The 144,179-nt window shown below is 44.8% G+C and overlaps 1 protein-coding gene and 1 long non-coding RNA gene across 5 annotated transcripts; one reads left to right on the top strand and one right to left on the bottom strand.

Moving 5' to 3' along the window:
- Positions 1-25,952: 25,952 nt before the first annotated feature.
- MNS1 (meiosis specific nuclear structural 1) lies at positions 25,953-111,033 on the bottom strand. 4 transcript variants are annotated; one of them, XM_069765943.1, is made up of 10 exons: positions 110,991-111,033; positions 65,149-65,364; positions 55,263-55,390; positions 52,179-52,281; positions 50,524-50,753; positions 39,194-39,410; positions 37,661-37,768; positions 35,414-35,671; positions 34,518-34,643; positions 25,953-26,273 (listed from the first exon to the last, which is right to left on the bottom strand). In XM_069765943.1, exons 2-10 carry the CDS (start codon positions 65,323-65,325, stop codon positions 26,166-26,168), a joined length of 1,455 nt encoding a protein of 484 aa, XP_069622044.1. In that variant the 5' UTR covers positions 65,326-65,364; positions 110,991-111,033; the 3' UTR covers positions 25,953-26,165. The 4 variants fall into 4 exon arrangements, with proteins under 4 accessions (XP_069622044.1, XP_069622045.1, XP_069622042.1 ...); XM_069765944.1 differs by lacking the exon at positions 110,991-111,033 and adding an exon at positions 79,988-80,074; XM_069765941.1 differs by lacking the exon at positions 110,991-111,033 and adding an exon at positions 75,994-76,211.
- On the top strand, positions 76,161-83,029 carry LOC138676531 (uncharacterized). Its single transcript, XR_011320789.1, has 2 exons — positions 76,161-76,342; positions 80,904-83,029. It is a non-coding gene; the product is annotated as an uncharacterized lncRNA (long non-coding RNA).
- Positions 111,034-144,179: the final 33,146 nt, after the last annotated feature.

Genomic DNA, 144,179 nt, shown 5'->3' with positions numbered 1-144,179 from the left:
TTCAAGCACAATTCCAACACAGTTCCAAGGCACACATGACCTGATTCTTCAAGCTTAAGTACATCCTGTTCGTGACTCCAAGTTGGAGCTCCCCCAGACGCAGGGCCGCGGGTTACTCGGTACCGGTCCTCTCTGTCTCAGTTCTAGGGTTGTCACGGTGGCTAGACCCAGTCCGTGACCCTGCTAAAGGGCGTCCAATGAAAAGGGTGCTGAAAGTCTGCCAAGGTTTTGTGATGCCACCTGTGGTATTCGGTCAGGATGACCGACGCAGCTTGGGGCCCACTGGGGTGGTGTTATGGCAGCCAGATGGTATACCTTCCCACAGGTGAAGTATATCCCCAGGGCTTCCCAGAAGTGTAGGTGGTGATGATGTGAGGCGCAGTGAATAACGAAGACACAGGGTTGCAGTCTCTTTACCTTTTACTGAAGACTTCGGGACCCTCAATCCAGAGCACTGCTCACTGGGCTGTCTGAGACCGGCCGGTCCGAAGTCACATCCAGAGTTCCCTTTGCAGGTGGAAATCAGTGCCTACCACTAGCGCCTGTGTGTTGTAGTTCTTCCCTGCTGAGCATTCGGGATAGTCCTCACAACTTTCGTGTTCATTCTTTCTCTCTCTCTCTCTCCGTCCCCCAAGTTTATCTGGATAGGACGCACCCGTTTGACGGGAAGGCTCGGAGCTATTCTGGGACCCTAGAGACACCCCTCTCCACGCTTGCCCCCTATGTCTTCTTAGGTGATGTATGGTAGACAGCCAACCTGTCCTGAGGTTATTTGAAGTAATGCTTGGAGTCAGTTACTTCCTCGGTGTTCCGGCCACCGGCTACACGCCTCAGTAGGATGTTTCCGTTGTCGGGGCACGACTCCTACTGGCTCTCCTTTGTGCTTTGATCTCGTTTCTCACTTCTCCACAATATCCTTCTCTTCGTGTCCTTTCTTAGGATGCCGCCGCAAGGTAGTGCAGGCGCGACTCCGTCACTTTCTACTCTTTCTGCTAGGTACCTGCCAGGAACCCACCCCTGACAGGTCCTCTCTGGAGCTCTCCCAGGCTGCGTTCTGTTCTAACTTCCTATCCAACCCCCAGTTTTACCAGTGTGAGGAGTGGCCTAATACATAGTGCTTTTTGCTCCCCCTGGTGGCCGGAGTGTGAAGTGTAATGTGTGACTGATACCTGGTCAGGTGAACTCCTTTAGTGCAATCAGACATAACATCACTCCCCTTAGTGGCAGAGCGACATTACTGCAACGACCAGGACTCTGGGGCACTGCATATGTGATGTTTGGGTGGCCATGGGGATGCTATGGGGGTGACATTCAGCACATGGGGATGCTCTGGGGTGTCATGCTGTGCATGGTGATGCTAGGGGGTTGACATGCAGCACATGGGGAGGCTATGGGGGTGACATGCAGCACATGGGGATTCTATGGGGGTAACATGCAGCACATGGGGATTCTATGGGGGTGTCATGCAGTTTATGGGGAGGCTGTGGAGGCATCATGCTGAACATGGGGATACTATTGGGTCACATGCAGCACATGGGGAGGCTATGGGGGTGACATACAGCACATGGGGAGGCTATGAGGGTGTCATGCAGTTTATGAGGAGGCTGTGGGGGCGTTATGCTGCACATGGGGATGCTATGGGGGCCTCATGCATTATATAGGGAGGCTGTGGGGCTCATGCAGTATATAGGGAGGCTGTGTGGAGCTCATGCAGTATATGGAGAGACTATGTGGACCTCATGCAGTATATGGGGAAGCTGTGGGGGCCTCATGCAGCATATGTGGAGGCTGTGGGGGCTCATGCTGTATATGGGGAAGCTGTGGGGGCTCATGCTGCATATGGGAGAGGCTGTGTAGGGCTCATGACTTATACGGGGGAGGCTGTGTGGGGCTCTTACAGTATATAAGAGGCTGTGGGGGCTCATACGATATACAGAAGGGGCTGTACTTGGGTTCAAACGATATATAGGGGTGTCAGCATACTTAATTCTGCTCAATATTAAGTGATACAGTATAATTATCAAGAACATAATTACTATAATATATCGATATTAATATTGAGTAGAATTAATTTCAGCTTATTGGATCGCCCCTCCACAACAGTCACGGTCTCTCATGTGGACCCTTGGGAAAATTAATTGCCCACCTCTGCTCTATATAATATGAGTTTCACTTTTTGTATTGAAGAACTGAAATAAATTAACTTTTTGATAATATTTTAATTTAGTGAGAAGCACTTGTACTTGTTCTGGGTGCTTGCAACCCACGCTGTGACAGTGTGCTATCAGCATAGTGCACAGCAACCAGCAAGTTTTTTTTATTTGTTACTTTTCTGCATTTTTTCATCTGTCACCTAAAAGAAACACCTAAGTATATCCACCATATTAGGCCATGAAGTACATAACAATACATAACCAAAAAAAACACCTTCACACTAGGCCAGTAAAATATACATAATCATTTTTAAACACCATAAAAACAAGTATAAAAAGCTAGGTATATTGCTACAAGCACAGGCAGAAAAGGTGGGTAACCCAGGTTGTAAACCCAAATGGATAATAACATGTATACAATTAGTCAAAATACTGAAATCTATATACATACAGTAGCATTGTGTGACCATGTACAGACAAGCACCAATAGTAGTAAGTATAGTAATATACAGATTATAGCATGATAAGTATAAGTATAGTTACCAATGGAGTACTCCTGGGGACCCACCACACCCACCTCTAATATAACATTAATAATGGCCTCCACGCGCACTTCGCGTGCAGCTTCTTCCTGGGGGGTTTTCCATGGAAAACCCCCCAGGAAACCCCCCAGGAAAAAGCTGCACGCGAAACGCGCATCGGGGACCCACACACTGCCTGACTAGGTCATATACCCATTTCATATTTATGCTAATTTAAACTGATCTCCTGCCTGGTGAAACACCAGTGGGATACCAGCTAGAAGCAGGCTGCCTCCCACTGAGCGCATATCTGGTGGCCGGAACACCGAGGGAGTAATAGACTCTACGCTTTACTTCAGAGACCGGCAGGGCAGTCGATTCCAAGTTGGCAGTCCGCCCTAAGAACCTAAGCAGACAAGGTGGCAACGCGGAGGACGGGCGACGCTAGGGTCCCTATAAAATAGCCTCAGGCCACCACCGTCATATGGGTTTGTCCTATCCATCTGGGGGACAGAGAGAGGAGTAACAAGAGTGAGGACCTTATTGGAGCTAATGCAAGTAAGGACCTACTACGTTACTGTGCGCAAGGGGAAGGCTACTGATTTCCACCTGGATAAGGGGACTCTGGAATTGCCATCAGACCGGCCAGACTCTGCCTTCCCTGTGATCCGGCACTCTGGACTGTGGATGCTGAAGCCTTCAGTAAAGGTTAAGAGACTGCACCCATTGTGTCCTAGTTATTTGCCGCACCGTGCACCATCCACCATCTACACTTCTGGGAAGCCCTGGGGATATACTTCACCTGTGGGAAGGTTTACCATCTAGCTGCCATTCCATCACCCCAGCGGACCCCTAAGCAGCGTCAGTCACCCTGACCGAATACCACAGGTGGTGTCACGAACACTACCGTTATCTACAAACTCTACCCCTTTTATTGGGCGCCCCTCATAGGGCCACGGTTCGGGTTGGGCCACCGTGACATCCCAGCTGAGGGAACTGAAGGACCCGGTACCGAGTACCCCATTGCCCTTACGTGGGGGCGATCCATAAGACTATGAGGCTATGTGCACTTGTTGCGGATTCGTGTGCGGAATTACCATGGATTTCCTGTGTTTTTTGTGCAGATTTCACATGCATTTTTACACCTGCGGATTCCTATACAGGAGCAGGTGTAAAACGCTGCGGAATCCGCAAAAAGAATTGACATGCTACGGAAAATACAACTCAGCATTTCCGCGCGGTATTTTCCACACCATGGGCACTGCAGATTTGGTTTTCTGTAGGTTTGCATGGTACTGTAAACCAGACGGAAAACTGCTGTGAATCCGCAGCGGCTAATCCGCAACGTGTGCACATAGGCTGAGCGTGAGAAAGAGGCCAGAACGAGGCTCCCACAGACTTACATTGATTAGTGACCTCTGCGCTGCTCCATAAAACACTGGAGCAGCGGACAGGCCACAAACTGCAGGCGACAGAGCCGAGCAGAGACAAAAACAGATGAAAATGCCAGAAGGTATCAGACAGGAGGCAGGGGATGTGGATTTTCAGCACCGCTCCAGCAGTGAAATAAAAAAAAATGCTGGAGTGGTGCTGTAAATGTGATGCAGCTCTTGGTTACTGTATGCGGGCTTCGTATACTAATACTCATAAAAGACCCAGGTGGTACGCATCAAACCCCCCACCACCCCCCCATCTCCAGCCTCCCCAGAGAGCAAATATTACGTGATGGAGCACATATAATATCATAACAAAACATTATAATATTCAGCCCCCAGTGACCTGTCCCCCCTCCTCCACCTTCTGCCCTCACAACCCCCAAATGGTCTCACATTCACCCCCCAGTGCCCTGCCTCCCCTCCCCCACAATACCCCCATGGTCTCACATTTACCCCCCAGTACCCTGTCCCCCCTCACTCACTTTCAGCGCCCACAATACCCCAACGGTCTCACAGTGACATACCTGAATTTAATAAATCTAATAAGTTCCATCCCCACTTACTGATAACGTTTGCAGGCAGGACCAGGAAGTGTCTTGGTGAAATGCAAGGAGTGGGCACTAGGACCCAGCGTGCCTGATCCAATCCCAGCGTGCACAGAGTGAAGAAAACTGCAGCTGGGAAAAGCTTCATGATCAGGTCAGACAGGCAAAACCATTCACTGCAGGAGGGGGGACTGCAGCCGGCCATTGTGCTAGCAGCGTGCAGACATCAGATAGGAGCAGACATTATACTGCTTTGCTCCTATGTGTGTGTTCTACCTCGTCACAATAGTGGCCCTGCCCTGGCTCCCGGTGGGCCCCTTTATATGACAGGGCCCGGGGCGAGGGCCCGGGGCGATGGCCCCTCTGCCCCCCCAGTAGCTACGCTACTGTGCTGGCCACAATGGTTCGGTCCTTCTCCTTCACTATTGCTAGACAGGTGGACGGGCGGGCCCCTAGCAGTCCAGGCCCCTAGCAGCTGCGACCGCTATAGTTACGCCCCTACTTCCTGCCAGCTGGGATATTGCTCTATTGCTAAAGGGGCTGTTCATTACTAGACCAACCCCTTCTCAATCTGAATATTTGCCCGTTAGAATAAAAACGCCTATGCCGGTCTCCTCCCTTGCCTGCGCCGACCAGTAGTGCCGCGACTCACAGACATCAGCTTCCATTTTTAAAATTGCTCTGATAAAGTGAAAGCTGCATGTGAATGGGTGGTATGGGTAATTGTGGGATTAGTTAGGTTTTGCAGGCCGTGTCTGTGATATTCATCCCTTATGTATCTTTTAAGTGAAGGGTATGTGCACAAGTCAGGATTTCTTGCAGAAATTTTCCTGACAAAAAACAGACATTTCTGCCAGAAATCCGCATGCATTTTTACCACGATTTTTACCGCGTTTTTCACACGTTTTTGGTGCGTTTTTTATGCGTTTTTTCGCAAATGCATAGAATAGCGTGACACACGCAGAAAATACGCAAAATTAATGAAGATGCTGCTTTTTTTTACCGCGATGTGTTTTTTTCACGGAAAAAAAAACGCATCAGGTGCACAAAACATGCAGAATGCATTCTAAATGATAGGATGCATAATGTATGCGTTTTTAATGAGTTTTTATAGCGTTTTTACTGCGAAAAAACACGAAAAAACCTGAACGTGTGCACATAGCCTGAATGGTGATATATGTGTGTTATAAAACCTTCTTATATTGATCACCAGGATCGGGTGATCCCAGATACCAGTATGCACTTACACACTGGAGGTAACATACTGGGTCCATTCATTCAGCAAAGCTTTGTCTTCATTACATCTGGCGGGGTTGCATTTTCCTCTATTTCTGCTCTTCTACATACACATAAGGTAAGGTAATAATGAATAAGCAAGAACATATTATTCAGTCCCTAAATAATGTGCATTATGAAATCTAATTTATAATCTATACTCTGTATAACCCCAAAAGCAGACACTACCAGCAGATATCTATCTATCTATCTATCTATCTATCTATCTATCTATCTATCTATCTATCTATCTATCTATCTAATCTATCTAATCTATCTAATCTATCTAATCTATCTAATCTATCTATCTATCTATCTATCTATCTATCTATCTATCTAATCTATCTATCTATCTATCCTGGGCCTTACAAACCTTCAAAGGCCAACCTGAACAAATATGAACTGAAAATGGCATAAACACTTCTGGATATTTTGCATTCTGATTCAACCAATTAGATAACATTTAAAAACTGAGATTAACAATTCTCTTCTTATCACATCACGATGATTTGAAAAAAAAAAAAAAACATCTGGAGCTGAACTGTATTGCTAAGGACAAACCATACCGGAGGATGAACTTTCTGAATTCAAGCTGAAAATGAATTAAACTGAATTAATTAATTCATTCTCCATTACAGAAATTCATATAACTGGAGTGGATACATTATGTCACACAGTAACAAACATTCATTCCTTTTCATGAGCAATATATACATTTTTAGGATATAATTGGGAAGAGGACATTGCTCATCATGTAAAGACAACAATCAGTGGTGTAACTAGAGTCCGATGGGACCCCGTACAAAATTTAGACCTGGGCCCCCCATCTCGATGTTGGCCAGATGTATGGGATTTTGTAGCATTCTATATCCTATACTGTATGTGTTCACCCACCATGTAGTACTGTCCCTATGCTGGCACCCTCCTGTACTAATACTTGGCACTTTCTTGCAATAATGTCCTCCATCCTGGGTCTCTTTCTGAAATAATGTCACCCATACTGGCCCCTTTCTGTCATAATGTCCCCTGTTTTTGTAACAATGTCCCCCTTCCTAGTATAATGTCACCCCTCATGTACCCCTTTCTGTTATAATGTCCCCTGTCATGGGCTTCTTCCTGTTATAATATCCCTTATCCTAGGCCCCTTCCTGGTATAAGTCTCCATTATAAAACAGTGTACCCCATTCTGGGGCCCATACTGGTGTTATGTCCGCATGCTGTGCTGAAATAGGTAATGGTGTCAGTGGGCACCCTCTTATACTGCAATCATTAGGCCCCTAGCCACAGTTAAAGTTATCTCTGATAACAATATTGTAATATTATATAGAACTATCAACCAGTTTGATAACAAACATCCTACCCTCACCTTCTCACCACCACCAAATCAAAGTTATAAGGCATAACTATAATGGCCTAAACATTTTGCACATTTTCTTTTCTTTTTTTTTGGTGGATTTTTTAAAGTTTTTTTAGATTTCCAAACTAGGACCACAAATTAGCTAAGTTTAAAATAAAAAATAGATTGTGAGCCCTCGCGGGCAGGGTCCTCCCTCCTCCTGTACCAGTCGTGACTTGTATTGCTTAAGATTATTGTACTTGTTTTTTATTATGTACACCCCTCCTCACATGTAATGCATCATGGAATAAATGGCGCTATAATAATAATAAATAATAGTAGTAATAATAATAATAATAATGTGCTCAGTTAGATTACACGCTCCTAGGTTGTGCCTAAACAATATCATTTAAATAGGCTATCCCACCAACAACAACGTTATCACCTGTCACCTATCCCCTTCCGGATTCTTGTTTTTGTCAGTATTGCCAGTGGATATGAACATAGCCTGCAATACCAGAAAAAGAACTACTGTACCATTGAAGTAGGTAACTTTTATGAAGCTGCTGAACACTCGACAAGACATACATACCATAGAGAGAGACCTCGGGGCAGTTATGGTGCACTTGGTAATAGAAGGCTAAGTCATGGTTGGTGCTATATTTTTTGCTTCGAAAAGAAAGAAGCTGTGCTTTAATGTGTGTGGGAGAGATTTGGAGTGGGGATGGGGGATTTAATGCATGTGGGAGAGATTTGGAGTGGGGATAGGGGGATTTAATGTGTGGTGAGATTTGGAGTGGGGATAGGGGGATTTAATGTGTGTTGTGAGATTTGAAGTCGGGATGGGGGGATTTAACGTGTGTGAAGATTTGGAGTGGGGATGGGGATTTAATGTGTGGGGAAATTTGGAGTGTGGATGCGGGATATAATGTGTGGGAGAGATTTGGAGTGGGGATGGAGGGATGTAATGTATGGAGGGAGATTTGGAGTGGGGATGGGGGATTTAATGTTTGAGGGTAGATTTGAGGACACAAAATGAGGAGCAAAGGGGAGATGATGGTATGTATGAGGAAACAGTATGGGGGCATGTATGAGGAAACAGTGGAGGAATGGGGGCATGTATGAGGAAACAGTATGTGGGGCACGTAACAGGAAACAGTATGGGGGGATGGGGGCATGTATGAGGAAACAGTATGGGGAATGGGAGGCTTGTATGAGGAAACAGTATGGGGCATGTATGAGGAAATAGTGTGGAGGTGTAGGTGCAGACACAGTATGGCCAGTGGGGGGATGGGTGCAGATCATATGGGGAGCAAAGTAGGGAATGTATGCTGGCACAGTATGAGTAGCGATGAGAAAAATGTATGTGGACACAGTATGAAGAGTGAGGGTGATGAAATGTGTGCAGACACAGTATGTGGCGTTGGTATGTGAGAGCAGACAGTATAGAGAGTGAGGGGGTAAATATCTAAGAGACAGTATGGTGAACAGGAGATGTGAGAGGAGACAGTATGAGAAGGGAGGGGAATAGCCTGAGGAGACAGTATGGAGAAAAGTTAGTGGGCACAGAATAGAGACTGAGTAGTGGGGCCATAGCATGGGGGGACACTGTATGGGTACAGTCAGGAGGCAACAGTATACCAAGGAGGTGGCCCAATAGGGGTGACACATTGTGAGAGGACAGTGTGAACAGGGGCCCAGTATAAAAAGGATAGAGCAGTGTGGAGAGCATGTACCATAAGAGGGACAGTGTGGGGGTCATATTTTGTGCAGGGAACATAGTGAATATAGTGATGGGCAATTATTTGTTTAGGTCACAGCACAGGGCAGATATTTTTATTCATCATGAGCATTATAATCACACTGCTATCTTTAAGGGCATCATGTGGGGATGTGCTGCAGCAGAATGGAGAAGATGGAAGTCTGCAGAGTCGAGCTGTGAATGAGAAAAGTCATTATGGGTTATATTATACTGCTATAGGGGTGCATTACACTCCTATGGGCTGTAGAATACTACTATAGTAGTGCATTATACTCCTATGGGGGTGCATTATACTACTATGGATGACTATAGGGTGCATTATACTATTATGGAAGACTGGGGTGCATTATACTACTATATATGATTATGGGATGCTTTATACTGTTATGAATTACAATGTGGTGCATTATACTACTATGGATGACTATGGGGGAATATGGAGGGACATGGGGGCAATATGAAGAGACATGGGGGGAGTATGGAGAGACATGATGCAGAATGGGAGGATACGTGGGGTCCAGAATGTGAGATACTATTACTGTAGGGGCTAATTAAAGGATATTATTTTGAGGATACTGTTTTCAGTATAGGGGTGGAGATGTCCTTTAACTGTGCAGGGAGACATTGTCGCTTTTTTTCTTCATCTGGCGTAGTGTAGAGGTTGGGGAATATTTTGTGAATGTGCTCAAGATAACTGTCTTATTTTTGGCAGAGACGAGTCCTGGCTGGAAGGAGTGATGGCGGTCTCTGCAGGATGAAGATGAAGGACTTCAACTAGAGACGTCATTGGTGAGTCAGTGTGTTACCTGCACACGGACACTATACACTGTATACTATATACAGAGGTCCTGTGTATAATGTCATGGTTAATCACTGTATTACATATAAACTGCACACTGTATACCTACAGACCTCCTGTGTATAATGTCAAAGGTAATCACTGTATTACATGTACACTGACACTATACACTGTGTACTATATACAGTGCCTTGCGAAAGTATTCAGCTCCCTGGAATTTTTCAACCTTTTCCCACATATCATGCTTCAAACATAAAGATATCAAATATAAATTTTTGGAGAAGAATCAACAACAAGTGGAACACAATTGTCAAGTTGAACTAAATTTATTAGTTATTTTAAATTTTTGTGGAAATTCAAAAACTGAAAAGTGGGGCATGCAATATTATACGGCCCCTTTACTTTCCGTGCAGCAAACTCACTCCAGAAGTTCATTGTGGATCTCTGAATGATCCAATGTTGTCCTAAATGCCTAATGATGCTAAATATAATCCACCTGTGCGTAATCAAGTCTCCGTATAAATGCACCTTGTCTGTGATAGTCTCAGGGTTCTGTTTGAAGCACAGAGAGCATCAAGAAGACCAAGGAACACAACAGGCAGGTCCGTGATACTGTTGTGGAGAAGTTTAAAGCCGGATTTGGATACAAAATGATTTCCAAAACTTTAAACATCCCAAGGAGCACTGTGCAAGCGAACATATTGAAATGGAAGGAGTATCATACCACTGCAAATCTACCAAGACCCGGCCATCCCACTAAACTTTCATCTCAAACGAGAAGACTGATCAGAGATGCAGCCAAGAGGCCCATGATCACTCTGGATGAACTGCAGAGATCTACAGCTGAGGTGGGACAGTCTGTCCATAGGACAACAATCAGTCGTACACTGGACAAATCTGGCCTTTATGGAAGAGGGGCAAGAAGAAAGCCATTTCTCAAAGATATCCATAAAAACTGTTGTTTAAAGTTTGCAACAAGCCACCTGGGAGACACACCAAACATGTGGAAGAAGGTGCTCTGGTCAGATGAAACCAAAATCGAACATTTTGGCAACAATGCCAAACGATATGTTTGGCGTAAAGGCAACACAGCTCATCACCCTGAACACACCATCCACACTGTCAAACATGGTGGTGGCAGCATCATGGTTTGTGCCTGCTTTTCTTCAGCAGGGACAGGGAAGATGGTTAAAATTGATGGGAAGATGGATGGAGCTAAATACAGGACCATTCTTGAAGAAAACCTTTTGGAGTCTGCAAAAGACCTGAGACTGGGACGGAGATTTGTCTTCCAAAAAGACAATAATCCCAAACATAAAGCAAAATCTACAGTGTAATGGTTCACAAATAAACGTATCCAGGTGTTAGAATGGCCAAGTCAAAGTCCAGACCTCAATCCAATCGAGAATCTGTGGAAAGAGCTGAAAACTACTGTTCACAAACGATCTCCATCAAACCTCACTGAGCTCGAGCTGTTTGCCAAGGAAGAATGAGCAAGAATTTCAGTCTCTCAATGTACAGAACTGATAGAGACATACCCCAAGCAACTTGCAGCTGTAATCGCAGCAAAAGGTGATGCAACAAAGTATTAAGTTAAAGGGGCCGAATAATATTGCACGCCCCACTGTTCAGTTTTTGAATTTCAACAAAAATTTAAAATAACCAATAAATTTCGTTCAACTTCACAATTGTGTTCCACGTGTTTTTGATTCTTCACCAAAAATTTACATTTGGTATCTTTATGTTTGAAGCATGATATGTGGGAAAAGGTTGAAAAGTTCCAGGGGGCCGAATACTTTCGCAAGGCCGTGAAGAATGCTCCTGTGTATAATGGCACTTATGGTAAAATTAGTATTGTGTTTTTTTATTAATGATCAGTATTGCAGTATTGTGGTCACTATGTGGTGGTAATATGTGGTCTGGTCATGGTGTGGCGGTATTTTTTCCTTTTACATGGTGGTAATATGTGGTATGGTCATGGTGTGTTGGTATTTGCCTCTTGTATGTGGTATTGTTCATTTAAAAAAATATATGTAACACATTCCCCTAAAGAAGCATAAATAAAAATGTACCTAAAAAGAGTATAGGATATTTTAACAAATGTTTAATAGGTTAAACTAGCGTAGGGCCTGGCCAAAAGAGTCTACCATGTAGTGGTGGCGGCTTAAAGAAAATCTTTCAGCCAAAACAAAATCTGCTAGCTATGTATATGATCTGGTGTTAGATGTGAACTGATAATGTTTGATTGGTGAGGACGTAGTGCTGATGTGGAGTTTTTCTATGAGTGGGCGGTGGGACTGTGGAAGGTTTGAGGGTCGGAGGCGGAGCTGCGGTGGAGTCTGTGCGGAGTCTCAAGGGGGCCTGAAAATGTTGCCAGTATGGGGCCCTGAAATTCCTGGTGGCAGCCCTGAGCATGTAATATACTCACTGTCAGGATTCAGCTCTGCTTGCTGATTCTAGTCATTTTACTCATATGAGATTTTCATACTTCTCGTCCTGTGACAACTAGCTTTCTCTTCCTGCTTCTCTCAATTTTTCACAGAACATTGAGAGAATTAGGAAGAGCAGCTTGTTGGTTCATGACTAAGTGTGCAAATCGCATATGTGCTTGGGGGATGGGTGGGAGTAGGGCGCCAAACTGAATTCTACCCCCGGGTGCCAGAAAACCTACCAACACCTCAGTCATACATGAAGCTACATTTGTAGTACATTTGATCTTCAGTCACCAGAGATGGTAATTGTCGAGAGGCTTAAACTTAGTTGAATAAATAATTTGTAAATCATGTTTTTTTGTAAGACATTTTCATTCCTTTATGTAACAATGTACTATGTACCCCGTCCCCGACATGATTTCACCTCAGTATAGAGCTGCAAATGACAAGGTGATAAGCAGATATCTGAAGGGTAGTCTGTGGCTCAGAAAAGACATGAGCGCTGTCACGTGCAGACAGTCTCGTAGAAATTGTACCTCGTGGAAAATTATATTCTGAAGAACATGCGACTGCAAAAATAGGCTTTTCTTAAAGAACTTTATGATACAGATTGGAGTCCTGTGATAGAGGACATCCTACCTGGCCTCTGTACAGTACAGGATAGGTAAGCAAGGAAAAAGAACATGGTAAAAGATTATAGAAGAAAACAAAAAAGTCTAAAATCTTATATTCTTCATCTTTAAATAAAGTTTAGCATAATAGAAGCACTTTTCCTTCTCCTGAAGAGTCGGTGGAATCTCCTGAAGTTGAGGAGATGTGGATGAACACTCTGAAGCATATCCTATATATTATGTACCGTATTTTTTGCTGGTTTACCAGTTAACTGTTTCTCTCTTTCCAGTTCCTGTTCTCTCTGCTGTTCTTGTTTTTGGTTTTCCTCCTGCTTTTTCTGCTGGAGCTTCAGAGCTCGCTTCTGTAATAAAGTATCAACATCATCAGTATCATGACCCTGAAAATGGCGTCTGAGCTGCAGGCAGAATGTTATAGAGCAGGAGGAGCTGATCACATTCATATACATTTTTGTGGGAAAATCTTCAGTGATTGACAGTCTTCCCTGTATGACTGTGCATGGAGAGAGAGCTGTCAATCACTGAGTAGGACTGTCCACCGGACTCAGATTCCTGCAAACTCCAGAGATTTAAATTACCGTAAAAAATTGTTAGGCTGTGTGCACACGTTCCAGATTTTTCGTGTTTTTTTTTAGTTTTTTCGCTATAAAAACGCAAAAAACGTATCCATTAAGCATCCTATTAATAGAATGCAATCCGCAATTTTTGTGCACATGTTCGCGGAAAAAAATGCATAGCGGTAAAAAACACAGCATCTTCATTAATTTTGCAGATTTTTAGCATTTTTGCCGCTATATATTGCATTGGGGAAGGTCAGGAAAAAAAGTGATAAATCCGCAAAGGAAGCGCAAAAAACGTGCAAAAAAGTGATAAAAACGCGCAAAAAAACGCATGCGGCTTTCATGTGGAAAAAGTCCGCTTTGGGTCAGGAAATTTCAGCAAAGATTCCTGACGTGTGCACATAGCCTTACCCTGAATCTTTTCCAACAAACTTCTATATCATTCTGCTTAGCTCCGCTCTATATACCATGCTGTCCACAGATCGGACGGTATGTACAATGTGACAGGTTCCCTATGTAAGGGAGTGCCAGAGCCGTAGTCATGGCCGAATACTCTGTATATCTTTGTCCTGGCCTCTGCTTACATGAAAACAGCATTCTTTCAACAGCATACATGTGTCTTTTCCTTCTGCACCATCAGGGATACCACTGTGCTGCTGAGGCTTTTCTGCAACTGGCTTCACAAGAATTGAGACACAGTCCGGTTCAAATGCAACATGTAAAACTTTACTTGAACAACTTGGCAGCACATTCTTGTCAGTAACAACATCAACAGCAAGTCCCATGCAGTTATCATTCTGCCCTTTTCCTGCACTCAGTTCCACATCGTCCAGTACATTACAGGATAATAGTGCCTTAGGCGGTATCGCAGTGTTCTCCCTGCTCAGACTCACTGTGCCTGGGGATTCTCTAGTCCGTTTCGCATCGGTTCTGAGAGCATGACCCAGGCAATAAACTGCTACATGCTGAACAATCTGTGCCCTGTACTTTTCCGGACCGCTTTTTTCCTCCAGCTATGAACTGCTGCAATCCTGCTGCTTGACACCATACTTATGTCCAGTAAACTCCGAATGGCTATACTTCTCTTCTTCTTCTTAAACATTGTGTGACTGCTGTGGTGTCCTGGGCCTAGAGCCCATGTGGACTCTTCGGGCTCCCAGGCCCTTCTCCTTGTATCAGGAACCGTTCCTAACCTTATCACACAGCAGCCCCTCCTATGTTAACCATTTCCTCTACTACACCCTAGCTGGAAGCTCTGTACATTATAATTCCCACATGTGCTGTAAGAAACTTACCAGAGCGTTCATATCAAGAATTGGATTACATTCTCTAAATGTGGAAACTTCTTGCTCTAGTGTGTCTAATAAAACCAATGATTTTACCTGAAACAAAAGATATAAATCAGTGATAAATACTGAAATGATGGAACATTGTAAGATTTAGAGCCATTTATTAATGTTACATAAGGTTTGGTTTCAGTGATGTCACGTTAACTAAAGGGGTTGTCCGGTGATATCGAGCTATCCACAAAATAGGTGATAAATCCCTGATCAGTGGGGGTTCGCCTTCTGGGACCTGCACTGATCAGCTGAATTTTTATCCCCAAAGTGGAACATTTTATCTCAATAACAGAATGGAGCAATAGGTTGGATACCCATTAATTCTCTATGGGGCAGCCATAAAAACCAAGTGCAGCGCTCGTCAGCTTCATAGGGAATGAATGAAGCAGCGATTGCATATGCGCACTGCCGCTCGAGTCTACCAGTGAAAAAACTGCCCTGGTCTCAGCAGACGAACCCCCACCGATCAATAAGTTACCGTCCATCCTGTGGATAGGCGACTATTTGTTTTCAGTGGAGAACATATTTAATTCAGCTCCAACTGTGGACCCCTAGATTTATGGCGAGAATAAGCACATGGCCTATTTGATTGCTATATGAGGTGAAAAACTTCTGCTGGCAGCCTAGGTGCAGAAATCCTTCCACCTGCTTCTTATTTGTGCAGTTTATGAAACAGCCGCATACGAGAAGTAGAACAATGAACATCTCCCTTAGGGCTCATGTACACGACTGATTATCTCGGATGAGTGCTGTATGTGGTCTTCATAGATAGCACTCATACCCATGATGTTATATGGGCCTCTGCACATGTCCAGTTTTTCCAAACTGAATGGCCAAAGGTAAAAAAAAATCAACTACATGTCGGAGCAACACAAGTCTGTGGGTCCTTTAAAAAAAATCTCCAGCACACGGATGACATCCGAGTATGATCTGATTTTCATGACCTAAAATGATAAAACTGGAATCAAAAGGGTTAAGAAAAATAAAAAAAATGTATAATGAGCGAGGTCCAATTAGTTTGCAAACCAGAAAGGAATATGCACCCCTAAAATATAACTTTTATTATTACCATTGTGAGCAAAATACACTCTCAATACAGTACAACCTTGTATGGTGTACTAGATAAGACTTCTGCTTTATTAACACATGTGGCACTTTAAATAGGATCACAGACAAAGGAATAGTTCACTCTGAACCAATAGTAACCTTAGGGGTGTGAATAGAAATGTGAAACTTTCCCACCCATCAGTGTTACCTGATCACCATTACATAGGATACATAGGACAAGATGAAGACCATGTACTCAAAATGGAGACCACAGACAAACAAAATGGTTCTCTCACAACACGTGTAAAACATTAATAAACTTATCATCAAATGTTAGTGGGTGTAATTACAGTACATATTATCTATTAATAAGATTATATTCCAATGACTTTACCAAACCCTTCTCAAGGAGGTAATTGCAAGCTATCACACCCTGTTGCTCCCTACAGGAGTCCCTACCTGTCAGCTGAGGTTGGCACCCTAAGTTTAAGTGACATGGGACCCCAACTCATCAGTGACTCTCCCTTGTGTCCCTAAGCCACCCCTATTGTAAAGTACAGTACAGGTAGTACTTATCTCCAATAGACAATCAGATAACAATATCTCACCCCTAGAAAAAAGCCGCACAGGTAGTTCAGCCTACCACCCTACCCGTGCTCTTCGTTCTGCTAATGACCTGAGGTTAACATCCTCAATAACCAGAACCTCGTTTCTTAGGGTGCCAACCTCCACAGTTAGGCAGGTGTGAGCTATAGTCCTAATTTAGGGCCTTGTTAGGCAACTGTTTTTTGGGTTATTAAATGTTTTTCTATTTATATGGTATCTAACCAAATTTGAATACTGGGTCTAGGTTTTATATTTGAATATTAAAAGTGAAGTTTTAAAGGGATTACATGTACGTGCAAGATTTATTAATTCCTAATTTGATTGAATTTGAGAGTGTTATTTCCAGACCCAAGACATACAGACCTACACACTAGACACCGGGCGGCTAAATACATCAGATATGGGGCCATACCTGGTGTGAAAGGCCCAACACACCAGAGCCGGGGCCAGACAGTCCAACACACCAGACCCGGGGCCAAATGGCCCAACACATCAGACATGGGGCCAGACCCAAGGCGGATATCCCCACACAGCAGACTTGGGGCGGGTTGCTGACACACCAGACATGGTGCTTGATCTGGGGCGGCCCCTCGCACCTTACACACTTGAGAGGAGGCCAGAACCGAGCAAGGCGGGCGTCCAACACACCTGACAGGGAAGCAGACCAGAGGCAGGCAGCCAAATGCACCATACAGGGGGCCAGACCTGAGGCGAGTGATCCAATGTATCGGACAGGGAGCCAGACCCGAGGTTGGTGGCCCAACGCACAAGACAGGGGGCCAGACCTGAGGTGGGCTGCCCAAAGCATCAGACAGGGGGCCAATCCTGAGGCAGGAGGCCCAACGCACCTGACACGGGGACAGGTCTGAGGTGGGCACTCCAATGCCCCAGACGGGGCCATACCCGAAGAGGGCGGCCCAACCCACCAGAAAAAGGGTTAGACCCGAGGCGGGCGGCCCAGTGCATCAGATGGGGCCAGCCCTGAGGCAGGCGGCCCAATGCACCTGACAGGGGGCCAGACCCGAGGGGGGTGGTCCAATGTACCTGACAGAGGACCAGACCTGAGGCGGGCGGCTCAACACACTTGACAGGGGGACAGATCTGAAGTGGGCAGTCCAATGCCCCAGACAGAGGGCCAGATCCGAAGAGGGCAGCCCAACCCACCAGAAATGGGGTTAGACCCGAGACGGGCGGCCCAATGCATCAGACGGAGCCAACCCTGAGGCAGGCGGCCCAACGCACCTGACAAGGGGCCAGACCTGAGGCGGGAGGTCCAACGCACCTGACAGAGGGCCAGACCCAAGGCAAGCGGCTCAGTACCCTAGACAGGGGGACAGACTCGAGGTGGGCAGCCCAACGCACCAGACCTGAGGCTAGACCTGGGGTCAGATGGCCCAACACACCAGATAGGGGGAACAGACATCCCAACACACCAGAAGAGGGCGGCTCAACCCACCAGAAAAAGGGTTAGACCCGAGGCGGGCGGCCCAGTGCATCAGATGGGGCCAGCCCTGAGGCAGGCGGCCCAATGCACCTGACAGGGGGCCAGACGTTCCAACACACCAGATACTGGGCGACCCAAGACACCGTCCTTGGGGCTAGACCCGAGGCGGAAGGTCCAACACACCAGACACTGGGCGGCCTAACACACCAGTCATGGTGCCTGATCTGCATCGGCCCATCGCACCTTACACACCTGAGAGGGGGCCAGACCCGAGGCTGGTGGTCTAATGCACCAGTCATTGAGCCAGACCAGAGGCGAGCGGCCAATGCACCTGACAGGGAAGCAGACCAGAGGCAGGCAGCCCAATGCACCAGACAGGGGGCGAGACCCGAGGCAGGCGATCCAATGTACCTGACGGGACCAGACCTGAGGCGGGCGGCTCAACGCACAAGACAGGAGGACAGATCCGAGGTGGGCAGTCCAATGCCCCAGACGGGGTTAGACCCGAGGCAGGTGGCCCAATGCATCAGACGGGGCCAGCCCTGAGGCAGGCAGCCCAAAGCACCAGACAGGGGGCCAGACCCGAGGCGTTTGGCCAAAGCACCACACAGGGGGCCAGACCCAAGGCATTCAGCCAAACACACCAGAAAGGGGGCCAAACCCAAGACAAGTGGCCCAACGCACATGACAAAGGGCCAGACCCGAGGCAGGCAGCCCAACTCACCTGACAGGGGGCCAGACCCGAGGCGGGTGGTCCAACGCACCTGACAGAGGGCCAGACCCAAGGTGAGTGGCTCAGTACCCCAAACAGGGGGACAGACTAGAGGCGGGCAGCCCAATACACCATACCTGGGGCTAGACCTGGGGTCAGACGGCCCAACACACCAGGTAAGGGGACCAGACATCCCAATACACCACATAGGGGGGTCAGACGACCCAACACACCAGATAGGGGGACCAGACATCCCAACACACCAGATAGGGGGGCCAGACATTCCAACACACCAGATACTGGGCGGCCCAAGACACAGTCCTTGGGGCTAGACCCGAGGCGGAAGGTCCAACACACCAGACACTGGGCGGCCCAACACACCAGTCATGGTGCCTGATCTGCGTTGGCCCATCGTACCTTACACACCTGAGAAGGGGCCAGACCCGAGGCGGGCGGCCTAATGCACCAGTCATTGGGCCAGACCAGAGGGGAGCGGCCAACGCACCTGACAGGGAAGCAGACCAGAGGCAGGCGGCCCAATGCACCAGACAGGGGGCCAGACCAGAGGCAGGCGATCCAATGTACCTGACAGGGGACCAGACCTGAGGCGGGCGGCTCAACGCACAAGACAGGGGGACATATCAGAGGTGGGCAGTCCAATGCCCCAGACAGGGGGCCAGACCCGAAGAGGGTGGCCCAACCCACCAGAAAAGGGGTTAGACCCGAGGCAGGCAGCCCAAAGCACCAGACAGGGGGCCAGACCCGAGGCGTTTGGCCAAAGCACCACACAGGGGGCCAGACCCGAGGCGTTCAGCCAAACACACCAGAAAGGGGGCCAAACCCAAGACGAGTGGCCCAACACACATGACAAAGGGCCAGACCCGAGGCAGGCAGCCCAACGCACTTGACAGGGGGCCAGACCCAAGGCGGGTGCTCCAACGCACCTGTAAGAGGGCCAGACCCAAGGTGAGCGGCTCCGTACCCCAAACAGGGGGACAGACTAGAGGTGGGCAGCCCAATGCACCATACCTGGGGCTAGACCTGGGGTCAGACGGCCCAACACACCAGATAAGAGGACCAGACATCCCAATACACCAGATAGGGGGGTCAGACGATCCAACACACCAGATACTGGGCAGCCCAAGACACCGTTCTTGGGGCTAGACCCGAGACGGAAGATCCAGCACACCAGACAAGGTGTCTGACCTGGGGCGGCTCATCGCACCTTACACACATGAGAGGGGGCCAGACCCGAAGCGTGCAGCCTAATGCACCAGTCATTGGGCCAGACCAGAGGCGAGCGGCCAATGCACCTGACAGGGAAGCAGACCAGAGGCAGGCGGCCCAATGCGCCAGACAGGGGGCCAGATCCGAGGCAGGCGGTCCAATGTACCTGAAGGGACCAGACCTGAGGTGGGCGGCTCAACGCAGAAGACAGGGGGCCACACCAGAGGTGGGTGGCCCAAAGCATCAGACAGGGGACCAGCCCTGAAGCAAGCGTCCCAACACATCTGACGGGGACAGACCTGAGGCAGGCAGTCCAATGCCCCAGACAGGGGGCCAGACCCGAAGAGGGCGGCCGAACCCACCAGACAGGGGGCTAGACCAGAGGCGGGCAGCCCAATACATCAGACGGTACCAGCCCTGAGGCAGATGGCCCAGCGCACCTGACAGGGGGCCAGACCCGAGGCGGGTGGCCCAACATACCAGTCAGGGGACCAGACACTAGGCGGGAGGCCCAACATACCAGTCAGGGGGCCAGATATTGTGGGAGGCTCAACACACCTAACAGGGAGCCAGGCCCAATGCAGCAGAGGGCCAGACCAGAGGCGGGCAGTCCAAAGCACCTGACAGGGAATGAGACCTGAGACAGGCAGCCCAACGCACATGACAGGGGGCCAAATGAAAGGTGGTCGGTCCAATGCACCAGTCAGGGGGCAAGAACCCGAGGCGGGCGGCTCAATGGAATTAACAGGGAGTCAGACCCGAGATAGGTGGCCCAATGCACCAAACAGAGGGTCAGACCAGAGGCGGGCGGCCCAAAGCACCTGACGGGGAACCAGACCCGAGGCGGGTGGCTCAATGCACCTGACAGGTGGCCAGACCCAAGGCGGTCAGCCCAATGCATTCAGGGGGCCAGACCTAAGGCAGGCGGCCCAACGCAGACCCAAGACAGGTGGCCCAACACACCCAACAGGGGGCCACACCTGAGGGAGGCAGGCCAACGCATCTGACAGGGGGACAGACCTGAGGTGGGCAGGCCAACACACCTGACGAGACCAGACCCGAGGCGGAAGGCCCAACACGCCTAACAGGGGGCCAGACACGAAGCGGGCGGCTCATTGCACCTAATGGGGCCAGACCCGAGGCGGGCAGCCCAAAGCACCTGACGGGGCCAGACCTGAGGCGGGTGGCCCAATGCACCCGACAGGGGGACAAACCGGAGCTGGTTGGCTTCAAGCACCTGACAGGGGGGCCAGACCCAAGGCAGTCAGCCTAACCCACCAGACAGGGGCCAGACCTGAGGTGGGCGGCCCAACGCACCTGACAAGAGGTGAGGCAGGCGGCTTATCGCACCAGACAGGGGACCAGACCCGACACACCAGACACAGGGTAGGCCAACATACCAGAGACGAGGGCTGCCCGACACACTGGACAATGGACCAGAACCAAAACAGGTGGCCCAACATGCCAGACACTGGGCCAGTCCTGAGATGGGCGGCCCAAAACAATAGACACGGGGCCTTGGGGGCTTACAGTTTACTGGATAATGTTGAAGGAAACAGTAGGTTGGGGGGGATTGCGACAGCTCCCATGGTGGTAAGGTGGAAACTGGGTCAGTGCAGTCTGTAAGCTTTCTAGGAAAGATTGGTTTTAAGTTACATTTGAAAATTCTGGATGTGTTGGCACACAGAATTACAGAGGATGGAGGATACTTGGGAGACGTCTTGGAGATGATTAGGTGAGGAGCAGATAAGTGTGGAGGAGAGAAGGTCCTTAGAGGACCGGAGGTTACATGTTGGAAGATATCGGAAGTTTAGTTAGGAGATATACGGTGGAGACAGATTATGGATGGCTTTGTTTCTCGATGTTAGCAGTTTGAACTAGACATGTTGTTGAATTGGGAGCTAATGAAGGGCTTTGCAGAGCAGAGAAGCAGAGGAGTAGCAATGAAAAAGGTGGATTAGGAGGGCAACACAGTTAAGGATGGACTGGATATGTGGGAGAAAGGTAGGCCGAGTCACGCTACCGTACAATATGGCCAAGTGCTATGCAATAACACATTGCCTAGCACTCGGCCCAGTGAAAGTCTATGGGGCAGCTCACATCTGTGATTCTTTTGTCATGCCAAATCGGCATGTGAGAACAATCGCAACATACTGTGATTGGCAACGAGACTCGGCCGAGTCTCAGCTCACTTGCACCGATATAAGTCTCTGGGTGCGAGTGACATAACGCACAGGACTCGGATATCATCAGCAGTGGAGGAGATGGAGAAATTAATTTCTCCACCTCCTTCGTAGCGGTGTTCCGATCCTCTCTGTGTGAGAGTATTGGCGCACAGTAGCATGACACTCAGCTGCCGCTCGCAGAAAAGCCGATGGTCATTAGCTCTCGCATCGGATGCCATACGCTAGTGTGACATCAGCATTAGCTGGGGCCACAGAGGAGGATGTCAAGGAGGGAGATGATGAGGGCCTGTACTAACATTTTAATAGATTCAGGGTTGAGGAATGGATTTTGGAAATATTTTTGAGTTGGAGGTGGCAAGAGCTTGGATGTGCAGTTTAAAGGACAGGGCAAAGTTAAGGGTTACTCTGAGGCAGCGGACAACGGGTACAGGGGAAAGCGTCTTGTCATTTATTGTGATGGGAGAAATTAGCGCAAATAGGGTCTTATCTATAATACAATTATAGCTCTTAGTCACATTCTACTAACCTGATTGATGCTTTAAGCATTTGATTTGTTGCTGTGGATCCACAAGTCATAAAACCAAAAATCATGAAGATAAGAATAATTTGTGGATATCTCCCAAGTTGCTGTGTACTGAAGACGTCAAATCTCAGCTACTCATTTAAGTGTTTTTTTTTTTTCAAGACGTTTTAAAGTGTCAAATACTTCTTCCTGAAAAATTCACCACAAATCTGAAATAACGCTATTAACCTGCAGATATGGGGTTAATCTGCAGGTTAACAGTGTTATTATGCTGCCCGGCGCCTGCATGCAGCCGAATGCAGCTGGGAGAAAATTATCTATATTCTCTCTGCCAGCATTTGGCATTCAGTCATGGGGGCGGTGGCACAGCGGGTTCAGTCATCGCTCCGAGAATAGAGAACGATGGCTGTAACTGTGCCCTGGCCTTGACTGACAGGCGACCGCAATGCAGAGGGAGTGTTAGTCAGGGCCGGGGGAAAGGTTACAGCCACCGCTCTGTATTCTCAGAGCAGTGACTGAGCCTAAGGAGTCTCCATCCCCATGACTGAAACTGAATGCTGGAAGGGAGAATAAAAGTTAATTTTTTCCCAGCTGCATTTGGCTGCGTGCAGGCGCCAGGGCACATAATAATGCAGCTTATAGGGAATCTGTCACCCCCAAAATCGAAGGTGAGTTAAACCCACCAGCATCAGGGGCTTATCTACAGCATTCTGTAATGCTGTAGATAAGCCCCCGATGTTTCCTGAAAGATGAGAAAAAGAGGTTAGATTATACTCAACTGGGCAGGCGGTCCGATCCGATGGGAGTCGCGGTCCAGGGCCTCCCATCTTCATAAGATGACATCCTCTTCTTGTCTTCACGCTGCTGCTCCAATGCAGGCGTACTTTGTCTGTCCTGTTGAGGGCAAAGTACTGCAGTGCGCAGGTGCCGGGAAAGGTCAGAGATGCCCGGTGCCTGCGCACTGCAGTACTTTGCTCTGCCCTCAACAGGGCAGACAAAGTATGCCTGCGCAGGAGAAGCAGCATGAAGACAAGAAGAGGACGTTATCTTATGAAGATAGAAGGCGCCGGACCGGACCGCGACGCCCATCGGCTCGGACCGCCCGCGTGAGTATAATATAACCTCTTTTTCTCATCTTTCAGGTTACATCGGTGGCTTATCTACAGCATTACAGAATGCTGTAGATAAGCCCCTGATGCCGGTGGGCTTAGCTCACCTTCGATTTTGGGGGTGACAGGTTCCCTTTAACAGCATATCTGCAGGTTAATACCAATATTTCTGGTGGCAGGTTCCCTTTAAAGAGGTTGTCTGGTCACAAGATATTTAAGACCTGTCCATGTGATGGGTCATCAAAGTGAGAGCAGAGGGGGTCTGACATTCGGCATTCTTACAAATTAGCTGTTATTAGCGCCGACGTTGGTCAGAGGTAAACATTGAACGGGGCTGCACTAAACAGCTCCATTCACAGTGTAGTGTGTAAGAGAGTTCATGATTGTCAAGTGACTGAACAAATCCTTACAAGTACTCAGACACAATTCACTTTTTTGGAGGCTGTTAGGAGCCTCTATTATAGACTTCACTATATTTGCTGAAAATAAAAGTGACGCTGCATGCAAGGCAATGGACACCTTGGCATTACCCAGCAGACCCCAATAAGAGTCAACAGCAACTTAGCACTGTGCAAAAAATGTGGATATTCAACATGCTAGATCCTTCTCTCTTCTGACATTTGTGTGCACTTCACCTACATCTGTTGGGAGAAAGTCGCGAGTCCCCCAGACACATGAGGTGGTCGGGTGTTCCTTCCAAAATCAGTGGGTTCAGTCGACCTATCTAATATGTATGTATGCATGTATGTATGTATGTAGGTGTTTAGTTTGCAGAGCGTATGTTGTGCATTAGTCTGTAAGAGCAGAGTATCCATTGTACTAGATTGTGAGCTATGAGCAGGTTTCATGTCTTTCTTTCCAGGGTCTGTTCTCCTGAGCTTATAATTACGAACAGCCGGGGCGGACATACCATTGATGCATCCTGTGCAGTCACACAGGGACCAAGATGTAAAGGGGCCACTACCACCTCCTACAGGTGAACTGTGCATTATGATGAGCTATTGGACTGTAAAGGGCCCATATACTGTTCTGGCCTAGGGGCCTCATCTGTCTTTGTCCGCCCCTGACGTACAGGTATACAGCAGTACGCAGCAGGACAGACGAGATCCAGGGATTTATCCGAGATCCAGGGATTTATCCGATCTCCAGAACTGGGGTCAGGATGGAATTTTTTCCCCCCATGAGGGGGTTTCTTTGCCTTCCTCTGGATCTTTGGGTCCAGTGGCCCTCATCAGGTCCACAATCTCTGCAGCAAGTTCTGTGGTCTCCATCGGGCCTGACCTGAGAGTCACTGTGATCTTTAAGATATTAAAAGGGTCAGTAATATTTTCATTACAATGTTGCTTATTGCTATTCCAATAAAAGAACTCAAATAATATATTGTGTTTTATTTGCGTGCACTTCATCTTACACAGTGACAATGATGTGAGTGATCGCTGATGCTCAATATTTCAGAGCTACAATCAGACTTGGCTGCTGATCCGGCATATAATAAAGTGTCTTACATGCTATATACATAGAGGCGATATATAAAGAGCTGGTCGCATGTAACTCCAGTACAAGTAACATCACTAGTGCTATGTGGGTCGGTTTCCGTAATGGGGCCACTCATATTCTATTGGTCCTATACTAAGAAATTACCTGAAAGACTGAAGACCAGATCACAGTGACACAGAATACAGGAGACACAGGAAAATAGGAAAATGGCTAAAGAGGTGTGACTGGGTGCAATAAGTAGTCATGGGGCCAGGGACAAAACTAGGCCTCACTCAGAAATTAACACAATGGCTCATTTACCAAGACCAGCAATAGTAAGTGCATATTTCTTCTGTTATCAAGTCTATCTTAACTTCTGGGCCGTCCTCCAGGCCGGGAAATAGAACTTGATAAAGCGTCCAGAGCTCTGCGCCTTGCAGGTCTGGATGATTCCCTCCCCAGGCACAGAAACGCTTCAGAATAACTTCATCTCCTATCATGGATATTTTTAATCAAATGGAATAAAGCATTAATATTTTTATGCACACCCTCCCAATCCGAACCTTCTTCTTTTGCACTAGATGGTAGATGGTCAGCAGTATCTTTGGATTTAAGTGGTTTTAAAGTTATAGCTCTTGGAAGAAGAAGAAGAGGAAAAAAAATAATACTCAAATATAGAAAATAGGTATGTCGGGAATGGGTTAATGGTCCAAGCCATATAGGTTATACAATATTTTTCGGATTTATTTTCTTCGATCTTGGCAGAATTACTTCCAGTAAGCTGATATTCTAAAAAGATTTGCCAGAAGTAAAAAAAAAAAAAAGTCTTCTGCATAGAGTAATCAGAGGAAAACATTTATTGATTTGTCATATTTAAAGATATCAGCATCAAAGATTGTTACACTTTTATGAGGTATCGGCTTTAAATTATAATTAATATTATCAAAATAAAATGATATGAGTAATACACATATAAATCATAAATTAAATATATCTCTAGGTAGTTGAAGACTTGTAACCAATAGGTAAAACAGGAAATATTCTCATTTAGGAATCCCAGCCTTCATCGGAGAATAGGTCAGTACTACGCTTCTGAAAAATCTTCCGAAACTCCTCATCAAACATACCGAGGTCCTCTTCATTTTTAAATATGCCCTGAAATTTACAGAAAATAATATTAATACAACTTAAAAAAGACCGATTACAGACAACAGCACTATTAAAGGAAACCTTTCAGGTCCCCCATACCCTCCAACCCAGCAACATATATATAACTAAACTCCCTGCCTAATCAGCCCTGTAATATTATTATTACTACCGGTACTTATTATTATAGCACCATTTATTCCATGGCACTTTACACGTGAAAATGGATATGCATAATAAAAACGATTACAGTAATCTTAACCCCTTAGTGACCAAGCCAATTTTGACCTTAATAACCAAGCCAATTTTTACAATTCTGCCCACTGTTACTTTATGAGGTTTTAGCTCTGGAACGCTTCAACGTATCCCGCTGATTCGGAGATTGTTTTTGTACTTAATGTACTTCATGTTAGTGGTAAAAATTTCTACAAGACTTGCGTTTATTTACGAAAAAAATGGAAATTTGGCAAAAATGTTGAACATTTTTTCAAACTTCAAACTTTAAATTTTTGTGCCCTTAAATCAGAGAGTGGTGTCACACAAAATAGTTAATAAATAACACATTTCCCGCATGTCTACTTTACATCAGCACAATTTTGGAAGCTTTTTTTTGCTATGAAGTTATAAGGGCATGTTGACCAGCGATTTCTTAATTTTTCAAACAAAATTTACAAAACCATTTTTTAAGGACTATATCACATTTGAAGTGACTTTGAGGGGTCAATATGACAGAAAATACCAAAAAGTGACACCATTATAAAAACTGCACCCCTCAAGGTGCTCAAAACAACATTCAAGAAGCTTAATAACCCTTCAGGTGCTTCACAAGAACTAAAGCAATGTGGAAGGAAAAAAATTAACGTTTAACTTTTCTCACAAAAAATTCACCTTAGACCCAAACTTATTATTTTCACAAGAGTATCGGGAGAAAATGGACCACAAAATTTGTTGTGCAATTTCTCCTGAGAGCGCCGATACCCCGTATGTGGGGAAAAGCAACTGTTTGGGTGCATGGCAGGGCTCAGAAGAGAGGGAGCACCATTTGACTTTTTGAATGCAAAATTGGCTGGAATCGATGGCGGGCACCATATCGCGTTTGGAGACCCCCTGATGTACCTAACGAGTGGAAACCCCACAATTCGTACTCCAACCCTAACACAGCCCTAAATCCAAAACACTCCTAACACAAACCACAACCCTAACCACGACCCCAACTCTAATACAACACTAACCCCATCCTTAACCCTTACTGCAAAGAATGGAAAAAAATATTTTTATTTTGATCACTGTGATAAGGTCTATCACAATGATCAGCGTCGGACTGGGGAGCCAAGGGCCAACCTGTAACATTGACTTTGGGTGGGGGGGGGTGGGGGGAGTACTTTTCACCTGCATATAAATATGACACTACCCTCGTTCACAAATTTACCTATATCTCTATATACTAATAAACTGAGTAGTTTGGGTAATGAATGATGTAATGCTGCTTTTTTATGTACAGAGTGAATCAAGTGAATTATTCCAAGTACTGCCCATACAGTGGGGTTGTAGGCCAAGATCTGCACTGGGGCCCACCGGGGGATTCCCGTTACCTTATGGGCCAGTTCGAGCCTGACAGTGATCAAAATGAACCAATAGGAAAAATCTCGGCGGGTGCACTGCGCATGAACCCGCTATTTTCCTCCAGGAAGAGGACATGGAGGGCCGGAACAGGAGGATCCGGGGATGGGTTGGGGGACCCCATTTCTCTCTCCTCTGATATATTGGATCATATCAGAGGAGAGAGAAATGAATGCAAAATCAGACTTTTTTTGGCGTGTGTGTGTGAGATCGCCGTTATTTAATGAACAATGGCGATCACGTGACAGGGGACGGTAAAAACCGACCCGAATTCATGTCGGGTAGCTGAGACCTTGGAGATTTTCTAATGCTCGAGGCCGCTATACATTTATTTCTCAGCGCCGGTAAAAAGCGGCGCTGAGGAATAAGGCCCCTTAAGTGCCGCCTTGAAAAAAAAAACATTTTTGGAAGCTACACTGCTCAAGGAAATCATCTAGGGTGGTTTTGAACCCACAGTAGCACAACAGAATTTTATAACATTGGGCTGTCAAAATAAAAATTACATATTTACCACTGAAATAATAATAATAATCTTTATTTTTATATAGCGCTAACATATTCCGCAGCGCTTTACAGTTTGAAATCTTATATTAGATGCAATTTTTTCATTTTTACAAGGGACAATAGCTGAAAATGGATTCATAAAATTGTTACACAATTTCTCTTGAACAATGTGATACACCAGAAACTATTGATGGCTAAACGGCAAGTCTAAGGAAGGAAGGAACACCATTTGACTTTTCGAGCTCAGATGTTGCTGGATTAGTTGGCAGTTGCCATTTGCAGAGGCCATAAGTTGCAGAACAGTAGAAAAAAGGCAAAACAACACAACCATGAGTACATATTGGAAATTACACCCCTCTGAGAATTCAGCTACAGGACCTGTGATTATTTTGGCCTCACAGGAGTTATCCATAAAAAAAGGCATGGAGTGCATGTTGCAGAGTGAAAATTGTAAATATGCTAGACATTTTTCAGATACATTGCGTCCAACTTGTGCGTCTGAAGGCACACATCCCTTAAATATGGTCCTTCCTGCTACTCAATTGTCATACATGTGGACACTATCTGCAGTTTAGGCACACTGTGGAGCATATGAATTTAGGTGTGTAATTTTCACTGGATTTTACTTGGGCGAGTGGAAGGCCATGTTGCTTTTTCAGTGCCTTGGAGATACCTATGACATGGAAACTCCCCTATTTTTCTGTTAACAAATCACATCTTAGTGGCGCATTTTGCGGGGCATAACATGTTTTGATCACTTTTACGGCTAGATTCACATTTATTCTGTGCTTTTGTTCAACACTTAGAGCTAAAAGAATGGCCATTGTCGGAACAGAGGTCAGATAAAGTTCTAAGTGCCTCATTATCAGACAAAATCCTTGAAAAAATTAGTCACTATAACTATAGTGAAATAGGCAGATGGAGTTACTTTGGACTCCTTTTGGCCTCCGCTCCAGCAGTGTCCTATCTTTTAAGCAAAAGAAGGCTCTCCATGGGAAAAACAAGATAGCCATTAAAAGGTATCTTAGTCTACTTTCACACTAGCGTCGTACTCGGCCCGTCGCAGTGCGTCGGGCCGACGCTAGCAGTGAATGCGCCGCACAACGGGGGCAGCGGATGCATTTTTCCAGCGCATCCGCTGCCCCATTGTGAGGTGCGGGGAGGTGGGGGAGGAGTTCCGGCCGCGCATGCGCGTTTGGAAATGGCGGTCCGCCACAACATGGCGCAACCGTCGCACGACGGTTGCGAAGTCTGTCAATGTGTCGCTAATGTTAGTCTATGGGGCAAAAACGCATCCTGCAGACAACTTTGCAGGATGTGTTTTTTCCCCTAAACGACGCATTGCGACGTATTGAAAACGACGCTAGTGTGAAAGTAGCCTTAACTACAAGGTTAACAAAAATAAAATAAATGATGTTGCAAAGCAAGCTTTCGAGACTTCTTAGGCTGGTTTCACATTTGCGGACGAGGGCTTTGCGGTGGACTGCGTAGTTCCTTCGTTAAGCCCCACCCACTGCCGCGCCTCTACGCTCAGCATGCGTCCTGCTTACCCCATCTTTAACATTGGGTATGCAGGCCATGCGGATGTATGCGGATGCCTCCGCATGCGTCGTTTTCACGCTGCGCCGACCGCAATAAAATGCAACATGTTGCAACGACGCATGCGGAGGCATGCACATATATCCGATTGGCCTGCGTACCCAATGTTAAAGATAGGGTACGCAGGACGCATGCCGATGTAGGCGGAGCTGAGGGAAGAGGCACGGCAGTGGGCGGGGCTTAACGGAGGAACTACGCAGTCCTCTGAAAAGCCCTCGTCCGCAAATGTGAAACCAGCCTTAGGCATGCACACAACTGCAGTCAACAACACTTTTGTGCCTGAAAAGACAGACACTGATGAAACAAAGGCCAGATGGGATCCAAAGTGTATCCATCCACCTTACTATATTGAATATTTTGGTCTTGGTTTCGTCTGAATTGTGTTTTTTTAGGGGAATTTAGATGGAGTCCCCAAAATAAGTGCTCAGTATAGAGCACAGGATTAAGGTAAATCAAGTCTAATATACTGATTTCTGGAAGGCAGGATGAACAAATAAACAGCAGTTCAAGAGTTGGTTTTATTTTCTTTTACGCCATTCACTGTGCAGTAAAAGTGACAAAGATAACTTTTCCCTATTACCTTACAGAACCATAGAGAGAGAGGATCTGAACAGGAAAACTACAGAATAAAAAGGCGGAACCACTCTCTACACATCAATGTGGGGTTCCTGTTCTTAAAGGATACCTACAGCCATGACCTAAAGATGAAATTACTTTTCTTTTTTGTTTTATTTTTACCTGGAGAAGGGGATGGCTGAGAGTTTTTTTGGGGCCTTGCTTCCAGCCAGCCAGTGGGTGGTAAGTACTGTTGGTCGGGATCTCAGACTAGACTACCACTCTTCACAAAAAAGATAATACAAACAAGTTTGGGAGCAAAAAAAACCCCAAACTATATTGGCGGAAGAAGTGATCGTTTTGTTAGACAAACACGTTTCCGTCAGAGTGCCAGAAGCAGAAATTGTATAAAGGCACGGATGATTGACCTCGTGGAGACCAAAACATCCAACTCCGCGGAGACACCATCACGTGTTTCTCAATGCAGTGTTCTAGATCACTGCGTTGAGAAACACGTGATGGTGTCTCCGCGGTGTTGGATGTTTTGGTCTCCACGAGGTCAATCATCCGTGCCTTTATAGACTTTCTACTAGGCACTGCTCCTGATATACAGTTTCCTACTCCACACTGATGAGGGGCAAAAACCCCGAAACAGCTGTCTGTGGATGGATACCATGCTTGGCATAGGTGGTTTTCCTTTATTGGATGTTTTATTGGATGCTGCCCTTCCCTTGGTTGTTCCTTCCCGGGGAAAGGCCTGGCTATTCACTGCCTGCGTTGAGAAACACGTGATGGTGTCTCCGCAGCTCCTCTACATGCAGAAGCAGAAATTGAGCAGGGGTTTTACAGATATGTCTTTGTAGTCAGGAAGCCAGATGGTTCTTTAAAAAAAATTATCAATCTGAAGGCCCTAAACGTTCATCTAAAAACCACAACATTTGAAATGTAAATGCTAAAATCTAGTGCACAGGTGCTACATCCCTTCTGTTTCATGTCTGTGATAGATCTGAAGAAAATATGTCAGAGTTTAAGAGAAAATCATGGGACACCTTCTTCATCTGCAGTAACAGTACCTACCCTTCAGTATTTCCATGGTGTCCCGAATTTTCACAAAAATTAAAGAAACTTTGATGTTGGTAGAAAGAAATCTTTCTTCCATATACACCATAAGTTGGAGAATCTCATAGCCGATTACCTAAGTTGTCACCTACTCAGCCAGGGAGATTGCACCTTGAATCGAGAAATCTTCTGTCAGATTTGTGGTTTGCAAGGTCTTCAGGAAACAGATTTGTTTGCCATAAGAGGGAATCGCCAGGTAAAAGCGTTTTTTCCCTAAACCCCAAGGAATCTCCTAGTGGGGTGTATGCCCTCCTTCAAAAGACCTACCGTATTTTTCCGACCATAAGACACATTTTTTCCTCCAAATTTGGGAGGAAAGTGCGGATGCGTCTTATGGTCGGAACGTAGCATGTGGGGAGGGGGGGCAGCAGCGAGTGGGATCGCACTGTGATCCCACTTCAGGAGGCAAAAAAATGTCACTGCTGCCCAAATCCAGTGCTGGGGAAACAACTTGGTCCCGATGATTAAAGTGCAGTGAATATTCATTAGCCGTTTCCCCGCCCACCTGTCAGCTGAGCAGTGAGCAGGGAGCAGCAAATGAATAGTCCTTCACTGAAACACACATGGGTTCCCCAGAGCTGGGGAGATCTGTGTGTCCGGTGTAGGAGGAGGCAGCAGCAGGGGGCCAGAGGGGAAAAGATCCCTGCACACCTGCCTGGGCTGGATGCTGAGGCATAAAGACTTGTGATGTCCTGAAGAGGGTGGGCTGGAGCGTCACATGGCAGCACAGAGCCCTCCCTCTTCTGATGCCATCACAGGTCCTTCAGACGCCCCTGAATCTGCAAGCTTATTCCTGTGCTGGGGAGAGGCAACAAGAGGGAGAGCTCTGTGCAGTCATGGGATGCTCCAGCTTTTCACCTCACCACAGTGGCTGGCTGGCTGCCACAATTAAAAGGTTAGTCTTTACAACACACAATAAAGCACTCTGCCACTCCTGTGTTGAACTATAACTCCCAGCATGCCATAGGATCTGCAGGACATGCTGGGAGTTATAGTTCTCCCAAAAGGATCTTAAAGCAGCACTCCAGTGTTAGTTTTCAGTTCTGAAGTGGTGCTTTAAATATAAGCCCTGTGCCCCCATTCTTATACCCTCCAGCGTCTTCACATAGTACTTTACAGACAGCACACTGGTCCCACAGCACCATCTACTACCCAACATAATAACATACTATTATATATAATAACACCACATACAATAGTATGTTATTAAATTTTACCACATTTTTTTTTTTTTGCTTTAAATATTTTTTTCCCTATTTTCCACCTCTAAAACCTGGGTGCGTCTTATAGTCCGGTGCGTCTTATAGTCCGAAAAATACACTAGCTTACACTCCCCCCCTCCTTTTAATTCCTGTGGTGGTGAAGAAAATTCAGAAGGAGGGAGCCAGAGTTTTCCTAATTGCGCCCACCCCCCTTCTCCGTCTGGCCCAGGACAGCATGGAGAACATGGCTAAGATTTATGTAAATCCTTAACCCCTGGATACTTCCCAAGGATCCATATCTTCATAGGGCCCAATTCTCCACCTTGGATTCGCAACCTGCATCTGACACCCTGTAACTTGAGGGGAGATTATTATTGGCTAGGGGTTTTTCACCAGACTTAGTCTCTACCCTTCTTTTATGTAGCAAAAAGGGTACCTCTCTGAGGTGTTGAGATACTAATATTAGGTGTAGGTTCTTGGATTTTTCTACGAAAAGCTTGTTGACAAAACAGTAGCTTCCCCTTATACAAGTATTGGAACTTTTCCAGAAAAGCCTAGAGAAGGGCCTCTCCACTAGCACTTTGAAAGTTCAGGTTTCATCTCTAGGGGTCCTATTTGACCAGATCATCTCTGGGTGGTTAGATTTATCAAACCTGTCTTTAAGTCTAGACCATAGGATGGTCCAAAAGTAGCACATTGGGATCTGAATCTGGTGCTTAATACCCTCAACCAAAACCGACATGAACCGCTTTCGTTTGCCACTGTTAGAGTCCTCACTCTGAAAACTGCTCTTCTAGTGGCTTTAACCTCAGTTAAAAGGGTTTGTGTAATAAAAGCATTTGAATCAATCCACCTTTCAGGACATTCCTTAAGAACAGGGTTGTTATAAAACCTGACCAGATTTATTTCCTAAAGTAATTTCTAGGTTTCATAGTTCCCAAGAAATACTGTAGTTCTCCTTTGCTCTGTCAGAATCCGAGATCTCGGAGTTAGGTAATGCTTCATTCTTTAGACATTATGAGATGCTTTCTTAAATACCTTGAAGTTACAGGCCCTGGGCAGAAACTTTTATCCAAGTTTGATTTGGTTAGGGCCTCAATAAGGGAAAGACTGCTACAAAAGCCTCCATAGTTAGATGGGTTAGAATGGCCATAGCTCTGGCCCATTGTTCGTCCAGTCACAATCCTCCTCAAAATATTAAGGCTCAATCTATAAGAGACATAGTCACTTCCTGGGCAATGCATCAGTAGATCAGGTAAGTATTGCAGCAGTCTGGTCTTCATCTTATGTTTTCTTTAAACAATACATGCTGAATTTGAAAGACTCTGACCTCTCCTTTGGGATGAAAGTTTTTTCAGTGTTGATCCCTCCCTAGGGATTTCTTCTATTTTAATGTGTCTACAGTGTCGTCAGGGTGTAGGGAAAATATGATAATTAGTACAAGTAATTTGATTTTCCTGAACCATGATAGCACCTTGCTTTTTCCCTCAATATGGTTTTATGGTAGATTGATGCCTTTTTATTCTGTAGGCTTCCTGTTCCTGGAGTTACCTAAAGATGCTCTCTTCATTACCGTAATATACAAGATGGTGATCAATACATCTGCACAAAGATGGTGTAGTTACAATATTTATTGAACAAGACAAATACTCACTTTTGGCAAATATCCCAGTAACTGTGAGGCATGTTGCTTGAGAAGTTTCTGTCTCTCCTCCTCAATGATAGCCCGGCGAAATGCTTCTCTCTTCTCCTCCTCATGCCTTTCTTGGAGTTCACGGTCCTGAAAATAATGAAAAAAGTTAGTTAAGGAAGGCAGCACGTGCTTTAAATCAATGCAAAAATCATGTACAACTTTATTGTGGCTTTAGTAACAAAACATGTCAGGCTGGAGAAAATGTGGAACAAGATGTAAAGTCACAGGTCGTGCTTCTGCGACCTTCGGGGATAACTTAGTAATCACTTAGCTGCAGGGAACCTCCAGTATTTAGGATGGGGCGCTGTATAATTGCTGGATAGGGAATAGGAAATTCTTTATGGGAGTAACCCTTTAATTGATGAGAATATTCTGTGATCTAAGAAAAATATTACAGATTTGATTTCACCGAATTGCAGAAGTGAAAGAAAAACTGTAATTAATATTTTTTTTCTGAAGGATTCTTTGTTCACAATCTGAAATCGCTTCTTATATCACTGCCTAAAAATATCGCACTTCTTGAAGCTTGAAAGGAAATACAACTTAATACAATTCTCTGCTCACTCTAGGCTTAGAAGTCCAGAGAAAGCCCTACTTCCATGCTAGTCCTACTACTGACTGACAACTGTCTGGGTATGCACACTTACACAGGGAAGGCTGATCTTCATAGAATGAGACCACTCAATAGATTCATTAACTCAGAGCAAGCAGGAATATAAATCAATACATAAATGACTGACTCTTTTCCCACAGAAAATTATGTATGGTCCTCCTGCTTTACATTACGCTGCCTGCATGAAAAATGTAAAGATAATAAACAGTATGCACAGTATACAATTAACAATGTAATTTCTCACTTTATCAGCAATGAACTGTTTGCGTCGGTCCTCCAGTAGTTTCTCCACTGCTCGCTTGTGCTCAAGCTGTTTCATCCTCCTCTTCTGAGCATTCATCTGCTCAATCCTATCATCCTCAGCAAACTTTGCAAGCATAGCCTGCCTGAAAGCTTCTTCCTCCTCTTTTGCAGCTTGCTGAACTATTTGCTTAAAAGCCATTTGTTCTTCAAATGTACGCTGCAATTCAAGCCGCTGGCGAATTTTCTTCTCCATCTCTGCCTAAAAAAAGTCCAAAAAATAATATTACTGCTAAAGAACATACAGCCAGGAACCAAAGCTCAGCACTGTCCAAACTATCTAGTATCTAAGTTAGTGTTAAGAAGACCTTTATGTTGTTACAAAATCCATTCTATAACAACGGTACTGCTTGGGCACACAGCAGGGCTCGGAAAGGAAGGAGTCCATTTGAGTTTTTGCACAAAATCTGCTAAAATAAATAGCGCACGCCATGTCGTGTTTCGAGAGCTCTTGATGTGCCTAAACAGTGGAAACCCCTCACAAGTGATACAATTTTGGAAACTAGACCCCTCAGGGAACTTATCTAGATGTGTGGTGATCACATTGAATTCCCAGGTGCTTCTCAGAAGTTTATATTATTGAGCCGTGAAAATAAAAAATACATAAAAAGAAAAAAAAAAATCTAAATTTTCCCACAAAATTTTTTTTTTTTAGCCCCAAATTTTGCATTTTCGTTAGGGTAATTGGAAAAATGAAACCATACATTTTGTTGCGCAGTTTGTCCCGAATGTGACCATATGCCATATGTGGTCAAAAACCATATACCATGGCAGGGCTAAGCAAGGAAAGAGCGCTATTTGCCTGGGACAGATTGTGAATGCCATGTCGCATTTGAAGAGCCCCGGACATGTGAAAACAGCAAAAACGCCCCACAAGTGACCCCATTTTGGAAACTAAACCCCACAAAGCAATGCATCTAGTTGTGTGGTGAGCACTTTGTACCCCCAGGTCATTCACATACGTTTATAACATGGAGCCGTGAAAATTAAAAAAAAAAAAATCAAAACAAAACAAAATTTTCCACCAAAAATGTGCGCATATGACAGAGGATAGTATGGGGCTACATGGATGCGTCAGAAGCTAAACACGATGCTGTCTTGTTACTAGGCATTAGAGCAGGAGCTGAACTATCCTCTTAATGTCGGCATTACCTCCCTCCAGGCAAACATCTCTGAACAATAAATGCTTTAATCTCTTATTAGGCCGCACTAATCCCCAAAATCTCAACCTGGTTGTTAACCAGTCAAGTTCTTAAAATGTAACAGATTGCCACTACAAGCTATTGTGTAAGCAAAAAAAAAAAAAAATCAATGGAGCATAATTACATTTGACTAAATAAATTCCACACAGGCATTTATTCGGAGCCTGATTTGCCATAGTGGAAGAAAATATTTGGCGCTCGTAATCATTAAATAATTGATAATTTATTTAAAAAAATAAATGCGAACACCAATGATGAAGATGAATGCTGCTCTTTTCCTAAATGTGAAAAATAGATATTGGCGTGCACTCCGAGTTTCACTAGTGGAGGTGCCAATTGAGGGGATTGGTGAAATCCCTCGTAGACCATGTAGAATACCGGTAAATATCAATTGCACTCTCCTTTTGAATACAAACAAGATTTATTTTATTAAAAGGTCAAAAAATAAGAGCAACCTTTGAATGTCAACGTGTTTCGGCCAACTCAGCCTTTTTCACAATAGTTGCACTCTGTAGGTATTCTCTTCTAGACAGTGCGATTTGTTATGTCTGGAAGGTATAGCTCAAGAGATATCCTTGAGTAGGTTGATGAATGTGGAAAGCCTGTATTTCACGTGTCCCAGGCCGGGTACTTGCTTAAATGTAGCTGCTGGACAGATCAGCTGGGAAAATGGGCAAGAGCACTACTTCTGTGACAATGAGGATGGTTTTCCTTTCTGCTGTTAGAATATGTATGTCACTTACATTGAAGGAGTGCCTTCTACAATTAAGGGAATCTCCTGCAAATGACAAATTTCCCTTTGTAACCCTGTGGATTGAGGAGCATTTTTTTCTATTTCCAGTAGCCCTGATATGTAAAAAGTGTTGGTCACAACAATGAGTGCTATGAGTTATACGTCATGACCCTGTGAAAATCGGCATTGTCACCTGGTATATAGTGATGAGAATCAATAATACTTTATATTTAGAGAGATGTTTCCCATCACTTACAATTTCCCGTTGCCTGGCCTCCTCCGCTTGTTCCTCCAGGTACAGTTCTTGACGCATCTGCTCAAGTTCTTCTCTCTGTTGAAGCTCTTTTTGGATATGTCCTGCAAGCTAATACAAAAATGTATCACTGGTTATTTCTATAGAAAACACATATGAACCTACAAAAAGATATCCTGTTCCTCTAAATGCATTTTTAGTAAAGGAGTAAGTAATCTGGGTACACTCACGTTCACATGGGAATGTGATCCGGCGGATATCTGTAGATGTGACATCAACGGCCACATTCACCAACCAACGTGGAGGTGACCAAAGCTGGATTACCTCCCTCTTTATAACTTTTACAAATTGGCTTTAATTGTGACATTACTAATATTAATTTTGACATTTCTAGGGAGACAGAAAGAAAAGTATAGATAGGTGGGAGGTGGTTTAAAAGGCATTGCCAAATAGCGGCCAATGAAGAGGAAATGTCACATATGGGCACTCCCGCCTGGAAGAACCGCCAGGTCCTCCGTTGCACAAGATGGCACAAGCATTTCAAAGGGCAGATGGTATTTGGTGGCCTTGTGACTTCAAAGAGTTGCAAAAGTGGTGGTCTACTTTTAAGCTATAAATAATAATATTACTAGTTTCCCTTCATTAAAACGGTATGAAAGTGTGGCTCAATGCATGCTATAAAATAAGGTGCACTATGAGCTATATGCATAAAAGGGTTTATCGATTACTTTATCCTTTCTTATTTAATACTAGATGGCAGCCCGATTCTAAAGAATCGGGAGTCTAGAATCCATATATACTTTATTTATTCAAATGTAAGAATAATACAATTAATAAATAATAGTAAGAAAGAACAAAAATAATATGCAGTATATGGAGAAAACACCAAACAAAAGTTCAAAATTGGTGTGAAAATGTCACTGAACCACTTCACAACTAAATATATAGTTTTGGTAAATGGTATTATCATTTTTTTGACGAAATTCGGCAGGAGCTTGAAGAGCAACGTCACTGGGCCCGCCTCCACGCAGTAGAAACTTGCTGTGAGGTAAAAATTCAAAAATCACACCAAAATGGCGGGCGGAGTGTGTCACAGTACGGCACATTTCTCGCAGCAGGCGGCAACCAATCAGACACTGGACACTGTTGACGTCACTTATCTCCGGACATTAGCTCCGGACATTAGCTCCGGACATTAGCTCCGGACAAAGCCACGGAAGTTGGCACAAATTGCAGGAAGTAGTATTCTAGGCAATTAATCTCCGGACATTAGCTCCGGACATTAGCTCCGGACAAAGCCACGGAAGTTGGCACAAATTGCAGGAAGTAGTATTCTAGGCAATTATATATTAGATATAGTTTAGGGCTGTGTTTCAAAATTTGACATAAAGAAGGAGGAATTAATAAAGGTTTTGAAATGTATTCATTTACTAATTTGTCCTCCACTAATAGGATCTCCTGTATTTCATCATTTGGTCAGCAATGTTGGGGACTCTGGTTGTGTTTGACTCCTTTCCTCATCTCATTGATCAATACCATGTCCTGAAGAGCCTTTTTCTTCTCCTCCTGCTCTCTAACTTGTGCCATGCGGTCCTCCTCTCTCCTCTGCTGCATGTTTGCAAAGGCCAGGATCTTTCTGTTTTCTTCTTCCATCTTCTCCTTCTCCATTTTTCTCCAGGTGTATTGCTGCTCTTTGAATTCCTCTATGTATCTCCTTGTAGCATTCAATTTTTCTAGCTTCAATTGTCGCTCTCTGTAGAAAGAAAATATAATGTACAAAAAGTTCCCCAGAATAATGAGTAGATTTAATTTAGATTTTCTTGAGAGAAATTAGAATTTCACAGGTCACTGCAGTTCTGCTTGATGAATGAAACAGACAAATATTGCGCTGAAAAGGGTGTTATCATCATCATGGATGGGTAAAACAGCAGCAACTTTGTAATTTACCTCTTATTAAAATTCCTCTCTGTTCTCAGGAGCAGAGGCTTTTATAACTCTATAGTTTACGGTCCATTGCCTACTTTACTTGCCACCTCTGCAGTGCATCAGTTTAAAACTAATGTGGAGCAGAGAGCCACTGGCTCCTTGCATCACTCTTCTGCCACAGCCAGCAGACCTTTCAGAGGCTCGGAGCTGCAGAGCACTGCAGCATAATGACGTCAGGACCTCATTACACCACCTGGAAGTCCTCCGGCTGTAGAGGAAGTGCAGGGCAAAGAACCAGCTGGAAGGAGGAAGAGGACAAAGCAGCTCAGCAAATTAGGGTATTTATTTTTTTAGATACTAGTAGAGCACTGTGGGGGCACAATAGGAGCCAAATACAGGGGCAATATTAATCAATGGGGTCAGAATTGGGGACCCCCGAGGGTGGTTTGCACGTTAATGACCGGGCCAATTTTTACAATTCTGACCACTGTCCATTTATGAGGTAATAACTCTGCAACGCTTCCATGGATCTCGGTGATTGTTTTCTCGTGACATATTGCACTTTATGATAGTTGTAAAATTTCTTTGATATGACTTGCGTTTATTTGTGAAAAAAAAATGAAAATTTGGTGAAAATTTTGCAATTTTCTAACTTTGAATTTTTATGCCCTTAAATCAAAGAAATATGTCACACAAAATACTTAATAAGTAAGGGGCTACTTTCACACATCAGGTTTTCACAGTCAGGCTCAATCCAGCTAATTTTCAAAAAATCGGATCCGGTGGCAACATTCGTTTTTTTCCCAGAGACTTGTATTAGTGCCAGATTGTGCCGGATGACCTTGTGTTTCATCCGGTTTTCGCCGGATCCAGCAAATCTGCCGTTTCCAGTTTCTGGAAAAAATGTCCATAACAACGTTTTTTTGTCTCCAGCGCTTCCGGATCCGGCGCTTCCGGCTGTTTGCTAGAATGGAAGCCTATGGGAGCCGGAAGGTGCCGGATCCAGAAAATGACGAAATTCCGGCACCAGATTCCTTTTTTTAAACTGAGCATGCTCCAAACTTTTTTTTATCCAATTATCTGGATATGCTAGTCGGATCCGTCGCATCAGTTTTTCCACAATCTGCGGCGGATCCGTTTTTTTACAACAATCGCCGGATTGTGCCTGATGCAAAAAACCTGATGTGTGAAAATAGCCTAACATTTCCCTCATGTCTACTTTACATCAGCACAATTTTGGAATCAATTTTTTTTTTTTAGTTAGGAAGTTATAACGGTTAAAAGTTGAACAGTGATTTCTCATTTTTACAACATCACTTTGTGAGGTCTATATGATAGAAGATACACTAAAGTGACACCATTCTAAAAGCTGCACCCCTCAAGGTGCTTAAAACCACATTCAAGAAGGTTATTAACCCTTCAGGTGCTTCACAGGAAATTTTGGAATGTTTAAAAAGAAATGAACATTTAACTTTTTTTCACAAAAAAAATTACTTCAGATCCATATTTTTTTTTCATTTTCCCCAAGGGAAACGGGAGAAATTGGACCCCAAAAGTTGTTGTGCAATTTGTCCCGAGTACGCCGATACCCCATATGTGCTGGTAAACCACTGTTTGGGTGCATGGCAGAGCACGGAAAGGTAAGCAGCACCATTTGACTTTTTCAACGCAAAATTGTCTGGAATTGAGATCAGACGCCAAGTCGCGTTTGGAGAGCCCCTGATGTGCCTAAACAGTGGAAACCCCCAGAAGTGACACCATTTTGGAAACTAGACCCCCCAAGGAACTTATCTAGATGTGTGCTGAGCACTTTCAACCCTCAAGTGCTTCACAGAAGTTTATAAAGTTGAGCCGTGAAAATAATAAAATCACATTTTCCTCCCAAAAATGTTATTTTAGCTCCAAATTTTACATTTTCATAAGGGTAACAAGAGAAATTGCACCATACAATGTGTTGTGCAATTTCTCTTGAGCACGCCGATATCCCATATATAGGGGAATACTACTTTTGAGGCACAGTACAAAACTCAGAAAGGAAGAGGTGCCATATTGGAGTTCAGATTTTGCCGGAATGGTTTGAGGGCGCCATGTCACATTGGCAGAGCCCTTGTGGTGCCAGAACAACAGAACTCATTTTACAAACTACACTCCGCAATGAATTCATCTAGGGGTGTAGTGATCATATTGACACCACATGTGCCTCACAGACTTTGAGTGGTGAAGAAAAAATAAATTACGGTACATTTTTACCACTAATATGTTGTTTTAGCCCCAAGTTTTAATTTTTCTAAGGGCTAATAGGAATTTTTGAGTGTGCCAACTCCCTACATGTAATCGGGAAATATTTTTCAGGCACAGTGCAAAGCTCAGAAGGCAAGAAGCTCCAGATTTTACTGTTATGGTTTGCAGATGCCATGACCAACTGGGAGAGCCAATGAGGTGTCAGAACATAAAAAAAAATCACCATACGTGACCCAATTTTGTGAACTACACCTCTCAAATAATTCAACTAGGGGTACAGTGATCATATTGACACCATTGGTGTGTCACAGAATTTTATACCAAAGAGACAGCAGGTGTTAGCTGATGGGACTATTACTTCCATCAGCCTACCCCTGCTGCTGCTAATAACAGTGACAGCAGGAGCGGCTGATGGGCGCTATAAAAAATAAATAAATGAAAAAAACGGCATGGGTTCCCCTGTATTTTCTGTAACCAGCCAGGCAAAACTCACAGCTGGGGGCTGCAACCCTCAGCTGTCAGCTTCAGCAAGGTTGGTTATCAAAAATAGAAGGGTCCCCACACTTTTTTAAAATTATTTAAATAATCAATAAAAACAGTGTGGGCCCCCCATTTTTGACAACCAGCCTTGCTAAAGCTCACAGCTGAGGGCTGGTATTCTCAGGTCGGTAAGGGGCCATGGATAATGACCGCCCATCCCTAGCCTAAAAATAGCAGATGCGACAATTCTGGTGCTTTGCCCGGCTCTTTCCACTTGCCCTGTAGCAGTTGCAAGTGGGGTTCATATTTGTGGGGTAGCTGTCACCTTTGTATGGTCAAGTGACATCAAACCCCTGGCTTAGTAATGGAGAAGCGTCTATAAGACACCTATCCATTACTAATCCTATAGTTGTATGGTAAATAAAGACACAGCCAGAATAAAGTCTTATTAGAAATTAGCAAAACACACTTTTCTATTTTTATTTTAAAAAATATTTTTAAACACAGTTATACTCACCTAGTGCCTATTCCACCAAAGCCCTCGTCCTCCTGTAATTAAACAAACAAAAAAAAAAGCATCCATATCCTTCACCTGTCGGTCGTTCTGCCCCACTCCGTAATCCATGTCTGGGGGAAAATAGGGATTTTTGTGTACTCACCGTAAAATCCTTTTCTCCGAGCCACTCATTGGTTTACACAGGACCGTGGGTGTATGCTGCTGCCACTAGGAGGCTGACACTAAGTGAATACAAAAAAGGGTTAGCTCTTCCTCTGCAGTATACACCACCCACTGACTTTGGACAGAACCAGTTCAGTGACCAAGCAGTTGGAGATTAACAATATCAACAGTAGGTACAACATGTCAACTAGAAAACCATCATAGGCAACAGGCCAAAAGGGTGGGTGCTGTCCCCCCCAATGAGCGACTCGGAGAAAAGGATTGAGTACACAAAATCCCTATTTTTCCTTCGCCACATTGGGGGACACAGGACGGTGGGACGTCCAAAAGCAGTCCCTGGGTGGGAAATAACATCATAACAGAGTAAACTCCTGGCACCCGATGACTAAAGGTGCGCTACGACTGCCTGCAAAATTCGTCTACCCAGGCCCACATCTGCTGATGCCTGAGTATGGACATTATAATGCTTTGAGAAAATGTGCAGGCTAGAGCAGGTCGCCGCTTTGCAAACCTGCTCCGCAGACGCTTGATGCCTAATGGCCCACGAAGCACCTACCAACCAAGTGGAGTGTACCTTGATCCCCACTGGTAAAGGCTTGCCTCTGATGCAGTAAGCATCTTAAATAGCCGACCGAATCCATTTGGTTATTGTCGACTTAGAAGCGGCCAATCCCTTCCCGTGCCCCTCCGGGAACACGAACAGGGCATCCGTCTGGTAAAACGGCACCATTCTAGACACATACCTTCTGAGAGCCCTCACATGATCCAAAGAGCGAAGAGCTTTCTCCACACGATGCACCGGAGCTAGACAAAACAAGGGTAGAACAATATCCTCGTTAAGGAGGAACAAAGACACCACTTTTGGAAGGAAAGGCGGAGACGGCCAGAGGACTACTGTGTCTCGGTGAAAAGTCAGAAAGGGAGCTCGGCAGGAAAGAGCAGTTAAACTCCGAGACCCTTCTGATCGAAGTAATCGCGACTAGGAAGGTGACCTTCCATGAGAGATTGGATAGAGAGATGTCCTGCAACGGCTCGAAGGGAGATTCTTGTAGGACACCTAGGACCGGATTAAGATTCCAGGCGTCTAGGGGCGCTCTATAGGGAGGTACCACATGGGAGACTCCCTGAAAGAACGTTCTCACCTGGGGTTTGGAAGCGATCTTACGCTGGATCAGGACGGACAAGGCCAAGACCTGCCCCTTGAGGGAGCTCGGCACTAGGCCCAAGTCCAGGCCGGACTGAAGGAATTCCAAAATGGTGGGAATGCTGAAAACCAGCAGAGGCCGACATCTGCTTCTGCACCATTCGAAAAAGATTTTCCAGATCCAATGATAGATACGCCCTGACACCGGCTTTGAACATTGATCATGGTGGAAACTACCTGGGGGAAAAACCCTCTTGGGTCAGAACCCAGGATTCAACAACCAAGCCGTCAAACACAGGGCCCCTGAGTTCTGGTGGTAAATCGGACACTGAGAAAGCAGATCCGGTCGATCTGGAAGTCGCCAAGGAACCTCTTTGACTAGTTGCACCAGCTCAGCCTACCATGCTCGGTGTGGCCAGTCTGGAGCAACTAGGATCACCGATACCCCCTCTGCCTTGATCTTCCTGATGACCTTCGGAAGCAAGCGCAACAGAGGAAACAGGTATGGAAGACAGAAGTGACTCCATGGAAGGAGCAGCGCGTCCACCACGATGGCTCTCGGGTCCCATGATCAGGCCATAAACTCGGGCACCTTGGCATTGAACCAGGATGCCATCAGGTCCATGTCCGGAGTTCCCCAGGGAAGGCAAATCTGCTAGAAAATCTCCTGATGGAGAGACCACTCTCCCGAGGCTAGGCCTTAATGGCTGAGGAAATCCGTGGCCAGGTTTTCCACTCCTGGAAAGTGAACGGCCGAGATAACTGAGTGGTTCCTTTCGGCTCAGCGAAGGATGTGTTCCACCTCGTGCATTGCAGCTTTGCTGCGAGTGCCCCCTTGATGATTGATATAAGCCACAGCCGTGGCATTGTCCAACTGGATATATATGGGGTGGCCTGCTAGGAGACGATGGAACCACCGCAGGGACGGTCAAATCGCTCGGATCTCCAGGACATTGATGGGAAAATGTGACTCCTGAGGAGACCAACTCACCTAGGCAGTGTGGTAACGAAAAACAGCTCCCCAGCTGAGGAGGCTGGCATTGGTAGTGACCACCAGCCAATGGACAGGGAGAAAGGAATTCCCTTGGAGGAGGGAGGACCGGAGCGTCCACCACTGGAGTGCCTGCTTGACCCGAGGGGTCAGCCGACACGGTCGATCGAAGGAAAAGGTACTCTTGTCCCATGCATCCAAAAATGCATGTTGTAGGGGAAGAAGATACAGCTGCGCAAATGGAATTGCTTCCATTGCAGCTACCATCTTCCCGAGGAACCGCATGCCAAAACAGATGGAACAAGTAGACGGTTGACAGAGCGCAAGGACACCCTGATGAAGAGCTAAGACCTTATCCCGAGGGAGAATCACCAACCCTCGGGAAGTGTCCAGAATCATGCCCAGGAAGGAACTTTGCTGAGCTGGAATGGGAGATTTGTTCAGGTTGATCAACCAGCCTAGCCAAGAAATGGTATCCCATGAAATGCGGAGGCACCCCTCGTCTAGGTAAGGGAAGACGACTACGCCCCGAGGGTGTAAAATGGACATGACAGCCGCCGTGACATTTGTGAACACCCTGGGTGAGCAGTGGCGAGGCCGAAGGGCAAAGCTGTGAACTGAAAAAGTTCTCCGCGCACGGCGAAGTGAAGGAACCTTTGGTGAGGGGGGAAGATTGGGATGTGAAGATACGCATCCCAAATATCGAAGGCGGCTAGGAACTCCCCTTGCTCCATCGAGGAGATGACGGAACGGAGAGATTCAATCCTGAAATGCCGGACTCTGACAAATTTGCTTAGAAGCTTTAGGTCCAGGATGGGCCTGACTGTACCATCCTTTTTTTGGGACCATGAACAGATTTGAATAGAAATCCTGGAACCTTTCGTTCTCCGGGACAGGGGTAATGACTCCGTCTTGGCAGAATGACTCTATGGCTTGGTAAAAGGATCTTGCCCTCGTTCCCGCTTTGGGGGGATGGGAGGCAAAAAAAACGGTTGGAGGAGGGAAAGAAAATTTATTTTGTATCCAGAAGACAACAGATTCCTGACCCACTTGTCGTGAACGACTGCGAGCCAGACATGGAGAAACAGGAGAAGGCAGCCGCCCACTCTGCTGGTGTCATCCGGACAGTGTTGCAAGTCATTTAGCTGAGGATCTTTGGGGCCTGGATCCCCTAGATCTGGCCTGCTTGGAGAGGGCATTCCACGAGTGGTTAGGTTTGTATGAGGCCTGTGGGCTCTTGCCCCTGCGAACGGGGCGCCCCGAACTGGGGAAACTGGCTGTAGAGGACCACCCGTAATTGCTGTGAAAGGACTGGAATCGTGTCTGCAGCCGTCGGCGGATAGGGCGCCTAATTCTCTTCTGGGGAAGGGATTTACTCTTCCCGCCTGTAGCGTCCGAAATAAGCTGGTCCAGCTTTTCTCCGAATAAGCGACTGCTGAGATAAGGGAGGGAGATTAAGGACTTTTTGGATGCAGAGTCCGCTTGTCAGTCCCTGAGCCATAGTGCCATTGTTTGCGGAGGTCAGATGAGAAGGGATATCCGGTTTCAAGAGATCTCTGACCTGCAAAACGTCTGTCTGGCCGCTCCATGTCACCGAACTATGTCCTGGAACTCAGGGTGATTGGCAAACACCCTATGAGGATGTTTGGTCCTTTTAAAGGACACTGCGTTATCCGCGTGGGAAGTAGTAGGCTCTTCGACCTGCAGCGACTGGTTGAAGGCCGCAATGAGGCTATCCACTGCAGCCTGATAACTTGGTGACTTTAGGTCAATGGGCCCCTTAGACTTGGATTCGGAGTCGTGTTCACTACAAGCCCCTGGAGAGGGAGAGCGAGAAACGGAGCTAACGGATGCCGAGGCGCCTGAGGGATGAGCTATGTACTTGTTTCCTAGATGTCTGTCTGTGTTTTAAACGAAAACGGCCCCTGCAGGCCAATGGTTCCCCTGATGTAGGGGAATTCTCTGAGACAGGTGGATTAGAGCTCCTGCTCCTGGAGGGCTCCTGAAGGGATTCAATAGCCTTAGTTAAAGAAGCCATAGATTGCGATAATAACGAAACCCACCTCGGGGGAACTAGTCACTGTGGGGTCGGTCGCGGTAGGGGGCTCTTGAGCGCATTTAGGGTCGCAAGCATCACAGAGCGAAGTAGTATGCCCCCTTGGTAACGCAGCCTGACAGGAAGTGCATGAAGCAAAAAACACTGTGCTTTGGTGGACTTTTTGGAGGTTTTAGGTAGGGACATGCTGAACCCCTGTTATCTCCCAATATACTGCAGGAAGGGCTATGTGTGAGCAGCTGAGGAACAGCGGAGCACTTTGTGTGGAAATGAGGGGCCTGAGGGCAGTGTAGCAGAGCACTTACCTAGGTCCTGTGCCCCTGAGACGTTGAGAGAGGGACCATCCAGCTCCCTGCAGCACCGCTGGTCCATCAGTGGTGGTGCAGTGGGAGCAGCATGGACTCCATAGGGGCCTCTGTGTATCCTAAGGGTTCACTCCCCTAGGAATTCACAGGGCTGTGTCCGGCTGTAGCCTGGCTCAGAAGGGGTACATGGAGGTGACACTCCATGTTCCCGTGTGCTGCTGGCGCGGGGAGATCGGCGCCCTGAAGGGAACCGTCGTCCCTAGTGTAGCTCAGGCATGGCATCCCACGTCGCAGGAGAGGATAAAGGGAGGTGACACTCACCATGCTCGCCTGTTGTTGGTTGGGGGAGACCGACCCCTTAGAAGGGTCCGTCGCCCAAGTCTTCCTTGTAAAAAAAGGTTTAAAAAAGTAAAACTTGAAAAAAAAAAAAAAAAAAAGTATGGTCTGAATAGCAGACCCCAGTGTGCCTCCTACGGACACGAAGCATGAACTGGTTCTGTTCGAAGCCAGTGGGTGGTGTATACTGCAGAGGAGGAACTAACCCTTTTTGTATTCACTTAGTGGCAGCAGCACATACCCACGGTCCTGTGTCCCCCAATGTGGCGAAGGAGAAAACAGTTTTCAACCTGGACGGTGCCAAGATGTGACCGTCCAGGTTGAGAACCACTGGTGAATGAGCGGCTGCGAGTGCAGAGTCAGTGACCGGTGGGGCTATATGGGGGACATTGCTAACGTATAGAGTCACATGGGAAATATCACTACTATATGGCTATGTGCACACGTACAGGTTTTTTCGCGTTTTTTTCGTGCTAAAAACGCTATAAAAACTCATTAAAACGCATACATTATGCATTCTATCATTTAGAATGCATTCTGCATGTTTTGTGCACATGGATGCGTTTTTTTCCGCAAAAAAAAAACGCATCGCGGTAAAAAAATGAGCATGTTCATTATTTTTGCGGATTTTCTGCGTTTTTCCCGCAATTCTATGCATTTGGGAAAAAACGCACCAAAAACGCATCAAAATCGCAGTAAAAACGCATGCGGATTTCTGGCAGAAATGTCCGGTTTTTGTCAGGAAAACTTCTGCAAGAAATCCTAACGTGTGCACATACCCTATCTGAGCCACAAAGAAGGAGGTTACACTTGTATGGGGACAATACTACTGTATGCAAAAAAGGTAGATTCCTGAGAGGCAACAGTAAGAAGGTAAGTAAAATTCATGATTTATTGGTAAAATTAGAAGTGAAAGATTTTCACAAAATCCAGGGGCACAATATTCATATTGTGCAGCTGGATTTTGTGAAACTCTTTCATTTTGAATTTTACTAATAAATCATGAATTTTACTTACCTTCTTAGGCCACATGCATACGATGAGGATTTGATGAATTTTTTTATCTCAGTATCTGTAATCCAAAACCATGAGTGGGTGATAAATACAGAAGAGGTGACATGTTTCTATTATACTTTCCCTCTGATTGTTCCACTCCTGGTTTTGGATTACTAAAGGTACCTTCACACTGAGCGACGCTGCAGCGATACCGACAACGATGTCGATCGCTGCAGCGTCGCTGCTTGGTCGCTGGAGAGCTGTCACACAGACAGCTCTCCAGCGACCAACGATCCCGAGGTCCCCGGTAACCAGGGTAAACATCGGGTTACTAAGTGCAGGGCCGCGCTTAGTAACCCGATGTTTACCATGGTTACCAGCGTAAACGTTAAAAAAACAAACACTACATACTTACCTTCCGCTGTCTGTCCTCCGGCGTTCTGCTTTCCTCTGCACTGTCAGCGCCGGTTAGCCGTAAAGCAGAGCGGTGACGTCACCGCTCTGCTTTCCGGCTGACCGGCGCTGACACAGGATGCAGGAGGAGTGCAGAGAAGCACAGCGCCGGGGACAGACAGCTGAAGAGAAGTATGTAGTGTTTGTTTTTTTAACGTTTAGGCGCTTAGTAACTCGATGTTTACCCTGGTTACCAGTGAAGACATCGCTGGATCGGCGTCACACACGCCGATTCAGCGATGTCTGCGGGAGATCCAGCGACGAAATAAAGTTCTGGACTTTCCTCAGCGACCAACGATCTCCCAGCAGGGGCCTGATCGTTGGTCGCTGTCACACATAACGATTTCCTTAACGATATCGTTGCTACGTCACAAAAAGCAACGATATCGTTAACGATATCGTTATGTGTGACGGTACCTTAATACGGATGTAAAATACTGACCAAATACTAAACGTGTGCACGTGGCCTCACAGTTGCCTCGCTGGAATCTACTTTTTTTGCATTGCTTCCAAGACGAACCCCAGGCTACTCCATGCAAGACCCCAAGCTGTATCCAATAACTACGAATATTGTGAACTGACTCTCCCTCTACCTTAACCTGGTTTTAATCAACACTAATGTATTGGTGGCATGGTGGAGGCAATTCTACTATTGTATTGAATCACTATTGTATTGTTTTATTTATTTTGGGGGATAATGTTACCAACTAAGCTCAAGTTACATTAATTTTTTAGATTTAGAGAATTTAACGTAAAAAAATAAACGAGGCAATTCAATTAACTAATTTAGCCAAAAAATGGTGGACAATACTTTGCTTTGCGCAAAAACCTTGCAACTTTTCAAAGTTGGGCAAAATTTGGTGACTTTTGGTGTTCTTGCAATAGTTTAAAGCAGCTCTACCACAATGCACAGAGTTGTGGATGAGCCAGTATCTGGTGTGGCTACTCCCAACAGTCAAATTCAGTAAAAGTGGTGGCTATTCTTATACCAGAAATGTTATTTCAGTCCAAGACAAGAGTAATATTTATGGCGATGCACACGCCACTGAGAAGATGACCCTAATTCATTAAGTGGCGTGTGCCCGTTAATTTTTTTGTGCTTGACCCTGGTGACGGGTCCTCATAGCTGAGATGAAATGTATGGTTTTTTTTTAATTTGCAAAAGAGTGCCCACTATAGGTTTCTTTGGCATATTACAGCACCTATTGTCTACTATTCATCTCTACATGTTTTCAAGAGTCAGATTCAAATGAGCTTACGTTTGATCTTCTTCATAAATCTTCCTCACAATTTCATCAACAAGGATCTTTTCCCTTAGGAATTCCTGATAAGCCTCCTGCCTCTTCTTCTCTTTGTCTTCCAGCTGCGTTTCTAGCTCTCTCTGGTAACGCAGCTTCTCCTTATAACGTCTCGTCTCCTTGGCCAGCTCTTCTTCTGAAGCCCTTTCATGTTCTTCCTTCATTTTGCGAGCAATGTCAGAGTCTTGTTTCTATTAAGAAATGACAAATACATCAAAAAGGAAATTAATGAATGGCAACTAAAATTTAAACAGGTCAAGTACAAAAGGTTATTATAACCTTGCCAACCAAAAGCATGCTACGATTGGCAGCGAATATCGTCCGAGACTCACCAATGCAAGTCAGTGGGTGCCAGAAAAAAAACTCACGGCACACGGACAATATGACTATCGGGTTATAGACGCCTCTTCATTACTGACCATGACAATACAATACTAACTTCAACACCAATAATATTACCCCACTTGTCACGGCACCAGGGCAAGTGGGAAGAGAGAAGGCTAAGCTCCAGAATTGGCGGATCTTATGGATGTGCCATTTCTGCGGTGGCTGAGAGCTAATCTTTTTAGTCTGAGAGGGAGCCAATATGTATGGCCCCTTCCTAGGCTATGAATATCAGCCCACAGCTGTCGGCCTAGTCTTTGCTGGTTAATAACTATAGGGAGGGCCCCATGTAATTTTTTTTGTGGTCCACCATTTAATAAGCTGAAAAGAATAAGTATATAGCTGATATTAATAGCCTGGAAAGTTCCATGTGTATTACCCCCTTCCCAGACTAGAAGCATCAGCCCCCAGCTGTCCGCTTTCCCTCAGGTGGTTAACAAAATTTTGGGGGATCCCACGCCATTTTTTTCTGTAATTTAATGATTAATTAAATACATGTATAGTAAGCTACACATGCATTAACTATATATGTTCTCTCTATTTCTATGTATTGAAGAATATTTATTTTTCAAACTATCTTTAAGTGACATACATATTTACTAAAAGCTAAATGTTAAAATCGCATTGTTCTCGCATGAAAATCGCATGCCACTTGCATGAGACTCGTCTGACTTTTAAGGAACAACATTGGACCGATTTTATTCAGGCTGATCGCTATGAGATCAAACACTACAAACTGCATTAAATAGATGTCTTAAACCTGATGACACTGGTGTCCTTACTTTGAGAATCCATGTCAGAAAGACTGAATAATCCTAAAAGAAAACTGATCATTTAAAGAATACACAGCACAAAACTGCACTAACAAGTTAAAGCGAGCAACTGACAATCTGTCAGTGAGCTTGTTCTAACAATCTAATAGGAATGTTAGTAACTCTTTTATCTGTCTTTTTTTGAGCTCCTCTCAGCTGATTTATGGCCAGACTATACTAAAGTTAAATTGCAAAGAAACAAAAGAGCTTGTAAAAGCCAAATAGTGCAAAATTTGCAATGAAACCCAATTGCAAAAGTGATTTTTAGCCCAAATGACATGCTTTTAAGGATGCTCCAAAACGGTAATCAAAATCTGTTGTAAGGTATGCAGCTTGTATTGTTACATTTTGTGATAAATCTGCTGTACATCATACTCTTGTGCACCATAATATAGATCTAAAGAGATTGCAGCACCTTACCATTTTCTCATAATTAAGAAGTTCTTTTTCAGCAACCTGAGCAGCCCTCTCTCTTGCTAGATAGGCAGACTTCAGTTTTTGTTCCAATTCCCTGAGCTCAAGGCTGTAAGAAAACAAAAAAAAAAATAAAATTATAATACAATCATCTAGAAAATGTACCAGCATCGACTGAGACATTATATACTACTAGACTGTGGCCCGATTCTAACGCATCGGGTATTCTAGAATATGCATGTCCCCATAGTATATGGACAATGATGATTCCAGAATTCGTGGCAGACTGTGCCCGTCGCTGATTGGTCGAGGCAACCTTTATGATATCATCGTCGCCATGGCAACCATTATGACATCTACGTCGATACTGTGCCCGTCGCTGAATCAGAAACGTGAGATGTCTACGTCCTTTATGACATCATCGTCGCTGTGCCCGTTGCTGATTGGTCGAGGCCGCCTGGCGGCCTCGACCAATCAGAGACGCGGGATGTCTACGTCCTTTATGACATCATCGTCGCTGTGCCCGTTGCTGATTGGTCGAGGCCTGGCGGCCTCGACCAATCAGAGACGCGGGATTTCTACGTCGATGCTGTGCCGGTCTCTGATTGGTCGAGGCCTGGCGGCCTCGACGCGGGATTTCCAGGACAGACAGACAGACGGAAAAACCCTTAGACAATTATATATATAGATAGATGATATCAAACAGCAACAATACACTGATCCATACGATTATAAAAAACAAAAAAAGAAAACAGAATCTGTCAGCAGGTTGTTGCTACCTCATCTGAGTGCATTCTGAGGTACGCAAAAAGAAGCTGAATCCAACGATGTAACACTTAGATTTCTGGGTACAGCTGTTCTGAAACAATCAAGTGTTTTTAGATTTAGCTATGCAGCAGAGCTAAGGAAGCTAACCCCGCCTAGACTAGGCTCTGTATATAAAGTGGGTACGGAAAGTATTCAGACCCCTTTACATTTTTCCCTCTTTGTTTCATTGCAGCCATTTGGTAAATTTAAAAAAGTTCATTTTTTTCTCATTAAATGTACACTCTGCACCCCATCTTGACTGAAAAAACAGAAACGTAGACATTTTTTGCAAATTTAATAAAAAAGAAAAACTGAAATATCACATGGTCAGAAGTATTCAGACCCTTTGCTCAGACACTCATATTTTAGCCACATGCTGTCCATTTCCTTGTGAACCTCCTTGAGATGGTTCTAGTCCTTTATTAGAATCCAGCTGTGTTTAATTAAACTGATAGGACTCGATCTGGAAAGGCACACACCTGTCTATGTAAGACCTCACAGCTCACAGTGCATGTCAGACCAAATGAAAAACATGAGGTCAAAGGAACTGGCCCAGGAGCTCAGAGACAGAATTGTGGCAAGGCACAGATCTAGCCAAGGTTACAACAGAATTTCTGCAGTACGCAAGGTTCCTAAGAGCCCAGTGGGGTCCATAATCCTTAAATGGAAGAAGTTTGTAGCCCTGGCAGTCCAGCCAAACTGAGCAATCAGGGAGAAGAGGTAAAGGAGAACCCCAAGATCACTATGGCTTAGCTCCAGAGATGCAGTAGGGAGATCAGAGAAAGTTCTACAAAGTCAACTATCACTGCAGCCCTCCACCAGTCGGGCCTTTATAGCAGAGTGGCCGGACGGAAGCCTCTCCTCAGTGCAAGACATATAAAAGCCCGCATAGAGTTCGCTAAAAAAAAAAAAACACATGAAGGACTCCCAGACTATGAGATTCTCTGGTCTGATGAGACGAAGATAGACCTTTTTTGGTGAAAATTCTAAGCGGTATGTGTGGAGAAAACCAGGCCTTGCTCATCATCTGCCCAATACAATCCCAATAGTGAAACATGGTGGTGGCAGCATCATGCTATGGGGGTGTTTTTCAGCTGCAGGGACAGGACGACTGGTTGTCATTGAAGGAAACATAAATGCGGCCAAGTACAGAGATATCCTGGATGAAAACCTCTTCCACAGTGCTCTGGACCTCAGACTTGGACGAAGGTTCACCTTCCATCAAGACAATGACCCTAAAAACATAGCTAAAATAACAAAGTGAGTGGCTTCAGAACAACTCTGACAATTCTGAACTGGCCCAGTCAGAGCCCTGACCTAAACCCAACTGAACATCTCTGGAGAGACCTGTAAATGGCTGTCCACCAACATTCACCATCCAACCTGACGGAACTGGAGAGGATCTGCAAGGAAGAAAGGCAGAGGATCCCCCAAGAAGACTCATGGCTGTACTAGCTCAAAAGGGGGCTTCTACTCAATACTGAGCAAAGTGCCTATCACAGTGTCCCAACAACGATGTGCTCCTGGTGCTAAAACAATCAGTGCAAACAAACAAAACCACAGAGCTGGATAAGAGAGGAATCGCTGAAATCTGTGTTTTAGCCCCTACAGCACGCTGTCTCATCAATTTCAGATCGAGCAGGTTTGACACCCAACAACCCCCACCAATCAGCTGTTAGCAGGTCCCAAGGCGACAAGTACACAAATTATGGAGCTGGCACAAACTGTTTCCATACACTGCCTAGTGCCAATGTTTGAGTATTGTGGCTCATTTTCTATTTAAGTGAATGGAAGCTGAGCTACAGTATTTAACAACGGCCAGTATACAGTGTAGTGAGCTGTGCTGCTCCGGCTCTGTACACTGTGTACTTTTGGCCATGGAAGTGCTGACATATGATTGGGAGAATGTGGGGTGTGAACAACCCCATTAGAGAGGAGTTGTCAACATTCCTGACATGTCAGTTTAACCCCTTAATGCCCCTTGAGTTTGGAGAAGGCTCAGAAACAGAGCCTGCTTCAGAGGGCAGATGGCTGCTATATTGTACAGCTTACCTCTGCCTCTAACAGCAGCGATTGGCGCGCCTTGTCCTGCCCCACTGATTCAGAGTGAATGCCCACAGGGAGAACATAGCTTCCTTTTCGCCCTGCAACCACGCTTCCCAACAGACAACCACATGCATTTAAAATGGAAGATTGGTTGAAGGTTAATACATTTTTTTGCTGACAGGTTCCCTTTAAGTAACTACAAATATAGGTTATTATTAGAGCAACAGTATCCGTTACCTGTTCTCTCGTATTTGTTGCCTCATTTTCTCATCTTTAAGTTGCTCATTCTTTATTCTTGCCAACTCCTGCGCCATTCTCTCTTCTTGCTCAAGCTGTAACTCTTTAAGATGTTTGCTTTCTTCAAACTACATTTAGAGCAAAGAAAAGGTATCTTACGATAAGTTACAACTTCCATGGATTTTCTAGAATGACAAATCATCTCTATACATAATTGTCTAAGGGTCACTTCCGTCTGTCTGTCCTTCTGTCACGGTTATTCGTTCGCTGATTGGTCTCGGCAGCTGCCTGTCATGGCTGCTGCGACCAATCAGCGACGGCCACAGTCCGATTAGTCCCTCCCCTACTCCCCTGTACTCACTGCTCGGCGCCCGCTCTGTAATCCCCTCCGCTCACACAGGGTTAATGGCAGCGGTAACGGCCCGCGGTGTAACGCACTCCGTTACCGCTGCTATTAACCCTGTGTGTCCCCAACTATTTGCTATTGATGCTGCCTAGGCAGCATCAATAGTAAAAATATGTCATGTTAAAAGTAATTAAAAAAAAAAAACCTGCTATACTCACCCTCTGCCGCCTTTCCCGCTCCTCGCCACGCTCCCTGGATTGCTCCATTGCAAGCGGCAGCTTCCGGTCCTGTCCCAGGGCTGGTGTGCGACAAGGACCTGCCGTGACATCACGGTCATGTGACCGCGACGTCATCATAGGTCCTGCTCACACCAGCCCTGGGACTGCAAGCTGCCGCTTGCAATGGAGCAATCCAGGGAGCGTGGCGAGGAGCGAGAAAGGCGGCGGATGGTAAGTATAGCAGGACTTCAACGGGCTATAGGTGAGTATATGTTTATTTTTTTTTTTAAAGTCTCTATACTACGTGGCTCTCTGCTGGGCAATATACTACGTGACTGGGCAATATACTACGTGGCTCTGCTATATACTATGTGGCTGGGCAATATACTACGTGACTGGGCAATATACCGTACTACGTGGCTCTGTGCTTGGCAATACACTACGTGGCTCTGCTATATAATATGTGGCTGGGCAATAAACTACGTGGCTGTGCAATATACTACGTCACTGGGCAATATACTATGTCGCTGGGCAATATACTACGTGGGCTGTGCAATACACTATGTTGCTGGGCAATATACTACGTGGGCTGTGCAATATACTATGTCGCTGGGCAATATACTACGTGGGTTGTGCAATATACTATGTCGCTGGGCAATCTACTACGTGTCTGGGCAATATACTACGTCACTAGGCAATATACTACGTGGCCGGGCAATATACTACGTGGCTGTGCAATATACTACGTGGCTGTGCAATATACTACGTGGACATGCATATTCTAGAACACCCGATGCGTTAGAATCGGGCCACCATCTAGTACTTTGTAAGACACAATTCTAACGGGCCACCATCTAGTACTTTATAAGACACAATTCTGCACTTGTCCATGGGTCGGGTCTGATTTTGAAATTCAATCTTATTCACTTAAAGAGGACCTGTCACTTGGTAAAAAGCGGTCGGTTTTTGCTCCTATAATAATCCCCACTGCTCCTCTAAATATTCATGTTTTTTTTGTTTTTTTTTTTAAATCTGCCATATGGTTGCAGAAAGATGGGACTATTTATCTAGTTCTAATTTTTATGTTTTTTTACAAGGGCGAATTACTGAAAGGATAAAAATGCAAAGCAGCCTAAAGACAGGCCCTCCAGAGACTTCTGTGAGCCACTCCCCTTTGGTAAAAAGACTAGAGATGAGCGAACCCAAACTTAAAAGTTCGGGGTTCCTACCAGATAATTAGTGTTCAGTGCTTAACGCCGAACACAGACTTCTCCCGGATGTCCACTGCGATGCTCGGAGAAAGAGAATATGGTTCTTTTTTGCAGCTCAAAAGTTCGAGTTCTGGTTCAAGTTCGGTACACAAACCGACCTCTGGAATAAAGTTTTAGTCGGGTACCAGAATCGAACTTCCACAGCTCAGCTCTTCCCTAGTAAAGACCATGAGAAAAAAGGCTCACATCTCTGAAACCGTGTGGGGGAATTAACCCCTTAACGACCAGGGGTATTTCAGTTTTTGAATTTCCGTGTTTTTTGCTCTCATTCTTCCCAGAGCCATAACTTTTATATATGGCCATGTGAGGGCTTGTTTTTTGCAGGACAAGTTGTACTTTTGAATGACATTGGTTTTAATATATTGTGTAACGGAAAACGGGAAAAAAATTCCAAGAGCGGTGAAACTGCAAAAAAAAGTGCAATTCCACAGTTTTTTTTTTTTTTTACACCATGTTCACTAAATGCTAAAACTGACCCACCATTATGATTCTCCAGCTCATTACGAGTTCACAGACACCAAACATGTCTAGGTTAATTTGTAGCGTCTCCATTTTTCGTGCTGTGGGGCTGGGTGAGGGCTTATTTTTTAAGCACCAAGCTGATACGATCGTTTGATCGCCCCTTATTTTATTGCAATGTAGCGGCGACAAAAAAAATGTAATGCCATTTAGCCATCGGGTTCATTTTTATTATATTGACAGATCGGGCGATTCTGAAAGCGGCAATACCAAATATGTGTATATTTGATTTTTTTTAATTGTTTTATTTTGAATGGGGCAAAAGGGGGGGGATTTGAACTTTCATATTTTATTTTTTTTATATTTTTTAAAACATTTTTTTTTTACTTTATGCATGCTTTGATACGCTCCATGGGAGACAGGAAGCCGAAACACTTTGATCTCCTCTGCTACACACAGGCGATGATCAGATCGCCTGTGTGTAGCAGAAATGCTCACTTGCTGAGTGTCGGCCACGGGGCACTTTTGACCAAGGTGATAGGTCCTCTATAAAGGTAAGCTAAAATGACTTATTTTTTAAATTTTGTTTTGTGTTAAGTGCTCTTTAACCCCTTTCTGACATCGGACGTACTATCCCGTCGAGGTGGGGTGGGCCCCTATGACCATGGACGGGATAGTACGTCCAAGCGCGATCGGCGGCGCTCACGGGGGGAGTGCGGCCGAGTGTCAGCTGCCTATCGCAGCTGACATCTGGCACTATGTGCCAGGAGCAGTCACGGACCGCCCCCGGCACATTAACCCCTGGCACACCGCGATCAAAGATGATCGCGATGTGCCGGCGGTGCAGGGAAGCATCACGCAGGGAGGGGGCTCCCTGCGGGCTTCCCTGAGCCCCCCGCAGCAACGCGATGTGATCGCGTTGCTGCGAGGGTCTTACCTCCCTCCCTGCCTGCTCCAGACCCGAATCCAAGATGCCCGCGGATCCGGGTCCTGCAGGGAGGGAGGTGGCTTCACAGAGCCTGCTCAGAGCAGGCACTGTGAAGCAGCCTGCACTGCTCTCAGATCGGTGATCTGACAGAGTTCTGTGCACACTGTCAGATCACCGATCTGTGATGTCCCCCCCTGGGACAAAGTAAAAAAAAAAAAATATATATATATATATATTCCTAAATAATAAAAAAAAAATAAAAATATTATTCCCATAAATACATTTCTTTATCTAAATAAATAAAAAAAAAACAATAAAAGTACATATATTTAGTATCGCCGCGTCCGTAACGGCCCGACCTATAAAACTGGTCCACTAGTTAACCCCTTCAGTAAACACCGTAAGAAAAAAAAAAAAAAAAAAAAGAGGCAAAAAACAACGCTTTATTATCATACCGCCGAACAAAAAGTGGAATAACACGCGATCAAAAAGACAGATATAAATAACCATGGTACCGCTGAAAACGTCATCTTGTCCCGCAAAAAACGAGACGCCATACCGCATCATCAGCAAAAAAATAAAAAAAGTTATAGTCCTGAGAATAAAGCGATGCAAAAATAATTATTTTTTCTATAAAATAGTTTTTATCGTATAAAAGCGCCAAAACATAAAAAAATGATATAAATGAGGTGTCGCTGTAATCGTACTGACCCGAAGAATAAAACTGCTTTATCAATTTTACCAAACGCGGAACGGTATAAACGCCTCCCCCAAAAGAAATTCATGAATAGCTGGTTTTTGGTCATTCTGCCTCACAAAAATCGGAATAAAAAGCGATCAAAAAATGTCACGTGCCCGAAAATGTTATCAATAAAAACGTCAACTCGTCCTGCAAAAAACAAGACCTCACATGACTCTGTGGACCAAAATATGGAAAAATTATAGCTCTCAAAATGTGGTAATGCAAAAAATATTTTTTGCAATAAAAAGCGTCTTTCAGTGTGTGACGGCTGCCAATCATAAAAATCCGCTAAAAAACCCACTATAAAAGTAAATCAAACCCCCCTTCATCACCCCCTTAGTTAGGGAAAAATTAAAAAAATTTATTTCCATTTTCCCATTAGGGCTAGGGTTAGGGCTAGGGTTAGGGCTAGGATTAGGGCTAGGGCTACAGTTTGGGTTGGGGCTAAAGTTACAGTTGGGGTTTAGATTACATTTACAGTTTGGAATAGGGTTGGGATTAGGGTTAGGGGTGTGTCAGGGTTAGAGGTGTGGTTAGGGTTACCGTTGGAATTAGGGTTAGGGGTGTGTTTGGATTAGGGTCTCAGTTATAATTGGGGGGTTTCCACTGTTTAGGCACATCAGGGGCTCTCCAAACGCGACATGGCGTCCGATCTCAATTCCAGCCAATTCTGCGTTGAAAAAGTAAAACAGTGCTTCTTCCCTTCCGAGCTCTCCCGTGTGCCCAAACAGGGGTTTACCCCAACATATGGGGTATCAGCGTACTCAGGACAAATAGGACAACAACTGTTGGGGTCCAATTTCTCCTGTTACCCTTGGGAAAATACAAAACTGGGGGCTAAAAAATAATTTTTGTGGGAAAAAAAAAGATTTTTTATTTTTACGGCTCTGCGTTATAAACTGTAGTGAAACACTTGGGGGTTCAAAGTTCTCACAACACATCTAGATAAGTTCCCTGGGGGGTCTAGTTTCCAATATGGGGTCACTTGTGGGGGGTTTCTACTGTTTAGGTACATTAGGGGTTCTGCAAACGCAATGTGACGCCTGCAGACCATTCCATCTAAGTCTGCATTCCAAATGGCACTCCTTCCCTTCCGAGCCCTCCCATGCGCCCAAACAGTGGTTTCCCCCCACATATGGGGTATCAGCGCACTCAGGACAAATTGGACAACAGATTTTGGGGTCCAATTTCTCCTGTTACCCTCGGGAAAATACAAAACTGGGGGCTAAAAAATAATTTTTGTGGGAAAAAATTTTTGTTTTATTTTTACGGCTCTCCATTATAAACTTCTGTGAAGCCCTTGGTGGGTCAAAGCGCTCACCACACATCTAGATAAGTTCCTTAGGGGGTCTACTTTCCAAAATGGGGTCACTTGTGAGGGGTTTCTACTATTTAGGTACATTAGGGGCTCTGCAAACGCAACATTGCGTCTCATCTCAATTCCTGTCAATTTTGCATTGAAAAGTCAAACGGCGCTCCTTCCTTTCCGAGCTCTCCCATCCGCCCAAACAGTGGTTTACCCCCACATATGGGGTATCAGCGTACTCAGGACAAATTGTACAACAACTTTTGGGGTCCAATTTCTTCTCTTACCCTTGGAAAAATAAAAAATTGGGGGCGAAAAGATAATTTTTGTGAAAAAATATGATTTTTTATTTTTACGGTTCTGCATTATAAACTTCTGTGAAGCACTTGGTGGGTCAAAGTGCTCACCACACCTCTAGATAAGTTCCTTAGGGGGGTCTACTTTCCAAAATGGTGTCACTTGTGGGGGGTTTCAATGTTTAGGCACATCAGGGGCTCTCCATACGAAACATGGCGTCCCATCTCAATTCCAGTCAATTTTGCATTGAAAAGTCAAATGGCGCTCCTTCGCTTCTGAGCTGTGCCATGCGCCCAAACAGTGGTTTACCCCCACATGTGGGGTATTGGCGTACTCAGGACAAATTGTACAACAATGTTTGGGGTCCATTTTCTCCTGTTACCCTTGGTAAAATAAAACAAATTGGAGCTGAATTAAAAATTTTTTGAAAAAAAGTTAAATGTTCATTTTTATTTAAACATTCAAAAAATTCCTGTGAAGCACCAGAAGGGTTAATAAACTTCTTGAATGTGGTTTTGAGCACCTTGAGGGGTGTAGTTTTTAGAATGGTGTCACACTTGGGTATTTTCTATCATATAGACCCCTCAAAATGACTTCAAATGAGATGTGGTCCCTAAAAAAAATGGTGTTGTAAAAATGAGAAATTTCTGGTCAACTTTTCACCCTTATAACTCCCTAACAAAAAAAAATGTTGGTTCCAAAATTGTGCTGAACTGCTGATGTAAAGTAGACATGTGGGAAATGTTACTTATTAAGTATTTTGTGTGACATATCTCTGTGATTTAATTGCATAAAAATTCAAAGTTGGAAAATTGCGAAATTTTCATAATTTTCACCAAATTTCCGTTTTTTTCACAAATAAACGCAGGTACTATCAAACAATTTCATTGTCATGAAGTACAATATGTCACGAGAAAACAATGTCAGATTCACTGGGATCCGTTGAAGCGTTCCAGAGTTATAACCTCATAAAGGGACAGTGGTCAGAATTGTAAAAATTGGCCCGGTCATTAACGTGCAAACCACCCTTGGGGGTAAAGGGGTTAAGAAATAAAAATAATGATTTTTTTTGTTATAAACACGACTTTTTTAACCCCTTAGTGACAGAGCCAATTTGGTACTTAATGACTAAGCCAATTTTTACAATTCTAACCACTGTCATTTTATGAAGTTATAGCTCTAGAACGCTTCAACGTATCCCACTGAATCTCACACTGTTTTTCGTGACATATTGTACTTTATGTTAGTGGTAAAATTTCTTCGATATAACTTGCATTTATTTATGAAAAAAATGGAAATTTGGTAAAAATCTTGAAACTGTTGCAATTTTCAAACTTTTAATTTTTGTACCCTTAAATCAGAGAGTGGTGTCACACAAAATAGTTAATGAATAACTTTTCCCACATGTCAACTTTACATCAGCACAAATTTGGAAACATAATTTTTTTTGTTAGGAAGTTTTAAGGGTTAAAAGTTGACCAGCGATTTCTCATTTTTACAACAAAATTTACAAAGCCATTTTTTTTAGGGACTACCTCACATTTGAAGTGAGTTTGGGGGTCAATATGACAGAAAATACCCAAAATTACACCTTTCTAAAAACTGCACCTCTCAAGGTGCGCAAAACCACATTCAAGAAGTTTATTATCCCTTCAGGTGCATCACGAGAAGTAAAGCAATGTGGAAGGAAAAAAAATGAACATTTTACTTTTTTCACAAAAAAATTACTTTGGAACCAATTTTTTTATTTTCACAAGGATATCAAATGGACCCCAAAATTTATTGTGCAATTGCTCCTGAGTACGCTAATACCTCATATATGGGGGATAGCCACTGTTTGGGCGCATAGCAGGGCTCAGAAGAAGCACTATTTGACTTTTTGAACGTAAAAATTGTGTGGAATCAATGGTGGCGTCAAGAAGTTGCATGTACCACATAGTAGTACCAATAAAAAAACAGTTTGTCAGGCAAAAAATAAGCTCTCATACAGCTCTGCTGATGAAAATTTGTAAAACTTATGGCTCTCAGAACATGGCGAGCCCCCTCCTAGAAAATGTTTGTTCTTTTTTTTACAAACATATATTCAAAGACAAGTACAACTAATCTTGGAAAAAACAAGCCCTCGTATGACTGTGTCACTGAAGAAATAAAAATCCTGAAACATGATGATTAAAAAGTATTTAAAAAAAAATGGTTATATCATAGAGGCTAAAACTGGCTGTGATTCTAAGGGGTTACTACAGAAATTTTTAAATCATTTTATAATCTGAAAAGGCCTAGCGTTTTTTGAGAAAGATTAAATTAGTTTATCATCCCTACTGTAAAAGTGACAAAAGTCATCTTCTGTGGCATGCGCAGGTGATAAAGGTAATAGGCGTGGGCAGCTGTAGAGGGCTCTATCACAGAAGGGGGCAATTTATGGATTATTATGGAAAAAACACTGCTTAGCCTTTAGAGTAATTAAAACGATTGTGCAGGAGATAAAATATGAGTTCCCACAGCAGAAAAGAAACAAACAAAATAAAAAACATTACTCACCTGTATAACCCCTTAAAGCACCACTCCAGTGGTTTTTTTCTATTGCACCGCTGGAGTGGTGCCTTTTAATGTAACCTTCATCCTTTTCCAGCGACGCTCCCATCGGTCTCTGGCAAAAAGTGACCTTCCAGTAGCTCCAGTGTTTCATGGAGCGCGATGGAGGTCACTTTTCAATACAAGTCTATGATAGCCTCGTTCTGCCGCTAATAGACTTACATTCAGCTCCTGTGACTTCAATTCTAACTTCCGGCCAGTTAAAAGTTATGGGCACAAGATGGCGCCACTGGACTGCAGCCGCTGGAAGGTGAGAACTGGGGTAAGGGGGCTTACATTTAAAGCACCACTCCAACGCTGCAAAAAAACAGAGCTTTGAAGTGTTGCTTTAAGGACAAATCCAGTTTTCATTTCTGTGCCTTCATTTTTTCCTTCTTTGAAAACCCATACCTTTTTTACTTTTTCATTGACATAGCCATATAAGAGTATGTTTTTTTTTTTTGCAGAATAAATTGTAGTTTTGAATTACATCGTTCGTTGCATAGTACAAATGACTTGACATCATGATTCTTCAGGTCAGTACAATTACAGTGTAACCAAAATTAATTTCCGTATTATTTTTATTTGCAAAAGGAAAAATTGCCTTCTGTAGTCATTTTCCGAGACCGATTTGTTTTCAGTCAATGGAGCTCTATGAAAGCCTGCTTTTATTGTTGTTTGCAGAACTGTATATTATTTCACTTCTATTTTGGGGTACACACAATACTTTGATTACTGTGTACTGAATTTTTGGGGGGGAGGTGCTGAAACCAAAAAAAGGCAATGCTAGCAAATACTTCTGTATTGTAGAATATAGTAAAAATTATGATTGAATTGAGAATGGGGGGAGTCACTGCCTGAACGGGGGCGTCCCCAATGGTATAGCGCCATTTTTATGATGTTGTCAGAGACGGCAGCAATCAGATTTGAGGCAGCTTCTGACTTGCTGAGCCCACTCGATACACCTGCATGATGGATATAAGCGTCATGGAGTGCGAAGGGATAAATCCCCCTTGTGTTTCTTTACTCTTTTGCTGCTTTTGGTCTTAATCTACAATATGGATATTCCAATAAGAAAAGGGAAAACCACTGCATGACTAGGTGTGTCCAAACATTTGACTGGTACTGTATGTCTCCGGGACAACCACGTTTAATAAATGCTTGTCCATTAGTCATCTATTCTTGCTAATCCTTTTGGACAGAGGGTGCTTGGACATATTATGATATCTTGCTTTGGGCTTCTCCTAATCTTGTTTTGGGGAATCCTTGACTCGGTTCTAGGGCAGTCTTGGTGACAATGTTTGGTCTGTGCACCCTGTGGCCTTGATTTATTAAAGCCTTTATGCCAGTAATATGGCGTAAAAAGCTTTGAAAAGTCTCAACATTTTGGCGCAACTCAAAGCTGTGCTAAAATTTGGCTCCTTTTGATGTTCTCACACCATTTTCACCCAGCCGCAACAGGCAAAGCTGAGGCGAAATGGGGGCATGGTGACCGCCACTCATGATGAGCAACATTTGCTAAGACACAAATCTTATTCCAGCAAGGACTGGAGTTGGATTTGTAGCGGGTGCACACCGAGGTGGACACCACTTGTCCATTGTTCCTGATCCATGAAGAGGTGTATGCCTCTTCATGGATCATCAGCATCTGATTCCAGCACATTTCATGAAGACCAATGTGAACAATGCCGGTTTTAATGAATCAGGGCCTATGTCTTTATGCCAGCAAAGAACTTCACAGCTCTTACCTGCTGGAGCGTTTCCTCCATCCTCCTCTCCTGTTCTTCATCCTGAAGTCTCCTCAGAAAGCGTTTTTTTTCCACACGTTCCTCGCTCTTCAAGCATGCTTCCATCTGCTGTTCTTGGTTCAGTTTCTTAATTTGGTCCTCCCGAATAAATTCTTGGCGCCTAGCCTCTGCTATCATCTTCTCCCTCTGACTGTAGGTCACACTTCTCTTTGAAACCTAATAAGATATATATATTTGGGAGATGATTTATCATTAGAATTGCTAAATGCAAAAAAGAACAGAAAACGGACTTATTACAATCCTGCACATGGCATAATATATTTAACACATCTCGCTAGTCATTGGCTAAATTCATAGCACCTTACTGAACTTATACAGATTTATATATATTCATGTAAAAATATACTGTCTCTTATTTTAATACACTGGTGTTTATCAACGCTATAAAAAACATTTAACAATACACAATCATTATTATATACCATGAATTATATCAATCCAACACTCTGATGTGGACATTACATTTCTGTACCCATGTTACAGCGGACTCGTCAGTGGCGTAGGAAGGGGGGTGCGGGGGGGGCGGTCCGCCCCGGGCGGCACAATGCTGGGGGCGGCCGGCGCTGCAGAAGAAAAAAAAAAAAAAAAAAAAAAAGACGCCCCTTTAAATCTTCGGGCGGCGCCGTCCGCCGCCACGACCAGGGCCAGCTCCCCCCACCACCGGACTCCGCCCCCCGCTCTATACTCACCTCTCCTGGTTCCTGCGGCGCCGGCAGCTGCAGCCTCCTCTGATTCTGCGACGTCTCAGAGCAGAGGGCGCGATGACGTCACTACTGTGCGCGCCGCTCTGCCTCTCTGTCCTGAGCGTCGCAGAGCCGGAGAGACGCTGACTGCACCGGACCTGCGCTAGGAACGGGAGAGGTGAGGATTTTACTTTTTTTTTTTTTTCTTTATGTCTGACTGTCTGGGGCTGGGGCAATGCTGGACACACTGGGGCAATACTGGAGACCATGGGGCAGATTGCTGGACACACTGGGGCAGTACTGGAGACCATGGGGCAGATTGCTGGACACACTGGGGCAATACAGGAGACAATGTGGCAGAATGCTGGACACACTGGGGCAATACTGGAGACCATGGGGCAGAATGCTGGACACACTGGGGCAATACAGGAGACCATGGGGCAGATTGCTGGATACACCGGGGCAATACTGGAGACCATGGGGCAGAATGCTGGACACACTGGGGCAATACAGGAGACCATGGGGCAGATTGCTGGACACACTGGGGCAATACTGGAGACCCTGGGGCAGATTTCTGGACACATTGAGGCAATGCTGGAGACCCTGGGGCAGACTTCTGGACACACTGGGGCAGATTGCTGGACACACTGGGGCAATGCTGGACACTGGGGGTAATATGCTGGACACACTGGGGCAGACTGCTGGACACACTGGGGAAAGGCTGGACACACTGGGGGCAGTGCTGGACATACTGGGGCAGATTGCTGGACACACTGGGGGTAATATGCTGGACACACTGGGGCAGATTGCTGGACAACATGGGGGTAATATGCTGGACACACTGGGGGCAGGACTTGAGGCATGGGCAGAATGTAGATACGGGGCATGATTGGAGACACGGGGCAGGATTGGATCATGGGGCAGGACGGATACGATGGAGGCTGGTGGGGCAGGATGTGGAGATCATATGGGGTAGAATGGATACTCATGAGGGCAGGATGCGAGAACATATGGCTGGAGCCAGGAATGAGAAACGGGGCCAGGGAATATTATTACCATAGGGGCTAATTAAGGGATATTATTACTGCAGTGATGTATTTATTTTATTTTTTGAGTATACTGTTTTAAATGGGGGGGCGGTCCTGTTACTGTGCAGAGTGACACTATATCACCTTTTTTTCTTCATGTGATGTAATGTAGAAGTTGTGAAAAATTAAGTAATGTGTTCTGCAAGCGGAGCTCGAGATAACTGTGTTATTTCCTGCAGAAACGAGTCCTGGCTGGAAGGAATGATGGCGGTCTGTGCTGGCTGAAAGATGAAGGACTTCACCTAGAGACGTCACTGGTGAGTCAGTGTTACCTATACACTGACACTATACACTGTATACTATATAGAGCTCCTGTGTATAATGTCACCAGTGATCTCTGTATTACCTCTACACAGACACTGCATACTAAGTACAGATCTCCTGTGAATACTGGCACTTATGGTGATAGTATTGTGGGTTTTTTTTTATTACTGATCAGTATTGTAGTATTCAGTCACTATGTGGTGGTAATATGTGGTCTGGAAATGGTGTTGTGGTATTTGTCCCTTGTATGTAGTATTATTCGGTCACTATGTGGCCTGGTCATGGTGTGGTGGTATTAAGTCACAGGTGTGGCATGTGGGGGTGACACCATTAGGCCCAGTTTAAGTTCTACAAAACAGGAAAACCGTTTTTGGTAACCTTTGTGTGTATTGGTATTGAGCCGGGGGGGGGCGCCAAACTCGGGAACAGCCCCGGGCGGCAAAAGCTCTAGCTACGCCTCTGGGACTCGTCCCCTTGGACTAGATGCTTCTAAATGTGCAATATTCATCTTGTTGCATATGGCGCCCCGATCTATACCAGTGGGGTTCATGCAGACCAGGACTGGTGATATATATTTTTGAATGGATTTTTAATCTGGGATAATGTGTTGCGGGATCCAGTAATTATTTGGATACATACAGTCCTTATCTAAAGTGTTGGCACCCTTGAAATTGTTCCAGAAAGCGAAGTATTTCTCTCAGAAAAGAATTTCAATTACCGTACATGTTTTGTTATACACATGGTTATTTCCTTTGTGTGTATCGGAACAACATAAAAAAACTGAGAAAAAAGGCAAATTGGACATCATTTTACACAATACCCCCCAAAATGAGCCACACAATAATCATGTGTCTAACAAAACATGTGTAATTGGAAACATTTTCGGAGATACTTCATTTTCTGGAACAATTTCAAGGGTGCCAACACTTTCTGCCATGATTGTATGTGCCTATCGTTTTATGTGTTGGCTCCTATTTAAATCTAATATAGGTACAGAATACATATCTGACTGGTGGACTGATATAACTGACTGTATTCACGCCGGAGGACATTTTTATTTAGTGATATTTGAATAAATTGGCTTTTACTAACACCTTGAGAGTCAATGTACTTTTTTGGAATTATTTTAATTAAAAAACACAAGTTTTTCTGGAATAAGACATTGGATCATTTATATCAGATATCATCTTATTCAGCTTCCTATGACCTACATGCCCGTATAGACGACTTAGGGGGGGGGATGATCCTGCTGACAGATTCCCTTTAAGACATATTCCCTTCCAGTGCAGGTGTCTCCGAATCTTATGTGTATTAATATCACAGAGAGTAATTCATTAAAAAGGAACATGATATCAAAAAAAAGATGTGGTTTGGAATGGTGAAGACTCAAGCTGGCCAAAAATATACACACAGTTGAGAGATAGAGGTGGCCATTGTTTCTGCTGACAATCACATAGACATAATAGACTGTTATCTGCTGAGGAAGGCGAGAAAAGATGATCGGAGACAGCCAACTAAGAGCAGAAAGTACCGTATATACTCGAGTATAAGCCGACCCGAGTATAAGCCGACCCCCCTAATTTTGCCACAAAAAACTGGGAAAACTTAATGACTCGAATATAAGCCTACGGTGGAAATGCAGCATTTACCGGTGAATTTCAAAAATAAAAATAGATCATTCTTGCCCCATAGCTGTGCCATATAGTGCTCTGCACCGTTCATTATTGCCCCATAGCTGTGCCATATAGTGCTCTGCACCGTTCATTATTGCCCCATAGCTGTGCCATATAGTGCTCTGCACCGTTCATATTTCCCCATAGCTGTGCCCCATAGCTGTGCCTGCTGTTGTGAGTTCTGTTTTTGGGCTCCCTCTGGTGGTTACTGATGGTACTGGGTGACTTGTGTTCTCTGTGGTCTCTGGTGTCCACCTGTTCCATCAGGTTATGGGAGTTTCCTATTTAACCTGGCTTTTTTGTCATTTCCTCGCCGGCTATCAATGTAATCAGCGTGTCTTTTTACCTCTGCTCCCTGCGTCTGTTATCTTCAGGACAAGCTAAGTTTTGATTTTCCTGTTCCACGTTTTGCTTAATTTTTGTCTTAGTCCAGCTTGCAGAGATGTGATTCCTTGCTGCTGGTTGCTCTAGTGGGCTGAAATTACTCCTTATGTTCCATGAGTTGGCACATGAGTTCAAGTAATTTCAGGATGGTTTTTTTGAAGGGTTTTTCGCTGACCGCGCAGTTCACTTTTGTATCCTCTGCTACCTAGCTTTAGCGGGCCTCATTTTTGCTGATTCTATTTTCATAACTACGTATGTGCTTTCCTCTCATTTCACCGTTATTACATGTGGGGGGCTGCTATTTCTGTGGGGTGTTTCTCTGGAGGCAAGTGAGGTCTGTGTTTCTTCTTATAGGGGAAGTTAATCCTTCGGCTGGCGCGAGACGTCTAGGAATCATCGTAGGCACGTTCCCCGGCTACTGCTAGTTGTGTGTTTAGGTTCAGGATCGCGGTCAGCTCAGGTTCCATCACCCTAGAGCTTGTTTTGTTTTTGTGCTTGTCCTTTTGTGATCCCCTGCCATTGGGATCATGACAGCCTGCAGACTGTGAGCCCTCGCGGGCAGGGTCCTTCCTCTTTATGTACTCGTGTGCCTTGTTATCTGCTCATGTTTAATGTATTTGTCTATATTTGCCCCGTATTCACATGTAAAGCGCCATGGAATAAATGGCGCTATAAAAATGTATAATAATAATAATAGTGCTCTGCACCGTTCATATTTCCCCATAGCTCTGCCATATAGTGCTCTGCACCGTTCAAATTTCCCCATAGCTCTGCCATAATAGTGCTCTGCACCATTCATATTTCCCCATAGCTCTGCCATATAGTGCTCTGCACCGTTCATATTGCCCCACAGCTCTGCCATATAGTGCTCTGCACCGTTCATATTGCCCCACAGCTGTGCCATATAGTGCTCTGCACCGTCCATATTTCCCCATAGCTCTGCCATATAGTGCTCTGCACCGTTCATATTGCCCCATAGCTGTGCCCCATATAGTGCTCTGCACCGTTCATATTTCCCCATAGCTCTGCCATATAGTGCTCTGCACCGTTCATATTGCCCCATAGCTTTGCCATATAGTGCTCTGCACCGTTCATATTGCCCCATAGCTCTGCCATATAGTGCTCTGCACGTTCATATTGCCCCATAGCTCTGCCATATAGTGCTCTGCACCGTTCATATTGCCCCATAGCTCTGCCATATAGTGCTCTGCACCGTTCATATTGCCCCATAGCTCTGCCATATAGTGCTCTGCACCGTTCATATTGTCCCATAGCTGTGCCCCATATAGTGCTCTGCACCGTTCATATTTCCCCATAGATGCTCCACATATATCTGTGCCATTGCTGCTGCTGCTGCAATAAAAAAAAATGCCATACTCACCTCTCTTGCTTGCAGCTCCCAGCGTCCGGTCCCGGCGTCTCTCCGCACTGACTGATCGGGCAGAGGGCGCTGCGTACACTATATGCATCATCGCGCCCTCTGACCTGCACAGTCAGTGCAGATAGACGCCGGGAAGATGGAGCGGCGCCCGGCGGCTGGAACGTGGACAGGTAAATATGCGATACTTACCTGGTCCCGGCGTCCGGCTCCTTCTCCCGGACAACTGGTCTTCGGTGCTGCAGCCTCTTCTTCTATTAGCGGTCACCGTTACCGCTGATTGGAGAAATGAATATGTGGCTCCACCCCTATGGAAGGTGGAGCCGCATATTCATTTCTCTAATGAGCGGTCCCACGTGACCGCTGAACAGTGGAAGAACTGCAGCACCGAAGACCGTGGGACAGGCGGGGAGCGTCAGGATCGCTGGAAGCAGGTAAGTATGCCTCAGCGCCCTCTCCCCCTCACCCGCCGACCCTGCCGCCCACCGTGACTCGAGTATAAGCCGAGAGAGGCACTTTCAGCCCAAAAATTTGGGCTGAAAATCTCGGCTTATACTCGAGTATATACGGATCTTTCTAGGCGATTGTGTCTCCTGTTGTGATAAGGTAATTCAGTACCACAATGGACATAGAGGTCAGAGCACATACAGTGACCTGACAATAACCCAAAAACATAGAACGAGCTCTGAGACGTGGGAACTTTGCTGACCGCAATCCCTAATCCTCTCCAACCACAATAGAGGCAGCCGTGGATTGCGCCTAACGCTCCCTATGCAACTCGGCACAGCCTGAGAAACTAGCTAGCCTGAAGATAGAAAATAAGCCTACCTTGCCTCAGAGAAATACCCCAAAGGAAAAGGCAGCCCCCACATATAATGACTGTGAGTTAAGATGAAACGACAAACGTAGAGATGAAATAGATTTAGCAAAGTGAGGCCCGACTTTCTGAACAGAGCGAGGATAGGAAAGGTAACTTTGCGGTCAACACAAAACCCTACAAAAACCACGCAAAGGGGGCAAAAAGACCCTCCGTACCGAACTAACGGCACGGAGGTACACCCTCTGCGTCCCAGAGCTGCCAGCAAGCAAGAACAAACAAATAGACAAGCTGGACAGAAAAAAACAGCAAACAAAATAGCAAAGCAGAACTTAGCTATGCAGAGCAGCAGGCCACAGGAACGATCCAGGAGGAAACAGGTCCAATACTAGAACATTGACTGGAAGCCAGGATCAAAGCACTAGGTGGAGTTAAATAGAGTAGCACCAGCACCTAACGACTTCACCACATCACCTGAGGAAGGAAACTCAGAAGCCACAGTACCACTCTCCTCCACCAACGGAAGCTCACAGAGAGAATCAGCCGAAGTACCACTTGTGACCACAGGAGGGAGCTCTGCCACAGAATTCACAACAGTCTCCATCTTGACTCCTGCCCACAATACCTGCTCGTGTTCTGCTGCTGCTGACAATATGGTGATTGACTCAGTTGACATATGAGAAGCAATGTTACGGCCACATCAAACTAGAAAGCAACAAAGTATCAATGCTTTACAATAGCTGAAGATCTACTGCACGTTTACCAATGACTGGCGCTATTCATCTCTAATCTATGGGAATAAGGGCACGCTGATTAGAATCCAATGCCATTTGCACTGTACAGCGGGTACAGATGTTCTCCTAAGGTGATGGTACGTTGCCCGCAGATGCCATCACTTACTGACTGAGGACTGATCCTGAGAATGAGAAGACCCCAGCTGTGGCTTTTCAGTGATATTACCCAAAATGTATGGACCTTCAACTAGTGATGGAGTATGAGGGGGAAGTGCCGCTGCCACTCTGGGCCCAAAATTCCATAAGATAGTAAAGTTTAGCACCCACTGTTACATGGTCGTGCAGCAGGCATCGCTACCTCCTAAAACAAATGAACCCTGCAGAAGACATTGTCATCTCAGTCACTGCCTATGAAGAGCGCTGCAGACAATCACAAGCTCATGTAGATTGCTGCGCTCTACATAGGCAGCAACCAGGATGATAAAGGCTGCACTGCGCCCTCACGGATCTCTAGGATTCTTCTCTCACTTGTGGTTTGGAGAGGGGGGACAGAGACCTGCCGAGGGAGCGCTCCCTGATACAAGCACTAACATTGAGTAACATTTTATGTTTTCACATACTTTCTCCAGCCCTGTTTAGCGTAAGGCTATGTGCACAAGATGCGGAATTGGTGCGGATCCCCAGTGGATATTTCAGCGCAGAAACGCTGCAGTTCCGCACAGTGATTTACAGTACAATGTAAATCAATATGGAATAATAATAATCTTTATTTTTATATAGTGCTAACATATTCCGCAGCGCTTTAGACCGGCCTCACACTAGCGAGTTTTACAGACGTATGAGAGGTGTAGAAAATACGGATTGCACACGGTACAATGATTCTCTATGGCCCAGCTCCTATCTGCCGTATTTTACTGATCCGTATTATACGGTCTTCTATGGCCGTAGAAATTCGCAGCATGCTGCGTTTGTCACCGTATTGCGCAAAAAATACGCCAATGAAAGTCTATGGGGGCGAGAAAAATACGGATTACACACGGACCAACAGTGTGACTTGCGAGAAATACGCAGTGGTGTTCTATAGAAAAGCCGGCAATTCAGTGCGGTGTACAGTAAAATCACACTGACAGGTTAGCATAGAATAGCTAAGATAAATGTCTACACATAGTATATATATAAGTATATATATATAAGTATGTATATATATATATATATATATATATATATATATATATATATATATATCAGTGAGACACATATATGTATATATATTAATATATCATACAGCGCTGGATAGCTTAAAAGCCGGTAATTCAATTGGCGGCTTTTCCTATCTCCTTCACGAACCCGACATGATATGAGACATGGTTTACATACAGTAAACATGTCCTCATATGAACTCGAGCCTGGGAACTTTTCAGCCTCGAGTTCATATGAGGACATCCAGCAGAGGGCGCATAACCGCAACTCGAGGTAACTACAGGTCATTCACCTACATTCCATTCATTCGCAGGGTTATTACAGGCAGGGGCGGCTGCACTAGCCTGGATTACCAGTATAATAAAATATTACAGCAACCTGTGTATTTATTTCATTAAAATACTTTGTAATAATGTGTGCGTGTGTGTGTGTCTTTTTAAACCATTTCCTACTATTGGATTAATAATGGATAGGTGTCAGAATTGACGCTTCTCCATTATTAATCTGGCTTAATGTCACCTTACAATAGCAAGGTGGCATTAACCCTTCATTACCCCATATCCCACCGCTACACGGGAATGGGAAGAGAGTGGCCAAGTGCCAGAATAGGCGCATCTTCCAGATGTGCCTTTTCTGGGGTGGCTGGGGGCAGATGTTGTTAGCCGGGAAGGGGGGGGGGGGGGGGCCAATAACCGTGGACCTGTCTACTCCAGCAGAAGCTAAGTCCCTGCTAGTTAATTATTTGTTCATTGTTTCCTTGTCCAGTTGGCTATCATGATTTTGCTTTGCTAGCTGGAAGCTCTGGGATGCAGAGTGGCATCTCCGCACCGTGAGTCGGTGCGGAGGTCTTTTTGCTCACTCTGCGTGGTCTTTTGTAGTTTTTTGTGCTGACCGCAAAGATACCTTTCCTATCCTCAGTCTGTTTAGTAAGTCTGGCCTCCCTTTGCTGAAACCTGTTTCATTTCTGTGTTTGTGACTTTCATCTTTACTCACAGTCAATATATGTGGGGGGCTGCCTTTTGCTTTGGGGAATTTCTCTGAGGCAAGGTAGGCTTTATTTTCTATCTTTAGGGCTAGTTAGCTCTTAGGCTGTGAAGAGGTGTCTAGGTCGTGTTAGGTACGCTCCACGGCTATTTCTAGTTGTGTGATAGGATTAGGGGTTGCGGTCAGCAGAGCTCCCACTTCCCAGAGCTTATCCTGTGTGAGTTTAACCATCAGGTCGTTCCGGGTGCTCCTAACCACCAGGTCCATAACATATATGTATATATATATATATATATATATATATATATATATATATATATATATATATATACAGTATATATGTTGTTACGATTATTTGAGCCCATGGATCCATCGTATGTCCGTATGTCGGTTTTGCAAGCCTTCGAGAAAATCTCGCAGTACGGATGCCATACGGATTACATACGGAGGATGCCATGCGCAAAATACGCTGACACACCCTGCCTATGGATGACATACGGATCACTATTTTGGGGACTTTTCTGCGTATTACGGCCGTAAATAACGGACCGTATTTTTATACGCTGAGTGTGAGGCCGGCCTTACAGTTTTATGGAATAAAAAAGCTGTGCTAATGGTGCTTAGTGCTTTTCAATCAACTGCGGATTGAAAAGAAGAGCATGTCACTTCTTTTGTGCGGAACTGCAGCGTTTCTGCACCCTTCCATTATAGAAATCCGCAGGGGTAAAAACCGCAGAAAACCACACAAAATCCGCACAAAACCCACGGCAAATCCGCACCTGCGGTTTCTGCCATGAGATGTGGATTTTGTGCGGAAAACTCGGCACCCCAATCCGCAACGTGTGCACATAGCCTTAGGGCTGGGGGTTAACAGCAGAGAAAACCAAACAAAACATGCAACAAGTAAATATTACAACAATATAAACATTGGATTTGATCAAAAAAGCAGAAAAACCGAGCGGCTACAGAGCAATCAGTTCTTACCATCCAATGCATTGTGTTTGGGGCAAGTCCTGCACTGGTGGAAGGGGCTCATGGCGCCGGCCCAAGAGTCAGGCCGCGCTCACACATCAGTGTGTCTCATCAGTATCCTTAAGCCAAAACCAGGAGTGGGTGATAAATGCAGAAGTGGTGCATATGTTTCTATTACACTTTTCCTCTGATTGTTCCCTCCTGATTTTGGCTTACAAATACTGATGTAAAATACTGACCAAATACTGACTGTGTGAACGTGGGCTTAGAGGGAAGGGGGTAAAATCCTATAGACAAGGGCTGTGCTGCAGTACTACATGTATATGATATTAAAAAGGTGTCCAAAAATTACCACCAACATGGCTGCTTACTGCCCCCCGCGCACAGGTCGTGTGTGGTATTACATCTCGGGACCATTCGCTTTAATGAAGCTAAGATGCACTACCTGCCATCACCGGAGGACGGGGCGGCGCTGTGCAGCCATGTTGTACAGTCCTGTAGTTGTGGTCTGTATCGGGCTCCAGGATAGTATGTGCGCGGTGTGCTGCAGTACGTGACACAACACATCAGTGCAGACGACCCCTCAGTCAGACAATGTCCTTCCTCACCATCATTGTTACAGCTCAGAGCCCGCGCTTCTCCCAGATCCGCCACTTCTTCCTCAGCCGCCGCTGCTGTTTGCCCACGTTACTCAGGTAACCGAGTTTCCAAGGATATTCTCCGCCCATCCATGCCCTCTTTTTCCTCACGTGACCTGCTAACTAGCTCACATTTCGAAAGCTGTCGCTACAAAGCGATCCGGCCGCCATGTTTTTGGTTGCTTAGCAAATGAGCGCTCAAAATGATGATATTTTGTTTTATTAGCGCCACCTAGTGTGCGGCCTGCGTTAGGTACAAAGACAACCCGTGTGTTGTAGTCTCTCGGCCCTGTTTTAAGGCCTAAGGTCTGGACGCACGGTAAGATCACGTGGTATTTGTGGAGCAACCTATCCTGATAGTGTACCCAGCTGATATCTGAGGGGACACTGTGTGTACAGGGGGTGAGGGGGGCGGTTCAGAGGCCGGTATATGAAGGGGGCACTGTGTACATGGGATAATGGCTCAGAGGCTGATACAGGAGATGATGGCAGCTTAAAGGCTGGTATGTGAGGGGGCACTGTGTGTACAGGGGATGATGGTGGCTCAGAGGCTGCTATGTGAGGGGGCACTGTGTATAGGAGATGATGGTGGCTCAGAGGCTGCTATGTGAGGGGGCACTGTGTATAGGAGATGATGGTGGCTCAGAGGCTGCTATGTGAGGGGGCACTGTGTGTACAGGGGATGATGGTGGCTCAGAGGCTGCTATGTGAGGGGGCACTGTGTACAGGGGATGATGGTGGCTCAGAGGCTGGTATGTGAGGGGGCACTGTGTGTACAGGGGATGATGGTGGCTCAGAGGCTGCTATGTGAGGGGGCACTGTGTGTACAGGGGATGATGGTGGCTCAGAGGCTGCTATGTGAGGGGGCACTGTGTACAGGGGATGATGGTGGCTCAGAGGCTGCTATGTGAGGGGGCACTGTGTATAGGAGATGATGGTGGCTCAGAGGCTGCTATGTGAGGGGGCACTGTGTGTACAAGGGGTGATAGCGGCTCAGAGGCTGGTATGTGAGGGGGCACTGTGTACAGGGGAAGATGGTGGCTCAGAGGCTGCTATGTGAGGGGGCACTGTGTATAGGAGATGATGGTGGCTCAGAGGCTGCTATGTGAGGGGGCACTGTGTGTACAAGGGGTGATGGTGGTTCAGAGGTTGGTATGTGAGGGGGCACTGTGTGTACAGGGGGTGAGGGCGGCACAGAGGCTGATATGTGAGGGGGCACTGTGTGTACAGGGGATGATGGTGGCTCAGAGGCTGCTATGTGAGGGGGCACTGTGTGTACAGGGGATGATAGCGGCTCAGAGGCTGGTATGTGAGGGGGCACTGTGTACAGGGGAAGATGGTGGCTCAGAGGCTGCTATGTGAGGGGGCACTGTGTACAGGGGATGATGGTGGCTCAGAGGCTGCTATGTGAGGGGGCACTGCGTGTACAGGGGATGATAGCGGCTCAGAGGCTGGTATGTGAGGGGGCACTGTGTATAGGGGATGATGGTGGCTCCGAGGCTGCTATGTGAGGGGGCACTGCGTGTATAGGGGATGATGGTGGCTCAGAGGCTGCTATGTGAGTGGGCACTGTGCGTACAGGGGATGATAGCGGCTCAGAGGCTGGTATGTGAGGGGGCACTGTGTGTGCAGGGGATGATGGTGGCTCAGAGGCTGCTATGTGAGGGGGCACTGTGTGTACAGGGGATGATAGCGGCTCAGAGGCTGCTATGTGAGGGGGCACTGTGTACAGGGGATGATGGTGGCTCAGAGGCTGCTATGTGAGGGGGCACTGTGTGTACAAGGGGTGATGGTGGCTCAGAGGTTGGTATGTGAGGGGGCACTGTGTGTACAGGGGGTGAGGGCGGCTCAGAGGCTGCTATGTGAGGGGGCACTATGTACAGGGGATGATGGTGGCTCAGAGGCTGCTATGTGAGGGGGCACTGTGTGTACAAGGGGTGATGGTGGCTCAGAGGTTGGTATGTGAGGGGGCACTGTGTACAGGGGATGATGGTGGCTCAGAGGCTGCTATGTGAGGGGGCACTGTGTGTACAGGGGATGATAGCGGCTCAGAGGCTGGTATGTGAGGGGGCACTGTGTGTACAGGGGATGATGGTGGCTCAGAGGCTGCTATGTGAGGGGGCACTGTGTGTACAGGGGATGATAGCGGCTCAGAGGCTGGTATGTGAGGGGGCACTGTGTACAGGGGATGATGGTGGCTCAGAGGCTGCTATGTGAGGGGGCACTGTGTGTACAAGGGGTGGTGGTGGCTCAGAGGTTGGTATGTGAGGGGGCACTGTGTGTACAGGGGGTGAGGGCGGCTCAGAAGTTGGTATGTGAGAGGGCACTGTGTGTACATGGGAGTAAGAGGAGCAGGAATGCACTGTTAAGAATAAAAATAAAATCTACAGTTAATAAACGTGAAAAGCGTATCACCAAAATATAGTATTCAGGACTATGACTTTAACAGGTCTGCTCCCCCACTGTGCCCCTCCATGCCTGGAAATCTATTAATAGGCGGACCCCCAATGCTGGATTCACAGGTCGCTCCGTTCACATCTTTTTTGTTGGCACAGAATTTGTAAATTATCAAAAAATAAATAGTGTTAATGGCGGTAAAACAATGCACCCTATGATCAGGCACCGTTGGTGTCGACCACGTTAGGGACCCAGGCCTGCTTTCAATTTGAAATGAAATTCAGCCCATGGTAAGTGCTGCAGCTGTATGCGGGGAAGCAGCAGACTAAGTGCAGTAAACCTGAAGCTCCAGTAAGGCTACGTTCACATTTGCGTTGTGCGGCGCTGCATCGGCGACACAACGCAAATATGAACGCATGCACAAACGCTGCGTTTTATGACGCATGCGTTGCTTTTTGCATGGTTTTGGGCGCAGGAAAAACTGCATCATGCTGCGTTCCCTGACGCATGCGCTGCAGCGACGCATGCGTCGCAAAACGCAAATGCAACGCATGTCCATGCGCCCCCATGTTAAATATAGGGGCGTGCGTTGCTGCGCCCGACGCAGCCGGGAGCGGCGCAAATGTGAACGTAGCCTAAGAGCACTGCACATAACCTGCACTACAAGTAATGAGGCCTCTGAGCCACCCTCACCCCTTGTATGTCACTGATACCTGCCAGGATGGGATCAGCAGGCATCATTCACCTGCACCACATATTCTAGTAGGCAGGCGCACAATGCCTCCTGATCGCGCCCTGCCAAGTATCCGTATACCCAACGTCACCGGCCCTTCTCGCCTTCCCATACAGAAGTGAGCAGGATCAAGCCTTTTAAGGAGTTCTCCACTTTTAGAAATTTGGATCCAAACTGATTACGGTAGATTGTAATATAAGAAATATAATAATTATAATAAGAGTATTTGCCGTCCTTCAATCTAGCACTGGCGGCCTGCCTCTGTGGTGGTGATGTCACAAGTACAGACCACATCTCCGCTGCCGCCAATTATTGACCTCTGCATCTCTGCTGTTGTTTATGGTATGAGCTGCCGAGCTCAGTATTTGGCTGCAGCGGTGATTTGCTTTGTATGTGTGACATCACCCATGCAGCCAAAACACTGGAACCGGAGGTAACGCAGGACCAAGGGAGGATGAATGCTTTTTCTTTTTTATTACAATCTTATCTGTTGAGGTCCAGTTTTCTAAAAGACCCTTTTAACAGCTCACTGTCTATGACCGCAATATACATCAGGGTCTGATTTTGGTTCCTACTTTATGACCTACGTTTTTGTAATCGTGATTTCCCGGCTGCTGTCTGTGCACTTGGCAGATCAGCAACCAGATGGGGATGATTATTCTCCATGGTCAATAGTGGCTGAAGAATCTGAGTAGTTAGACAGAGAGAAGGGGGTTCCTTCTATCACCCAGCACAATAGCAGGGTACTCTGGAAGCTAGGAACCTTACTGTCGGTGCCATTTTAGTATTCCTAATAAACCACCTATTATAATAAATAGCACAGGTACACTATACCTGCCGATGATGCACAAGTCCTGGCAGCCACCCACCAATGGAACGTCCTCAGCGCCACTTGCCTCCTGATGCCAAGTGAGCATTGCTGGAACGCTTTACGGTTTCATGGGGGATTTAACAACACGTCTTTATAGGAACAGTCTTTTGACGATCACATCACATTTGTTTGTATCTTGGGTCAAATATCTGATAGCGGGGGAGTTCCACCTGGTGGGGTTAATATGGTAATACCAAGGTTAGTAGTAATCAATGGCAACATTTTTAAAAATTACCAAACTTTATTTTAAAATTTGACTTTTGAACCTAATGGAACATTAAAATGATTAGGAAAAGGGTCAGTTATGTTGCTAAGACCAGATTCACACATTTGTGTATCACGTTCTTAGTACGGGTTCTCCTGACCCGAACTTGACGGTCCATGCATTATGTTTCATAGTCACACCGCAAAACATGAATATAGGAAATTGGTCTGAACATAAGTTTGTTGGAGAGAAAAAAACCTGTGAATGAACGTGACAACTTCATATATGTCTATGAAGCTGGTATGCTCAGGTCGAGAGACCAGAGGCTAGTCAGTGCTTTGCAGTCCGATCTCGGACCGATTTGCATGGGCGTCTGAATGCACCCTTATAATTACTTCTATCAAAACTGCGTCCATAGTTGTACTTCAACAAAAAAATATGCTCTTAGAAGAAGGGGCAGAAAAAACAAAAACGTAAAATTGCCTGGTTTGGTTAAATTAATTCTGCCTGATCCGTCTCTTTTTTTTGGTCCTTCTCTGCGGAGGAGAATCTCTAAGCACCAGTAACAATGGTGATTGGCTGGATCTGATGAAATGTAGCTGGCAATTTTCAATAATGAAATGTTTAAAGCTTTTGAAAAGATTTTAATGACTTTTTTTCTGTTGTCTTTACAGTTTTGTTTCTTAGGTAACCACAGTCCACACGGAAATATCAAGCCTTTTATTGATGGATATTGGGAGTGAACCGCGTTCTTCCAAGAATGATGAACCAAACAAATCTGCCAGACTAGTAGCCAAAGGAAATGTTCGTGGCAAGCACAAGAAAAAAGTGTGCGCTGCTAATAAATCCCGTTTATTCAGACATAAAGAAAGTAAGAAATTGTTACAAGAATCGACCAGAGAGAAGAAGAGATTTTCCTGTAAGGAATGTGGCCTACGGATGTCTGAGAGCTCAGTCTTCGAGCAGCATCAGAAAACTCACCTGGGAGTAAAGGACTTCACTTGCTATGAGTGTGGGAAAAAGTTCTTGCTCAAAAAGAACATGATAAGACACCAAAAGACTCATTTGGTCCAACAGTCCTTTGGCGTCAAATCAATTCCAATTAAAAGAAACCAGAAGAAATGTGCTGAACCTATGATAGATGAACATAATACAGTATAACATCAGTAGAAGTGGAATAGAAATACATAAGGGCTAAAAAAAAAAAAATGTTACTGGTGAAAAAAGTATTTACAAGAGTTTCTTAGTGGGTGTGCGGGGTTAAAAATACTGGTTACTGCTACCAATGTGACTATGGAGGCTGCTTTCACATTCAGTGCTGCTAGAGAACTCTGAAATCATTAAGGGAAATATGTCACCCCCACAAATTAAATTGAACCATTTATACACTTATATAGGGAGCATGGCCCCTTTAGAAATTATATTGTGATACAGATTCTACTTGCTTTGTTTAATGTCAAAATAGTTCTATTACACTCGTATACATGAAGGGCTTCAGTGCATTCTTGGAGTGGACCAGTACTTGGGACCCTGTTCTGCCCCCTCAATTATTATCTTCTGCCCCTCTCCTTGTGAAAATTGACAGCGCTCCAGGGAGCCTTGCCTTTAGCGATTCCTCTGCTTTGCACCTACAGACATTTCAAGAGCTCACACAATGTCAGCGGGTGCCCACTGATCCCCTTGTCTTGTCTGCAGTGACCATTTGTGGTACATAGGACCGGACAGCAGGTGGCCAATGCTGACAGGAGAAGGGGAGGAGAACACACGCATTCGGACACTGATCTCTCCACTCCTGCAAGTGAGTACATACAGGATTCAGTACAAGCACCGCTGTTAATCATCAAAAGGGGGAGGGGCAGAGGATGGTAATGGATGGGACGGAATGGTGCACCGAGCACTTGGCCAGTCCACAGGTGCACCAAAGATCCTTTTACATATGTAATAAAACTTTTTCCATAGATCAAAATAGTTAAAATCTCTACCACAAGTATAATTATATGATTTTATAAAGGGTTTAATTTCCATTTTGGGGGTGACCTATTCTCTTGACGGTTGATCCAACTGTATCTGTGCCCTCTGTCGGGTGCATACGCACAGGAGGAATGTGCCCAACAGTGTTCACAGATAGGATGGATGCCTCAGCATCCATCCACCATAACAGTCATCGTCATTCTCTTTTTCATTATTGTAACTTTGTTATGACTGTTGTATATGAACTGTTGAATTTTCCTGCTTATTTGATGCAATTTTGGTGCAGATATGAATATATGAAGCAGAGTCTTAAATGATTTTTTAGTAGTATGGAAAAGCTTTGATTCTGCACTTAAAAATGTAACAGCGTTTTTTTCATACATTTTTTTTTTTTCAGAAGAAGCCTACAGAGAATAAATGCATCAAAATCGCAGAGTTCAGTAGTGTATTTAGACTACAGGGGGCTGAGATTTCATGACATCATATCCACGTTGCTTCAACATTTAGACCTTGTTCACATGTAGTGTAAATGTTGTGTATTTTTTGCCTTGCGCAGGCATGTACTACAGAGGACAGAGAATGAACTTCAATCCAATATTGCGGCCAGCATGCAGCCAGCGGGTAAGGAAAGGGTGAATCAAACACCTGAAAACTCCGCCCATATGACCGAAAACCGGTCCCGCCAAATTCAGGTGACAGGTTCCCTTTAAAGTAATTGCGGTCAGCCTCTGACAATCTGGAGAGATCAATCTCAGCCAAATACGCCCAAATCTGTTCTTTTTCAAAAAGCTTGGATCTATTCTTAATAAATGTTTTGTATCTGGTCATATTTACTTTCATAGCCTCTTTATACCTTAAGGCTCCTATAAAGGAGGACCCCACTTGAGCATTTGCAATCACTCTTAGCATGTGCCCCACTTTTTGCCCCTCCACAAAAAAAACTGTTGCTGAGAAAGCATGCTTTTATTTTTTGCTTTTTCACTCACATGCAGATTGAATGTCTTCTGTGCATCCTTCCAACTCCTCAAATTCCCCACTGCTCTTGTTAAAATGAACCGTTCCTTCACAGTTTTAACACGATCTTGGAGGAATTCCTCGAACTGTCTCGCATTGGTTTTAGACCTACTAATAGCCTGTATTAATGCCCCTCTTTAGCACGCCTTCAAACACCCCACGTAAAGTTAGGCGAAACTGAGTTTTCCTGAAAATAATATTTGAGAGTGGATGACAGCAGATTGTCATCTATGATTTGGAGCCAAAAAGGATTAAAAGCCCATCAAATGAAAGATGTTATTGGTCTAGGTAAAATACATAAGGATGTCAGAAGAGGCAAAAGGTCTGATAAGACTCGAGGTAGGAGGAAGGATATGTTCCAAGCCCATGGCCAAATCAATGCGTCATAGCGCTTCATGAGACTTGAAATCAGGGTCGGACTGGCTTACCAGGACACCAGAGAATTCTCCGGTGGACCCCGGGTCTTTGATAGGCCCTCAAGCAGGATGCAGAGGAGGTTCGCATGGACGCATGTGCTCGGACGCACATTCAGTTTAAATGTATTGCCTCTTCGCAATAGGCCACCGACCATTCAAAGGCAGCCAGCTGACTTGTGTGCATGCACCCATCGCAAGTGACAGTGACGTCACTGTCATGCGCCCGCCTGCAACAGGCACACTCGCAAGATGCCAGAGTCCATTTGTACATAAGCACACCGGATCTGTAAGAGGAGGAGGCTGCAAGGCGCTGGGAGCGCAGGAAAAGAAACAGGTCTCTCTTAAAGCAGCCACTGTGCTGCTTGGTATAGCAAAGAATAGTAAATTTGCAAATTTCGTAAAGAACGCTTTGTGTCTAGGAATTGTGCTCTCCATTTTGAGATTTCAATGGAGTAATTTGGAAAAAAAAATTATGACCATTGATGGAGAAATCTCCCTTTAGTGCGGGCAGCTCTGAGGATGGTGTTTTCTGTCTTGATAATGGAGCAGCTTAATGAGAACTGGACATGAAGGGGCCCCTGGTGGTAGTGGCCTGGTAGGTACCCTATGTGCTCTCTCTACATTGTAAAGCGGGGTCAAGGATTCAGCACAAAATAATGTGCGAACCTACTTTTCATAGTGCTCTGTAGGGTTATTTCAGTTTTCTCCGGAATTCCCACTATCCTTATATTGTTTCTCCTGAGCCTCTTCTCCAAATCTTCCACTTTGAACCTTAAAGATGAGATTTGTTGATAATGTCTGTGTGAGTCCCGTTCTCTATGGAGTATTTTATCCTCCAGGTCACTGATTCTCCCCTCTGCTGCTGTAATACGTTCAGAAACTTTTTGCAGACCTTGCCGCATATAGGGAAATTCATCCTTCAGCAAATTCATCTGGGTGTTAATTGAGGATATAGCACAGCTGCAGTTACCGCAACAAATACATCTTTCAATGAAGGCTCATTCTCCCACTGTTCTGGGCTGTTAGCAACAGAGGCAGCTCCAGCTTGGGGTTGTGAGGCAGGGAGAACCTCAGGACCATGTTCATCATATTACCTGTATTCCCTTTAGGTGTTGAGGGGTCTCTATTATCCTAGCAAAGCTAGATGACTTCACCTCCGCAGTAGCTGTCATTGTTTTTTCTACCCTGGTAGTTGCCGAAGGCACTTTGGTGCCATCTTTGATTTCTCTTCCCGTTGTGTGAGCTGCTTCCTGGAGCTTTTTACCTGCACCTCCGGCCATAATCACATTGCCAACGGGTGTCAGGATATGCAGGGGATATTCAGCAGCTCTTGTAGCCAAAGTACAGATTCGTAGGGGCCCAGGGGAGTCCCATACAGGCCTCTGTTCCTGGAGCTTTCCTGGTGCGTGACCGCTCACATGCATGGCCAAACCACATCCCACGTTAAAACATGTTTGCTTGAAAATCCAATATTTCTCAGGGTGATGACATGTGATTACCCAATCTGACCCATTTCTTAGCAGGCCGTGCCCGCATCTTATTATTGCAACTACATACAATAATTTACAATGTAGAAACATTTCTAATAATAGTTGATTAAAACATTGCTTTTTGTGAGCAAATTGGTGATATGTGGCCTTTACCCTCCCATTTCAATCCGATCCTCAACTCGCCTCCTCTACTCGTAAGGTCCGTTTACATAGATCGATCGGTGGCACGATACAACCACCCATCAGTAAGCTTTTACCAATTGGCGATCGTTTAATAGCCTGTTAACACAAAGTACATGATGCACACTGAGCGGTATGTAATCATCCACAAGCAAGATTGTAGAAGAGAAGTGCACCCAAAATGTACATCTTTACATAGAGATGTGTTTAGTGCATGTTTTGGGTATATCCCCCACATGTATACCACATGGAGCAAAGCCCCCCCCCCCCTTCCAGCCTGCTGTAAAACAAAGATGCCATGAGCTGGAAAAAAAAAGTTTCATTTAGGACTGAGGGGGTGTATCTTAGTGGACAATAGACCGTGAACTCATCTCACACACCAGGGCTGGACACACCTCTTTTAGCTGGTCTCATAAAAGGCTCAAAACACTTGTGCTCTGCCTCTTTTGCTCTCTGGCTTGCTGGGAATATCATGGACCCACATGGTGGATAAGTACTCTGTATCCCCTTTTCTTACTAGGCCCTGTAACCTCTTAGGTATTAGAGTTAGCTAGCCATAGGTGGGATTGCTGATATTGTATGTGTGATTTGGGTAATCGGACAGTTAATTGCAGGGTTTTATATTGTGTGATATTGTTATATTACTGGTTATTGTGGGTTGTTACTGTGTGATACTGTTGGGATATCACTGTATACTGTAGTGATATTTCCATATCAGAGTTGTGATATCTGTATATTTGTATGTATATATACCGTATTTTCCGGCGTATAAGACGACTTTTTAACCCTAAAAAATTGTCCCAAAAGTCGGGGGCGTCTTATACGGCGTGTGCACGGAGCGATCCTGGATGATCCCAGGGTCTGAAGGAGAGGAGACTCTCCTTCAGGCCCTGGGACCCATACTCATGTAAAAAATAAAGAATAAAAATAAAAAATATGGATATACTCACCCCTCTGATGGACCATGGCTCTCAGCGCTACCTGACCGCTCACGTGACCGCGACGTCATCGAAGGTCCTTCACTCACTGCATTCTTAGGAACAGAGGCAGACGATAGCAGCGCTGAGAGCCAGGGTCCGTCAGAGGGGTGAGTATATCCATATTTTTTTATTCTTTATTTTTTACATGAAATAGATACCAGAGCCTGAAGGAGAATATCCTCTCCTCCAGACCCTGGGAACCACACGCCGTATAAGATGCCTGGGCGTATAAGATGACCCCAGTCTTATACGGCGGGTATATCCCAAATTCCATATTTTATATGGAAAAGTTGGGGGTCGTCTTATACGCCCAGTTGTCTTATACATCAGAAAATACGGTGTGTGTGTGTGTATGTATACAAACAAATAAAATCCAGCACTTCATATTTATTAGGGCCAAAGGTTTCAAAAATATCAAGACCTTTCCTCCATATCAAAATGGCATATTGCCAGGTGACATACTCCAAAATACTTTCAACACAGAGCAAGGAATAGAGTATAGATATCACCAACACGTAAATTCAATAAAAGTAATTTTATTAAACATGCAATTGTAATGACATATAACATTAAAGTATAAAAGACACAAAGAAAAAAACAACAGCTGAACACTCAAAAAGAGGATCACCGCTCCATTAATAGGACTTGGCAGAGCACATACTCATATGTGAACAGAAGTTCCATTACTACTGATGCCCTTGGACTCATGTAAGAGCCAGTCTACATGTTTAATAAAATTACTTTTATTGAATTTACGTGTTGGTGATATCTATACTCCATTCCTTGCTCTGTGTTGTGTATGTATGTATGTATTGTAGTGTTTCACCCACTACGTGTCTTGGGGGACACTCGCTTAGCAGCAGAATAATCATAGACAGGCACGGTTTTTTCAGATAGACAGTCCATGTGGTTTATTATACTCTCAGCACTGTAGGCCATGTTACATATCACAGACCTCACATAGTCCTTTAGTTCATCATATATGGCTTTACAAATCCTTCAGTGGTCACACTGGTATCTCTCCAGTCACCGGGTGACTGCACAGTTCAGCAACTGTCCTATCTTAGCGCACACAGTTCTTTTCACCATACCAGGGGTTACCTCTTAGGAGCTCCTGCTCCACAGGTTGACTCCACGCCAGTCCAAGGTCCACAACAGGACCATCCAGGTCGATGGTCTCACAGTGCTTCCAGGACGACTCCACTCCCAGGAGCCTCCAACACTGACCGACCAGGACCTACAGCACACAGGCTACTCAGTGCCAAAGCCCAACCATGTGCTATTCAGGAATTCCCAGGATTTCCAACACAGGCTTCCAGGGCCTTGCACTTGGACCATTCAGATCCAAACACAGGAACATGTGACACTCCCCTGGGTGGGAGTGTGGATGTGTGTGGCTAGTTTGTCCCGCCCATCTCACATAACTAGCCCTGACAATCTCCCATTAGAACTTACACATTTACATCTGGGACTACAGGTCCCAGACCACAACATAACTGTAGACTGACAGCACAGAGTGACCTCCTCTGCGACACACATACTGGCCATCTACAATTCTGCTGGACTTTGTCTCATCACAACTATGCCTCCAAGTGCATCCTGAAGTGCACACACAGCGCCCCCTGGCTGTAACGTGGGTCACCGCACCACAATATATATATATATATATATATATATATATATATATATTATAGTCGCCAGCTTGGGTATAAATATATATGTATGTTATAGTCTGTAGACTTGTGTGTGTGTGTAATAAATACCCTTTATTTTTACACTGTTTTGTCTCAGTTAGTATATGGCATAAGGTAAAGATAACGTTTTGGTATTAAGTGGATATTAATTATTAGTAGTCAATTTTGTCGTTAATAGTTGATATCGGACCTCAATAGAGGTGTAGGGAGAGTTCCCCCTTTTGGTAACTATAAGTTTAGTAAATTGGGGAGGAAAACCCTCTCCTTTTACAAAGATAATCAAGAAACTTGCATTTTTAACAAAGAATATCTTGCAATGTAAATGTCCCCGTAGCCATATTTCTTAAAATGCCAGCTACAGTTCAGGGGGCCGGCAAGATAATATTTAAGAGCTAATATACGCATAGGTGAAGTCCACATACAATTGCATAGTGGTATACATGCTCTGTGTTTTTCTCTAGAGGCTCACGTTAAACACAAGATGCCGCAATACGTACAGAATCAGGAAATAACCCGGTATGTATTTTTTATAGCCTCTGGAAAGCATCCAGAGGCCTCCCAAATACGTTGATCTGCATGGCATCAGTCTAATTGCCAGATGTTGCTTGTCCTTAATTTAAATTGTATTCAATATTAGGCTGGGGCTATACGGCAAATTTGGCATCAACACAGATTACTCCACCAAAGACCACTGAATTCTGCTGCTTCTCCATAGGATACTGCAAGGGAGTGAAATAGCATTGTGACCCCCTTCCCATCCCAGCCACCACCCCCATCCATGCTACCATCACCACAATGATTAGCAAATAGCCCAGCTGGTTCACACTTATTGCAACTTGCTTGTCATGGTACTTTGTGGGTCACAATGATACCCCTTTCACCTGCTTTATACTGTGTTCACAATGATACCCCCGTCACCTGCATTATGCTGTGGTCACAATGATACCCCCATCACCTGCATTATGCTGTGGTCACAATGATACCCCCGCCACCTGCATTGTGCTGTGGTCACAATGATACCCCCGTCACCTGCATTATGCTGTGGTCACAATGATACCCCCGCCACCTGCATTGTGCTGTGGTCACAATGATACCCCCGTCACCTGCATTATGCTGTGGTCACAATGATACCACCGCCACCTGCATTGTGCTGTGGTCACAATGATACCCCCGTCACCTGCATTATGCTGTGGTCACAATGATACCACCGCCACCTGCATTGTGCTGTGGTCACAATGATACCCCCGTCACCTGCATTATGCTGTGGTCACAATGATACCCCCGTCACCTGCATTGTGCTGTGGTCACAATGATACCACCGCCACCTGCATTGTGCTGTGGTCACAATGATACCCCCGTCACCTGCATTATGCTGTGGTCACAATGATACCACCGCCACCTGCATTGTGCTGTGGTCACAATGATACCCCCGTCACCTGCATTATGCTGTGGTCACAATGATACCACCGCCACCTGCATTGTGCTGTGGTCACAATGATACCCCCGTCACCTGCATTATGCTGTGGTCACAATGATACCACCGCCACCTGCATTGTGCTGTGGTCACAATGATACCCCCGTCACCTGCATTATGCTGTGGTCACAATGATACCCCCGTCACCTGCATTATGCTGTGGTCACAATGATACCCCCGTCACCTGCATTGTGCTGTGGTCACAATGATACCACCGCCACCTGCATTGTGCTGTGGTCACAATGATACCCCCGTCACCTGCATTGTGCTGTGGTCACAATGATACCCCCGTCACCTGCATTATGCTGTGGTCACAATGATACCCCCGTCACCTGCATTGTGCTGTGGTCACAATGATACCACCGCCACCTGCATTGTGCTGTGGTCACAATGATACCCCCGTCACCTGCATTATGCTGTGGTCACAATGATACCCCCGTCACCTGCATTATGCTGTGGTCACAATGATACCCCCGTCACCTGCATTATGCTGTGGTCACAATGATACCCCCGTCACCTGCATTATGCTGTGGTCACAATGATACCACCGCCACCTGCATTGTGCTGTGGTCACAATGATACCCCCGTCACCTGCATTGTGCTGTGGTCACAATGATACCCCCGCCACCTGCATTGTGCTGTGGTCACAATGATACCCCCGTCACCTGCATTATGCTGTGGTCACAATGATACCCCCGTCACCTGCATTATGCTGTGGTCACAATGATACCCCCGTCACCTGCATTATGCTGTGGTCACAATGATACCCCCGTCACCTGCATTGTGCTGTGGTCACAATGATACCCCCGTCACCTGCATTGTGCTGTGGTCACAATGATACCCCCGTCACCTGCATTATGCTGTGGTCACAATGATACCCCCGTCACCTGCATTATGCTGTGGTCACAATGATACCCCCGTCACCTGCATTGTGCTGTGGTCACAATGATACCCCCGTCACCTGCATTATGCTGTGGTCACAATGATACCCCCGTCACCTGCATTATGCTGTGGTCACAATGATACCCCCGTCACCTGCATTATGCTGTGGTCACGATACCCCCGTCACCTGCATTATGCTGTGGTCACAATGATACCCCCGTCACCTGCATTATGCTGTGGTCACAATGATGCCCCCGTCACCTGCATTATGCTGTGGTCACAATGATACCACCGCCATCTGCATTGTGCTGTGGTCACAATGATACCCCCGTCACCTGCATTATGCTGTGGTCACAATGATACCCCCGTCACCTGCATTATGCTGTGGTCACAATGATACCCCCGTCATCTGCATTATGCTGTGGTCACAATGATACACCCGTCACCTGCATTATGCTGTGGTCACAATGATACCCCCGTCATCTGCATTGTGCTGTGGTCACAATGATACCCCCGTCACCTGCATTATGCTGTGGTCACAATGATACCCCCACCACCTGCATTATGCTGTAATGTTGCAGTAGCCCCAGCCTTATAAAGAGACACTGTTGACCAAGTCTGGCTGAATAGCTTAGCTTCTCGAAGTATTCTTGTCCCATACTCACTGAGCAGTGTATCAACATGATGGAGAATAAAATGTGCTCATGTCTATTATCCATAAAACCAGCTTTCAATAATTGATCCAAAATTATTCTAAGCCTAAAATATCAGCAAATTAAAACAAAAAAAAATGTTTTAACATTTAACTGAAATGCCCCCTATCTCCTGTCATTTCCTCCAGCTGGACACAACCCGCAGAGGACTCTGGAGCGCTCTCTGAGCATAACACACATATCCTTAATATATTGATAACACCATTTTTCACTTAAGTGACAAATCCCCACAGGGAATAATTATGCTAATAAACCTTAATGATTCCTGCAAATAAATGATCAAACCAAATTGCTAGTGTTGATTTATATTAATGGCTGCCTTTAGGAGGAGATCTGTCAGGATGTGCTGCTTCCTGCATCCTGATTCCCTTAGTTTACACTCTCTGGAGTTTCTCTGGAGCTTTTGCAGTTTCTACATGTTCATATTCCTCCTTGTGGCCAGTAAATATCAGCAATTTTATTACTGGAGATATTTTCTTTTAGTTTTTTTCTTTGTTCCAGCAGATGTTCCAGAACATTTACTATTAATCAAGAACGCTGGAATGTTCTAATATCTAATGTAACACATAGTAAGGCTTGTTGCTGATATCTGGATAACACTATTGCAAGCAATAAATGGAGTTGTATAATTTAGTGTTCTGGCAATGCTGCAGTCTGTCTGCAGTTACTACCGTGTTTCCTCAAAAATAAGATCTGCCCTGAAAATTATCCCTAGCATGGTTTTCTAGAATTTTTGGAGTATGCTTGAAATATAAGCCCTACACTCCAGGTTACAGTCAGGGCTGATGCTGGAAGTGGGGGGAGCAGACTGGGCAATATCTTCCCAGGAAAAGAAGCAGGATAAGGAATCACATAAGGGTGTTGGGTCGGGACTCATCGACGCTGCAGAGTCGGAGTATCCCCGGTGCCAGGGATGCCAGTGAGTAAAGGGATAGCTCAGCGAGAGCGAATAGCGGACATCAGAATGTGCTGTGCTATGGACTTTGAAAACGGAAAAGTTTGTACCCAATAATGTGTTTTTCAATATGATGAAAATGGATAATTAAGGGGGTTGTCCGGTCAAAACCGATAAGTCTGCAGTCGCTCTGTTTTAGTGACTTATGAATCCCCCAGCGCATGCACTGTGTGGATTCGCTAGTTTCAGACCCGTTTCTGAGGGTATGCAAAACAAGCTAAACAAGCCCAACTTTTCCCAGCTTTCATCATATGCGAGGTCTTCCATCCCTCGTAATCATCTAGTTGCCTTGCCTTTGACCTGATTCTAAATTCTGAATATCCTTTTTGAAATGTGGAGCCCAAAACTGGATCCCATATTCTAGATGTGGCCTCACCAGTGATTTACAAAGGGGTAATAATACGTTTTATACATACTAAAATCTTCTTTGCTTTTGCGGCTGTAGCTTGACATTGAGTACTGCTGCTCAGCTTACTTGTAACGAGAATACCCAAGTCCTCCTGGCTTCCTTTTTGTAATTTTTAAAATATAAAATATTTAATTTTTTTTTTTTTTCGAAAATACAAATGAAATGTGTCATCTTTAACTTTAGGCCTTTTAGAGATCATTTCATCTTCAACTTACTTAACTGTTCACAATCACAGTAATGTTAACCAGGGGTGCCCATGCTTTTACATGCCAGCACTCTCTATTGCTGACTGCAGAATGAGTTATACAAGAATCCATTAGTGATGCTGTTCTGATCGTCTGATGCAGCATTTGTATATATTCTCTTTTTTTTCCTTGTATTTTTAAACCTCCTCTTAGGAAGATAGCAAAGTGGCAGTTAACAGGAACAGTGGAGGTCAAAATATGGTCTGGAAGACCAGTGAGAGTTGCTTGTAGGATTGCTAGAGAGGCGAATCAGAACTCCGCTTGACTGCAAAAGACCTTCAGAAACATTTAGCAGACTCGTGAGTTCTGGTATATTGTTCTACTGTTCAGAGACACCTATACAAATATGGCCTTCATGGAAGAGGCATCAGAAGAAAACCTCTCCTGCATTCTCACTATAGAATTCAGCGTCAGAAGAATGCAAAGGAACATCTAAACAAGCCTGATTCATTTTGGAAACGGGTCCAGTGGACTGATAAGGGTAAAATAGAACTCTTCCCCTCTCAAGGTTATACCCACTATCTCTCCCCAGCAGTGGCTACATAGTCACATTACATATTCAAGGAAAAAGCTTCCATGAGTGATTGTGCGAATAAGACACAAACGTTATGCATGTCGCCTCAATATCCTGCAACAAAATGTCTTCTCTAAACATATATCTGCCTACCTACAATTGGTTTGGTAATAAATTAATTTGCATTTAGAAGTAAGAGTTTGTGATGAAATTTCCTGGCTTTATGTACCCCCTTCCGCCTGCACCTCGCATCTGCTACTGTGTGCACCCCAGTTCTCCTCAACGACTTTTTATCTGAAGCCTCAGGATGGTTGCCATTTGCTGTATTTTCTTTCTATTGAAATTTTTTGTGATCAACAACAGAATTAACTTTTGCACAGCATGGCAGAGCTATGTACATTTTTGGACAACTGTGGTTTTCATCAGCAACATGATCTATACATGTGCAAACAGAAGAAACAATTGCTTATTCATTCTCTACAAGTGACATTGCTTGTTTATCACAGATCATACAGATGCGCTAATGCAGTATATTTAGGGTTGAATCCCAGCAAGATGCAAATCAGATAATTTTTTTTCGCAAATCCTAGAGACCTTGTGTCACCATGTAAGAACGGCTGAAGTGCCCAGACACCTTCCTAAGGCCTCTTTCACATGTCCGTGTTTAAAGGGACTCTGTCACCTAAATTTGGCGGGCTCTGTTTACGGTCAGATAGGCGGTGCTTTCGGTTCTGTCATGCACTCCTTCCTTTCCCGCTGGCCGCAATATTGTCTTGAATTTGATTAGGTTTCCTCCGTAGTACACGCGTGCGCAATGCAATCTCACCTTGCGCACTCACAGTATGCTTTGCCCAACTGCGGGCAAAGCCAAAAAGCATTAGTGCGCATGCGCCGGTGCCCTATGTCCCGGAAGTATTTAGCTGTATTCCGAGACATAGTGCGCCGGCGCATGTGCACTAATGCTTTTCGGCTTTGTCCGCAGTTGGGCAAAGCATACTGCGTGTGCGCAAGGCGAGATTGCATTGCGCACACGTGTACTACGGAGGAAACCTAATCAAATTCAAGACAATATTGCGGCCACTGGGAAAGGAAGGGGTGCATGACAGAACCGAAAACACCGCCCATCGGACCGTAAACAGAGCCCGCCAAATTCAGGTGACAGGTTCCCTTTAAACATGTAAGTCAAAAACCAGTACTGGTGCCATGAGAGCTTTCCATCAGTGTGTGATTCGTGTGTCATCAGTGTTTTTAACGGATGGATAAAGAAAAAATTAAATTACAAAGCTTCTCCTATACTTTGCAATGTTAAACACAGACCCCACACCAATGCCACATAGATGACATCTGTTTGCTGTACATGTTTTTCACCAATCCAAAGACTTGTATTGGCCCTTGTCATCTGTGCTGCCTGAAAAAAGGACATGTCTATGTGTGTTTTGCATTTGCATAGTAGCAGGTTATAATGGGTACTTGTGGTATCTGTGAAAACAAGTTTTGTCACCCGTTCTTATAAGCTGTAAAACTGCTTGGCATTTGCTTTACCTCACATTAACAAAAGGACTGAGAGCAGGTAGATGAATATAACTTTGTGCCCAAGTTGTGGTTGATGAGGTCATATCTATTGAGGATGATGCAAAGGCATAGAAGGAAGTAGATAACCGTCGCCTGTTGGTGGAACCAGGCGTAATGCCCAATGGTGGCGTCTATACTAGTGTCGAGCAAATATGTTTGGAATTGGTCTCTGAATCTGAATTTGCCATATTCGTACCATATTGGTACTTTAATCACGCCGAATTTATGTGTGATGATCGATTCCGAACATATTCGATCATTTCTACTCCCATTGACTCCAATGACGTGTGGAGTCAATTGGGCGAATATTGCAAAAACAATATTCACCGCCAATACACTGTGTTCCAAATTATTATGCAAATTATATTTTTCTCGGATTTTCCTAAATGGTCGGTGCAAATGACAGTCAGTCTAATAAGTCATCACCCGTTAGATTATACATCGAATTTTATTGAAGAAACCTCCAAATGCCAATGATAACAGTATAATCTCCAAAATAAATAAAAACTCAAAATGCACTGTTCCAAATTATTAGGCACAGTAGAATTTCTATACATTTGATACGTTTTAAAGAACTGAAAATGCTCATTTGTGGAATTTGCAGCATTAGGAGGTCACATTCACTAACAAAACAGCTATTTAACTCCAAAACCTCCGAACAGGCCAAGTTACATGTTAACATTGGACCCCTTCTTTGATATCACCTTCACAATTCTTGCATCCATTGAACTTGTGATTTTTTGGAGAGTTTCTGCTTGTATTTCTTTGCATGAAGTCAGAATAGCCTCCCAGAGCCGCTGTTTTGATGTGAACCGCCTCCCACCCTCATAGATCTTTTGCTTGATGATACTCCAAAGGTTCTCTGTACGGTTGAGGTCAGGTGAAGATGGTGGCCACACCATGAGTTTATCTCCTTTTATGCCCATAGCAGCCAATGACTCAGAGGTATTCTTTGCAGCATGAGATGGTGCATTGTCAGGCATGAAGATGATTTTGCTCCTGAAGGCACGTTTCTGCTTTTTAGACCATGGAAGAAAGTTGTCAGTCAGAAACTCTAAATACTTTGCAGAGGTCATTTTCACACCTTCAGGAACCTTAAAGCGTCCTACCAGCTGTTTCCCTGTGTTTCTGGCCTAAAATGTGACTCCTCCATCTCCTTGCTGATGTCGCAGCCTTGTTGGGACATGGTGGCAATCCACCAACCATCCACTACTCCATCCATCTGGACCATCCAAGGTTGCTTGACACTCATCAGTAAACAAGACTGTTTGGAAATTAGTATTCATCTATGTCTGGGCCCACTTTAACCATTTATGCTTGTGAACACTGTTTAAGGGTGGCTGAATATTAGGTTTATGCACCACAGCAAGCCTTTGAAGGATCCTACACCTCGAGATTCAAGGGACTCCAGAGGCACCAGCAGCTTCAAATAACTGTTTGCTGCTTTGTAATGGTATTTTTGCAGCTGCTCTCTTAATCCCATGAATTTGTCTGGCAGAAACTGTTACAGAACCCCCAGCACCAAGAATATGTTATGCAGTATATATTATGTATAATAGGTTCCATGTGAAATGCATCAGTCCACAGGCTGCGCCCCTGGGCAGAGAGGACACGATATCCCCCTTCTGTCCTCCCCCACCTTTGTAATTCCCACAGTAAATATCAGCAGGCTCCGGCCCCCTGCGGCTATTGTAATGTATGTCTGGCCTGCTTTTTCTATTGGCCTGCCCTGTGTATCTGTGTTATATATTCTGTGTGCGGTGAATAAAGTGTGTTCTTTTAGACTGGAAATACGTGGAGTAGCAGTCAGCTTTTATATTCTCTCACGTAATCAAGGAATTCCAGCCAGCGTCCTTCATTCAGAATCCAGCAAAAGCAGAGTGGACCTCCTGAAACACGGGGTGGTACTGAAAGAGGTACCCCAGCTTGGTAGACCTCGTTACACTGGTGGCAGACAGCGGGATACCCCTTCTACAGGAGGAAAGGAATGAATGGAAGACAACTACCAGAAGTTAAAGAGGACTACATTAAAAGATCTGGTGGAAGCCCGAGGGTTAATCGCCAGCAACAAAACAAATGCGGATTTGATAGCAGCTATCATGGAACAAGACAGTGCAGCGCTCCCCAATGTGAACGTGGAGGAGACTGAATTCCAGAGGGAGGTAAAGAACAGACTGGCATTCTATGGCCCAAACCCTGCAGTAGAGATCATACGAGAGGTGATGGCTGATGTGCGTACTGATCTGAATTAAGAGATGGCCGAGCGGACCAGGATAGAGCTAACCAAGATGGAGATGGCAGAGCGGACCAAAGTGGAGCTGGCCAAGATGGAGATGGCAGAGCGGAGAGAGGAGAGTCAGCGAGCAAGGGGACCTCTGGCCTCCACCCAGGTACCTTCAACAGTAAGCCACAAAAAGATCCAGTATAATGCCTTCCGACAGTTGGGGGAGGCAGAGGAAGACATTGATGGCTTTCTGCAGGACTTTGAGCGGCAGTGTGCCCTTCATCAAGTGAAGCCGGAGGAACGGGTTCAGATTCTGGCCAGCAAGCTGACAGGCCGGGCAGCGGACGCCTATCGCACGGTATCTGATGAGGACTGTATGGACTATGAGCGGATCAAAGAAGTGATCTTGGCCCGGTATGCGCTGACACCAGAGGCATACCGCCAAAGGTTCCGATACCCACGCTGAATGGGCATGTAAATTACGGCGGTCACTGCTACATTGGGTACAAGGGAGCCAAGCAACCACTAAGGAGGACGTCCTCCAGCTCTTCTTGTTAGAACGATTCTTTAATGGACTAAACCCCGAGACACAGAAATGGCTTCGGGACAGGCGGCCATTGACTCTTGAGGAAGCCGCTCGTCTGGCCGATGAACATCATGACGCCAGGAGGCCTCAGTTGTCCGGATCAAAGATGGTCAATAGGGGTCCGCACATGGACCTGGAAAGCCCCAAACCACCGAAGATTGTAGGGGGACCAGCTAGAAACCCGGCCTACCACAGTTCCCCTGGGGCGCGATGCCACACCTGCCATCAGCTGGGCCACCTGCAAAGACAATGTCCCAACCGGACTCAGCATACCCAGTGGCCAAAGGCGGGAACAGCTACCTTCCGCCGGGCCGCTGTACCCTGCTACCAAGGCGAAGCTGACCTGGCATTGGGGGCTACAACTAACCAAGGGGTGGAAGACATGGAGGAAGTGCTGCATGATGTAGGCTCCGTGCAGGCAGCCCGGGCAGATAATCAACAACAGCATCGACAGCTCGTGTGGGTTAATGGGAAACGCATGCAGGGACTAAGAGATTCCGGAGCAACTTTGACCCTTGTGAAGCCTCATCTCGTCTGGGACCAAGAGAAGACGGACCGAACAGTGGCAGTCCGTGTAGCAGGGGGAGCCATACATCGACTACCCACTGCCAGGATTCACCTGAACTGGGGAGTTGGGGATGGCCTTGTTGAGGTCAGCTTGATGGAGGATTTGCCTGCAGACGTTTTTCTGGGAAATGACTTGGGGCCCATGTTGTCTGCCTTCTCGGTTGCCCCTCTGGCTGAGACATATCCTGTGACCACCCGGAGACAAGCTCGAGCTGCGGAGGCGGAATCACACTCAGAGGAGGCCCAGGTAAGACATCCCAGCCCTACACGTATTCCCATAGCCAGACACATTTCTTGGGCCACCCCAGATGAATTTAAGAGGGAGTTACTTGAGTATCCTTCATTGGAGGGATATCGTTGGAAGGCACAGGACAGGAGAGGGGTACTGGAAGGGGAACAGTTTATATGGAAGCAGGGACTCCTCTACCGGATCACAGAGCAGCACCACACAGGGACAAGCCCCACTATAAAACAACAGCGGGTAGTTCCCAAGAAATATAGGCAGGAGTTACTGCGAATCTCTCATGACATACCCTTGGCCGGGCACTTCGGCGTCAGTCGTACCAGGCATCGTCTGACACAAAACTTCTTTTGGCCGGGGGTAACCTATGATGTTCGTCAATACTGCCAGACCTGTGACAGTTGCCAGCGCATTGGCAAGAGGGGAGATCGATGCAAGGCCAAATTACGCCTCCTCCCCATTGTGGAGGAACCATTTAGCCGAGTAGCGGTCGATCTGATAGGGCCGTTAGCCAAACCCAGTCCGTCAGGGAAAAGGTATATATTTACAGTGGTAGATTATGCCACACGGTATCCAGAGGCGGTTGCGTTACCTAACATACTGGCAGAGACGGTGGCGGCCGCCCTTCTCCAGGTTTTCTCACGGGTAGGATTTCCCTGGGAAATTATCTCGGACCAGGGTACCCAGTTTACAGCAGAGGTGACCAACCAACTGTGGAAGCTGTGCGGCGTAAAGTCCATTAGAAGCGCCCCGTACCACCCGCAAATCAATGGGGTGTGTGAATGCTTTAACGGGATGTTAAAACAACTCATTGGGACTTTTACCAGGACCTACAGGGACTGGGAGAAATTCTTGCCTCACCTACTGTTTGCCTATCGAGAGGTGCCCCAAGAATCCACGGGGTTCTCCCCATTCGAACTGGTATACGGGAGACGGGTAAGGGGACCCCTAGACTTAGTGCTAGAACACTGGGAAGGGGAGGGCATCATAGAAGGGGTACCTATTGTACCCTATGTGCTGGAATTCCGGGACCGCCTACAGGAGCTAACCCAGGCTGTACGTGGGAACATGCAGGTGGCCCAGCGGCGCCAACGCGTATGGTACGATCGGAGGGCCAGAGAGCACACCTTGGAAATAGGGCAGAAGGTCCTGGTGTTAGAGCCCACTAGGCAGAACAAGTTCCAAGCTGCATGGCAGGGGCCCTACCAGGTAGTGGGGAAAATAGCCGACACCACCTATAATGTCGCCGATTGTGACGACCCCAGGGTTATCCGCATGTTCCACGTGAATATGCTGAAGCCCTATCGGGAGCGCCCTGAAGAGGTAGTGGCCATCTGTGCACCTGAAGCAGAGGATTTAGCCGGACTTCCCTTGCCTGATGTCTTAGGGGAGAGGACTCAGTCTAAAACATGGGACCAGGTACACTGGGGTGAAGACTTAGGTCCCCGGGAGAGACAGCAGGCGGAGGAGTTGTTGAGGCAGCGACAGAGGATGTTTTCAGGGAAACCCAGGTACAGTCACCTGGCACAACACAAGGTTGAGACCCAGGATCAGACCCCCCTGTGACAACCCCTCTTCCGCGTCGCTGAGTCTGTACGAGAAGGGATGCGACAAGAGATACAAGAGATGTTGCGTTTAGGGGTCATTGAAGAGTCAGATAGTCCCTGGGCATCCCCCGTAGTGTTAGTGCCCAAGAAGGATGGAACTACACGGTTTTGTGTAGACTATCGTAAGCTCAATGAGAAAACAGTGACGGATGCGTATCCCATGCCGCGTGTGGATGACTTGTTAGACTGGCTGGCAGGGGCAAAGTATTTGACCACCATCTATCTATGCAAAGGCTACTGGCAGATTCCCCTTAGTCCTGATGCTATTCCCAAGTCGGCATTTGTCACCCCGTTCGGCTTATTCCAGTTTCGAGTTATGCCATTCGGGATGAAGACTGCCCCGGCGACCTTCCAGAGGCTGGCTGACCGGCTTCTGGATGGTCTCCAGGACTATGCGTGTGCCTACCTGGATGACATCGCCATCTACAGCGCGACATGGGAAGAGCATCTAAATCACCTAGAGACAGTATTAGACAGAATACACAAGGCTGGAATCACCCTGAACCCAAACAAGTGTCACGTGGGCAAAGCAGAGGTTCAGTATTTAGGGCATTGGGTGGGAAGTGGGAAACAGAGACCAGAACCAGCCAAGATTGAGGCCATAGCCAAATGGCCCACCCCACGCACTAAATCCCAGGTCATGGCGTTTCTAGGGACAGCGGGGTATTACAGGAAATTCGTTCCCAATTACAGCAGCGTGGCCAAGCCCCTCACTGATCTGACCCGTAAGAACCAACCCCGCCAGGTAACCTGGACCCCAGAGTGTGAGGAAGCCTTCCGACAGCTAAAGGACGCCCTCACCAATACCCCTGTATTGGCCGCACCCGATCCAACTAAATGTTTCCTGTTCACACAGACGCTTCTATGTTTGGATTGGGGGCAGTACTAAGCCAAGTCGGGCCGGACGGCCAAGAACACCCGGTAGCTTACCTGAGTCGGAAACTACTGCCCCATGAAGTGAGCTATGCGGCCATCGAGAAGGAGTGCCTGGCAATAGTATGGGCACTCAAAAAGTTACAACCATATTTGTATGGATGACAGTTTTCCCTCCTAACGGACCATAATCCCCTAGTCTGGCTTAATCGGGTCTCCGGAGACAACGCCAGATTACTGCGGTGGAGTTTAGCCCTACAACCTCTGGACTTCACCATCCACTACAGACCCGGCAAACAAAACGGTAATGCCGATGGGCTAAGTCTACAAACGGAACTTGTACCAACCCCATAAACTTCGGTCATCCTCAAACTGATCCGTTAAGGATCAGACTGTGTATGCCGATCGCGTCGCTGAAAAGGGGAGCCGTGTTACAGAGCCCCCAGCACCAAGAATATGTTATGCAGTATATATTCTGCATACTAGGTTCCATGTGAAATGCATCAGTCCACAGGCTGCGCCCCTGGGCAGAGAGGACACGATATCCCCCTTCTGTCCTCCCCCACCTTTGTAATTCCCACAGTAAATATCAGCAGGCTCCGGCCCCCTGAGGCTATTGTAATAAATGTCTGGCCTGCTTTTTCTATTGGCCTGCCCTGTGTATCTGTGTTATATATTCTGTGTGCGGTGAATAAAGTGTGTTCTTTTAGACTGGAAATACGTGGAGTAGCAGTCAGCTTTTATATGCTCTCACGTAATCAAGGAATTCCAGCCAGCGTCCTTCATTCAGAATCCAGCAAAAGCAGAGTGGACCTCCTGAAACACGGGGTGGTACTGAAAGAGGTACCCCAGCTTGGTAGACCCCGTTACAGAAACCTTCCTCATTATGCCTTTATCTGCATGAACTCTGTCTGTGCTCTGTTTCAGTCACAAATCTCTTCACAATATGATGACCACTCTTAAGTTTTCTTGGAATATCTAATGTTTTCATACCTTGTCCAAGGCATTGCACTATTTAATGCTTTTCAGCAGCTGAGAGATCCTTTTTAGTTCCTATATTACTTGAAACCTGTGGCCTGCTTAATAATGTGGAACATAATTTTTAAATGGACACTGTCACCTGAATTTGGAGGGAACAATCTTCAGCCATGGAGGCGGGGTTTTCGGGTTTTTGATTCACCCTTTCCTTACCCGCTAGCTGCATGCTGGCTGCAATATTGGATTGAAGTTCATTCTCTGTCCTCCATAGTACACGCCTGCGCAAGGCAAGATTACCTTGTGCAGGCGTGTACTACGGGTGAATCAAAAACCCCAAAACCCCGCCTCCATGGCTGAAGATTGTTCCCTCCAAATTCAGGTGACAGTGTCCCTTTAAGTAGTTTTCCTTAAATTAGAATCACCTGGAAAACTAATTATCACATGTGTTTAAGATTGATTTCAGTGATCCATTGAGCCCTGAGACACAATACCATCCTTGAGTTTATTTGAAAAACAAAACAATTAAATCTTTATGACACTTAAATCCAATTTGCATAATAATTTGGAACACAGTGTAGTAACCGGAACCGAATTTTGAAAACTTTGCTCATCTCTAGTCTTTACCACCTGTCCTGGTTGTGGTCATACATATCTGCTGCTGAAAAAATGTTCCCAGTAGGCATGAAAGATATGTACTGTCCTTGTACAGAGTAGCTACGCCATATGTCTATCAGGCACTGTACTTCAGAGCTCAAAGACAAGTCGAGAGAGTGTTCACGTTCTGAACATGAAAGTACAGACTGGGCACGTCTTTCTGCTAGAAATAATGGAGGCTGTGCCCCTAATAATCCAATTGACAAAACCGGGTTTGAATTGTGTCCCCATCTACTCCGACCCGGTGCCATCCAAATACAATAGCTGACTGAACATTTCATTCAATAAGTTTACTCTTAGAAGTAGTTGCGAAATGTCAAAAAAACAGAAGAGTGTTGTGCCATATATTTCATTATGTGCTCCTACTAATATGATGGCTGGTGACGTTGATACCCTGCTGGAGGAGAATAATGGTATGCATTCAGGTCAAAACAATAGAGGTGCTGGTAAGACAGACCAAGTGGCCCATAACATCATATACCAAAAATACCGCACACTCAGACTTGATGTGATGCAAAAGTGTTCAACAATTTTATTGTCATAACACAAAAGGTTGCCACAGGATAATACGAGCAGTACGTGTGAATCGAAACCAAACCCAACGTTTCGACCCACTAGGGTCTTATTCATGGGGTTACTGAGGAGATAAAGAAACAGTATAAATAGCTAGTCGTAGTATGGCAACAATATAACAAAAAGAAGCAAATATACAGTGAAGGAGGGTCAAAAGAATTAAGTATACAATCACCAAGGTCTATGTACAAATAAAAACAAATTCAAAGATAATGAATAACATATGTACAATATAAAGTGAGAGGCAGTCACAAATTACTTTCAAAGAAAATGCATGTTCACTTGTAGGATACCCCTGAAAAAGGGTTATAGGAAAGGAAGGGAAATGTAGGAAGCGACAGATGTAGTGTAGGCCGATTACCTTGGTTTCCAGAAGTGCGTATCTAAATGGCAAGGAAGGAAAGAAGGACGGAGGTGGGGGGGGGGGGGGGGGGAAAGAAAGGTTCCCTAGTGGATGGTATTAGTTGTATACCTTGGTAAAAGTTGTTGATAGGACATAGAAATCCTACTATGTAGTAGAAAACCAGGAGAAATGGCCGTCACATCTGTGATGGGCCTGTAGGTAAATGACTGCATATTATGAAGGGATAAGGGAAGCAGTGGTGGTGCAGTATAGGAGGACGGCTGAGGTACCTGTGGTATCCTAGAAAACCTATAGAGGTGACGTTCCAGTGCCCAGTAGGATGTAGTGTGCTATGTTAGGGGTAGATGGCGAATTTATAAGCTGCCTGAGGTAGAGTTGTATCACAGTTGCTGGGCCTGCAAAGGAATAACATGTGTGGTTGTGGAGCTGGAATAAAGACAGTGGTGGCACAGCGGGCACAGAAGGGTGGGATATCTGTGGTGTCCTGGAGTAGCGGCACATCCGTGTACAGTCTGATAAGGTGCACTAGGGTAAAGGGGGGTGACGGATCTACTTGCCCCCAATAGTATTGCTGGACTAAATGAGCTGGACCTGTAGGTAAGACCGTATAGTGTGAGGTAGGGAAGGTGTATATGGGTAGCAATAATGGCCGTATATAGTGAGAATAGCTCAGCGCAAAAAATGGGGTACCTGTGGTGTCCTGGAATAATGGCACATCCGTGCCAAGTTGGGTATGATGCACTAGGATGACGGGGATGGCGGATCTAGTAACACCCAATGATATAGCTGCACCAGGCGTGCTGGACCTGTGGGTAAGATAGTATCAGGTAAAGGTGGGGAAGCAGTGGTGGCGCAGTGTAAAGAGGCAAAAAGGATACCTGAAATGTCCTGGACTTCATGAAAAGAGCGGCGCTCCCGTGCCCTGCTCAGAGTGGTGTGTTTGGATGGAGACAGGTGGCGGGTTTTTATGCCGCCCATGGTATCGCCAGACTGGAAGTGCGGCCGCTGGACCGGAAATGACGTCGCGTCGCTGTGTTGGAGCACACTGCGCATGCACGGTGAGCGCTGGTAGTAGCGCTCATGTATGAGCATACAGTTAGGGCCAGAAATATTTGGACAGTGACACAAGTTTTGTTATTTTAGCTGTTTACAAAAACATGTTCAGAAATACAATTATATATATAATATGGGCTGAAAGTGCACACTCCCAGCTGCAATATGATAGTTTCCACATCCAAATCGGAGAAAGGGTTTAGGAATCATAGCTCTGTAATGCATAGCATCCTCTTTTTCAAGGGACCAAAAGTAATTGGACAATGGACTCTAAGGGCTGCAATTAACTCTGAAGGCATCTCCCTCGTTAACCTGTAATCAATGAAGTAGTTAAAAGGTCAGGGGTGGATTCCAGGTGTGTGGTTTTGCATTTGGAAGCTGTTGCTGTGAGCAGACAACATGCGGTCAAAGGAACTCTCAATTGAGGTGAAGCAGAACATCCTGAGGCTGAAAAAAAAGAAAAAATCCATCAGAGAGATAGCAGACATGCTTGGAGTAGCAAAATCAACAGTTGGGTACATTCTGAGAAAAAAGGAATTGACTGGTGAGCTTGGGAACTCAAAAAGGCCTGGGCGTCCACGGATGACAACAGTGGTGGATGATCGCCGCATACTTAATTTGGTGAAGAAGACCCGTTCACACCATCAACTGAAGTCCAGAACACTCTCAGTGAAGTAGGTGTATCTGTCTCTAAGTCAACAGTAAAGAGAAGACTCCATGACAGTAAATACAAAGGGTTCAAATCTAGATGCAAACCATTCATCAATAACAAAAATAGACAGGCCAGAGTTAAATTTGCAGAAAAACACCTCAAGAAGCCAGCTCAGTTCTGGAAAAGTATTCTATGGACAGATGAGACAAAGATCAACCTGTACCAGAATGATGGGAAGAAAAAAGTTTGGAGAAGAAAGGGAACGGCACATGATCCAAGGCACACCACATCCTCTGTAAAACATGGTGGAGGCAACGTGATGGCATGGGCATGCATGGCTTTCAATGGCACTGGGTCACTTGTGTTTATTGATGACATAAGAGCAGACAAGAGTAGCCGGATGAATTCTGAAGTGTACCAGGATATACTTTCAGCCCAGATTCAGCCAAATGCTGCAAAGTTGATTGGACGGCACTTCATAGTACAGATGGACAATGACCCCAAGCATACATCCAAAGCTACCCAGGAGTTCATGAGTGCCAAAAAGTGGAACATTCTGCAATGGCCAAGTCAATCTCCAGATCTAAACCCAATTGAGCATGCATTTCACTTGCTCAAATCCAAACTTAAGACGGAAAGACCCACAAACAAGCAAGACCTGAAGGCTGCGGCTGTAAAGGCCTGGCAAAGCATTAAGAAGGAGGAAACCCAGCGTTTGGTGATGTCCATGGGTTCCAGACTTAAGGCAGTGATTGCCTCCAAAGGATTTGCAACAAAATATTGAAAATAAAAATATTTTGTTTGGGTTATGTTTATTTGTCCAATTACTTTTGACCTCCTAAAATGTGGAGTGTTTGTAAAGAAATGTGTACAATTCCTACATTTTCTATCAGATATTTTTGTTCAACCCTTCAAATTAAACGTTACAATCTGCACTTGAATTCTGTTGTAGAGGTTTCATTTCAAATCCAAAGTGGTGGCATGCAGAGCCCAACTCGCGAAAATTGTGTCACTGTCCAAATATTTCTGGCCCTAACTGTAGGTATGCCAGAAGATGGGTGTGTGCAAAGAGCGGTCACATGTAAAGGGGAGGGGCAATAAGGTTATGCGGTGCTGCATATGTATGGGCATAGGAACGTAAGAGGTTGGTTGTGTTGGAAGAGTGGGAGGACCACTGAAGGCATGCGGTACTAGTGCTGTGGACATGGGGGTGTCTGGAAGGAGTAGGATACTGTGTAAATCTAAATATATATATGGATGTACGGTACCTATATATATATATATATATATATATGGATGTACGGTACCAATATATATATGGATGTACGGTACCAATGTTGTGGAGATGGGGATGTTCGAAAGAAAAGGATCATAAACACGTGGACATATATAAAAAGGAAAATAAATAAGGACAATAGGATCCGGACTATCGGGAGGTTGGTAGAGGCGAACACGTATGTGGGAGGAACATATGTTAGAAGGAAATAGGTATATTATGAAGCTAAGGAATGTGCGTTGGAAATGAAAGGGGTAATTAAAGGAAGGAAAACAAAAGATTAGTGGAGTATTACAATAGCCAATCTATTTCTGTATTAAGACCTTTGGGGATTAACGTCTCCAGTTTATGGATCCAGAATGTTTCCCTTAGTGTAAGTTGTTTAATGTGATCCCCGCCCCTCCTGGGTCTGGATACCTGTTCAATTATCTGATATTTTAATTGTGCTACCATGTGTCTGGATTTGATAAAGTGCTCCGGGATGGGTAGCCACGTTTTCCCACAGCAGATGGTTGATTTGTGGCTCGCTATCCAGTCCTTGACATGTTGTGTCGTTTCCCCCATGTAGAGGAGGCCACAGGGACATTTTATTACATAAATCACGAAGTTAGAATCACATGTGTAGTAGCCCTGTATGGGGTAGGATTTCCCCGTTCTGGGGTGAGTGACACTGTCAGACTTGATAATATTTGAACAGGAGGCACAGTTAAGGCAGGGAAACGTTCCGTGGCGGCGTGTTGAGAGTACGCTTTGATTAGTAGTGGGACGTGGGCTTCCAATGTCAGCCCGGACCAACCGGTTTTTGACATTGGGCGCCCGCCTGTTACACATGAGAGCTGGACGGGACGGGAGAAGCTGTCAATGTTAGGGTATGCTCTAGCTAGCAATGGCCAGTGTTTCTTAATGACAGCTTCAATTTTTGGCATGAAGGGATGGAAGGTATGGACGAAAGGCAACTTTTTTTTTTACCATACATTTTATACACAAGTATAATTAATGTTTTCCAAAAATTTTCAACCACAATTATTATTCAATTGAATCAATTATTTTCTTTCTGGAGATTGGCAAGTTGAGCAAATTGCAAATTGTTCAAGGTACCCAAGATTTTCAAATTTCACGAAATTCATCACAAAATAGATTTGCATCTAATTGATTCACTCATCTCTATTTGACATCAGTTTCCCCTGAAAGCTTTCCTTCAAGGTTGAATTGTCACGAGTCATTTTTGGAGTCGTGACAGCTCTGGTTCTGCTTTAATTTAAACGTGGTTTTTACTTTTGCGCCAGCAAGGGTTAATGTCAGTTTCCTTGTTGGCAACTGCTGTGTTGCTGGTCAGCTGATGTGGATGGTGACCACTCCCACCATTCTTTAAATAGTCACATGACGCATCAGTTGACTGTTGGTAATAGAGTTTGTCTCTGAAGACAAGCCTAGGAGTTGGGAGCTCTCTGGTCCCAGCAGTGTTTCAGCTGCTTGAGGTCCTGATTCCGTATACTAAGCTGTGTGAAGCTTGCAGCAGAAGCTTGAGCTAAGTTTTTATTGTTCCTTTCCTTGTCTGTCTCGTGCTTGTCACTACCCCCTGTGTTGATACCATCTGCAATGGTGAGTCTAGCATCCTTGCCAGCTATTGCACTAGCCAGGGTATAGTGAGGTAACAGCTAGGGACTAGGCATGTGATGGCGGCAGGGGGAAGGACCCGCATAGGGCATTAGGGGAGCTTAGGGATAGGCACAGGTTGTTAGGGATAGGCACAGTTGCCCCATCCCTCGATCCTTATTGTTAGGGCCTTCCTCTCAATTTTTTCATCCCGTTGTGTGTGTGTTGTGTCATCCACTGGCCTGACCCCTGTTGGGTTGTGACATTAATAACACATTATGTACATGTGGCAGAGTTGCCATTGGAGCACCCCCAGACACAGGGCCACGAGTTCTCGGTACCGGGCCTCTCTGGTTCAGTTCTGAGGCTGTCACGGTGGCTAGACCCGGTCCGCGACCCTGCTAAGGGGCGTCCAATAAAGGTGGTACAGTCTATCGGGGATTCGTGACGCCAGCTGTGGTGTTCGGTCAGGGTGACCGACGCTGCTGTGGGGTCCACTGGGGTGATGGAATGGCAGCTGGATGGTATACCTTCCCACAGGTGAAGTATGTCCCCAGAGCTTCCCAGTAAGGTGGATGGTGATGGTGTGAGGTGCAGTCAATAACGAGGACACAAGATTGCAGTCTCTTTACCTCTTTACTGAAGACTTCAGGATCCTCAATCCAGAGCACGCTTAACAGGGCTATCTGAGACTGGCCGGTCCGATGGGCACTTCCAGAGTTCCCTTTGCAGGTGAAAATCAGTGCCTACCAGTAGCACCTGTGTGTTGTAGTGCTACCCTGCTGAGCATTCGGAATAGTCCTCACAACTGCTGTTCTCGTTCGTTCGTTCTTTCTAATTCTCTCTCGCTTGTTCCAGATGTTACTAGTTTCTCATCCCCCAGTATGTTATGGCTAGGACGCACCCGTATGACGGGAAGGCTCGGAGCTCTTCCAGGACCCTAGAGACACCCCTCTCCACGCGTTGCCCCCCTATGTCTTCGTAGGAAATTTAAGGTAGACAGCCAACCTATAATTAACTGTCCTGCTGAGTTCAAAGTAAGGCCTAGAGTCAGTTACTCCCGCGGTGTTCCGGCCACCGGCTACGCGCCTCAGTAGGATGTTGCCTCGGTCTCACGGCACGACTCCTACTGGTTCTCCTTTGTGCTTGATCTCGTTTCTCTTAGGATACCGCCGCGGGGTGTGCAGGCGCGGTTCCATTACGTTCTGCTCTGTTCGCTAGGCAGGTTCCCACGCCTGACAGGGACCCCCCTGTGTCTTCTCCCTGCAACACCCCCTGCCACAGGATGTTGCCTGAATCCAACCCAGTCAGCTTCTGACTAACTTCCTATCCAACCCCTAATTTTACCAGTGTGAGGAGTGGCCCAATAAATAAAGCCTTTTTCTCCCCCTAGTGGCCGGAGTGTGAAGTGTAATGTGTTCTGGTGATACCTGGTCAGTAGAATTCCTTCAGTGCCATCAGACGTACCATCACTCCCCTTAGTGGCAGAGTGTCATACTGCAACGACCAGATCTCTGGGGCGCTGCACCATTAACAAACCACATTCACTTATATTGTAAAAAATCCACTGCAGATTGTAGGTGCGCGGCTGATTTTCAAATAAAAAAAAATCCACCAAATATCTTGCGGAAAACGAAGAAATCTACAGCTAAATTTGACAGCAAAATCCACATGTAACACATATGGATTTTTTTTTTTCTTTTCAGACCTGTAGGACGGTTTTATAGCTTAGTTGTTACTCTGGGTGTGCAGATACTGTTAGGCTGGTTAGGGTATACTGTTAGGGTATATACACATTACTGTTTGTTTTTTTGCAGAAGCTTGTGTGACTGAAAATAGATTTCATAGATCTGAATGGCCACATGGGACTTTTGAAAGCAAGCCTCTGATTTTAATAACTTTTGGGAGGGTCAGGACTTTATAGTTCACCATAATAAAGTGATCCCCCAAGGCTTTTAAAGGGAATCTGTCACAAGGTTGTTGCTACTCTATCTGAGACCAGCATGATGTAGGGGCAGAGAACCTGATTCCAGCCTGGTGTCATCGGGCTCCTTGTTGCAGTTTTGATTCAATCACTGTCTTATCTACTGCAGATCTAGCAGTTTTCTGAAGGCTGCATAACCCTGCCCACATCACTGATTGATAGCTTTGTGTGAACACTGTGCATAGGCAGAAAGCTGACAATCAGTGATGGGGCGGGGTTATACAGATTTCATGAATATGGATGACTACATGGCAGCAGATTTACTATACCTCTAATGGTAATCTCTTGCTGATAAACCTGTGATTTTATCCACATAGCCGGAATCAGAGGCTCTTCCCCTATATTAGGCTGCTCTCAGATTAGGTATCAAAAACCTGGTGATAGATACCCTTTTAAGTGTTGTTTTTATGTTGATTACTATCTTGGATGAAGATTCTTTGTAAGGCTCTGTACAGTGTATGTTCATTCTATAGGGATATTTTTGATGTATGCCTTCCACATATAGTATTGTACAGTGTCATAAATCTATTATCTACAATCATAAATGTATACTGAACAGAATATATTTTTGATTTCTTGCCTAAGATATAAAAAAAAACAACCACAAGATGGCGGTAAATAAACCGTCACCCCAAAGAAGCCGACCATAAATAAAAATTTTAATAAATTTTATTAAACACACAAAAAATGAAAAACAATACATATACATATGTTAAAAAAGCTACATACTTTTTTCCGGGTAATACCCCATGGGAACGCCAGAAGCAGACACACTATGTAATCCTTAGACCAATAAAATACATATCCAAAGATCCAAAACAAGCCCCCTCATGGAACACATGAAGCTGTATATACGGTGCTATCTGCATCCACTTAATGTTAAATGTGTCCACGGGAATACGGCCCTCTTATACACCACTCCATAATTAACATACTCCCACCTCCTAAAGATCCCACCATATAGATAGCGACAAGCTAATGAAAACAATATGGGAAAGGTGGATAGCATAAATATCAGTATTACCTCCAGCAGGTCCAGGATACAGTGTGTCCACCCAGGCTTATTCCCAGCGCCCCAACGCTCGTTTCGCCCTTGCTTCTTCCGGGGGCGTGCCTATACCCAGGTAAGGTGACGTTTAAATAGTAGCTAAGCACCTATCACAGATCGCCAGTACTGAAGAGTTTCTTTCGCCGGTTCCATAAATGACCTTACCGGCGCATGCGCAGATTCACCCCGCTCCGGATGTAATATCACTTGGACGCGTCCGCCCGGTGGACCGCAAGCCGGAACGCAAGCCGGTCTCACCAATGGCGCCGTCACCAAGTGTGCGGCCAGGGGGACCCACGCATGCGCACTATCATCAGGAAGGACGGCACCACTTAGAAAGAATATCATCACAAGTATTTAAAGCCGGCTTACCACCGTTATTCAGAACACACCACTGCAGAAGGACCGAAATAGAGGATCTATGTGACCAATCCAAGGATATAATGGTGAAATAAATGTATTAAACATATCTACACGGTATTTATTTACTGGATGTCCCAATAAATGCCTTACTTAGTAAATCTATCCATATAGTGTATATAATATCTGCCATACCAACCGTGCATATACTACCTACAGGGAACATATATCTATATAATGGGAACCTCTGCATAAACTACATTGGGGAATAAAGTGCATGATGGAAACATAGACTAAACCAAAGTAAAAAGATTAAAATGCATCTCACATAGTTTTATGAGAATGCATATACTGCATAAAACTATGTGAGATGCATTTTAATCTTTTTACTTTGGTTTAGTCTATGTTTCCATCATGCACTTTATTCCCCAATGTAGTTTATGCAGAGGTTCCCATTATATAGATATATGTTCCCTGTAGGTAGTATATGCACGGTTGGTATGGCAGATATTATATACACTATATGGATAGATTTACTAAGTAAGGCATTTATTGGGACATCCAGTAAATAAATACCGTGTAGATATGTTTAATACATTTATTTCACCATTATATCCTTGGATTGGTCACATAGATCCTCTATTTCGGTCCTTCTGCAGTGGTGTGTTCTGAATAACGGTGGTAAGCCGGCTTTAAATACTTGTGGTGATATTCTTTCTAAGTGGTGCCGTCCTTCCTGATGATAGTGCGCATGCGTGGGTCCCCCTGGCCGTACACTTGGTGACGGCGCCATTGGTGAGACCGGCTTGCGTTCCGGCTTGCGGTCCACCGGGCGGACGCGTCCAAGTGATATTACATCCGGAGCGGGGTGAATCTCCGCATGCGCCGGTAAGGTCATTTATGGAACCGGCGAAAGAAACTCTTCAGTACTGGCGATCTGTGATAGGTGCTTAGCTACTATTTAAACGTCACCTTACCTGGGTATAGGCACGCCCCCGGAAGAAGCAAGGGCGAAACGCGCGTTGGGGCGCTGGGAATAAGCCTGGGTGGACACACTGTATCCTGGACCTGCTGGAGGTAATACTGATATTCATGCTATCCACCTTTCCCATATTGTTTTCATTAGCTTGTCGCTATCTATATGGTGGGATCTTTAGGAGGTGGGAGTATGTTAATTATGGAGTGGTGTATAAGAGGGCCGTATTCCCGTGGACACATTTAACATTAAGTGGATGCAGATAGCACCGTATATACAGCTTCATGTGTTCCATGAGGGGGCTTGTTTTGGATCTTTGGATATGTACTTTATTGGTCTAAGGATTACATAGTGTCTGCTTCTGGCGTTCCCATGGGGTATTACCCGGAAAAAAGTATGTAGCTTTTTTAACATATGTATATGTATTGTTTTTCATTTTTTGTGTGTTTAATAAAATTTATTAAAATTTTTATTTATGGTCGGCTTCTTTGGGGTGACGGTTTATTTACCGCCATCTTGTGGTTGTTTTCAGTTATTCGGGAAGTACCATTATTAAATATAGATTTGGACTTATTGGATCATAAGATATAAAAAAGCATCTTTTTATAAATAAAAAGAAATTTGAGTTCATAGTACCCTAACAGATATTCACGCCGGATACCGCTTTTATATTCCCAAACTTCCATAAGGGGTTTCCAGATTTCTGGTTTCCAATTCTCAAGTTCAGATCTGACATCCAGCCAACAACATCATTGAGACAAATAGTGGAAAAATGCATCACATGCAATATTTATTCTGATTGATTCCACACTTAAATACCATTTGGGTGGAAATCCTCCGTACTTTTATTAACTCTTATCAATCCACTTTAACAGACATTATTTATTTACAACCTACTGATCTAAATCTGGAAACGTCTCTAAATGAATTTGTCACCGGCAGGATATCGAGCCGAGCCGTCCAGTCCAGGAATCTTTATTATTACTGTGTGTTCTCATTGGCCAAACCAAGGATTAAGAATGCAAAGTTTTAATTTGCCATAGTTGATGAATAATTAAATGCTGATGAGGATAATACACCATTTCACAGGTTCTGCCCTAGCAGAGATAACACTGTGTCAGTCTATAGATAAAATAGCCTTGGGAGTTTGCTAGGACATTAATCTTCTGCATTACGCTTAGCTGACACCGAGCATGAGACGCATGTATTTAGACCAGGTTTTCAACTGATAATGATGGCAAAATGTAAATTGCCTTTATAAGTTACAATAGATTACATAATAGTGATATTAGTATATTCACAGGGTGGACGTTTGTGCAGTCAAGATGGGATTGAATACTTTATATAGCAAAGCAGATACAATCAACGGCTGTATAAAGTAAGAGATAAGTTGCACATTCATACAAAAATGTGACCACTAATGCTATTTTTTCTATGGATATGCTAGGGCAATAAACCAACATGTGCTGCCTAAAGGCATCATTACTCTCGTAGGTGGTAAGAGATGTAGCAGTAATAAATAGCAACTAACCAATATTACTAAAAGTTATTGGGATGAAGGGTGTTTGGAAGAGTTGGGATTTACTTCCATTAGGAAAGAACTTGGTACCTATGAAAATGTCAATGATAGCTATACTTTCCTTCTTTTGCCTAAGTTGTAATATTCTATTATTATATCCAATCAATATAAACCATTTAAATAAAAAAAATTCTAAAGTCCTAGCTTAGACGAACAGATGCATCAAATTAGCAGATATTAGAATTAAACCTTGGTTATTCAGTTATGATGAGCGAACGTGCTTGGATAAGATGTTATCAGAGCATGCTCGGGTGCTAACCGAGTGACTCTGGCTTGCTTAAAGGGAACCTGTCACCCCCACCTGGCGTTTTTAAGTAAAAAAGCCACTTTGCAGCTAAGGCTGCATTCTGTGAAGGTGGCTCTTCTGTTTGTGCTCCCTTCTAAAGCTGCAATATTAATTTTTATAATTTTGGCGCCATACCTTTAGTCTTTTCCCCTGGACACAACCGCCTCCCAGCCATTAGTCAGCCCCTCCTTACACCTGGCACCACCTCCTCTGTTTTCAGTCACGTACCCGGGGCCTGTGCTGGGTTTTCCTTTTTCAGGCATGTGCCGTTTGCGCTGCCCTTCAACTCACATCACCTGATGTATTCATCTCGCGCCTGCGTGTAGCCGATGCCCGATATACCGCCCCGCAGTGTGAATAAATCAGAACACACTGCGGGGTGGGATCTTGGGCCTCAGCTACACACAGGCGCGAGATGAATACATCAGGTGATGTGAGTTGAAGGGCAGCGCAAATGGCACATGCCTGAAAAAGGAAAATCCAGCGCAGGCGCCGGATACATGACTGAAAACAGAGGCGGCGCCCAGTGCACTGAGGGGCTGACTGATGGCTGGGAGTTGTGTCCAGGGGAAAAGACATGCCCTCCGGACAGACTAAAGGTATGGCACGAAAATTATAAAAATTAATATTGCATCGTTAGAAGGGAGCTCAAAAAGAAGAGCTACCTTCACAGAATGCAGCATTAGTGCTGCACAAGGTGGCTCTTTTACTTAACTAGGTAAATAAGGCAGCACACTGCAGCGCTAGAACATGCAAACTTGAAACACGAAATTTGAACTGCATTACTGCACTAGAAATATGAAAAATGAGAGCGTTTAGCGCATAAAAATGGCCAATTTTATGTGTACCTGGTAGCCCCTTTACGGCATCTCTCTTATACCAGGTCCTACACTTGCCTTACCTCGCTGAGAATAAACGTCTCCATCTGAATGGGTACATGTGAAACCTCTTTCTAGACTAAAATTCTCTCTCTCTGTGGAGGGGTATTGGACCTGCTGTAATTAAAACACCTGTGGCTAGGAGGCGGAGTGCACGATCAGAAGGCTACTAGCCACAGGTGTTTTAATTACAGCAGGTCCAATACCCCTCCACAGAGAGAGAGAATTTTAGTCTAGGAAGAGGTTTCACATGTACCCATTCAGATGGAGACGCTTATTCTCAGCGAGGTAAGGCAAGTGTAGGACCTGGTATAAGAGAGATGCCGTAAAGGGGCTACCAGGTACACATAAAATTGGCCATTTTTATGCGCTAAACGCTCTCATTTTTCATATTTCTAGTGCAGTAATGCAGTTCAAATTTCGTGTTTCAAGTTTGCATGTTCTAGCGCTGCAGTGTGCTGCCTTATTTACTTAGCTATATACGAGTTGGCGACTCTAGGTTCAGCACCTGTTCACACTTAGTCTATGTTGGATGTGCCGGTCAGGTTTTTGAAATGTGCTCTTTTACTTAAATCTGCCAGGGGGGTGACAGGTTCCCTTGAAGTAATATGTTCGAGCCGAGAGGAGGGAGGAATGGGAGATGCAACGTAGCATGTAGAAATCTTCAGAGGTAATGAGAATCACACCTGAGGGTGCTGATCCAGCTGGTGAGTGCAGCCACAGTGAAGGAATGAAGGATTTAATTCGGCACACCCATACTGGTAAAAAGTTTATTCGTTCATGCTAAAATAAATTAAAAGAAGCCTGACGCGTTTCTGGCGTAAAGTCGCCCCGTTAGTCATAGCATGTCAGGGAAAAAAATGTCAACAAACATTTAAAGAGAAAATAACCAATCACCAAACAAGAATCACCTTGAAGATGCACGCAGGTGGAGCAGACTAATGACGACAGCAAAATAAGCATTGAAGGTTAAGTAATGTAATACAAATCATTTCTGCAATTCATCCCATTAGGAAATTTGGTGTTTAAACATAGAATCCAGTATGCCTCCCTAAGATCAAGTTTTTTTTTGCCAGTTGCCACCACATTTGGGATAAGGCACTTTTTTAAAGCAAAAAAATGCACAGTGAGTAAAATCACCTGTGTTCACATTTTTTCCCCTGACATCCTATGATTAGCATGAACTAATAAAAACATAAAAATTTTACCAGGATGGGTGTGCCGAATTAAATTCTTTGTTCCTCTAATATGGTTAGTCCCCGTGGCTGCATGTCTCGCAGATTTTCAACAGCTGCAACACATACATGCGCTAACAACCGCATACGTTTCTAGGCGGCAAATTGACGCCTCTAAAATTACTACATGCTGCGTTTACCGCTCCAAACCGCAGACGACGAAATGACGCATGCGTCGTCAAACACGGCAAAACGCAACCGATCGCAGACACATGCATCCCTAATGTTAAATATAGGAAAACACAATGCATGCGGATAATTGTGGAAGAAACGCTGCGGACACAACCGCAAATGTGAAACCGGCCTGTTATGCTGAGATAATTCAGTACCACAATGGACATAAAAGTCAGAGCACATACAGTGATCTGACAATAACCCAAAAAACATAGAACGAGCTCTGAGACGTAAGAACTCTGCTGACCACAATCCCTAATCCTCTCAAACCACAATAGAGGCAGCCGTGGATTGCGCCTAACGCTCCCTATGCAACTCGGCACAGCCTGAGAAACTAGCTAGCCTGAAGATAGAAAATAAGCCTACCTTGCCTCAGAGAAATACCCCAAAGGAAAAGGCAGCCCCCACATATAATGACTGTGAGTTAGATGAAAAGACAAACGTAGAGATTAAATAGATTTAGCAAAGTGAGGCCCGACTTACTAAACAGAGCGAGGATAGGAAAGGCAACTTTGCGGTCAACACAAAACCCTACAAACAACCACGCAAAGGGGGCAAAAAGACCCTCCGTACCGAACTAACGGCACGGAGGTACACCCTCTGCGTCCCAGAGCTTCCAGCTAGCAAGGAAAAACAAATAGACAAGCTGGACAGAAAAAACAGCAAACAAAATAGCAAAGCAGAACTTAGCTATGCAGAGCAGCAGGCCACAGGAACGATCCAGGAGGAAACAGGTCCAATACTAGAACATTGACTGGAGGCCAGGATCAAAGCACCAGGTGGAGTTAAATAGAGCAGCACCTAACGACTTCACCACATCACCTGAGGAAGGAAACTCAGAAGCCGCAGTACCACTCTCCTCCACTAACGGAAGCTCACAGAGAGAATCAGCCGAAGTACCACTTGTGACCACAGGAGGGAGCTCTGCCACAGAATTCACAACACCGGCCTAACAAACAGCCAAAAGATATGCAGCCGCGAGGACTCGAGCATATTTTTTGAGGACATCGAAGTCACTCTGTTAGCAACCGAGCATGGTTGAATAACATCTTATCTGAGCACGTTTGCTCATCACTACTATTCAGCTGTTTCAGGAGTATATGAAATGAGCTAAAATATTCAGGACTGTGCTAAACTTTTAGGGAGGTGTAGAGCAGGCTCGGACTGGCCCACCGGGGAACCGGAGGATCCTCTGGTGGGCCCTGGCACTGACACCTGCTGGCAGGGCCTCCCCCCGCTCCAGGGCCTCCCCCCGCTCCAGGGCCCCCTCCCCCACCGCCGCCCGCCTTGAATACTCACCCTGCCTGCTCCAGCGATGGTCTCGGCGTCTGCACTGCAGGCGCAGCTCGTCCTGAACGAGCTGTCACGTGACACCGCTCATTAAGATCATGAATATGCGCATATTCATGATCTTAATGAACGGTGTCACATGACCGCTCAAGCAGGAAGAAGGTGCTGCGCCGGCGCCGCCGCCTGGAGTCGGGACAGAGCGCGAGGGATGTCGGCACGGCCGTGCAGTGGGACAGGTGAGTATGAGGGACGGGGGGACGGGGGGGATGGAGGACATAAGCCGGCGCGCCGAGCAGGAGCGGGTGCTGGTGCAGAGAGATAAGCCGCCATGCAGGGGGGAATGTTTATGAGCCATGCAGGGGGGAATGTATATGAGCCATGCAGGGGGGAATGTATATGAGCCATGCAGGGGGGAATGTATATGAGCCATGCAGGGAGGAATGTATATGAGCCATGCAGGGGGGAATATATATGAGCCATGCAGGGGGGAATATGAGCCATGCATACAGGGGGGAATATGAGCCATGCATACAGGGGGGAATATGAGCCATGCATACAGGGGGGACTATGAGCCATGCATACAGGGGGGAATATGAGCCATGCATACAGGGGGGGGGATATGAGCCATGCATACAGGGGGGAATATGAGCCATGCATACAGGGGGGACTATGAGCCATGCATACAGGGGGGACTATGAGCCATGCAAACAGGGGGGGGGGGATATGAGCCATGCATACAGGGGGAGGGGGAATATGAGCCATGAATACAGGGGGAATATGAGCCATGCATACAGGGGGAATATGAGCCATGCATACAGGGGGAATATGAGCCATGCATACAGGGGGAATATGAGCCATGCATACAGGGGGAATATGAGCCATGAATTCAGGGGGGGGGGAATATGAGCCATGAATACATGGGGAGATATGAGTCATGCATACAGGAGGGGGTAATATGAGCTATGTATATGGGATAGGAGGGAGATGAGCCATGCATACAGGAGGGGGGTCATTATACAGTATTGAGCATCATGTGTGGCCGTTATACAGTATGGAGCATCATGTGTGGCCAATGGACATTATACAGTATGGAGCATCATGTGTGGCCATTATACAGTATGGAGCATCATGTGTGGCCGTTATACAGTATGGAGCATCATGTGTGGCCATTATACAGTATGGAGCATCATGTGTGGCCATTATACAGTATGGAGCATGATGTGTGGCCGTTATACAGTATGGAGCATCATGTGTGGCCAATGGACATTATACAGTATGGAGCATCATGTGTGGCCGTTATACAGTATGGAGCATCATGTGTGGCCATTATACAGTATGGAGCATCATGTGTGGCCATTATATAGTGTGGAGCATCATGTGTGGCCGTTATACAGTATGGAGCATCATGTGCGGTCATTATACAGTATGGAACATGTGTGGTGGCCGTTATACAGTATTGAGCATCATGTGTGGCCATTATACAGGATGGAACATCATGTGTGGCCATATTTTTGTTTGCTTATAATTATTGTATATAAAACAGTGTGATCAGCAGTGCTAAATGGCTGTGGTTGGGACGTGGATATGGGTGTGACTAGTTGTGAAATGGGTCTGGTCAGAGGCGTGGCCTAAAATTTGCCGCGGCGCACTACGCGCGCCGCAAACTTAATACCTCCTTCCCTTCAAAAGTTGGGAGGTATGGTACCTCATTTGCCAGATCACGGCAAGTGCCGCAAATCTCATAGGGAATGAATGAGGCCGAACGCAGTGTTGCTGTAAGTGATCCGTTACGCGGCAGATGCAGAAAAACTGCCCGATCTGCTGCAAAAGGCGACTTTCACATCAGCGATTCTTGCCAAAGTCACTGCCGATAGTGTCATACTCACCAAAAGGGAAGGCAGAGCTAAAAGTGCCTAGGGCAGCAGAAACTCTAAATACGGCCCTGGGGGGCTACATTATATTCTGTGGGGGGACTGCATTATACTCAAGGTACTACATTATATTATGAGGGGTTACAGTATACTCTATGGGGGGCTGCATTATATTCTGTGGTGGGGCTGCATTATTCTCTCAGGGGACTACATAATATTATGGGGGCTACATCATATTATATGAGGGGGCTACAGTATACTCTATGGGGGGGCTGCATTATATTCTGTGGTGGAACTGCATTCTCTCAGGGGACTACATTATATTCTGTGGTGGGTGGCATTACACTATATGGGGGGGGGCTGCATTATACCCTATGGGGTGCTACATTATATTCTATGGTGGGGACTGTGTCATACCTGAGAGGGTTGCATTATATTTTGTGGGGTGCTGCATTATATTCTATGAGAGGGGACTGCATTATATTTTATGAGGGGGCTACATTATATTCTGTGAGGGGGCTACCCCAACCCTTGCTACATTATTAAGACGTGAACTACCTTATATTATACCCTGATATTAGCGCTTTTTACCGCACAATTGTTGGTCTTGTATCTATTTCTATGTAGCTACATAGTGGGCCCCAAGAATGATTTTCTCTGGTGGGCCCAAGGTGCTCCAGTCCGACGCTGGTGTAGAGTAAATGCTGCAAAGTAAGAACGCTTTCAAAAATAGAAGTGTTAATAGTTTGTTTTTATCAATTAACAAAATGCAGAGTGAATGAACAAAATAGAAATCTAAATCAAATCAATATTTGGTGTGAGAACTTTTTGCTTTCAAAACAGCATCAATTCTTGCATGTACACTTGCACACAGTCAGGAATTTTTGTAAGATTATTGTCAGGTATATGAGTAACCAATTATAGCTAACAGGTGATAATGATAACCATTTTCATATGTAGGTTGACATTATCTAATACAGAAACAACTGGATAGAGGGCTTAAAACAGTGACCGAGCAGCCAAACTCTGGTACAAAAGTGAAGTTGTGGAAGACAGTTTCATATCACCGGTCATACATCATGGCAAGACTTAGGGCAGCAATAAGACACAAGGTAGTTATACTGCATCAGCAATGTATCTTCCATGCAAAGAATTCAAAGAAGACTGTGGTTTCATTATCTGCTGTTTTAGCTCATTTGAATAAGCATAAAGAAATGGGCAACACTGAGAACTATAGATGCAGTGGTCAAGGAAAACGTAGTGCAGCAGATGACAGATACATCATGCTTACTCTCTTTCGAAATCGGAAGATGTACAGCAATGCCATCAGCTCAGAACTGGCAGCAACCAGTGGACCCAGCTACACCTATCTACCGTTCATAGAAGTCTGACAAGAAGTAGTCATCATGGAAGAATTTCAGCCAAAAAACCTTACCTTTGACAAAGAAACAAGGCCAAATGACTCATCGATGCATGAAAACATAGTAACTGGGATATAGAAAAATAGCAGGAGGTGATGAACTAAAATATAAATTATTTGTCTGTTACGGAAGGCAGTTTCTTTTCTGAAGGAGAGCAGTATAGTAATGAGTGTCTTCAGGTAACAGTGATATAAAGGCACAGATGATTGGCCTCGGGGAGACCAAAACATCCAACACCGCAGAGACACCATCACGTGTTTCTCAACGCAGTGATTCCAGAACACTGCCCCCATCCCTTATGGGAAATATGCAGATGCATGTAAAGAAGCTGCGGAGACACCATCACGTGTTTCTCGACGCAAGCAGTGAATAGCCAGGCCTTTCCCCGGGAAGGAACAACCACGGGAAGGGCAGCATCCTATGAAGGAAAGCCACCTATGCCAAGCATGGTATCCATCCACAGACAGCTGTTTCGGGGTTTTTGCCCCTCATCAGTGTGGAGTAGGAATCTGGCTATTAGGAGCAGTGCCTAGTAAAAAGGCTATAAAGGCACAGATGATTGGCCTCGGGGAGACCAAAACATCCAACACCGCGGAGACACCATCATGTGTTTCTCAACGCAGTGATTCCAGAACACTGCCCCCATCCCTTGTGGGAAATATGCAGATGCATGTAAAGAAGCTGCGGAGACACCATCACATGTTTCTCGACGCAAGCAGTGAATAGCCAGGCCTTTCCCCAGGAAGGAACAACCACGGGAAGGGCAGCATCCTATGAAGGAAAGCCACCTATGCCAAGCATGGTATCCATCCACAGACAGCTGTTTTGGGGTTTTTGCCCCTCATCAGTGTGGAGTAGGAATCTGGCTATTAGGAGCAGTGCCTAGTAAAAAGGCTATAAAGGCACAGATGATTGGCCTCGGGGAGACCAAAACATCCAACACCGCGGAGACACCATCACGTGTTTCTCAACGCAGTGATTCCAGAACACTGCCCCCATCCCTTATGGGAAATATGCAGATGCATGTAAAGAAGCTGCGGAGACACCATCACGTGTTTCTCGACGCAAGCAGTGAATAGCCAGGCCTTTCCCCGGGAAGGAACAACCACGGGAAGGGCAGCATCCTATGAAGGAAAGCCACCTATGCCAAGCATGGTATCCATCCACAGACAGCTGTTTCGGGGTTTTTGCCCCTCATCAGTGTGGAGTAGGAATCTGGCTATTAGGAGCAGTGCCTAGTAAAAAGGCTATAAAGGCACAGATGATTGGCCTCGGGGAGACCAAAACATCCAACACCACGGAGACACCATCACGTGTTTCTCAACGCAGCGATTCCAGAACACTGCCCCCATCCCTTGTGGGAAATATGCAGATGCATGTAAAGAAGCTGCGGAGACACCATCACATGTTTCTCGACGCAAGCAGTGAATAGCCAGGCCTTTCCCCAGGAAGGAACAACCACGGGAAGGGCAGCATCCTATGAAGGAAAGCCACCTATGCCAAGCATGGTATCCATCCACAGACAGCTGTTTCGGGGTTTTTGCCCCTCATCAGTGTGGAGTAGGAATCTGGCTATTAGGAGCAGTGCCTAGTAAAAAGGCTATAAAGGCACAGATGATTGGCCTTGGGGAGACCAAAACATCCAACACCGCGGAGACACCATCACGTGTTTCTCAACGTAAGTGATTCCAGAACACTGCCCCCATCCCTTATGGGAAATAGGCAGATGCATGTAAAGAAGCTGCGGAGACACCATCACGTGTTTCTCGACGCAAGCAGTGAATAGCCAGGCCTTTCCCCGGGAAGGAACAACCACGGGAAGGGCAGCATCCTATGAAGGAAAGCCACCTATGCCAAGCATGGTATCCATCCACAGACAGCTGTTTCGGGGTTTTTGCCCCTCATCAGTGTGGAGTAGGAATCTGGCTATTAGGAGCAGTGCCTAGTAAAAAGGCTATAAAGGCACAGATGATTGGCCTCGGGGAGACCAAAACATCCAACATCTGTTTTTACCCCGAAACAGCTGTCTGTGAATGGATACCATGCTTGGCATAGGTGGCTTTCCTTCATAGGATGCTGCCCTTCCCGTGGTTGTTCCTTCCCGGGGAAAGGCCTGGCTATTCACTGCTTGCGTCGAGAAACACGTGATGGTGTCTCCGCAGCTTCTTTACATGCATATTCAGGTAACAGTGAGGCATGGTGGAGGTTCCTTGCAAGTTTGGGGTTACATTTCAACAATTGGAGTTAGGAATTTGGTCTGGCTAAATGGTGTCTAAATGCTGAGAAATACGGGCAGATACTTATCCACCATGTATTACCTACAAGGAGGTATCTGGACAATAACTCCAGACATACAGTCACTGTCAATTAGAATTATTTTCTGTGTAAAGAAGAACAAGGAGTCCTGGAAGTTATGCTATGGTTCCCACAGAGCTCTGATCTCAACATCATCAAGTTTGTCTGGGATTACATAAAGAGACAGAAGGCTTTCTACCGGCGTACAGCCACAGAAGATATATGGTTAGTCTCCAAGATGTTGTGCAACAACGTCTCTTCTGAGTTTTTTCAAATGTTGTGTGCACGTGTACCTAGAAGAGCCGATTCTATTTGAAGACAAAGGGTGGTCACATCAGACATTTATTTGATTTACATTTTCCTTTTGTTCATTCACTTTGAAATTTTGTTCATTGATAAAAAATAAACTATTAACACTTCTATTTTTCACAGCATTCTTACATTGCAGCATTATTTCTATACCTGACTAACACATTTTCACACTACTGCATACATTGTATTATTCCTAATCTATGACTGAAGGTGATTATTTCAGATTCAAAGAGCACAGCCCCACAAATTACGAACATTATCACTTCTGTCACCATGTTTAGTTTAAGAGCATTTTACAAATAACGATTATCAACATCGAGTAAAATTTTTCATTTAATTTTCAAAGTAAATGTAAACATGAGCAGGGATTGTAAAATCAGTGAGATTTCACTCGTTTTTCATTGAGCAAATTTGTTATAAATAAATGATCATTTATCAGCATTATGTAAGGCTACGTTCACACTAGCGTTGCGCCGCCCTGCGTCGGCGACGCAACGCGCGACGCACGAAAAAACGCGCGCAAACGCGTGCAAAAACGCGCGCGTTTTGCGACGCGTGCGTCGTTTTTTGACCAAAATCGGACGCACAGAAAATGCAACTTGTTGCATTTTCTTGCGTCCGATGCTAGCGTCGGAAACGACGCAAGTGTCGAAAAACGCCACCCTAAAAACGCACGCGTCCCCTATGTTAAACATAGGGGCGCGTCGCCGCTGCGTCGCCGCTGCGTCGCCGGCGCATAGCCTAACAGGGCATCTGCTAAATTTTAGGAGAGAAGAAAGGAGGAAAAATCAACAATCTTCTAAGTTATGGATTTACAATGGAGTCCAGGGTTGTACTGGCCCACCGGAGAATTCTCCGGTGGGCCCAGGCACTGACACCTGCTAGCATATTAGCCAGTAGCTGCCTAGGGCCCTCACTGCTCGAGGGGCCCCCCAGCCAGTGGCATGTTGCTAATAGCAGCACACCCAGCTGCTATGGGGCCCCTGAGTCAAGGGGGGCCCTCCCGATGCCAGAGAGCAGCAGCTGGAGACAGGAACCTGTCCCCGCTGCTAAAGAGAAATTAATATTCACGCTTCCCCACGCCCCCATGGGCATGGAGAAGAGTGAATTGTCTTTTCACTTTAATAGTGGGCAGCGTTAGCTGCAGGCTGAGGCTAACACTGCACGCTGATGCTGGTGAATCAGGGCCCCAGATGTGGGCTCCTAAAGAGTGGCGAACCCTGATTGTGATCCCTGCAGCTTGGGAACGGAGCGGAGTTGCAGGGATCTGACGCTGTCCTCCTTCCTGCCCGGCACTTCCTGTCTGACTCAGCGTGGCTGGATGACGTCATCATTCAGCGCCGCTATTTCAGAGAGGAAGCTGCCGGGATGTGCTGCGGCTGCTGGGAACGTGCGGAGAGGTGTGTGGGTGCTGTGTGTGTGTCTCTCTGCCTGCCTGCCTGCCTGCGTGTGTGCGGCTGTGTGTGTATGTAGTGTGGTGTGGTGCTTTGTGTGTGTGAGAGAGTGGTGCGGTGTTGTCTGTGTATGGTGCTGTATGTGTTATAGTGGTGTTGTATGTTTATTGGAGATATTAGAGATTGGCAGTGATGTGGGTGATGGGGGAGAAAGCAATGATGGTGGTGGGGGGAGGCAATGATGATGGTGGTGGGGGAGACAATGATGATGGTGGTGGGGGAGGCAATGATGATGGTGGTGGGGGAGTCAATGATGATGGTTGTGGGGGAGGCAATGATGATGGTGGTGGGGAGGCAATGATGGAGGTGGTGGAATGGGCAATGATGGGGTGGTGGGGGAGAAGGCAATGATGGTTGTGGTGGAAATGACAATGATGATGGTGGTGGGGGAGGCAATGATGGAGGTGATGGAATGGGCAATGATGGGGTGGTGGGGGAGAAGGCAATGATGGTTGTGATGGAAAGGACAATGATGATGGTGGTGGGGGGAGGCAATGATGGAGGTGTTGGAATGGGCAATGATGGGGTGGTGGGGGAGAAAGCAATGATGGTTGTGGTGTAAAGGACAAAGATCGTAGTGGTGGAAAGGACAATGGTGGTGGCGAGGAGGCAATGATGTAGGTGGTGATGAGTACAATGATGGGGGTGGAGGGGGAGAACAATGATGGTGGTGGAGGGGGGCTGCATTATTCCCTTTCAGGGGGGCTTCATTATACCCTATAAGGGGGCTACATTATAATTCTGTGGGGGGCTGCATTATTCTCTTAGGGGGCTACATCATACTATATGAGGGGAGCTACATTATGCCCTATGAGGGGGCTACAGTATATTCTATGGGGGGCTGCCTTATGAGGGGGTTGCATTATACTCTGAGGGGGCTACATTATATTCTGTGGAGAGGCTGCATTATATTATATGAAGGGGACTGCATTATTCTCTCAGGGGGCTACATCATACTATATGAGGGGAGCTGCATTATGCCCTATGAGGGGGCTCCAGTATATTAGTAACATAGTAACATAGTAACATAGTTAGTAAGGCCAAAAAAAGACATTTGTCCATCCAGTTCAGCCTATATTCCATCATAATAAATACCCAGATCTACGTCCTTCTACAGAACCTAATAATTGTATGATACAATATTGTTCTGCTCCAGGAAGACATCCAGGCCTCTCTTGAACCCCTCGACTGAGTTCGCCATCACCACCTCCTCAGGCAAGCAATTCCAGATTCTCACTGCCCTAACAGTAAAGAATCCTCTTCTATGTTGGTGGAAAAACCTTCTCTCCTCAAGATGCAAAGAATGCCCCCTTGTGCCCGTCACCTTCCTTGGTATAAACAGATCCTCAGTGAGATATTTGTATTGTCCCCTTATATACTTATACATGGTTATTAGATCACCCCTCAGTCGTCTTTTTTCTAGACTAAATAATCCTAATTTCGCTAATCTATCTGGGTATTGTAGATTTCCCATCCCCTTTATTAATTTTGTTGCCCTCCTTTGTACTCCCTCTAGTTCCATTATATCCTTCCTGAGCACCGGTGCCCAAAACTGGACACAGTACTCCATGTGCGTTCTAACTAGGGATTTGTACAGAGGCAGTATAATGCTCTCATCATGTGTATCCAGACCTCTTTTATTCCCATATTCTATGGGAGCTGCCTTAGGAGGGGGTTGCCTTATACTCTGAGGGGGCTACATTATATTTTGTGGAGGGGCTGCAATTATACTATATGAGGGGGGCTTCATTATGCCATTTGAGGGTGCCTCATTATATTCTGGGGGGGGCTGCATTATACCTTATGAGGGGGTTGCATTATATTATGCGGGGTGCTGTACTATACCCTATGAAGGGTCTGCATTATATTCTATGAGGAAGGCTACATTATATTCTATGAGGGGAGCTACTTTATATTCTATGAGGGGGCTACCCCAACCCCTGCTACATAATTAAGACGTGTACTACCTTATATTATACCCTGATATTAGCGTGTTTTACCACCCAATTGATGGTCTTGAATTTATTTCTATGTAGCTACAGTGCCTACAAGTAGTATTCAACCCCCTGCAGATTTAGCAGGTTTAATAAGATGCAAATAAGTTAGAGCCTTCAAACTTCAAACAAGAGCAGGATTTATTAACAGATGCATAAATCTTACAAACCAAAATGTTTTGTTGCTCAGTCAAATTTTTATAAATTTTAAACATAAAAGTGTGGGTCAATTATTATTCAACCCCTAGGTTTAATATTTTGTGGAATAACCTTTGTTTGCAATTACAGCTAATAATCGTCTTTTATAAGACCTGATCAGGCCGCCACAGGTCTCTGGAGTTATCTTGGCCCACTCCTCCATGCAGATCTTCTCCACGTTATCTAGGTTCTTTGGGTGTCTCATGTGGACTTTAATCTTGAGCTCCTTCCACAAGTTTTCAATTGGGTTAAGGTCAGGAGACTGACTAGGCCACTGCAACACCTTGATTTTTTGCCTCTTGAACCAGGCCTTGGTTTTCTTGGCTGTGTGCTTTGGGTCGTTGTCTTGTTGGAAGATGAAATGACGACCCATCTTAAGATCCTTGATGGAGGAGCGGAGGTTCTTGGCCAAAATCTCCAGGTAGGCCGTGCTATCCATCTTCCCATGGATGCGGACCAGATGGCCAAGCCCCTTGGCTGAGAAACAGCCCCACAGCATGATGCTGCCACCACCATGCTTGACTGTAGGGATGGTATTCTTGGGGTCGTATGCAGTGCCATCCAGTCTCCAAACGTCACGTGTGTGGTTGGCACCAAAGATCTCGATCTTGGTCTCATCAGACCAGAGAACCTTGAACCAGCCAGTCTCAGAGTCCTCCAAGTGATCATGAGCAAACTGTAGACGAGCCTTGACATGACGCTTTGAAAGTAAAGGTACCTTACGGGCTCGTCTGGAACGGAGACCATTGTGGTGGAGTACGTTACTTATGGTATTGACTGAAACCAATGTCCCCACTGCCATGAGATCTTCCTGGAGCTCCTTCCTTGTTGTCCTTGGGTTAGCCTTGACTCTTCGGACAAGCCTGGCCTCGGCACGGGAGGAAACTTTCAAAGGCTGTCCAGGCCGTGGAAGGCTAACAGTAGTTCCATAAGCCTTCCACTTCTGGATGATGCTCCCTACAGTGGAGACAAGTAGGCCCAACTCCTTGGAAAGGGTTTTGTACCCCTTGCCAGCCTTGTGACCCTCCACGATCTTGTCTCTGATGGCCTTGGAATGCTCCTTTGTCTTTCCCATGTTGACCATGTATGAGTGCTGTTCACAAGTTTGGGGAGGGTCTTAAATAGTCAGAAAAGGCTGGAAAAAGAGATAATTAATCCAAACATGTGAAGCTCATTGTTCTTTGTGCCTGAACTACTTCTTAATACTTTAGGGGAACCAAACAGAATTCTGGTGGGTTGAGGGGTTGAATAATAAATGACCCTCTGAAAAGACTTTTCACAATTTAAAAAAAAAATAAACAAAGAAATAACATTCTTTTTTGCTGCAGTGCATTTCACACTTCCAGGCTGATGTACAGTCCAAATGTCACAATGCCAAGTTAATTCCAAATGTGTAAATCTGCTAAATCTGCAGGGGGTTGAATACTACTTGTAGGCACTGTACATAATGGGCCCCAAGAGCGATTTTCTCTGGTGGACCCAAGGTGCTCCAGTCCGACGCTGATGGAGTCCATCTCCCAGCATTCTCACCAATCATCTGACAGTCTCTGGTGAGTGCCGTATCCCCTTCATTACTTACCAGTTACAGCTGGGAACATTATGCAGTATTTGCATCTCAAAATTATAGTTTCCTCTGTTTATTCTTCATGTCTGACCAAAATACCTTGTGTGTTATCTAGATGACAGAATTCAACAAAGCTTAGAAATGTAGTTTGGAGAGCCTTACAGAAGAGGGCGCCATCCATCAAAGTTTCAAATAACAACATTTCCAAATACTTTTGTAAAAAGTGTATACAGTTATTTTAGCCATATAGATATATTTTTTCCATTGTGTGAATATAATATTAATATTGTTACATCAAGACCATTTCTATAATTTGTCCATTTTTCACATACTTAAAAGTACAGTCATGCAAAAAAAATAAGTACACTAGTGTTTGCAGAAAAAAATGTGCAGCACTCACCGGATTGCTGTTAACCAGAGTCCTTTATGATGCCATCCAAGGCTTGAACAAGGAGACCGGGGGTGTGGGCAGATGTGTAGAGGAATGCGGGGAACACAGACGGACGATGGCCGTTTCGCCTGCTTGATGCTTCAACGGGTCCAGGTGTGTAATTACGTGATGTCATTTCCTTTTATAGGTTAATGACAACATTATTTTACAAATACAATAGTGAAACAAAGTGAAAACACATAATTAAAATCGTAATTACGGTACTTACAAAAACTGGTTGAAATACGGAATTTGTTCATTTAAAGAAACACAGATAAATCCAGTCTATCAATAAGTACTCCCTCTTTGAATTCCATGGTGTTATGTATCAGGATATAATGGAAAAAAAATTATAAGGATCTTAGACAATCTTAGATAAATACAACCTTAGAAGAACAACACCACATAACAAATTACACTGTGTCATTATTCATTTAAATGGAACCTATCATGTAAAAAAAACTTCTATTTGCCTGCAGATATGGAGCTAATCTGCTGGTTATTGGCTTTCTGTAGCTGCCTGGTGCCAGCACTGAGAGCCCCATTGCCAGGAGGAAGTGAACTTTATTCCTCCCAGCAGCCTCGGGCTTTCAGTCACAGTAGAGGCGCCGGTGTGGCTTCTGTCACCACCAAGTACATAGTGAGCAGTGGCTGTAACCACGCCCCACCACTGATTGACAGCTGGCTCTAATGCTGAGATGGTTGTCAGTCCCGGATGGTTACAGTCGTTGGTCACTGTGTACTGAGCCGTGACTGAAGCCACGCCGGCTGCACCTCCAGCCGGAGGCTGCCAGGGAGGAATAAAGTTAATTTCCTCCTGGCAGCGGGGCTCTCAGGGAAACGAGTGACTATCCCGATGCACACCTGTGTAAGAATAGGCCTCCAACCCCTTTACATAAACAGTAGTTAGCACTTTACTCGTGATTCACTTTGTACAGACACAGGTGTCATCTCATCATTCATGTAGCAAACTACCCAGCTTATTATTATATAGAAGCAGAGGTAAGTTCGGAAATTAGAATAATGTAATATTTGTATGTAGCTGAACAGTAGGCCCCTTAGTCAATGTTACTGGTGGGCCCTTGGCTTCTTAGTCCGACACTGAAACTTTACCCCGTCTATTCACAAGCTGCAGAGTTCGTGTCCCACACATATGGCTGGGGTTCTTCCCACAGCAAAGTTATTGCTTTCCGCTAGTCCTATTCAGATGACTGGGTCTGCTTGTTGCTACTGAGTGCAAATAATAGATAAATAATATATCACATTTCTATTTATTCAATGAAGCTAGCTCCAGTGAATCTTTATATTTGTTTATGGAGGAAACCAAGAAGTATGCACCATGATGTATATTATTATGTTAGTGGTGGGCCTGTGTTCTACAGATAGATCTACATGTCACCATGAAACAGGTGGCTTTGGATTATCTTCCCCTCTATACTATGGGGCCCTACATGTTTTCAGTCACTATGTTGTGGCCATGTGTTATCACATCCAATTAAATGTTATTCATGACAAAATGTGGTATTCTTATGCGCTGGTGAATATCTGGGGTGACAGTGATAAACGTTGCAGGGTAGACCTATTCTGTAGATGATACTTTTATGCTTACCATATGTCTATGAGAAAACAGAAAGACATGATCAGCCTAATACTGTTAAATTTTTAACATCAGTTTAATTGGAAACATCATTTATTTGAGTATAAGCTGCCAGGAAAGCGATGGCAGTTCTCTTCCAACAAATGTATGAAATCTTGAATAATTCACCAGGTGAGTAGCTGTAAATCTGCAGCAGTCAGTGGCATAAAGGGTTAACTGGAGCGATCACTTAAGAGAAACAGTCTTGTTTGTTCAACATTTCCACTCACCATATGTTTGCAGAAGTATCATTAAAAAAGTAATTCATTATGAGGATAAGGCTGTGAAATATTGTGCTGAGGACCCAGGATCACGCCCTGGAAGTGCTGACTCCATCAGCAGTTTGTTCATAGCTGGGAGCAGTATGGGAGAAAGGATGATAAGGGAAAGTGCCCCATTAATCCACAAACTGTCTCAAGAACAAAAATCACTGTACTGTGTCTTAATAATTCTCCTGTTTACTTTGCAAAAAGGTTTTAACCATTGGCCAGCTCCGGCGCGCATCTATTTAATATGATGGATAATACTGTTACTGCAAATCAGTGTTGTGCAAACATTTCATGTGTTGTAAATGAGCGTCCTTGTGCCAGATCCAATTAAAATATTATCTGGTCTAATAGTGCCGATGGAAACATTCGAGGTCCCTTGAGCTCACAATGAGGTGCCTTAAGGCTACTAGTTGGCTAACCCTTTATAAGTAAAATGTTCTGCTTCTGCCAACTCTTGCCTTGCTGTGAGTAGGAATTAGTGGCGTGCAGGAGTAAAATGACTAATGGCCATTTACACCTGTAAATGTTAATTTAGGAAATGTGGCAACATCCAAAATAATATGTCCATAACTCTATAAGTATGAGCAGTGTGGCTACAAACGTACCAACATATGTTCAGGATCAAGTGCAACACATCTGTCACCTTTTTTTACGTTGTTTCTACTCTGATGCTGGCGACATTGGCACAAGAAGAGATACCTGCATTTTAGTGGCCACTGACTGGCAATTCGCTTTTAAAGTGGTTGTCTTACAAATACAAAAATATGTTCGATTGTGCATGAAATATCATACAATTGCACTTATTAATAAACAGTGTTAAACTGTGCCCTGATGTGTAAGCTTCAAACTTATCTCTGCTTTCAAAAGAAAAACGATTATAGTGCAGGACTTTGCAGTGTAATAATTTTTTCTAAATTACTTAATATTAGAGGTTTTTTTTTTCTTTGAAAGGGGATCTGTTATCAGGTTTTTGCAATGTAATCTGAGGACAGAATGAGGTAGTGTAGCACTAGTCACCACTTACGGACAAACCGTGAGGCAGGGTAGTCAAACGTTTTGGGGTCAGATACCAAGAGAGCACCTAGTAAACAAAGGGAGAAGGCAAAGTCTGGTCACGGTCCAAGGTCAGAATACCAGGAAAATAGTGGATCAGAGCAAAGGGGTTGATCAAACTGATTGTCAGAATGAGGTCCTATAAACAGAACACAGAATTACCGCGCAAACAGCAAATGCTACTGTAACGATTCCTCCTATAAGTGTGTCATAGGTGAAGTTTCCACAATCAGTGATGGTTTGGGGAGCCATGTCATCTGGTGGTGTAGGTCCACTGTGTTTTATCAAGACCAAAGTCAGCGCAGCGATCTACCAGGAAATTTAAGAGCACTTCATGTTTCCCTCTGCCGACAAGCTATTTGGAGATGGAAATTAAATTCTCCAGCAGAAATTGACACCTGTCCACACTGCCAAAAGTACCAATACCTGGTTTAAAAACAACAGTATCATTGTGCTTGATTGGCCAGAAATCTCACCTGACCTTAACCCCACAGATAATCTATGGCGTATTGTCAAGAGAAAGATGAGAGACACCGGATCCAACAATGCAGGCGAGCTGAAGGCTGCTATCTAAGCAACCTGGGCTTACATAACACTTCAGCAGTGCCACAGGCTGATCGCTTTCATGCCATGCCGTATTGATGCACTAATTGATGCCAATGGATCCCCGACCAAGTATTGAGTGCATTTACTGAACCATACATTTCAGTAGGCCAACATTTGGATTTTGAAATATTTTTTTCAAGCTGGTGTTATAAAGTATTCTAATTTACTGAGATAATGACTTTTGGGTTTTCATTGGTGGTAAGCCATAATCATCAACATTAACATACATAAACACTTGAAATAGATCACACTGTTTGTAATGACTCTATATGAGTTTCACTTTTTGTATTGAAGAACTGAAATAACTGAACTTTTGATGATATTCTAATTTTGTGAGATGCACTTGTATATGGATGGAATCTGCTCCTATATTATGCTGCTCTCAGATGAGGTAGCCAAAGCCTGGTGACAGATTCCCTTTAACCCAAAGCACAGACAGACCAAGATCTGTGCGGGCTACACTAAACTAGGAAGTGTGTTTCTCGACCTGCTTAGTTTCCGCCTTCTTGCAGGAGAGACGCTGTAAAATGCTAAGATTGTCGCTCCCCCAGTGAAGAAGGCATTTTTATACCACTGGAAAAATATCTGGTAAAATTAGAGAAGTACAAAGCAGTTTAGGACTTTTAAGATGCATTATGGCTGTCAAGTTAAAGGGAACCTGTCATCCCCAAAATCGAAGGTGAGCTAAGCCCACCGGAATCAGGGGCTTATCTACAGCATTCTGTAATGCTGTAGATAAGCCCCCGATGTATCCTGAAAGATAGAAAAAGAGGTTAGATTATACTCAACTGAGCGGGTGGTCCGATCCGATGGGCATCACGGTCCAGGGCCTTCCATCTTCATAGGATGACGTCTTCTTCTTGTCTTCCTGCCGTGGCTCCTGCACAGGCGTACTTTGTCTGCCCTGTTGAGGGCAGAGCAAAGTACTGCAGTGCGCAGGATCTGAGCCTCTCTGACCTTTCCCGGTGCCTGCGCACTGCAGTACTTTGCTCTCCCCTCAACAGGCAGACAAAGTACGCCTGCGCCGGATCATCAGCGTGAAGACAAGAAGAGGACGTCATCGTAAGAAGATGGGAGGCCTAGGACCGGACCGCGATGCCCATCGGACCAGAACCGCAGCAGGACCGCCCCTGGGTGAGTATAATCTAACCTCTTTTTCTCATCTTTCAGGATACATCGGGGGCTTATCTACAGCATTACAGAATGCTGTAGATAAGCCCCTGATGCCGGTGGCCTTAGCTCTCCTTCGATTTTAGGGGTGACAGGTTCCCTTTAATATGGATGCTTTCATAGGAGTAACTACTCTATAGAAATTACTATAGAAATAGAGAAGCTTTATGAACATTAGTATCGGCTGGCACAATGTTATGGACAGATCAATGCTAATGTCAAGTTTATGTTGATATTATTGATATTATTGTTTCACTTACACTTCTTCAGTTGCACAACAGAGAGAAATTTCGGTAAAGTTTTTCCACCAAGAAGGCCCTAGTGTGAGGACAGACTGCAATGAGCACTACTATTTGGAACACTTCGGATCAATACTGGATGCACAGGTTGAAAACAAAAGATAGTAGTCTTAAGGTTTAGATTGGCTGGGCATCTCTGAAATATGTGAAAAATGCAAGATGTAGAAAGCTATGAGACACCAAGTTCATTAACATATTTGTAATACTGGATATTTAGATAGTAAACAGTAGCATCTTTAGATAACTATATAGCAGCACAACTGCAGGTGGCAGCACAGCACTGTCCTACTTATTGTTTACTAAATCAGTCACTCGGGACTTGTTTTTTCAAATTTTTTCCATTCCATGTACCACAAACTACATGAGAGAAGAATGCAATGCTCACAGAAAAATAATTGTGTGACCACAGATAGGAACCTTGGAGAGAATATATTCACATTATTGCAAAAAAGATTTCTCTGAAAACCAGTTACGGTACATAAAATTTACAGGGATTATTTTGAAGGAAAACTGATACATTTTTATATGTCCCATTTATATGAATAGGTTGGGGAAATTTCTGCCACTCTTATTACTCTGTGTTTAATAACAAATCAACATTCTTTGGCCATTTTTCAGAGAAAATTATAATTTTAGGGACAAGTTCACAAAGTGTCATTTGGTGGATTTTATATTTATTTTTATGCTGGATCGTAACGAGAGAAATAATGTATATGGGACATATTTATTCTCCTATACTTATTAGGATCCAGGAAGGTCATGCAACCTCATTGGTATGATGCAGTTTTTTCATGGTTTGGAGGAATCAACTTTCCGTGCTTGAGTGACTTCTCAGTAGAAATAAATGTAAAAGTGATGCAGCTTGACTGCCTTGGTTTCCGATGCCAAAGTCACACAATAAGTAACATAAATTGTTGTTTAGACCTAACTTTAGAAAAAAGACTTGGCGCCAATATTTTGAGGAATAGGCTAACAGAGCCATATACTATCTTGAATGGTTAGTTGGCTAGTTTACCTCCACTTTACAAATTCATCCTTCTATAGTACTAGACTTTATAAGGTTAAAATGTGTTCTAAATACTCTCCCCTAAAGAGGACCTGTGACCAGGTCAAAAGTGGACGGAATTTGCTCCAATTTTATTCTTACTACGTTCCTGACTATTCATGGTTTTTTACACTTCCAGTGAATTGGGTCTTTTAGTGTTAATATTTATGGTCTTCTGTTCTGTAGGGGCTTGTCTTCAGGCTGTTCTGTCTGAGCAACCCCCACTTGGTAAAAGACCTTAAAAAGTAGCACTAAATAAAGTGGCCTATAACTCTGGAACTGTATGGTGGATTAAAATGAATGACAAATTGAATACTTATGGGAGCAGCAGAAATAAAATAAAACCAAAAACGTGCCACTTTTGGTCCGGTGAGGTGACAGGTCCTCTTTAAATAATGATAGTCCACAATTGTCTTATAATGCTCTACAAATGAGCAGGAAATAGCTGAATAGTAATTTTCCAGCTTTGGCAGCCATCCGTAGTGATGCTGACCTTCTTATTTCTAGGAAGAATACTTTATTTTGATTGGTATGGGATGATGGCACTGATTTTAGTGTTAGCTTTGTGCCCTAAGGGTATGTTCACCCTGAGTTTTTTTTTTTCTTCAGGAGTTTTTGGAGCAGAAACTCTCCTAAAACCAAACCCATGAGTTTTGATTGGAGAGTTTGAGACTTTCTGCTCCAAAAACCCCTAAAAAAAAACCTCAGCGTGAACACATCCTAAGCATTATTCTAGATGAAATCTGCTTTGTATCAGTTTTTCCCATGATATTCTCCAGAAAATTCTGCAAAACCAGTCCTCTCCAGCATCGGGAGGGTTCACGCTACAATATGGCAAGAGATGCAAATGACTTTTAAATGAGCGTAAGGAGCAGCGGAGAAAACAAATGAATCACATTACAGGTGTCTGTTCGGAGGGATAGACAGATCCTAAGCTCCACTTTGAGAATTATAACAGCTGTCAACATTAAAACACCCATCTGGGAATATGAAGGCTAAAGTCTTAAACAAATCTCGCAGGTTACTAATGTGAGGTTTGTGGTTCCACCCGGGCTGGAAATTAATGGACTGAGGCTCAGAGAACAGCGTATCAGTGCTATTTTCTCTCTCTTTAGATGGTTGCTTGCATGGCCTGATTTGCTTATCCTTTCTTTATTTATTTGGCTTGCTAGAAAAAATAATGTTCAAAAGGCAGAATGGAATTCAATTTCAGCGCCCATGATTTGCAATTTACAGAACAGGAAGACTTGGGAAAATCTAAAGCAGGATGCAGCTTTACGGGGCGATGTGCAATTTAACTTGTATTTGCATTTAAACCTGTTTCTCCTACTTACTGCTCTGTGTGCTGCTTTTTATCCTATTTTCAGACATTCCTTATTTCCCGCTGAATTAACACCCTTTCTAGACACATTAGCATTCATTGAGACCCTGCATTTCCGCAAATAAGTCCTTTATCCGGTAAGCAAGCCTGCTGCTGGATCAACTGTGTGTTGACGGCCGTCCAGTAGAACTATGTTATACATATCCACAGTCTATCTGTAGATCTGCTTATTTTCATTCCTTTATTCCAGGGCATTTTTATATGTATTCTGTCATTATTTCACCATATAAAATTTACAGATCTTGTCTCTAAGTACAGCACGTGGTTCTTGTCTTTTACCGGAAGCTCAAAGGCTTAAATTAATCCAACAACAGGACTTTGCGAAAAGCTAAGCTATTTTATTTTTCATGCCCTTGCCGTCTAAGTGTAAGGATAATTTAAGGCTTTAAACATTGTTCCTATATGATTATTATATTGGCCAGCACTGCAAGCAATTATTTTTTCTTTTTTTTTTAATGATATTTCTATATTCCTAAAAAAAAAAAAACATTTTCCCCCGGAGAGCATTCAAGTAAAGTTCTGCTGTAAAAAAATATATGCTAGAACCTATTAAAAATAATTGTGCGTTGGCTACATTGTGAGTAATCAGATGTATGGGCCTCGCTAAAATGTGGCTTCATTAAATTTTACAGGACTCAAATAAACGTTTAATCACCAGAACGATTTGAAAGATAAAAGAATAAAGATTAAGTTGTGATGTACCTGTTCAATGTAACAAATAAGGGTTATTATTGCCACACGTGCTGCGGTTTTCACGACTTTGCTATGCTATGAAATGTTTTGCAGAATACGAGCGCTGTTACACAATAGAATTTTAAACCAAAAACAAAGTATTCTTAGTCTGAGATGTTTTTTCTGTAGGAGTATCTGAAGTTGGATTTCCATTTGCTTCCCTAGCAGGCAGGCTCATAGTTGGCCATCATTTGTTCTTTTGAGAGTCAGACATCAGTCAGGTAAATATAATAGAGTTCCAATGACATTTTGTCAATATAATGTCGATCGGGGTGGGGCAATTAATTTTCCTGAGAGGCCACATGAGAAACTATAACTGTTGTTTGGGAAATTATTTCTCCTCAATATTAATATTAACATATTACTTATATTTATTATTGTATATTGCTATTATTTGTATCAATTAATATTGAGTAGAATTAAGTATACTCACATTCCTCTATATACCATATGAGCCCACACACAGTCCTCCTATGTACAGTATGAGCTCCCACTCAGTTCCCCTATATACAGTATGAGCCCTCACTTAGTCCCCTTATATACAGAATGAGTCCACAAATAGTCCAACAGTATACAATATGAGCCCCCACATAGCAATCTATATACAGTATGAGCGTTCACATAGCCCCCTATATTTAGCATGAGCCCCCATATCCCCACATAGCCTCCCTATGTACAATTATAAAGATAAAAGTCCAACGCAACAATGTTCAATACGGCTTGTGGATTGTGGTCTTAATCTTGGGCAGTGCACGGAATGCTGTGTGGGGAGCATGAAGGGGAAGTACAAAGCCGGAAGACTGTGGTCCTTAACTGAGTTTTCCTTATCCTGAAACCTCTCTTCTAAACAGGAGTAAGATAGGTGTAGGGTGTTGTATAGTTTGTTCTTTACTCACTGTTCCTTCAGGAGTTCTGGTTACCTCCCCTTCCATGTTAGCGGATCCGGCTGTAGCTTCAGATAAGACAGGAGACTTTGGGTCCGGGATAACAGGCCCAACTTTACTGTGCAGTTTGGTTACACATGGCTGCAGCATACATAATAAAGCAGAGTCCCTGTTTAGTGATGTTCTCTTTGTTTTCTGTCATATCAATCTTCTTCTCTCTTGTGCCTGACTTGACCCCAGCTCAACTGTCCTTGCTGACCCTAGGACCCTCCTTCCAGCATAACAGCTTCCCTGAGGACCACCACCCTTCCCTTTTTCTGCGACCTGGCCGACATCTTCCTCACAGGGGGGACAGAGGTATGGCACTCAATACCTCTTCTGGACCTCAGGCCCAAGGCTTTTCTGGCGTACAGATGAAGCTTCAGATGTATCCTCATGCAGTGAGTAGATTTGAATTGACAGTCTTCGCGCCTCTGCTGCATCTACTTTTCTTAGAAACTGCTAGTACTATAATGTCTAGCTTTGTTTCCACTCACTTACACCTGACTAGACTTCTCTCAGAACTAGAACTGGAAATGGAACTCGAATTCTCCAACACTCTAACCCAGAAAAAACTTTTCTTATAAAACTATATAACCCCTCCCAAAATATTGGCTAATCCCAACACTATTAGCTATCTAATGCCCTGTGAATTGCAAGCTGTATTCCTATTCCTAGTCTGGCTCCCCTATTGGACAGACCTGAGCATTCCCAGGGACGGCCTTAAGGCAAAGCCTAGCTGAGAACCGAACACCAAACCGGCCATAGGAATAAAATGTAACCTACTTTATCACACACATATAATCCAACAACAAACAATGTCAAAGAGTCAAATACTTCCCCTGTTGCCACAACGTCTTCTTCTAGTCTTCCACCCCCATTCATTGTGTCAGCAGCAAGAAAGAGAAACAAAGTGGATATCCAGCATCATGACCATGGATAGAGGGGTGACCTTACATGTTTCTAACCGAATGGTTCTTAGTAATAGTTATAGTCATGACTAAAAACCAATTGGTTTGAAATGTGTAAGGTCACCCTTCTGTCCATACCTTACATAAAAACAATTTGTTATCCATGGACGTGATGCTGGATAGCCACTTTTTCCTCCCTATATACAGTATGAGCCCCCACATAGCATTCTTGTATACAGTATAAGACCCTATATATCTCCTATAAACAGCGTAAGCCCCCACATAGTTCCCTATACACATCATGATCCATCACATAGCATTGCTATATTCGGTGTGTGCCTTCTTATAGTCCCTTATATATAGGAACACATCCCATATACACATAAAAACAAACACATGCTTACCTCGCTCCTGCTCCCCTGGCACTCTGCTCTAGTCTCTGGTGCACTGACTCTCAGTCACACACACTGATTGGTGGAAGATGTCGGTGGCTCTGTCCATCACCAATGTATTCACCGCTATTTACAGAAGCAGATAGCAGTGATATCAGGATGCAGGCGTTGGAGGGCATGGTACTACCTGTTGGCTACTGTTTTCTGTTCTTTAGCTGTCTCGGACTGCAGGAGGGACTGGTACTTTTGTATTTTATAATACATTGAGTTTACCAAATTATAAGCATTTCAATGCTGATAATTAGAAAACACATGTTAAAACAATATATATTACTTTTAGCCTTTAAATGGCTTTCTTTTTAAAGGGCTGTAAATATATGTAAATATACATTTTTGCCTTTATTATGGCTTAAAACTAAATATAGTTGTTTAGAAGCAGAGAATAGAGACCAGGGGGACCAGGTAAGTATCAAATTGGGAGTTGTAGGGGTCTGTGAGGATTAGTATCCCATCTTTTATTTTGTTTCAACAAGTCTGATCCCTATAAAAATATTTCTTATCCACTGGACAAGTTAATCCTCTGAATTGTAAATCTCTGCAGAATATGTAGCTCTATAGAAATTAGAGTTATTATTGATTTTGATATTTGTTTCGATTGTTTGTAATATACTGTATATTCTAAAATATGAAAAGTGACTTATTTTGACCTCTCTGGGCAGGGTAATGATTTATAACATTTATGTCCTCTCCAAGAACTGATGGTCTGGTACCTAAATATTCTTTTTAAATATCTATTTTTACTCCCTTATCACTTTTGTAATTAGCTTTATTATAAAATGCCGATGACGGTTTGTAAGTGCCATCCAACTAATTGCATGCACCACTCTGCTCCTGCCAGTGTTAGACCATCTGGCTAAGCTGCCTCGCGCAAACATTTCAAGCACTGCTACATCCTCCTGTTGCTGGAAAGTCTCCACCCGATTATTGGGAGGCATGGCCACACTCAGCAGGAATTTGAAGCCACTGTATCTTGCAGAGATTTTCTTCCCTGGCCTATCCCTTGCCAGCAGTGGATATATTAGACTGCTCTTCCCTCCACACCTTGCCTAAGTTTAGGCCCTAGGTGCAGTTTTTCACTAGTTCCCTGTATAGGTGCATTTTGTTTTGACTCTCCTGTAACTGACCCAGCTTGTTTACTCATTTAGTCTAATATTTCCGCTCCTGACCCTGGCTTCGTAATTTGAACTTGTGCTGCCCTCCTTGTCCTCGGTCTGTCTGACCATGTCTCTGTCTTCACCCTCTGTTCCTCATATTGGTGCCTTTAACATGCTGGTCCCTCCAGACATCCCCAAGTTTCTGTATTGCAACATTCACTCCAGGACTCCGAACTCATCCTAGAAAATTCACCAAAAAGGTGAGGTTCCTGTAGAATGATTGACCCAACTGTTAAAGGCAAACTCAGCAAGAGGTAAAAATGAGGACCCATCCTCCTGTTGAGCAGCAATGAAACACCTTAAAATTTGTTCCAATGATTGATTTATACTTTTTGTCTGACCTTTGGTTTCAGGGTGGTAGGCAGAGGAAAACGACAAGTCAATCCTTGATTTCCTACGAAAAGCTCCCCAGAATTTGGAGACAAATTGCACCCCCCTATGAGATGCAGTGTTAAGAGAAATTCCATGCAATCTCACAACGGGACTGATAAACAACCTGGAAAGTGGTTCAGCATTCAGTAATCCCCTTAAAGGAACAAGATGAGCCTGTTTGCCGAATTGGTTAATCACCACCAACATAACAGTTTTCCCAGACAAAGGCAAATCTGTGATGAAATCCATTGACAAATGAGTCTACAGTCTTTCTGGAATTGGCAATGGAGCCAGTTCCCTGGCCGGCTAGTTAAGGCAGACTTTAGCACAGGCACAAAGTTCACAGGCGGAAACAAAATCTACAATATGATTAAATGGCTTTAATAAGCAATGGCTTATTGTTTAGCTGTGACCCCAGGGTGACCACTCAAGGCAGAATCATGAAACTCAATCTTAAGTACACAGGTACAAATAATTTGGACCCTTGAGTAGTGGAAGGGGCTAACGACTAGACTCTGCATATCTACATTTCCAACTCCAAGGATAACATAGAAAAAATTATGCACTGAGGAAGAAGTTCTGGAGGAGAAACAAAATCAAAGCTACATGATAAAGCATCAGCCTCATATTCTTGGACCCTGGTCTGAACATGATGGAAAAATTGAATCTAGAAAAAAATTAGGACCTCCTGGCCTGTTTGGGGTTGACTGTTTAGGAGATTCAATGTAAGCTAAATTTTTTATCATCTGTCACCACAGTGACTTGATGATCTGCCACCCCATAAAACGCGTCTCAATTCTTCAAAAGTAAATTTGACAGTGAGAAGCTTGTAATTCCAAAAATCATAAGCTCTTTCCACAGATTAAAATTTCCTAGTGAAAAATGCACATGGCCACAACTTGATCAGAGGTTTTGGAGCCTTGAGATAATACGGCCCCCACCCAACCTCCAAAATGAACGGTTCCTTGAGATCTGGTTAGATTAAAACTGGAACGGAAGTGAAACACTCTTTCAATTTTTTAAAAGCCCCAATAGCATCCGGCAACCAAATCTTAAGATCCGCCCCCTTACGTGTGAGATCAGTAAGCGATTTAACGATCAGAGAAAAACCCCTAATACATTTTCTATAGTAATTGGCAAATCCTAGAAAATGTTGCAACGCTTTAAGGTCACAAGGTTGAACACAATCAATTTTGACCGTCAACTTCCCAGGATCCATCTTAAACCCCTCAGCCAATACAATGAACCCCAGGAACGATATTTCTCTAATATAGCAAAATAATTTTCCCTAAGCTTTTGTAAAATGAAACAGACATGTCCATAGTGCGAATCCAGATGGGGCGAAAAAATTAGAATATCATCTAGGTATACCACAATAGGCCTTCAAATGTAGTAAAAAAATATATCATTTATAAAATGTTGAAATACTGTTGGCACATTGGTTAACCCAAAAAGGCATGACAAGATTTTCAAGTAAATCCTCACATGTTAAAAACACCATTTTCCACTCATCACCCTTCGGGATGCGTATCAAATTATAAGCCTCTCGAAGATCAATAACAAACTGAAGGTTTGGGGATGGATGGAAAGGCTTTGGAGGCAAACATCAATTATTAACAAATTGGGGAGAACCCTAAATAACCATTACTAAGAAGCCTTAAAATTTAATTTTTATTAGTTTATCATTATATAAAATTGCTTTAGGGTATATAAAATTGTGTCCCTAATCTGCCTCTATTTAAAAACAGGAAAGCCAATGTCACATCTAGAGTTGAGCGACTTTTACTTTTTTCGGATCGAATCGGGTTTCGCAAAACCCGACTTTGTCAAAAGTCGGGTCGGGTGAAATCGGCCGATTATTGCGAAAAGTCGGGGGCCGACTGAAACACGAAACCCAATGCAAGTCAATGGGGAATCAAAGTCGGCAGTGAGTGGAGGCCAGGAAAACACCTACAGTGCCCATTTTAATGCCAAAAACATCAATTCTTATTACTTAAGCTTGTCAATCTTAATTTACTTCATAATAATAGTTAGGCATTGAAAACTGGGGGTCATTTGGCTAAAGTTGTGGGGGGGGTGTAGGGCTGGCTCAAGATTTTTGTGGGCACAGGAAATGCGGAATACGTCACGGCGGTGGAGCAGGGAGAGGTAAGTATTTCAACTTTGCAAGTGCTGTGATCCTGAGCAAGCAGGGGGGGGCACTCGTTGGCACTGGCACAGGGCCCCTCATAGTACGGTGGTGTGTTTGACGGCGGGTGGCGCCTCCCACTGGCAGAGACACTTTTGCGTACTATGAGGGGCCCTGTGCCAGTGACGTTGCCGAGTATGCCCCCCCACCTGATGAAGGAACCTGCACTTTCATCTGCACCTTCCTCTTTGTCCCCGTGTAAGGTGGTATAGTATGCGGGAAGGGGAACCTGACTTTCAGCAGGGTCAGATTCTGGCTGTGTAGAGTGCAAGGGGAATGTAGTGGTCTGGGTCAATGTACCAGCAGACTCATCTAGCAGTGGCTGGGCAATGGGCAGGATGAGGAGGAAACACAGATAAAGGCCCAAATAATAAAGTAGGCTAAATGCAGTTCAAAATTGGTAACAGAACTTAACAGGCGACATTGCTTTGTTCAGCGGAGGACAACTGTAATGAGTGGCAGACACAGTTAGTAAGCCCAAATAATAAAGTAGGCTAAATGCAGTTCAAAATTGGCAACATGACTAAACAGGTGGCATTGCTTTGTTCAGTGGAGGACAACTGTAATGAGTGGCAGACACAGTTAGTAGGCCAAAATACTAAAGTAGGCTAAATGCAGTTCAAAATTGGTAACAGGACTAAACAGGCGGCATTGCTT

This window comes from Ranitomeya imitator, chromosome 4 (genome assembly GCF_032444005.1).
Source record: "Ranitomeya imitator isolate aRanImi1 chromosome 4, aRanImi1.pri, whole genome shotgun sequence".
Lineage (NCBI taxonomy): Eukaryota > Metazoa > Chordata > Amphibia > Anura > Dendrobatidae > Ranitomeya > Ranitomeya imitator.
This window is presented reverse-complemented; position numbering and strand designations above follow the sequence as displayed.

Excerpts from the sequence above, each read along its gene's own strand:
- MNS1 (XM_069765941.1), bottom strand. Across the intron at positions 39,411-50,523 it reads ATTTATGAAGAAGATCAAAC|AGAGCGACAATTGAAGCTAG; the intron begins GTAAGCTCATTT and ends TTCTTTCTACAG. Across the intron at positions 35,672-37,660 it reads AGGCCAGGCAACGGGAAATT|GCAGAGATGGAGAAGAAAAT; the intron begins GTAAGTGATGGG and ends GACTTTTTTTAG.